The sequence below is a fragment of the Leuciscus leuciscus genome (genome assembly GCF_965113295.1).
Source record: "Leuciscus leuciscus genome assembly, chromosome: 4".
Lineage (NCBI taxonomy): Eukaryota > Metazoa > Chordata > Actinopteri > Cypriniformes > Leuciscidae > Leuciscus > Leuciscus leuciscus.
The window spans coordinates 41414747-41540707 of record NC_138728.1 but is presented as its reverse complement, the minus strand read 5'-3'; the positions used below and the strand labels follow the sequence as shown (position 1 = coordinate 41540707).

At 41.6% G+C, this 125961-nt stretch overlaps 4 protein-coding genes across 4 annotated transcripts in view; all 4 read right to left on the bottom strand.

The window, feature by feature from the left end:
- Window positions 1–9099: 9099 nt before the first annotated feature.
- LOC309496091 (uncharacterized protein) lies at window positions 9100–60735 on the bottom strand. Its single transcript, XM_082166061.1, has 4 exons — window positions 60262–60735; window positions 60033–60086; window positions 59808–59939; window positions 9100–10583 (listed from the first exon to the last, which is right to left on the bottom strand). The coding sequence occupies exons 1-4, from the start codon at window positions 60716–60718 to the stop codon at window positions 10282–10284; spliced, it is 945 nt and encodes a 314-aa protein (XP_082022187.1). The 5' UTR covers window positions 60719–60735; the 3' UTR covers window positions 9100–10281.
- On the bottom strand, window positions 54301–56646 carry LOC309496410 (uncharacterized protein; the record flags this gene model as incomplete). Its single annotated transcript, XM_082166403.1, has 3 exons — window positions 56185–56646; window positions 54421–56124; window positions 54301–54354 (listed from the first exon to the last, which is right to left on the bottom strand). The coding sequence occupies exons 1-3, from the start codon at window positions 56563–56565 to the stop codon at window positions 54301–54303; spliced, it is 2139 nt and encodes a 712-aa protein (XP_082022529.1). The 5' UTR covers window positions 56566–56646.
- Window positions 60736–91223: 30488 nt separating the features above from the next.
- LOC309496099 (uncharacterized protein) lies at window positions 91224–94630 on the bottom strand (the record flags this gene model as incomplete). Its single annotated transcript, XM_082166085.1, has 4 exons — window positions 94157–94630; window positions 93928–93981; window positions 92292–92423; window positions 91224–91525 (listed from the first exon to the last, which is right to left on the bottom strand). Exons 1-4 carry the CDS (start codon window positions 94572–94574, stop codon window positions 91224–91226), a joined length of 906 nt encoding a protein of 301 aa, XP_082022211.1. The 5' UTR covers window positions 94575–94630.
- Window positions 94631–118664: 24034 nt separating this feature from the next.
- Window positions 118665–125961, bottom strand: part of LOC309496085 (uncharacterized protein) — a 26277-nt gene continuing 18980 nt past the window's right edge. Inside the window, exon 4 of the mRNA XM_082166042.1 lies at window positions 118665–119325. Coding sequence (XP_082022168.1) covers window positions 119024–119325 — 302 coding nt within the window. The 3' untranslated portion in view covers window positions 118665–119023. The remainder of the gene's footprint in view (window positions 119326–125961) is intronic.

Here is a 125961-nt window from a genome sequence, read left to right as displayed (position 1 = left end):
TTTATAACAAATTTTTATCTACAATTTTATCTAATGGGAATGAAAAATCTACCCCGAGGAGGTTGTTGTTCAGCAGTCTTTGGGTCAAGTATACTCCTCAATGCTCCATATATTCACAGATTGGTCAAGGGATCCTCAGGACATTCGGCTGCAGCTGTACATATTCAGAGATTACAAGTCAGCATTCAGAAAAGGACAACCAATTATGCATCCGTTTTTACAACAGAGCTGATAGCAGTTTTGTTGGCTGTTCAATGGGTGGAGGAAGTTACGCCAATAAGACTCTCTGTCAGCTTTAAATAGTTTATGAAGTGGGAAGTCAACAAGAAGACAAGAATTAATATATGAAATACCTATAAATCCTGAGGTTAAACGGGTTTAATCCTGAGGTTCATATGAGTACCTGCACATGTGGTAATTAAATAATCGACAAACTGGCCAAACAGGCAATGCAACATATGAACGTTGAAGTACAAAGTCCACTGAGTAAAGCAGAAATAAAAGGAAGAATTAAAGAACGCATGTATAAAAAGTGGCAAGAACTGTGGGACAGGGAAATAAAGGGCGGCACCTCTACAATATCCAAAAACAAGTTGGTAAAGGGAGAGTATGCTTCAATAGTGGGGACGAAGATTTAATTATTACAAAACTCCGAATAGGACATTCTGGTAATAATAATTCATGGTTCACAATAGGGAAACATTAAACTGGATTATGTAGTGAAGCTGAGACTATTGAGCATGTACTTCTACATTGTGCATTATTTATGGAGGATAGAGAGGAGTTGATTAAGAAATTGAAAGATATAAGTTTAATCAATTTCAATCTATCAAATATATTAAGTCGTGCCTCAGGACAGTCAAGAATACATAGAGAAATACTTGGTTATCTGAAAATAACAGGATTGGAAAGTAGAATTTAAATCAAATTTAAAGGGGTGGTATAATGCCCTTTTCACAAGATGTAAAATAAGTGTCTGATATCCCCAGAGTGTGTATGTTAAGTTTTAGCTCAAAATTCCCTACAGATATTCTTATATAGCATGTTAAAATTGTCACTTTTTGAGGGTGAGCAAAAACGCACCGTTTTTGTGTGTGTCCCTTTAAATGCAAATGAGCTGCTGCTCTCAGCACAGGGGGCGGAGCTTCAAGAGCTCATGTCCTTTTACCTCACACAGACATGTACTGGAAATGTCAATGTTTATGTTCAAACTAGAGTCAGACAATTATGGAGAGACTCAAGAAGAAGTGAGAACATGTAGAAGCAACAGGACATTTCTGAATGGTTAGTTGATGAATTTATGTAGCTTATGTGTAGTTATCTTCTAGTCATTGATTAGCATATTCTGTCATGATAATCTATAAATCTTGTTCCCGGGGGCGGGGTTTATGTAAATTATAGGGCCGGGAGGAAGCTCGTGTAGTCTCTACCAGCCGTTTGTTGTAGTCCTTAAAAAACGATTTCTTTAAAAGCAAATATCTTCCTTTGCATTGAACTTTGAGTGTTGTAACTTTGCAGATGTTGTTTATGCTCAAACAGCAACATTACACACTAACTAAGGTTAGAAAAGTGAAATCATAATCAACCACCCCTTTAAAGCATGTATTTTTTTCTCCCATGATTGTTTTGTTTTTCCTTCCCATTGATGCTTCACACTCCAGTCCAGTTGGTGGCGGTAAACCGTCAACCACCATAAAACTGGACAAGAAGAAGAAGTGGTGTGCCCTCTGGTGGAGATTATGGCCCTGTCCCAAATGGAACCCTAAGCACTCGCGGTCTTCCTCTGAGTCCGCACTTTCGTGATGTAATGCCGCTTTGACTGTCGGGAAGAAGTCTGCTGCGGAGCCCGCATCAGCGTGGGCTCGGCAAAAGTGCGCATCAAGGGTGCAAATCGACCACATGGGGGCGCTCGCGAGCACCCTTCTGAGATCTAAAAATGACAAATGGGACACACTGCGGTCTCACGGACTTAACGGACACGCGCACGCGACAGCCATTGTAAGTCCACAAGACCGAAAGTGCACATGAAGTGTGCCGTTTGGGACAGGGCCTATAGGCACTCTAGTCTCAGCCTCAGACGTCACGCCCACGGGCCGCTGGCTGAACATCTGATGCATATGGCACACTCAACTGTCGTCTGGTTGGTTGAATTCTGAAGGATGTCCGGGAGACGTGTGTCACGTTCTTTAACCCTCTGGGGTCTGAGGGGTTTTTGGGGTCCTTGAGATGTTCTGACATGCCCTGAAATTTGTGCTTTTTTCAGTTGCTTATAAACATATTAATGGCAAAGGTATAATTACACTCTATCTAGCACAAACAGGGCTACCATAATATGTGAGCAACATGCATGTACATGTTTGTATTTTTGAGAGAATAATGTTTGTGCATGGTTATTGAAAAAACTAAAAACGAACGTTTCTGAAATAAGGCCACAAAACACATACTAAATATGTGTCAATAAGACTTTTGACTAATGGATGTCGTTGCCTAGAGTTTTTTCTTCAAAATGATGTGAAAATCATCCTACCTAATCATTCACATAACACAATACATTGATTTAAATCTTGTAAAACACTTTTTGTTTGTAAAAGCAATATGCGCAAGGGGCGTCAACCATTCAACACCATCATGCATATTTAGTGATTCACACCTGAGGAGACAATGGGGCCCGCATACTTAATGAGCCATTCATTCACCTATAGCCACAAGAAAGAATGCAAGAGCAATATATATATATTCTACCAAATTGGTTCACAGTTGGAAGCATGTCAATTTTTTATTTATTTATTTTTTCACAAATTGTGCTTGCAAATTGTATAATATCCAAGGAAAACATGTCTAGTAATTGTGCAGTTAATTCTCATACTGTATTTTCAGTTTTGGAATATGTATCCTCTCCCCAAATTTGTCAATAATAAAACACAATAAAAATTATTTAAAGAAAAGGCTTATATTTACCTTTTAAAATTTGTTTACATCTACCTTGTAAATATATATTTTTTATTAAAAAGGTTACAATTACAACAACAATTGAAGTGTAATCTTTCTTTGTAAAAACTAAAGTATACATTTTATCATACATATTTCAAAGTTAAGGATTCATTACTTCGAATATAGCCTACATTGACAAAACATACTATATTTAACATATTAGCAAAAGTTGGCAAACAAAAGCTTATTTGAGGTGGCATATATTTTACAGTAAAAATGTGTAATCTATCCAAAACTAATCAACGAAATGTTGTCTTTCATTCGTCTGTAACATAGGTCTTTCGTTTTTATTATAAGGAATATTAAATGTTAATTTGCAGTTTAATACGTTGCTTATACAAATACTATATCTAAAACACAAAACGCCTCGGTTACGACTGTAACCTCGGTTCCCTGAAGAGGGAACGAGCGTTGCGTCGAAACTGACGCTATGGGGAATGCTTTGCGTGATGACGTCTTGAAGCACATGTAAAATCAGTCCAATGGTGTGGCGGAACATCAGAGGCGGGTGACGTCACGTACCAGGAAGCTATAAAAGCCGGCCCGAAACAGAAAACGAAAGCTTCGTAGAGTCTGAAGTCGTGCTGACAGGCATGAAGGAGATATGGCAAGGTGACGCAACGCTCGTTCCCTCTTCAGGGAACCGAGGTTACAGTCGTAACCGAGGCGTTCCCTTTCAAGGGAACTCGCGTTGCGTCGAAACTGACGCTATGGGGAACGTCTATACCAACGCCACCATAGCTACAAATGTCTGTCCTGTGTGTAATCAAGTGAGCAGCACTAGGAAGACAAAACCTGAGACCCTGGAGTAGAGTCTAGGTCTAAAGAGTAGAACCTGACGAAGGTGTGCGGTGAGGACCAGCCTGCCGCATCACAAACGTCCTGCAAAGATACTCCTGATATAAGGGCCTTAGAGGCCGCCATACTCCTAGTAGAGTGAGCAAGTGAGATAGCCTCAACCACCCACTTGCTCATCCTTTGCTTAGACACTGGACCTCCTTTGTTAGGGGACCCAAAGCATACAAACAATTGATCACTCTTACGCCACAGGGCAGCTCTGTGGACATATGCGTCTAACGCCCGAACAGGGCAAAGCAAATTATTCGCCTCCTGGTCCGCATTTTGAAAGGGAGGAGGACAGAAGGCCTGCAGAACAATAGGTCTAGCCACATTAGTGGGGACCTTGGGAATATAGCCCGGTCTAGGGTGAAGAAAAGCTTTGACCATACCCGGAGAAAACTCCAAGCATGATGGAGCAACCGACAATGCTTGGAGATCCCCTATTCTCTTTAGAGAAGAAATGGCTAGAAGGAACAGAGCTTTCAGAGTTAAGAACTTCTCAGGAACCTCCTCAATGGGCTCAAAGGGAGCCAGGGAAAGGCCTTGCAGCGCAATGGACAAATCCCAAGGCGGCACCCTAGAGCGAACTGCAGGCCTCAGCCTCCAAGTGCCACGAAGGAAACGAGATACCAGAGGGTCTTTCCCCACAGACATTCCACCCAAAGGAATGTGGTAAGCACCTATGGCCGCCACATAAACCTTTAAAGTGGACGGGGTCAGACCTGCAGTGAACAGGTCCTGCAGGAACTCCAGAACTGTACCAATTGGGCAGTTGACTGGATCCAACCGATGGTCACTACACCAAGAAGTGAATACTCTCCACTTCAGGGCATAAAGTTTCCTCGTGGAGGGAGCTCTGGACTGTAGAATGGTCTCAACAACCTCAGTTGAGAGACCTGACTCTATGAGCTGGGCCCCCTCAGAGGCCAAGCCCACAGGTTCCACAGTTCTGGTCGGGGGTGAAAAATCGAGCCCCCTGCTTGGGACAGAAGGTCCCTCCTGACGGGAAGCTCCAGAGGATGCCCGTCGAGGAGGGACACAAGATCGGGAAACCATACTCTGCCCGGCCAGCGCGGGGCTATAAGAAGCAGGCAAACCCGGTCCCTGCGAACTCTCTCCAGAACTCCCGGGAGCAGAGCCACTGGGGGAAAAGCGTACAGACGTAGCCTCGGCCACGTCTGTACCATAGCATCCAGTCCCAGAGGAGCTGGATGCGTGAGGGAGAACCAAAGTGGACAGTGAGACGTCTCTCAAGACGCAAACAGATCCACTTGTGCTTGGCCAAACTCCCTCCATATCAGCTCCACCACCTCGGGGTGGAGCCTCCATTCCCCGGGCCTCGGCCCCTGTCTCGACAGAGTGTCTGCTCCTATATTCTGGACCCCGGGGATGTAGGCTGCCCTGAGTGACAGCAACTTCCCCTGGGACCATAAGAGGATATGGCGTGCCAGATTGGATAATGGGCGCGAGCGCAAACCCCCTTGGTGGTTGATGTAGGCGACTACCGACGTGTTGTCCGTATGCACTAACACATGGTGTCCCCTGAGATCTGTGATAAAGCTCCTCAGAGCCCGGAAGACAGCTAACATCTCTAGGCGATTGATATGCCAGGAACGATGATGGTCTTCCCACAGACCTTGAGATGAGCGACCCTCTAGGATCGCTCCCCAACCCGTGAGGGAAGCATCCGTCGTTAGCAGTTTGCGACGACAAGGAGCTCCCAGCACTGGGCCCTGGGACAGGAACTGTAAGGCCCGCTATATTGGCCCAATCTGCCGGTTCGCCAATACACGGGGAAGGTTGTCACGTGTTCTGTCCTCACTCATGCAAAGTATTGGTTGGTTAAATTTGCAATACATTAATCATGTACTCACTCGTTAATTCATCTGACTCCATAAATGAAAGGTTTTAATAATCTGCCTCACTAAAAGTGAACGAATGTTTGACTATTCCTTTAACCATTAAATGAACAATGTCAAAATCAGTTATAATAATCACATGTAACAATTTAATATTTCAGATATCAGAGATCAATTCCACAATCAATTCAAATATCTAGAACATGGTTATACATTGGTTACACCAAAGAATCTTACCCAGCTTGTACCTGAGATAGAGAGAGAGAAAGGGAGAGAGAGAGAGAGAGAGAGAGAGAGAGAGAGAAACCACCTATCCAATTCCACGTCCAGCCAAAAAGAAGAGACAGAGAGAGCCAGAACACCTTCCTTTATCCTCTGACCAGGTGATATGGGGGATGGGGTGAGATCACCCTCAAATGGCTTCTATCACACAGAAGGGGGGTTGCCTTATCTGGCCTTATCTCTAAACCAGTTTTCTTTGAACTTCTATAAACCTTAATTCCTTTTATTTTATCTATCTGGATATGAGATATCTGTACCACTCACTTTGAGACATTTCAAATGACACCAAAAGCATAACAGTCAATGATAAACATTTGCATTAAACCATGTTCTTGTGTGAGTTCTTTGTTGTTAGTTCATGTGCTTCTGTGAGTTCAAATGTTAATTAGCCAGCCGGGCCCTTTTGTCCCATAAATCAGGCCTCAACCAGTATTTTCAGTCTTACAGAACCAAGGTTTCTTCCACATAACCAAGGCACGTAGGCATCGCCGCGTGACCTTGATTGTGCGAAATGGGTTGCCCCTCGGGGAAAGCCCTCTGGTCCTGAGCCACCACTGCAGGGGCCTCATGTGCAGTAGTCCAAAAGGTATCACGTTGGAAGCTGCTGCCATGAGACCCAACAGTCTCTGGAACTGTTTGACAGTGAGTAGCTGGCCTAGCTTTACACTTTTCACAGCTGCAAGGATGGAATCTACACGTGGCGGTGACAGGCGCGCCCGCATCGACACTGAATCCCAAACCACGCCTAAAAAAGTGGTCCTCTGAAGTGGAGAAAGCACACTCTTCTTGGCGTTCAGCCGTAACCCCAGCTCTTTCATATGGGCGAGGACGACATCTCGATCCCGAATCGCCTCCTGATGCGACTGAGCTAAAATCAACCAATCGTCGATGTAGTTCAATATGCGAATACCCTGAAGGCGCAAGGGCGCCAGAGCTGCATCCACGCATTTGGTGAAAGTGCGGGGTGATAAAGCCAGGCCGAATGGAAGAACTCGATATTGGTATGCTTTGCCCCCGAAAGCAAACCTCAGGAACTTCCAATGACACGGACGGATGGAAATATGGAAATATGCGTCCTTGAGGTCTATCGTGACAAACCAGTCCTCGGACCTGATCTGTGGCACGATTTGTCTCAATGTTAACATTTTGAACTTGAGCTGCATGACTGACTCGTTCAAAACTAAACTCTAAAATGGGACGCAATCCCCCGTCCTTCTTTGGAACTATGAAGTACCGGCTGTAAAACCCGGTTTCCCTGTTGGAGGGAGGTACATATTCTATGGCCCCTTTCTCTAACAGAGTGTTTACTTCCTGTTCCATAACCAGAACCTGCTCGGGGCCCACCACTGTGGGCAGGACCCCCATAAACCGAGGTGGGCGTTTCTTGAATTGTATCTGATACCCTTTTTCCACGGTCTGCAGGACCCAACGAGAAACATTTGACAGTAGCTTCCACGCTGTCAAAGATTCTACTAGAGGTACCAGCCTCTCGAGACTGGTTTCTGGATTTTGTTGTTGTTGAGTAGTCGGTTCGTCGCCCTGTAACGGCGCACCGGCAGGGAACGACTGAACAGACTGCTCTAACACCCTCCTCAGAGGGGGCGGGCATCCCAAGGCCACTACGTTTCCGGGTGGTCCTTGAGATATGTGCTCGCCGGAGACCGCTGCGCCCTGTAACACCGGAGGCGGCAGGGTTGGCAGAACGGTCCCCTGAGGGCACCGAAGAGAGATGGGCACCGTGAAAAGAGGTGTTAACCGCTCTGCTTCGGGGGGGACTACCCTCATTTGTCCTGAGCCCTCGGACGTCAGGACTTTTTCCCAGCAGCCTTCTTGGCGGTAATAACGGTCCGCAGATCCGTTTTACCCCTCGAAGGCTTCTGGGTTTGAGAGCGCCCTCCGTGTCCCCGAGATTTTTGTGGGGGAGCACGGGAGGACACACTCTGTTTTTGAGTGGCACGATGTTCAGCGCTCTTTTTAGAGGAGTGAGGCTGCTCCTGCTGAAGTAAATTTAACTGGCTTAGAGGGAAGTGAAGGAGCCTTCAAGGAAGATGCCGTTGCTGGAGAGAGATAGCTCGCAAGCGTCTCCTCCACCTTCGGCATCTCCCCATAACCATATTCTTTATATTTATAAATGGAAGAATAGTGAGATGTTTGTGGTGTGTATACTCTGTAAGACACTGGTTTCCCCCACGATCTCGACACCTCGGTGTGGAGATCGGGGAAAAACGGAAGGCTTCTGCGCTGAGGCTGTGTACGAGATGGCAGGAAGCGTTCGTCGAGCTTACTTTTCGAACGAACGTCCTGCCTATCCTCTGGCCACTCAATAGATAATTTCTGAACTGCTCTCGTGACAACATCGAGCAATTCCTCAAAAGCATGAGACTGAGGTGGAGAATCCTCAGACTCAGCTTCAATACTAACAACGTCCAGCTCCTCAGAGCTGGACAATTGCAGTACTGGTGCCTCCATCAGGGGGGAAGAAACCGCTGCGCGTGCTTCCACACCCTGATGAGAGGCACTGGATCTATCAGAATGAGGCTGAGATCAGGCAGAGCCCGTCTCAACATCCACTGATAAATCCATTTGCGAACCCCAGGTCTGAGATCGACGCCGTGCCTCAGCAGCGGCGGGACCCAAGCCCTGGGGAACGTGATCGGGATTGAACCGAGCCAAGCGGGATCGGAGCGTACGCAATGGAAGCGCGTCGCAATGCACACAGTCACCACCCTCGAGTGCTGACTGGGCATGCTCCTCACCCAAACAAACAACACAAAGAGTGTGAGTATCACCTCCCGTTAAATAACGCGGGCAGGGATGGACACACACTCTAAACTGCTGCTTGCTCGCCATACTGAATATATAATATAATATAATATAGACAGACAACACCAAATAACGGGACAGATTCAACACAGAGCGCAACTGAAGACTCAGAAAGCTTTCGCTTTCTGTTTCGGGCCGGCTTTTATAGCTTCCTGGTACGTGACGTCACCCGCCTCTGACGTTCCGCCACACCATTGGACTGATTTTACATGTGCTTCAAGATGTCATCACGCAAAGCGTTCCCCATAGCGTCAGTTTCGACGCAACGCGAGTTCCCTTGAAAGGGAACCACCACACAATAGCAGAGGACAGCACTCAAAGGCTCATTCTGCTCTATAAAATAATTATTTGCATTTGAAATCATATTTAAACTTTAGAAAAATCATTAAAATAACATTACAAATGTCTTTGTCAAAATTCACCTCTTCAATTTTTCATTTTATGCATCGTATTTTGCAATATCACATTATGATTGCAATGACATCTGAAAATTATGTTTTAAATGGGAAGCCTGAAATAAGAATTTTCTTTGTAGTTTATTTCAAATATCTATATCTACAACAAAATATGTGTGTGTGTGTGTGTGTGTGTGTGTGTGTGTGTGTGTGTGTGTAAGAATGTTTTAATGGAGTTAACATGGAAAATGTGCCTTGCTTTAGTGGAGAAAAACTGACACTTATAAAACAGACACTTTTAAATGAAAGCAAGCTAATGAGTTTTCCTCTGCTGGTTATAAAAGTCTTTTTTTCTTACTACTCGCTGTGTTTCTATAATTCATATTTAGACATTATAAAATGTGAAACCTGAAAATGGTGTTTTACTGAGGACACTTGCAGTAAACATTCTGTTACCCATAGTATATTTCAAATATCTGTATCTAAAACAAAAGATACAGTGTGTGTGTGTGTGTGTGTGTGTGTGTGTGTGTGTGTGTGTGTGTGTAAGCATGCTTTATTTTATGGTGTCAGGCTGTCAGCCCTACATTGGCATGAAGGTCTTAAAACGCTTGAACCCCGTTAATTGCTGCTTGCAGCTATATTTTACTTTTTGTTTTTGTTTTTTATGTTTGAGCTTATATATTTCCATATTAATAAACAGTCTGAGTAATTCTGAGTCTTGAACCGTAAACTCTCAAATATTGTGTCTATTGAGAATGACTTATGAGCAGCAGCAATCTTTTTATTTTGGGTATGTCATTTATGCCCTGCTTGCCAAAATGGGGGGTGTCTGGTAAGGGGTTAACAAAACACTTGAGTCTCACGTGATATTCATGGGTCCTGTCTGTCTCAGTGCTGAAACTCTTTATACAAACTTACATGTATAGACAGTTAGGACTTATGAGTATAGTGTCCCATACAGACTTTTATACAGTAATCTATTGCAAATTTCAAACACACATTAGTTCACATTAATACAGGTTTATATGGTAATGATTCTTCATGAGTTTCATTTTAAATAATTCGCTGAAGGTTCAGAATTATTGGAATCACATTCTGCAAAGCTCCTGTTCTCTTAAGGGAAACAGTAGGAAACCACTGAAAGTGTTGTGGTTATTGTAGCTATGATGTATCCTCGTGTTAGGCCAAAGTGTCACATAGACAACATCTCCAACCTCCAGGATCAACACAACTCCATTCGAGGAGTTTAACTCACGCTGAGGCTGATGAGCATATGCCAAAACCACACGCTCTCCATTCTTATAAATGGATGCACCTGATGGAGTTGGGCCATGACTGAATACAGAGATTCTGAACATGTACGCTCCTTTCAGTGGGGCTGTGAAAACACCTAAATCAAATAACAAGAGATACAGAATCAGATGTTTCCTGTATGATAGCTTAACCCCCTGAGGTCTACGGTATCGCCGGCGATACCAGCTCGCTTTTTTTTTATTAGTGTAAAAGAAACTCATAAATACTCTGTTGACTTTGATTTTCCATAGGAGTTTCATACATCAATCGATTCTGTTAAATGTGTATTATTTTTGTGTATACTCACAATAAAAACAAAGTGTTGTGCTTTTTGCCAAATAAAGAAAAATAAACACGAAGCGAGTTCTGCCTTCTCTCTGCCAGTGAAGTCCATTCTGAAACGCGTCCGAAAATTAACAATAACTCAGCGAATACTCAGTCAAACAGACATACAGACACACAGGCATGAAGCTTGAATTCTCTTCTTTTAAATGAAGTCATTTATATAAAAAAACAATTATTCTCATCTTGTGAAATCTGTATTAAAAGAGAGCGATTCCAGTCGAGCTCATCTCATCTCATTACGTTATAATCGGCCCCGCCCACGGAGAGCGCGCGCTATTCAAACGCAAATGGCTGAGGCAATCCTGTGAACGCCCCCATCAGCTCGAGAAAACACACACGTTTATTTAGATCATTGTTTACACCGTCTTGCAGCGCTGTGAGGAATAATACTAATCGAAAATGTCCCTCAGAAGTGCGGGTATATCGAGGAGCGAGCTGAGGAATACAAGTAAGTTTTTTCCTTCTCACGTGAATTTCTTCACGTGGGTTTCTGTTTATGAATGAATAAACGGCATGAATGCGCGCTGTTTACCACAGCTGGCAAAGACAGTTTAAATTTAAATCGCGTGTGTGAATGAATGATGATGTTTTAGCAAACTGTATTGCTATACTGAGATAAGTAAACATCGACTGAATGTTGAAATAAAATGTAGGCTATTTGTATAAGCAACGTATTAAACTGCAAATTAACAATATGCCCTAATATTTCATGAAAACAACGTTACAGTCAGACGAAATATGAAAGACAACATTTTGTTTAGTAGATTTGGGTACAGTTTTTACTGTAGAATATACTGCCACATCAAATAAGCTTTTGTTTAGCCATTTCTATATATAAAATACGATTTTTGTCAAAAATAAAGTCATCAACTAAGATGTTAGCTGTTCCAATGTTGGTTATATTCAAACTAATGAATACATAGATAAAATGTAGGGCCTATAATCATTTTTTTTTACAAAGAAAGAGTACACTTGAAATATTGTTGAAATTGTAATTATTGTTGTAATTGTAACCATTTTAATAAAATAGCAAAACATATTTACAAGATAGATGTAAGCAAAATCTTAAATGGTCAATATAAGTCTTCTTCTAAATATATCTTTTGTCCTTTCATTGTGGCTCAGTCAGTGTCACACCTGAGTGAATGGCTCATCATTATGCAGAGTGGGTGTATTCTAAGGTGTAAACCACTCCTTGTTCACGCCCCCCTCGCATATTGGCTTTCCAAGCAAAACCTGTTTTACATCAATTTAAATCAATGTATGGTTTTATGTGAACGATAAAGCAAGACTATTTTCACATAATTTTGAAGAAAAAACTATAGGCGACGACATCCATAAGTCAAAAGTCTTATTGCCACATATTTAGTATGTGTTTTGTGGTCTTATTTCAAAAATTTTAATTTTTAGTTTTTTCGATAACCACGCATAAACATTATTCTCTCAAAAATGAAAACATGTACATACATGTGGCTCACATATTATTGTAGTCCTGTTTGTGCTATATAGAGTGAATTTACACCTTTGCCATTAATATGTTTATAAGCAACTGAAAAAAGCACAAATGTCAGGGCATGTCAGAACACCCCCAGGGCCCAAAAAAACGCTCAGACTCCAGAGGGTTAATCACCAAACACATAGTGTAAAAGCTTTGAAAGATGGCAGATGATTTCAGGCTACGTTTACACGACAATGATTTCCTAAAAACAGACAAGTTTTTTTCTTTGCGTTTTTCGCGTACCGGCAACAACATTGTCAAAACAATCGGTGTCGTGAAAACCGCCCCTAATTCTCTAATACACATTACACAACTGCAGAGAGGTCTGAATGGAGCAGAAGGGTTTTCATACTATAAACTGAGTTTTATGACTCATTTCATTGATCATTACCTGTAACTGGGTTGTAGGCGTTCCCTATGTTTGTGAAGACGTTCCTGTAGGTTAGTGTGATTTCAGAGGTAAAAGGACCAGTATATCCACTGCTAGATTGCATCAGTGAAGCTGAAAAAGCTATTTCTCTGTCTGTTATTGAAAAGCATAAACAATATTGTGATTACAATTGTGATATTACTGTATTACACTGAGAATGAATATGATTCAGGCACACTTTCACCTCTATTTTCCTTTCTCAACTCCTCCACTTGACTCAGAGTAAGATTAGACATTTCTGTGAAGGAATATAGATTATGTTTAATGACATTTACACATTATACACTAACATTTACACTATACAATGTATTGAATTGGTGTTTTACTTTGAGGATCATTGATAAAAGAGTGAATGTTTTGGTGAGGTACCATCATTTTTCTTGTTCATCTCATCCCTCAGTTGCATCTCTAAAGCTCTGATGTTTGCTTTCTGCTCTGTAACTGTGGCGGTCAGTTCTCTGATGTTTGCTTTCTGCTCTGTAACTGTGGTGGTCAGTTCTCTGATGTTCACTTTCTGCTCTGAAACTGGCGGTCAGTTCTCTCAGCGCTGCATGGATGTCAGTGAAGAACAGATGGTAGTTTTGTTGGCTGTCAGTTGAAGCTTCATCTTTCAAAGTGTCTGTTTGAGGTGGATTCTGTCTTCCGTCCTCAGATCTGAGCTGTTGACTGATCTCATTCTCATTGAGTCCTCCATCTACCTGATGCTGTACGACACACACAAAGGTTTCCAACAGCAGCAGTAAACATACTAAACCCTTCATTCTTCACTGACTACGTTTACATGCAGCCAATAACCCGTTCAAAACCGGGATATTAGCAATAACCCGGTCGCGCACGGTCATGTAAACACCGGCAAAAACCCGGATATGCTCATATCCCGGTTTTTAAAAACCCGGATATTATCCCTGGGGTACCCCTTTTCTAACCCGAATATTTGGTCATGTAAACGCGTATCGGCATATCCCCATCAAAAGGAACATTGATTTGTGTTCTGCGCATGTTCTATTCGCAAGGAATCTTGGTCTTTTGAGTAGAGACGGCGCATACAAAAACCCGCGTGCAGTATACCGGAAGTAAACAAGAAGTATAGGTAAACATGGCGAGACGCAGCACAGCACCAGACTTTTGGAGCGAGGAGGAAAGCGCAAACAAAGGCGATCGCTGTCTGCCCCGAACTATTCATTATCCGCGTGCTGCTGCTGTTGTTGTTGCCTTTGGATACAGGAAGAAGAATCGGAAATGACGCACATTGCGTCTTAACGTTGTCCGTACGTCCAGACGCTAACCGTGCGTCGCCGTTTACATCGGGATATTGCCAATTGATTACAAATTCCATGTATACAGGAGTAACTCTCTCTACTCACGCATGTAAACGGGTTATTCTGAATGTTTCAGAAACCCAAATAGTGACCTTAACCCGACCATAACCCGATATTTGACAGCATGTAAACGTAGTCACTGATGTTTGTTTCCAGCTCTTGCTCTGTCATCCTCACAGCCTCTCATGTTCCTTTTATAGTGTCCTGATTTACTGTCTTTTGTACATGATTTACATTTGCTCCAGATAAATAAGTAGTTCAAGTTAATTGTTAATCATAATCAAAGGGATGTTCCGGGTTCAGTAAATGTTTATCTCTATTCATAACATTTGTTGATCTCGCTAATGCAGGTTAAAATCTCACACTTTAATAGTATTTACAGCACCTAACTCAATAAAACAGGCTGTGTGACTGTGAGGAATAATTACCTCAAAATGTACATCCATATGCAAGTTTGAGTGACTTTATTTAAATTAAATACATTAGCTATTGTCATGTGCCAGTGATTATCCTGACCTCTGATATATTTCTGACCTCTGATATAGTTGGTCACATGACTCTCTGATATCCATGTGCATATCTTATAAAAGTTAGCAGGTTTCCAATCTTTATGTTATGACAAAATGTAAAGATTGGATGTTAATTTACACAGAAAATGATATCTTTTAGACCTTTGATCTTTGGCTGCATTTACACTGCAGGTGTACATGCCCAATTCCGATTTGCTGAATATATCCGGTTTTTTTGACGACCCGCTTAAATCATCTTTTTTTTTTTTTTTCAAATATATATATTTTTTCTTTTGAACAAATTAAAAATTAACAGACAAGAACAAAGAACAAAGCTCAGCACAACATAGATCTGGACAATATTCAGGACATATGACACAATACAAATAAAAATGGCTAATCTATAGCGATGCCATTCAATATGGATGCAGCCTTAAATTCAAGGCTTTTGGTCATACCTAGGATATCCAGAACCACCAAAGGAGGGAGAGCATTCTCACATTTGGCTCCAAAACTCTGGAATAGTCTTCCTGATACTGTTCGTTGCTCAGACTCGCTCTCCCAGTTTAAAACTAGATTAAAGTCGCATCTCTTCAGCCAGGCATTCATATAATCCTACAGTTCAAACTACAATCCGGCCTCTAGCTCATAAATGCCAGAGGAGAACTGGCCCCCGACTGAGCCTGGGTTCTCCCAAGGTTTTTTTTTCTCCATTAGGTCACCTGATGGAGTTTTAGGACACCATTAGGTCACTTGATGAAGTTTTTCGGTTCCTTGCCACTGTTGCCTTTGGCTTGCTCAGTTGGGGATATTTTGGGGATATTTAATTTAATTTTATCAATCAATAAATTCCTCTTGAAACAAACTTTGTTGTATTATTTTAATTTAATACTGTGAAGCTGCTTTGATACAATCTGTATTGTGAAAAGCGCTATACAAATAAACTTGACTTGACTTGACTTGACTGTAGAGTTGGTAAAGCGAAGATAAGGAGTCAAAATATTTAAGAAACGTCCTTTTGTAGAATGGAGAAGGCAAGTTAAGTATTCCAAAGGAAAAAGCTCCATGATGAGTTTATGCCAAGATGTTTTAGAAGGAGGTTTGTCGCTGATCCATGACAGGAAAATGTTCTTGCATGCAGCATAGGTGAGGATATCATATAGTCTGCCTGAACCACCTGATTTTACTGTCTCTATATCCCAAGAGCAGCGAGACAGGATCACAGGCCAAAGCAGTTCCAAATATAGTGCTCATATCTTTCAGAACATCTTGCCAGTAAAACAGAATTTTAGGACAGTACTAAACACAATGAGTATATGTACCCACCGCTGATTTGCATGTAAGGCAATCAGGAGAGGTTTGAGGATTCATTTTATGTCTTTTGCTAGGAGATATTTGCAGTCTGTGAATAATTTTAAACTGTAACAACCTGGCGCGATTACAGACAGATATCCGTTTTGTTTGATTACAAATGACATCCCACTTCTCCTTATCAATAGCTACACCCAATTCAGTTTGCCATGTTAGTGCTGCGTCTGAGACTGCCAGTATGACAGATGTCTGGTTAAACACATTATAAAAAGAAGTGATCACCTTCTTAACTGGACATTTGAGCAGTAATTTCTCTATTAGAGATAAAGAGGCTTCAGAAGCAAATGTAGTTTTTTTTTTATATAAAATCTCGAACTTGGAGATATCTAAAAAAAAATAGAGCCAGGGAGGCTATATTTAGCCTGAATTTGTTCAAATGAAGATAAGGAGGATCCCACAAACAAATCACACATCTTTTTAATTCCTTGGCATGTCCAAACATCATAACCTATATCTGTCATGCCTGGCTCGAAGTCAGGGTTTCCTTGTATTGGGGAAAGCAAAAGAGTCCGTAAGGATCTTCCCTCCAACTTACGCACTGCAAACCATGCTTTAACAGTATTAACAACTATAGGGTTGTTATTGCACAAAGTCCTAACAGATTTTATATTCTTACAGGACAAAAGACCGAGCAATGAACAGTGAGTATGAAACTTTTCTAGACATAACCAGACAGATGTGGGATCCTCCTTCACCCATTCGGCTATAAACCTCAAATGTGATACCAGTTGATACAATCTGAAGTTAGGTACATCCACCCCCCCTTTTGACGTAGGTAACTGTAATTTGGAGAATTTAAGCCTGGGTTTTCTTTTATTCCATATAAATTCACTCAACCAGCTATTAAGTAGCTTCAGTACTTTGTTTGAAAGTAGTAAGGGGATCATCTGTAAGGGGTACAGTAATCTAGGAAGAACGTTCATCTTAATAAGAGATACCCTACCAAGCAAAGATAAGGGAAGAGAGCACCACCTTTGTAAATCTCTTTTTATGGCATCTAGTAGAGGAGTATAGTTAGCCTTAAACATTTGGTGAAACATAGGGGTGATATGAATACCGAGATACATAAAACCAGACAGGGACCAACGAAATGGAAAAGGTACAAGAGAATTAGTCCTTCCTCTGAGGGCCCCCAGAGGCATCGCAAGAGATTTCGAAAAGTTTATTTTGTAACCCGAAAATGTTCCAAATTGGTGAATTAGTTTGATGAGACGAGGAATAGTTGAAGCTGGTTCTGATATATATAATAAAATATCATCCGCGTATAGTGAAATTTTATGTTGAGTGCCACCGGTGCCAATTCCTCTTATTAATAAATCTTGCCTGATGGCCGCCGCCAGGGGCTCAATCGCCAGGGCGAAGAGGGAGGGGCTGAGAGGACAGCCTTGGCACATCGAGCGGTAAAGTGAGAAACTGTTAGACCTACAACCATTAGTGATAACTGAAGCTAAGGGGTTATTATACAGCAATTTAATCCACCTTATAAATGTTTCTCCTAAATTAAATTTATGTAAAATATGATGCAGATAAGGCCACTCGACACGGTCGAAGGCCTTCTCCGCATCCAGTGAGATGATTAGACTTTCGATATTCTGAGTTTGACATAAATTGATAATATTTAAGAGCCTTCTTACATTGTGGATAGAGCTTCTCCCCTTGATAAACCCCATCTTGGTCTTCCTTAATTATGACAGGCAAAACTTTTTCCAGTCGGAGCGCTAGTATCTTAGAAAGTAACTTAAGTTCCTGGTTTAACAAAGCGATAGGCCTGTAATTAGAACAGTGATCTGCATTCTTGCCCTTTTTAAGGATGAATGTGATGTCTGCCTCTCTCAAATATTGAGGCAGAGAGCCGGATGTAAAAGAATGCTCCAACATAGACAAAAAAGGGTCCAACAGCACGTGGTGGAACTCTTTATAAAAATCGCCAGTCAAGCCATCTGGCCCGGGCGCCTTCCCTGACTGTAATGTTTTAAGTGCTAACAGGGCCTCATCTTTAGTAATAGGTGCATTTAATTCAGCCTTCTGAGCTTCGGAAATAGTAGGGAGAATTATTTGAGACAGAAAAGATTCCATTTCCACAGAGGCCCCTGGAGGGTGATCTGATTTATAAAGTTGCGAGTAAAACTCTCTGAAAATATTATTTATGTTTTTATGATCAAAATAACGAGTACCGGCAGTGTCGACTATTGAGGTGATTATTTGAGGATCTGACTCGACTTTAGTCAAGTAAGATAAATACTTGCTGGGTTTATCACCAAATTCATATAGTCGCTGTCTAGAAAAGAGAATAGCACTCTCAGCTTGTTGAGTTAACAAAGCGTCTAATGCGGCTTGTAAAGCGCATTTATTTTGTAATAATAATGGGTCAGATGATGAAGTTAACGTTCTCTTAATATCCTTTAAATCTTTCTCAAGCTTTGACTGGTGCTCCAATTGTCTTCATTTCTTAGAGGCAGAATAGCCAATTACTAAACCTCTGATATATGTTTTAGAAGTCTCCCAAAGTAGAGAGGGGTCTTCAGTGGACTGCAAATTTATATCCATAAATATTTTAAATTCACTGGTCATATAAGATACAAATTTCTCATCTCTTAGAAGGCGTGAATCAAATCTCCATCGCCTACTTCCTGCAAAATGTCCAACAGTAGTCAATTTCAGACATACCATAGCATGGTCACTAACAACAATGTTCCCAATTTCACAAGATGAGACATATTGTATGAGGGACTTCGGGACAAAGAAATAATCTATACGAGTGTGGCATTTATGGGGGGGGGGAACACATCGAGAAAGCTCATCTCATCACATATCGCGGATAGGGCACTGGCCTGGCTCGTTAAAGCAGAGCTACGCGAGGGATGCCTATCGATTAGGGGGTTGAGCAAGCAGTCAACGTCACCCCCTACTAAAGCTACAGATGACGATATTTCTGTGAATTCTAAAAATGCTTTTGCTAAGAGGTCAGGGGAATAATTAGGTGGGCAGTAGAGATTCATCACAGTAGTTTCTTCTCCCTGTAAGATACCCTTGATAATGACATATCTTCCATATGTGTCCTTGACACACGTCTTTAAATGAAATGGTATTCTCTTACTTTTAAGTATTACAACACCCCTACTGCTGGTGGTAAAAGAGGAAAAGTAAACCTGGCTAACCCAACCATATTTCAATCTAAGATGCTCACTATCATTAAGATGTGATTTCTGAAGCAGCGCCAAAAAACAACGCAAGAAGTGCTCAAAATACGAAGTTCAGGCATTATTCAGAGTAGCATAAGCCCGATAAGCGAGAATTTACAGGAATATATATATATATATATATACTTTTTTATTTTTTTACATTTTTTATGAGGTTAAGTGCTCACGGAAGAGAAGAGTTTTCAGCTCTTTTTTGAATGTCTTTTCGGATGCCGGTGGGGAGATCATTCCACCAGCATGGAACTGTGAATGAGAATGTTCTGGAAAGTGATTTTTTGGCTCTCTGTGATGGGACCACGAGACGTCGCTTGTTGACCGACCGAAGGCTTCTGGTAGGGATGTAGACTTGTAGGAGTGAGTGAAAGTAGGAGGGAGCTGAGCCTGTGATAGATCTGTAAGCAAGCGTCAGTGCCTTGAACTTGATGCGAGCAGAGAGAGGTAGCCAGTGCAGTGAGATGAACAAAGGAGTGATGTGGGCCCTCTTGGGCTCGTTGAAGACAAGACGAGCTGCAGCGTTCTGAATCATTTGTAGAGGTTTAGTTGCACATGATGGAAGTCCAGCCAGAAGAGCATTGCAGTAGTCAAGCCTAGTAATGACCAGGGCCTGGATGAGAAGTTGTGTTGCATGCTCAGTTAGGAAAGGCCTGATCTTCCTGATGTTGTGCAGTGCAAACCTGCATGATCGAGCTGTCTTTGAAATGTGATCTGTGAAGGTCAGCTGGTCATCAACTGTTACTCCAAGATTTCTGACCGACCTTGATGGTGATGGGACCTTGACACTTCCCTCTTTTATGTCTGATGGTGACTAACTTTCCATTCCAGATCTAACAATAAAACAGGATAACTTTTACTTCCTTTTATTTAGGATGTAGCCACCAGACGAACTTTCGATATGATCTAACCTTCTAACAAACTTTTGACTCAATGTAACCTTGGTCGATTGGGACTTTGAAAAAGGACTCAATGTCCTTTTTATTTTGACTGTATTGTGAAATGATTGACTGAAATATTAACCCATTACAATGTTTTTGATATTTTGCTGATGTAGCTAACAAAGGGTAAGGAAGGAAGGGGGCTTGCTTTAAAGGTGCCCTAGAATGGATTATTTTATTATTTTATAATGTTTCCTAGTGTGCCCTTATAATGTTAGTATGTTTTTTAGATCAAAATTTGTTATAATTTAGAAATAAAAGGCATATTTCCTAGCCTAATTTTATCCTTTGATTTGAACACTCAGTTTGAAGGGGCGTGTCTGCTGTGAGACTTCAGTGTAAACGCCCTCTGCTGTGATTGGCTGACATGCTTGCATATGAAATATCTGGCATTAAATGTAGAGCTATCAGGAAAACTTTTACTATTACAGCTTTTATACGTTTTTACTATTACAGCTATCGGGATTAATAAATCGTGAGAAGTTTTTTAAGTATTTAGATCTATTCCCGTCACATAAAAGGTTGCAGTGAGCATTGAGCAGATGACAGTCTGTTGATTGCGTGAATGAAGATCTTATCACTGCAACGCGATTTACTGATGCATAAATAGTGTTGAACGACTTTGAGAGAAAGATTATCTGTCTGAATTTGAACAATTACACATCAGAAATTCACATAACCCACTGGTTCTCCAGAGGCTCGGATGAAGGAGCTAAAAAATATATGTTTGTGTTCATTTGTACATCCAAACACTGAGCAACTGCCATGCTTCGTTCGCTCGTTTGCAAGCCACAATGTCTCTCGAGTAAAAAAACAATATCGCGCTGGATCTAAATAACACAGTGTAAATTACCGTTAGTAAAATCACTACTTACCGCTTGCGGGAATATAACGTTAGTTGAAATTGCCCCCTTCGTCAGTATGAGACGCCGAGAGAAGCCTGGCTGCTTGATATTGTTCCAGGTTAGAAAAAAAGTCCGCGGTGAAATGGGCAGAGCAACTAACAACTTCGAATTAAACTGTAGCGGTATCCGATTATATATAGATAGATTATAGATAGATCTGCCATTTTCCCTATGATCCTCCTCCTGCTTGTTTCTTCACCTGCAGAACTTCTGATGATTCGGCTGTGCAGTTTCGCCTGGCACTGAGCATGGGCTAGCATATGCAAATTTTTGGAGGCGTACATATTAATGATCCCAACTGTTGCGTCACAGTTGGTGTTATGTGGAGATTCGCCTGTTTTTCAGGGGTGTTTTTCAAAAACGAGATTTAAATAAGAAAGAGAAAACTATGGTGTTTGAGACTCACTGTATGTCATGTCCATGTACTGAACTCTTGTTATTTAACTATGCCAAGATAAATTCAATTTCACATTCTAGGGCACCTTTAAACAATTTAACCAATCATATTGATAGCGCATGACATGTTAGTCATGATGATTCTATTTTGATGTGTCTGGCTTTACCCTATAAAGCCTATTGTATTCTTATGTTGGGCCGAGATTCTCTGAGTATTGCTCGAGAACTCCCGGCCGTTTGAATAAACCATCTGAGGGACATTTACTGAAGTCTGTCTCGTTTGTTATTTATGCTGCGCAGCAAGAAACTTACTTAGTAAGGGAAAACAAGTTAGACTAGGAGAGATATTGAGTGGGGACGTCGATTTGTAGACGAGACCCAGATAGACTAAGGTCGACAGAAGACGTTAAAGGGGGACGTCGATTTGTAGACGAGATCCAGATAGGTTTAAGGGAAAAATCCATTACACATGCAATTAAACCTTGAGCAAAAGCAATTTCGACAACCTGATGATGCGTCATAAAATACAAAAAACAACCAGATCAGTGCCGAGCATAACAACCAACCAAACCTCACTAAACATGAAAAAAGAAAACAGTAAAGGACAATAGTAATAAAAAAATAAAAAAAGAAGAAGAGAAAGAAAAATGTAGGATTGTAAAGTACAGTAGAAAACTATAACATAAAAGTTCTTTTGAGGGGAGACCTCCCCCAGGTTTTATGGGGGCCACCTTCTTAAAACGCGCCCAAAAAAGGTGCATAAACACTTGCCAGAACTGATACAAAACATGGTAGGGACTAAAGCAAGCGCCCACGAGGTGGTAAAATCTTAATGCAGATCACTTTCTCAACCAATATTAGTAATATAAACACGCAAGCGGGTTATATACAAGCATAAATGAAGTCTTAAACACAACAGGGACTGACTTCCAGTCTTCATAAGTTAGTTATGTGAAAGCACACATTGTATAACCCACCGCGTCATATCAGATTAATGCTCCTCAATCCTGATTTGCAACACTGGACACAAAAGAAAAAACATCGGCCGGCGAAAGGAAGGTTTTCTTTATCCCGTTGAACAACACCAGTAGCTTCGCTGGGTAGAGCATGGAATATTGTGCGCCAATATCTCTGAGACGCTTTTTAGCCTCCATGAACTCCTTTCGCCTCCGCAGCACTGCAGCAGAGAGGTCATTGTAGAAAGAAATCCTCTTACCGCCCATAGTAATGTCGCCCTCCGCCGCTTTCCTCTGGCCATCCCCGGGTTTGGGTGCGAGGGAGCGGTGTGCACACTCAAGTTTGACATGGCCACCCTTCATATCCACGCCGAGGAAAGTTGGCAGCCAGTGTTCAAAAAAGGCTAAAGCATTTTCGCCCTCTGTGTTTTCAGGGATATTAAAGATACATTCTTTCGCCGTCCCCTGTTTTCCAAGTCATCAATATGGTCTGCGAGGGCCTTGACTTTCTCCTCTAGGGCCTGTGTTTTAGCAGCGAGAGGCTCGATAGCCGTTTCTAGCTGTAGTACTCTGGTCTCTGCTTTGTCCAGGCGCTCATCAGGTCTTGTTAGCTCGGTTGTGTGCGACGCGATCCAATTTGACGTTCTTTCGCTTACTGGAGGCCATTGTTTCGTGTTGTTTAGTCCAAAAGTGTTCCAAAGTCATAATACAGCGTCAGCATTTGCAAAAAGAAGGAAATGTCTAACGGAATATTGCAAAATGTTTGGGCGCCCGCGGAACTCCCGCAAACACGTCTGTCTCCTATGTCGCCATCACGTGTCTCCTACATCATCTTTTAAAAGTGACCCGTATCCGATATTTGCATTTACACTATACACTGCCAAAACAACCAAATGTAGACGTTTTGACCTGGAAAATGAAGTAAAACAGCTCGATATGCAATGGATGCAGAAGCAGACAAAATTATTATAGTGATGCGTGGATCGCGATTATATCCGCGGGGGCTCTGCAGATAATCCGTGGATTGGGCGGGTCAAGTAGGCTAATAAAAATAACATTCTGATTAATTTCGGGTGGGTCGCGGGGTGGATATGATAAATCATTATTAACGAAAATATTAACTACATTCTCTAAAATATCAGCATGTTCCATTCCAGTTTAAGTTTCAAGGGAGTAAAGCCTGTTTATGCCATTAAAAAAATTAAATTCTGTCAAATAAATTTTGTTTTAAAGAAATGTTCATTTAAAAGCAGCGCTCATCATCATTGTATTATTAGAGATGCGCGCATCAACCGTCGCCGAGTCCGCAGTTGAAGGTGATGATCATCCATTTATCCTCACACGTAACAACACATAAAAAATTATAGTAATTTGACCATCGGGTGTGGATACTTAAATCAGAGAAAATTATTGGCGTGGGTGAGTGGCGGGTGGATGATTTGTTTTTGGCTGTGGATTCAGGTGACGTTGGAGCTCATCCACGAATCTCTAATTATCCAGTGTTTTGCTTTCCGCACTATTTTCAAAGGTCAGCAAAACATTGCTCTCGTAAGGCGGAGAAAAAATTACTGCACTGTGTTGAGCCTTCGTCCTCCATCGCGCCATTAATAAGTCATGTGATCGCAGTTGGTGTCCACCTGAGTTGACGTCCCCTTTTTAATGATGTACGACTCGCATTTACTGGGGGATATCCGATTTGTCTGCTTACATGGCACACGCAAAATGCACGTATCCGATTCATATCCGATTTATTACCACATATAAGTGAGGCCTGAATCTGATCTGAGAAAATCGGAATCCATGCGGTTTTTTCCTGCTTACATGTTCACCGGTCATATCCGATCTGTGCCACATGAGAGGAAAAAATCGGAATTGGGTCACTTGAACCATGCAGTGTAAATGGGGCCTTAGTCATGTGCAGCAAAAATGGAGGCATATAAACTGTATACTTATAAACTGTATAAAAAAGATAGATTCTCTTCACCAAATAAATAAACAAACAAACATGCACATTGCAATTCATTTAAATGAAGAACCATTTAGTCCTCTGCAAATGGGGCCTTTGTGACCATCATATGAGAGTAAAAGAGCACACACAAACCTTATTCTAATATGGAATTGTATTTGAATGAAAAGAGTGTTGGTACGTGACAGGAGGGCCTCCACTCAAGGATACAATATGTGATGCGATCTGGGGAAACCCGTCGGATGTCGCGCTGGGCCGTTTTCAGGTGAATTCCAAAATAGTTTGAATGTCAGTTTTTTGTGAAATTTTTTTTTTACATTAAATTATTATTCTATAACATCTTTTCTATTATCTTTGAAAATATCTTGGCAAAATTCCCTTGTTTAGTGCAGAAAAACAGCGATAGTGTCAAGCTGAAAATACTCTCTTTCTCTACTGCAATCTATGCGACCATTTTCTCTAACGCGTCTAACGCACGCAGAGGTGAAGAAAACCCAAAACAATCGCCGTTTATCCCATACACCTGTCCGTCTCTTAACACTACAAAGATAGTTTACCTATAAAATAAACCACATAACGTACAGTGAATGTGTATATTAGTGCGCATTTCGCGCCAATCCTGTTTAAAAAAAAGAGTGCCAAGCGTCCCGACGGTGACGGTTAATTAAACCTGTTTTTCTCAAAATTCCGTTCCAGAAAATCATAGCGATCGGCCGACTTCAGATAAACATAACTTTTGCTACCAACAAGCTATGATAAAAATAAAAACAGATTTGAAAAGGGCTTGATACCAGCTTCCATATGATATCAAAACCTGTAATAGGTAAGATCGGATCACATATGATATGAACAAGTCTAAGAATGTTCCCCATATAGTTGAAAATACCATCATTGGCCTTGAAAGATAACATTCTGGGAGTCAAGACTATAAAAGAGGAAGGATGCCCTCCCTTCACTGTCACACTCTGCAGCCACTCTGTGTGACTGTACGACTGCTGACCTTTTCTTGCAAGAAAATAAACCTCATCAAAGACTATTGGAAATGTTTGTCTCTTATTCAGTGATAGAATTTTGTTTGCCACCACACCCCCCACATGCAACAACATCCTGTATTAACATATGTAAAACTGAAGAAATGCGTAGATTAATAAATACAAAAAAAGTAATTTTAGGATCAATTTCATTCTTTCCTTGCTGTTACTGTGTAATTATATACCAAAATATACTGAAGATAACAGACTATATGTGTAAAACGTTTCAGGTTACGACTGTAACCTATGTTCCCTGAGAACAGGGAACGAGACACTACGTCAGAATGACGCTATGGGGAACGCCTCAGGCGTGACAGGTGTCTGAAAACAAATATCAACTCACGTCAATCATGTTGACCGGCGACAGCCCGTGAATCATCAGCTTGATTGATTAACGCGCGACCTGATGTATAAAGGGGAGCCTTGCACACATGACAACATCCTATCGTCTGAAGGGACTGTTGCAGGCAGGCCCCGAGGCATGGCCGGAAGACGTAGTGTCTCGTTCCCTGTTCTCAGGGAACATAGGTTACAGTCGTAACCTGAAACGTTCCCTTTCGAAAGGGAACTCTACACTACGTCAGAATGACGCTATGGGGAACGATATACCAACGCCACCATGCTGAGGGGAGTGCATGCCCAAAGGCAGTGACAACTGTCCGAACCAGTAATTCAGAAAACACTGGAACCACTCACCCCTAGGTCACATCGGGCTGTCAGTGACAGCACTTCCTACCGGTCATAGCCCAAGCTAATGACCCAAGAGACCGCCAGAACACAGTTAATGGGGGGTATATCTGGGCCAGCTCAAAGGCTTAGGACCACAGCTTCCAATAGAAGGGGTCACTTCTAGGGAGTGTGGCTAGGGGACCCAAGGGACCCCCAGCCAGTCACTATTCAGGGGAGCGTGCCACCTGAAATACCACCAGGCTGGCCTGGTGATCTATACTAAGACACACAGTCTGGCCATAGCCTGTCTGTCCGAGACAGAGCCTCTGGAAGTTGCCTTGGATAAGGCATCCAGAAACCAAAGGCCTGCGAAGCTGGCAGAAACCATTCAGTTCCGGAACACAGAGACGGGATCTCCCGGTGAGTTTGACTCAACCTCAAGAAACGACGGAAGTCGTCCACTCAATCCACGGGTCTACCCAGTGCTCGCTCCGAACACTGGTGAAGTAAGAGAGGGTTCAAACCAGGAAGGTCTACTGAGACCTAAGACCTCCTCATATGGAGAGCTCCAGTACATGAGGGCTCATATCAGGAAGGCCGGTGAGGCCTGTAACCTGGCGACCACAGTATGTGGGAGCTCATACTCAGGAAGGCCGGGAGAGGCCTGTAACCTGGCGACCACAATATGTGGGAGCTCATACTCAGGAAGGCCGGAGAGGCCTGTAACCTGACAGCCACACAATGTGGGGCTACCTTCAGAAAGGCCTAACGAGGCCTGTTACCACAAAATGTGGGAGATAGCTTGAAAGGGAGGCGCCTGTCGTAAGACATTGCGACAGAAGACGCATCTAGAGTGGGACCCAAGGTGAAGAACCGGAGTCTGAGCCACGTAAAAAAGGGAATGAAGCAGAAGCGCATTACCCTTACCATAAATATGGATTCAAGAAAGTACACGAAACGAAAGTGCGTGTACTTATGCCAGTTTGAATCCAGGAAGGCCTGGTGAGGCCTCTAACCTGGCGACCACAGTATGTGGGAGCTCATACTCAGGAAGGCCTGTGAGGCCTAAAACCTGGCGACCACAGTAAGTGGGAGCTCGTTTACAGGAAGGCCGGAGAGGCCTGTAACCTGACAGCCACACAATGTGGGGCTACCTTCAGAAAGGCCTAACAAGGCCTGTAACCACAGAATGTGGGAGATAGCTTAAAAGGGAGGCGTCTGTCGTAAAACATAGTGACAACAAGACGCATTTAGAGTGGGACTCGAGGTGAAGAACCGGAGTCTGAGCCACGTAAAAAAGGGAATGAAGCAGAAGCGCATTACCCTTACCATAAATATGGATTCAAGAAAGTACACGAAACGAAAGTGCGTGTACTTATGCCAGTCTTAATCCAGGAAGGCCTGGTGAGGCCTCTAACCTGGCGACCACAGTATGTGGGAGCTCATACTCAGGAAGGCCTGTGAGGCCAAAAACCTGGCGACCACAGTAAGTGGGAGCTCGTTTACAGGAAGGCCGGAGAGGCCTGTAACCTGACAGCCACACAATGTGGAGCTACCTTCAGAAAGGCCTAACAAGGCCTGTAACCACAGAATGTGGGAGATAGCTTAAAAGGTAGGCGTCTGTCGTAAAACATAGTGACAACAAGACGCATTTAGAGTGGGACTCGAGGTGAAGAACCGGAGTCTGAGCCACGTAAAAAAGGGAATGAAGCGGAGGCGCATTACCCTTACCATAAATATGGATTCAAGAAAGTACACGAAACGAAAGTGCGTGTACTTATGCCAGTCTGAATCCAGGAAGGCCTGGTGAGGCCTCTAACCTGGCGACCACAGTATGTGGGAGCTCATCCTCAGGAAGGCCTGTGAGGCCTAAAACCTGGCGACCATAGTAAGTGGGAGCTCGTTTACAGGAAGGCCGGAGAGGCCTGTAACCTGACAGCCACACAATGTGGGGCTACCTTCAGAAAGGCCTAACAAGGCCTGTAACCACAGAATGTGGGAGATAGCTTAAAAGGGAGGCGTCTGTCGTAAAACATAGTGACAACAAGACGCATTTAGAGTGGGACTCGAGGTGAAGAACCGGAGTCTGAGCCACGTAAAAAAGGGAATGAAGCGGAAGCGCATAACCCTTACCATAAATATGGATTTTTAGAAAGTAAACGAAACGAAAGTGCGTGTACTTATGCCAGTCCGAATCCAGGAAGGCCTGGTGAGGCCTCTAACCTGGCGACCACAGCATGTGGGAGCTGGTACTCAGGAAGGCCGGCGAGGCCTGTAACCTGGCAACCACAGCATGTGGGAACCCATGATCAGGAAGGCCAGATGAGGCCTATAACCTGATGGACACAATGCGTGGGAGCTCACATTCAGGAAGGCCTGATGAGGCCTGCAACCTGACATGTGGAAGCTCACAACCAGTGAGGCCTAAACCCTAGCGACCACAGTGCGTGGGAGTTCACATTCAGGAAGGCCTGGAGAGGCCTGTAACCTGACATGTGAAAACTCATAACCAGGAAGGCCTTTAGGAAGCCTGAAGCCTGGTGACCACTGAATGTGGGAGCTTAACACTCAGGAAGGCCTGTGAGGCCTGAAACCTGGCGACCACAGTATGTGGGAGCTCATACTCAGGAAGGCCTGTGAGGCCTGTAACCTGGCGACCACAGTATGTGGGAGCTCATACTCAGGAAGGCCTATGAGGCCTGAAACCTGGTGACCACAGTAAGTGGGAACTCACATTCAAGAAGGCCGGATGAGGCCTATAACCTGACATGAGGAAGCTCATAACTAGGAAGACCTGCGACCACAGTGTGTGGGAGCTCATACTCAGGAAGGCCGGGTGAGGCCTGTAACCTGGCGGCCACAGTATGTGGAAGCTCACATTCAGGAAGGCCAGGTGAGGCCTGTAACCTGACATGTAGAAGCCCATCACCAGGAAGGCTGGTGAGGCCTGTAACCTGGCGACCACCGTGTGTGGGAGCTCATATTCAGGAAGGCCGGTGAGGCCTGTAACCTGATGACCACAGTATGTGGGAGCTCACATTCAGGAAGGCCGGTGAGGCCTGTAACCTGACATGTGGAAGCTCATAACCAGGAAGGTCTGGTGAGGCCTATACCCTGGCGACTACAGTATGTGGGAGCTCATATTCAACCACAGTATGTGGGAGCTCATACTCAGGAAGGCCTAGTGAGGCCTATGACCTGATAACCACAGAATGTGGGAGCTCATATTCAACCACAATATGTGGAAGCTCACATTCAGGAAGGCCTGGTGAGGCCTCTGACCTGATAACCACAGTATGTGGGAGCTCATACTCAGGAAGGCCTAGTGAGGTCTATGACCTGATAACCACAGTATGTGGGAGCTCATATTCAAGAAGGCCTGGTGAGGCCTATAACTTGATAACCACAGAATGTGGGAGCTCATATTCAACCACAGTATGTGGGAGCTCATATTCAGGAAGGCCTAGTGAGGCCTATGACCTGATAACCATAATATGTGGGAGCTCATTCAACCATAGTATGTGGAAGCTCATATTCAGGAAGGCCTAGTGAGGCCTATAACCTGATAACCACATTACTCCTTGACAGTCAATTCCTGGGAGCTCACCTCAGGGAGGCCCAAGCGCTGTCCGGTTGCAAAATGGGGACTGTCTGGTCGAGGAGGCCTGATAAGACCTACTACCTGACCATAGAAGAAATCTTTAGATTTACTCTCTTACCCACAACATTTTGCCCCAGACTCCAAAAAAGGAGACGTGGTCTGAAAAGAAACAGAAATATGTTAATTTCATATTTTACAAAAAGACCAGAATTACACCTGCTCTTTTTGTTCAGTGCTTATCATTTTAATTCCTCAATTAAAATGCAGCCAAAAACACTGGATAACGCGATCTGGATGATAGGCTGAATTACTAAATATCTAACTTAAAAGTCAGATAATATTCCATCATTTTAATTCATAGAATTAAATGCAGCCATAATCACCAGACAATACTGTTTTAACATTTATACGTTCTCGTAATCTACACACTGCCTCGGCAAGCACGAGAAACTAGCCGTTAAAATATATATTTGGCTTTCATCCCTCGAGAAGAAAGTCAACAGGTGCGAGGTTGAAACATCCGACAGCGCACGGATTTTTTCTTTCTCACGCGCGCCGAGATATTTCTTAATGAACACTGCCAGCACCCTCAGGAACTGACTGTGAACGCCTCGTACCCAAACAGTATTGTTTCACAGATCGCGCGCACCAAGGGGCTCAGATGCTGAACCCTCCTCCCTCGAGAAAAGGGTCCGACGAGAGCGGAGCATCTTTAAATGAAAAACGCTCACAGTTTGCACAAGAGGCTCTCTCGAGAGCCTCCCGCGCGCTTCAGCGATATTCTCAAAACAGACAAACAGTCCCTGAAGACGAAAAGATGTTGTCATGTGTGCAAGGCTCCCCTTTATACATCAGGTCGCGCGTTAATCAATCAAGCTGATGATTCACGGGCTGTCGCCGGTCAACATGATTGACGTGAGTTGATATTTGATTTCAGACACCTGTCACGCCTGAGGCGTTCCCCATAGCGTCATTCTGACGTAGTGTAGAGTTCCCTTTCGAAAGGGAACTCACTATTATTCAACAAAATTTGTCAAGTTAATACATTTGTAACGCTGAAATCCACAGAAGATGAAGATAAATTCAAGGTTTATTAAACAAGTATTAACAAAAGAGCCAACAATGCGAGACAGTGTGCCAAACACAAACAATACCGGACCAAGAAGTGAACACGAGTAGGAACTTAAATACATTAGGGCTCTCAAGTTTTGAAGACAGGCAAGAGTGACATTCCCCCCCGTCAGGGGGTCAAAAGGGGTTGGTTGGATGGGTCGCGGGAATGGGGGTGTTTCATTAATAATATTATTATTAGTGTTTTTGTTGTTGTTATTAATAATTGCTCAGATACCAAATACAAAGTATTTTTTCAATTTCCGTGTGTGTGTGTGTGTGTGTGTGAGAGAGAGTGAGAGAGAGAGAGAGAGAGAGAGAGAGAGAGAGAGAGAGAGAGAGAGAGAGAGAGAGAGAGAGAGAGAGAGAGAGGGAGATTATGACTGGTGTTGTTTATTGTAAGTGTTTGTTGCCTTTTTGGACTTGTTGCCTTCCACCTGCACTCTTCCTCTGTCTCTTCCTCTAATGGGTCTACCCTATTCGCCACCTTCTCTGGGACAGCATCCTCTAACCTGGCCTTTTAGGACACTCTCCTCTCAGGGCGAATTAGAGGACGCTTAATTGCTTTTTACCTGACATCTTTGAGAGACAGATGCAATGATTAATGCATCCGTGGCCTGTATATAATTATAAAATATGACATGATTTTAAAAGTGACCTATAACATTGACTATGCAATACACTTGAATTTATTTAGTGCTTATAAAATTATTAAGCCTATTTTTGAGAGAGATGTTTATAATGTGACAATATGTCAGTCATTGTGTGATAACGAAAATATGACTAGGCCTAGACTACTTGTTCTGAGCAGGTGTTGTCAGTGAACAGGCTGTAATACTGTAGGCTAAGTTACAGACACTCATGAAAAACTGTAGCCTGGGAAAACCCAGACTACTTCCGGCGAATTTTAATTCTCTCTCCAGGATAGTCTGGAGAAGAGCCCATTCAAACTAATTTCTGTGCCGCCGAAATCGCGGCACCAATCAGAAACGTTTGGGGAGGGATTTACATGATGACGACAGTGCAGCGAAGCTGAAGGAGATTTCATTACAAAGATGGATGCCGCCGTGGAACATCACTCGTTCGAATCATAGACAGTATATAAACGAATCAGTTATCGCGTCTGTTTTGAGCGATTTAAACTTACCGTTTTCGTTAAAACCGGAGCAAAGAACAACACTCGAAGCATACGTCATCTCCTTCATCGATCTGATTGGTTTTATGACTATCCAATTGCGCCCAGAGGAATTTGAGCTACGTTGGTTGGTGACGCCCCTTTGTAAATGATTTGTCTACATAGCTTCGCCTGACCCTACACTCAGTTTCAACTGAGAAGGGTCTGGTTTTAACCAGGCTAGAAAAACTGATGAGCTGGGAAACATTCTCTAACAGCAGTCAAGTTGTCACTGTTTGTGTCAAACAAATTGTGAATTTGTTGTAACATTGAAACAGGAGATCATGACTTAATCTGTGCTCAGTAATGCTCGGAGCTCGGAGTGGTTTCCAGTCTGTGGGTGAACGAAATTTTCGGAAGACGTTGTCGCAGAATCACATGAACAATTCCAGCATATGCTTTTTTTTCCATTGGTTGTTGCGTTAAATCTTATCCAGATACAATAGTGCTATTTTCTGATTGGCTATTGTGTAGCCCCTTTCTTTTTTTGATTGGCTGATAAGACGCGCTTGATTCCTGTCAGTTCCACAGTGAGAGCGGCGCGGCCAGATACATTTTGGGCACTGCGGTATATTAAATATATTATAAATAGTTTTTCCGCGTGAGAAATACAATGTGTGGCGGGAGTGCGTGACAAAAGACTGAAAAGAGTGACTGTCACGCTCAATGCGTGACACTTGAGAGCCCTGATACATAGTGATGATGTGCAGGTGATCAGGTGATGGCAGATTGAGTGCAGGTGGGGATCATTGGGAAAGCTGGGAAATGTAGTGCCGTTTAGGTATGTGACAACATTTAATAACATGTATAAAAACATTAAATGTAATTAATTATTAACCTGATTTACAACTTTTCATGTACAAGAATGCCCTTGATTTTTGGAAATTGGACTTATGCCCTTATGATAAAGTGTACAATAACTTGTTTTATGGTACCATAATATGAGCTGTTGCTTCGCAGTGTGTACTTTGATCTTAACACCTTTAACCTTATTATTATTCTCAGGTTAGGTAAAGTAAGTCGAGTCTGGCCTAAATTATAAGCCTTTTAACCCCCTGGGGTCGGCGTTATCGCTGGCGATACCAGCTCGCTTTTTTTCTTATCAGTGCAAAAGAGACTCAAAATACTCTGTTGATTTTGATCTTATACATCATTCGATCCTGTTAAGTGTCTAATTTTTTGTGCATACTTTTGTGTAATTCTCTTCTTTTAAATGAAGTAATTTAAATAAAAAACTAATATTCTCTGTTTATTTAATCTGTATGAAAAGAGAGAGATGTCAGTCGTTCTTATTACAGCTCATTATAGCTTATTAAGTCAAGTTTCAAGTCAAGTCAAGTTTATTTGTATAGCGCTTTTCACAATACAGATTGTATCAAAGCAGCTTCACAGTATTAAATTAAAATAATACAACAAAGTTTGTTTCAAGAGGAATTTATTGATTGATAAAATTACATTAAATATCCCCAAAATATCCCCAACTGAGCAAGCCAAAAGCAACAGTGGCAAGGAACCGAAAAACTCCATCAAGTGACCTAATGGTGTCCTAAAACTCCATCAGGTGACCTAATGGAGAAAAAAAAACCTTGGGAGAACCCAGGCTCAGTCGGGGGCCAGTTCTCCTCTGGCATTTATGAGCTAGAGGCCGGATTGTAGTTTGAACTGTAGGATTATATGAATGCCTGGCTGAAGAGATGCGACTTTAATCTAGTTTTAAACTGGGAGAGCGAGTCTGAGCAACGAACAGTATCAGGAAGACTATTCCAGAGTTTTGGAGCCAAATGTGAAAATGCTCTCCCTCCTTTGGTGGTTCTGGATATCCTAGGTATGACCAAAAGCCTTGAATTTAGTGATCTTAAAGAGCGCGATGGATTATAGGGCGATAGAAGATCCGTTAAATAGACTGGAGCTAAGCCGTTTAGGGCTTTATAAGTCAGTAGCAATACCTTATAATTAATACGGAGCTTTATAGGTAACCAATGCAGTGATGATAAAATCGGTGTTATATGATCATATTTTCTTGATCTCGTAAGAACTCTAGCGGCGGCATTTTGGACTAACTGTAGCTTGTTTATTGAGGATGCAGGACAACCAGCTAATAAAGCATTACAGTAATCCAGTCTCGAGGTCATGAATGCATGAACTAACTTTTCTGCATCAGAAACTGATAGCATATTACGTAGCTTAGCAATGTTTCTAAGATGGAAAAAGGCTGTTTTTGTAACATATGAAATATGATTTTCAAAAGACAGGTTGCAATCGAGTATAACACCCAGGTCTTTTACTGTAGAGGATAAAGTAACAGGACATCCTATGATGTTGAAGTTGTATTGTAAGAGGTTTTGTGGGCGGTTTTTTGAACCGATAAGTATTACCTCTGTCTTGTCTGGATTTAATAAAAGAAAATTACGCGTCATCCAATCTTTTATATCTTTAACACACTCTGTCAATTTGGAAAATTTAGCGTTTTCATCCGGCCGTGATGAAATATATATTTGAGTGTCATCAGCATAACAATGGAAACTAATTCCATGTTCTCTTACGAGAGGTTCTCTCATATTGCGTAGGTTAGCTTACGCTACGGGAAAGTCATCTTTTCTCGAGATCTGAAGCCAAAAAATTATCCTTAATTTTTATAATTTTGTCAATGCAGTGCAGCAGCACGCAGACCTAGGACAGGCTTACTAGCGTGCCCATTGGCTGCCCTGCGGCAACTGCAGCAGCCTATCGCTGAGCCTTAGACGTGACGTCACGTCCAATGAGCGCGCTTGGCGCGCCTCATGCGTTACAGCCCGCGAAAGAGGGGGTGTGGCTTTGCGTATACAAGCGAGGCTCAGAGGCTGCTTCACTGATTTCTGTCTCTTCAGCGACGCTCTCCGCATCGCTGGACTCTGAGGAAGCCGCCGCCTTTGAAACAAGCGACCGGCACGCCGAGGATATCAGCCTGAGGAAGCCGGCCGTCTTCGCCGCCTTCAGCCTTCCCTGCCTGCTCCGCTATCCGGCGGATTATATCCTTCTTTGCTCTGTGTTGTGTGTGTTTGTGTGTTCGCCCCGCGACACACTGCATCTAAAGAGCGCGAGGCGTTGTTGCAAATGCCTCACTCCTCCTGTGGCTCGTGCAGAGCCCCGCTCAGCGACAGCGACCGCCATGTGATCTGCGCTCTCTGCCTGGGCCTCGACCACGCAGCCCTCGCCCTTACTTAGGGCGGCTGCGAACTCTCCGAGGAGATGCCGATGTCGACCCTGCGGGCTCGACTCGCCTTGTTGGACCCTCCTCCTGCCTCCGGACCGGATGCAGTAGCTGAGCGCTCGCCGGAGCCCCTCCCGCGAGCCTCGCTATCTCCTTCTCCCCCCCACCTCCCGACGCGCAGCGGCCGGCTTTCGCCCGCACTGCCGTCGCCTCAGGGGATGAAGCAGACAACGCTGCTATCATAGACAGCTGCTTACCCCCCCTCTGTCAAGCCGCAAACGGCGCCGCTCACAAGGGATGTCAGAAACGGACGGTCTCGGGCTATAGCTTCCTTTACGTTACAAGAAATCTACCCCGTGTCTCGGTCGCGCGCGTCACTCACCTCCATTTCTTACACATTTCTCAGTCCCCTCCTAAGCTCAGGCGACTGGAAATACATATATTGCAGTAAACGAGCCTGTTTTTTTATACACGCACGCCTGCAAACAAACGCTGACGCAAAACATAATGATGCTCGCTCCTTCCCGCGCTCTCCCTCTCTGTTCGAGCCGCTCACAAGGGATGTCAGAAGTGGACGGTCACGGGCTAGCTTCCTTTACGTTATAAGAAAGCTACCCCGCGTCTCGGTCGCGCGCGTCACTCACCTCCATTTCTTACACATTTCTCAGTCCCCTCCTAAGCTCAGGCGACTGGAAATATCAATATTGCAGTAAACGAGCCTGTTTTTAATACACGCACGCCTGCAAACAAACGATGTCACAGCACATGATGACATCTTTCCGCTCTCTCTCCCTTTGTTCGAGCCGCGCAACTGCGCCGTTCTCAAGGGATATCAGAGCGTTCGTCACGAGCGACGCTCTGTCATATGCTCGCGCTAACTGAAAGCTTATGTGTGCCCCTGTGGCTCAGTGGCAGAACATTAGGCTTTCGCGCCAGAGACCCGAGTTCGAATCCGGCCCTGGCGGCAGAGACATTTTTTTTCTGTTTGCTTCTCCGAGCTCGCGGCCAGTTTTCTTACATACAGAAAGCGCCCTCCCCCTCGACATTTGTTAGGTTTTACAACCTGGAAGTTCCTGCCTAGCAGGCGAAAGTTTTATCAGTCTAAGTTACGCGTAGGCCGGCCCACTGTCTGTGTGCGGGCTACTGCGGTTGATTTAGCTCTCCTGGTTGAGCTGCATTATACAAGGGTTTATCAGCTCAGACCGGCCGTGCCGCTCTGAGCGCCCTAGTGTGTGCTTATGTACTGCGCTAGCCATTCTATTGGCCGCCCGGTTCCCACTCATCGTGTTCCCCGGACTTCCCCTGGGACTCATTTAGTGGATGCTGGGCGCGCACGGCGTTGACAAGGGAGTTCCCGTAGCGTAAGCTAACTTACACAATACGAGAGAACCTCTCGTAAGAGAACGTTTCGGTTACTAACGTAACCTCGGTTCTCTCTAGAAGAGGGAACGAGTATTGCGTAACCCGCCGTGCAATACCCGCCGTGCAATTTGCTGCAAAAGCAGCAAATTCCAACAAATGCACAAATGTCAGTGAAAGCTATGGCAACAACACCTACACCACTGCGACTCACCATTGATTATCCCTCTTAGAATAAGGTTCTTGAAGGCTGCCTTGCCATTGGCTCCTTTCCAATTCATCTGTCTGGCAAGTTCATTGGTCAAGAGGTATCCCATCATTCTCCAAACAGTGTCCTTAACGGCTGTACCTCCTCTTTGTGCCAAGGTAATCGTCTGTTAAACAAGGGGAAAAGACAGCAAGCATTAAGTGTCACATGTAGCTAATTTGACTTAGATGACAGAGGAGATAGACGTTCAAGTAGAATCAAACTCTGTCAGAGACAAAATATGTTCCACCTGGAGTGGAAGCATCCAAGCCAAACATCTGACCACATTTCAGTGCATAAAAAAACCCATTGATTCTTGATATCGTATCATAGTCATTTTAGATTGAGCCACTTTGTTGCCTATTTTGTTTTTCTAATTGTACAAATAACCCCTCACCACAGTAATACTGTAATTCTGTGGGAAACACTGAGCACTGTTAATCTGCAGTTAATTTTCATTTAGAGTTTATTTAATAGTCAGTGTTTTATAATGTACAGTTGAATGGAACCACAGTCAGAGAAGCCAGTGCTAATGGGGATTCTAGTAAAGAGATTTTTCCAATGAAGGATAGTTAAAAAAAAACATGTCTGCTGTCATTTATGGTTCTTTGTGAGAGAGATAATCGTATTGGATTGAATTACCTTATACATAATCTCTTATAATGGTATTGTACCAATATACATTACCAGAGTTTTCTTGAATTCTTGATCAAGCAGCTGTCCCTCCAAAACCAGAAGCTCTTGAAGGGTTGCAACCGGAAGTGTTTCCGGTGGTAGAGATGGGCTCTCTTCTGCAGTCCCCTTTAACTGATGAACTAGCTTCACCAAAATGCCCATCTGATCTTTGATGACTTCTTGATTGGTCAGGATGGTTTGTATCACAGCTAAAACAGTGATCAGAAGATACAGTCTATTTAGTTGAAGTATATGCATTAAAAAAAACTATAACTTTATGTTTCTAGCCTGCCAATTTCATTTCACTTGTGGAATAATGATGTGGAAAAATACAACTCCTAAGTCTTTTAATAGAAGATTCATCGATTGCATTTTTCCTGGCTTATAATTTTTTAAAGGTCTGACCTGCTGATTCCAATTTTCTTTCTTTTTAAGAATTATAATTGACAGCATACACAAAGATATTTTTTACTTTAACATGGCATTGTAATTGCATAAGTCCAACTCTGCAAAGGCTCTGTACATTTTCATTGGATGCTTTAAAGACTGTCTAATAGCAAACACTACGCTCACGAAATTTAGGATGGCCATGCAAGGGTAGTTTCTCTCACATTCACTGAAGTCTGCATTTTGGGCACGAGTTGGTGTAGCTGTGGTTCTTCTATTAATCACTGCAAACAAGAGACCAAAACATCAAAGTTCACATTTCAAAATGTACAACACTTTCAAAAGGCGAAGGCTCGTTTCTGTCTGTAGATAACTACAATGAAAACATAAATAAATGCACATTTTAGTTTTAAGAACAAATTTGTCTTGGAGATTTATCCATGCAAGTCTACTTCATTTTGAACCATGCGTTCAAACGCCACCAGCTATTCAAGACAGCATACATGCTGTTCAGGAGAAACTTTGATTTAATTTATTAGTCTGAATTGACAAGTAGAACCCAGTTTTTTCAGGTCTTTTATTTGTGATATATTGTTCTCTGACATTGTTTGATTGTCATATGACACCAAAACTACTTCAGGTATGCCTTTTACAGGGGAAATATAAGAATAAGTATTATTATTATTTTGCAAATATTTGGAGATAGATTTTGTAAAGATGATTAGGCATTTCTGAGATGATTTCTTCATTTCTATCCTAAACATTTCTGGCTATAAGTGAAAGGGGCCAAACAAAATCTCAAATTGAGTTGTTAATTTCTTCAAGTCACATCTACTGTAATAAAGTATATATCTGAAGAAGTAACTAGTTTAGACACAAACAGTTAATCCCTTAATTCAGTCTTTCACATGTGAATGGTAAACAAAATTTACTCTGCAGGGTTTTACCTGAAAACATAACTTTCAGGTAGGTTCCAGGTAAAGCTGTAGAAGGCTCTTCACATACATTTTCATTTTCAACTTAGTGTTTTTGATGCAAATAGCTTTTGAATGTTCATATTGTCAACTTCAACTGAATGCAACATTTACTCACATATGCCGGAATGGTCAGTTCTGGCCTGGGATGGTGTGGTGTTTCCTCCACTGAGAGCTATAGTAACAGAAAGAGGAGTAAGCTGCCAGAAGTAAGGAATGTGAGAGAAAGATACAATCAATTCTGTATGTCTACTCACAATCAACATCCTCTCTCATTCTTGACAGTGGAGTAGGTGTTATGTTGCACCTTCTTTCGGAGCACACTACAGAGAAAAATAACAGGAATTTGTGGATATGACACTGAGGAAGCACATGTTTGGAAGTGGTTTCAATTTTACAGAGCAGTGCAGTGCCTGAGTTTCTGTCTGTTCTTACAAAACTTGATTTGCACAAAGACAATATCTCTCAAAATGTATTGGCCTGATTGCAGTGTGTCCCATAGAATAGCAGTCGAGAGCCGTGTCCCAGGATTGGACTGAAGACTTCAAGGATGCAGCCTTTGCGTCCTCCAAAGGACGCATCACGTAGCCTTCATAGGATTTCCTAATTGCGCAACCAGGTTTTTCTGATCACCGCTCCTCAACGGTGCGAGAGGACAGCTGCCATCCTGATAATTCATTTGATATAGCCTAATTGAGTAAACAGCTATGGAGCCAGAATTGGCTATTGTCGTTTTTATGTTTTATATTTTACTGGAGGACATGGTGAGGATGTTTCAGCCCCGGCGCTGCCGGATCATGTATTTTTGGTTTAGCCCGGTTTGAATATAAAACCTAATGAATATAAAAAAGTCCAGTATTTCTCGCGCTCGACATCGGCAGCTGTCACGGTTGCCAGGCGACAAGAACAATCCTTGTAGGCTAGACCGGTCCGAGCGCTTCAGATGCGCCCTTTGATATGGGACATATCAAACTTATATGAGACTTTAATTTTCGGAACTGCATATTTCATTAAATATTCACGTACAAATGTGAAGTAACCTACTGAAGTACCTTTTTTCCCTCACATATGATTTTACATTAAACTACACAAAAGTATATAATGTAACAACCTTGAAAATATTCAGAAGTAAAATGCAGGAATATCATAATATAAATAGAAACTATAATAAAAACCCTGACAAGGAGTTTTTTCCCCTGCAGAATATATACCTCTAGTTTTACTCTTGATACTAAAAACTTGTTATCAAAAGTACTTTTTTCAGAAATTACTCTTTTTGAAAGTCTAATTATTATTCTAATAAATTCTAATAAAAGTCTACATCATTTTTTTCTTATTTTATGTACTGTAAATGTTTGTTGATTTTGAGATGTTTAACGTATGTTGTTAATAGTTGTAAAAAGTACTTTAATGTAGCATATGGAACAAATGATTTTCATTTACCAATTTTATATATAAAAAAAAGGTATACAAGTTTGTTTCAAGTAGAAATTATGACTGTCAAAAAAAATAAACAATGTCCAGAACAATTCATTCTCTTTTATTTACACATTTAAAGTTGCAAAAAAAATAATGTACAGATTTTCTTTCCTTTTAAAAAAATAATGAAAAAAGTTAAAGAATATGTAGAAAAAAATTTTTTTTCAATCATTTTCTCAAGAAGAGAAAACAGCCTGTCCATCCTCTCCCTACTCTCCTCGCCTCTGCCTTGGTGCTGGTGCTGCTGGTGCTGGCTCCTCCTCACCGTGGGCACCCACTGCTGAACTCTTTCAGCAGTGGGTTTCCCACTCACACCCTCACCTGTCCCAGGACACTTGCAATCCTAAGGGCAGAGCAAATGAACCATGGCTGGTTAACAACAACAGCACAATACATTTCAGCAAAGACGCGTGTATTAACTTTCTTACTTTGTATTTATTTTTTTTCTGAATTGCTCTAAAAAAGCTTAACACAGGGGTGCAATCTTAAGTGCATTGTTAACACTGCAAAATATGACACATCAAGACATGCATACAAAATACTTAAGAAATCATATTTCTATATACTCAAATTTGGTTAAAACCACATAGCTTGCATGACAGCACTACAAAAACACATAAAAGTGAAACCCCATTGCCTTATCAACTGCTTTTCTTATTGTTCTGGGCTTACTTCTTTAGCATATTTATTTTAGCCTAATACACAAGTGAGATAGACTAGTGCAATAGGTTGTTAAACTAATATTAGCACAAGTTTTGCCTCAAACTACCTGACAAATGAAGCCACGCAATGGTGACGAAGGAGTTAAGATGAAGTTTATAATTAACTTTAACTCGGTTTCGCTAGCCATTTAAATAAATGAAAACATAATACTTACATTTAAATGTGAATTTGCTGTCCACCACCGATCTCTAGTCTCGGCCGCCTTTAAAAATAAATAAATAAATGCTGTCGTTAACGGCGCGCAATGATTTATGGGGTAGAATAGGGTAGGATAGGCCGCTAAGTGTTCATTTATGTATCCTTCCTTTCACGGGGAAACGAAGGACGCATTTGGTGTCGCTTTTGAATCAGGGTAGCCTTCGTCGCGTCGCGATGACGCAACCGGCCTTCAAATACGGACTTCGGAGGATGCAGAACTGAATTGGGACAGCCTTCATCGAGCCGCGTGACGCAATCGGCCTTCAAATGCGACCTTCCAAGGATGCAGCCTTTGAATTGGGACGTCCTTCGTCGCGCCGCTGTGACGCAATCGGCCTTCAAATGCGGCCAATCGTCCTTCAAATACGGCCTTCGGAGGATGCAGCCTTCACATTGGGACACAGCTTACGTGTTTGGCGGGGGCTCAGGGTGTCATCATCTTATGATTAATTTATCTTGATCATTCAATTGTAATTTTTGGGCACATCTCTGGGCTTTCAGGTATTTTCACAATTGCATTTGAATGACATTCAGTGTAAAGGGTTGATTGTATTTTATTTGCAGGACGGTGAATTAGAAGGTATGTCATTTTGTTAGATCAATTGATTTACATTTGTTTACTCCAGTCTAGTCATGAAAAAAGTCAGACTCACATTCACTGACAGCAGTCATTTCATTGCCTGAGCTTCCTACGTTGACGGCTGTAGGAGACGCTGTAGGAGAAGCTGTGTTAAAATTCAAACCATGCCAACAATGAAAATATGACACTAAAATTGACATTAGCATTCTTACACTGTGAAAGCAGGGAGAGTGAATAAGGCCGCTTCTTTGCAGAAGCCATTTCGGGAGGGCTGGGTAGTGTGGATGCTTTCGATGTGGAGGGAGAGAAGCAGCACGAGACTTACTGAACACTTCTCTCAGGTCCTCGTACTCCCCGGGCACGTTAGACAAATTCACCGCCTCCTCCTGGAATACAGACACAGGTACAGACGAACACGCAGACACAAGACATGACTCATGACATGTATTACTCCACATAGAAACAGAATTGTGACCCCAATCGACTCTGGGATTATGTAATGTGAGCCAGGGATGACCGAGTACGATGGGTGCGAGAGGTGAGTTCATGAGGAGGAATGATATTGTCTCTGTGTGGTTACCAGAAGTGATGAGAGTGATAGGTTCTGTGATGTGTGAAATGTCAGGAAGTTGTTGTCCATTTAGAGCCTTGACAGAGATCTTGTACGGAAGAGGGGAAACCGGAATGTGAAGATGATGAGCCAGTTCTGAGTCCATCAAATTTCCTTCTGCCCCCGAATCCAGTAAAGCCTTGGTGTCGTGTGTGTGGGTTGCCCACCTTAGTCTTACCGGAAGGAGAGTAGCTGATGATGGTGATGAGGTCTTCTTGGCGGAGATCCCACCCGATAGTAGCCTCATTGTTACTACCGGGCTTGATCTTTTAACGGGCACGAGTGGATGAAGTGACCCGCCTTCCCGCAGTACAGGCACAGTCCTTGGGACCTCCGCCGTTCTCTCTCCTCCCGGGAAAGCCGAGCTCTACCCACCTGCATGGGCTCAGGATCACACACGGGACTGACCGTGTCCAGGTTCTCAAAACGCGGATTCTCCATACCGCGAAACGGAGGGTTCTGTTGGAAGCGACCCATTCTGCTCAGTCGAGCATCCACTCGCAACGCCAACTCAATGAGTCCATTAAGACTGCGTGGAAGGTCCAGCATGTAAATCTCCCTCTGGACACGGTCAGCCAACCCATGCAGGAAACGATCCCACTGCACCGAGCCGTTACCTTGGCGGAGATCGGCGAGTAGTCTGGCCGCCTCCCTACCCGCCACCGCACGATCGAAGACCCTCTTCATCTCCTCGGAGAGTGCCTGGAACGAGGCGCAGCATGGATCTTGATTCTCCCACACTGCCGTTCCCCAGAGAGCCGCTTTGCCGGACAACAGCGTCAGCACGAATGCCACCTTCGACTGTTCTTGACTGAACGTCAGTGGCTGTAATGAAAAGTGCATAGAACATCGGGTCAAAAATGCTCTGCAAAACTCCGGTTCACCTGAATATCCCTCTGGCGTCGGTAGTCTCGGTTCGCGCCGCTGGGGCTGCTCTGGTGGATTGGGCTGAACGGGCAGTGTGGGCGGCGCAGTGGGAACTCTTAGCTGTTGGAGTTGTTGGGTGAGCTCGGACACCTGCGTCACAAGCGTTTGAACCGCCCGACCTGTGTTGGAGATGCTCTCCTCCTGGGTGTCCATTCTCGCGATGCTTCGAGTCGCAAACTCGTCCCAATTCATGGCGCCTGCTACATCCATGGTGGTTCAGATCGTTCTGTAACGGATGACAGACAGGATGTATATGCAACAACGCTCTTTATTGAAAACACTCAGATGGTCAGAAACACAGCACACAGATGAACGCCAACACAGCTGGACAGGTGGGCGGACACAAACGCTGATGGTGTGGTGACGCAGGGACCTCGGTGGGCAACAGGTGCTGGTGCAGTAATCCAGTGGATCCCTCGTGAAGTGCTTGATGATTCCGTGAAGAGTGCAGAAATCCAGGAAGACACGACGAAGACAGGAAGATCCAAAAACGGCACGAGGAACACAGGAACAAGCACGGGAAACACACCAGGAAAACCACACGACATTATTGTAGCACCCTCAGTTATGCTAGTTTCATCTTTTGCTAGCTCTGCAGATCCGTTAGAGCTCGCCGGATCAGTCTTTTTCTGTCGCGGAGCTTTCGACATTGAGGCGCAAAGTTCAGAAATATCGCACAAAACAATTTAACAGCTGTGATGAGTGTATAAAATGGGTTATAACTTATATAGAAAGTAAATATAACAATTAGTTTGCAGAGCTTCCGATCCTACGACCTCACATGTCAGACGCTAAACCGGAAACCATGCCAGAGCAATTTCCTTGAATAAATTTTTTTTTAATTATTATTTTATTTAATGAAACTAACATCATAAAGTATGATTTTTTTATTTATTTTTTTTGTTGCTTTTTTTACTGAGCAATAATGGAGCTATACTTGACTCTTCTTATGAGCATATAAAACAAAACAGCTCCTTGGACAAAATGAAATGTAATATTGTAGTAGTAGGCTAGTTATAAACAAAGGTTTATTTTAGTTCAGATTAACATTTGAGGGCAGCAATTGTATTCATAATGTCAAAATAAAACAGACGTAATGTTACTTGAAAGCATTATAGCCCACTATTCCTGACAAACTTCCATACCTTGCAGTTAGTGTTACTACAGTAAATCCATTCCACGGTGAATGTTGCTGATCTGTGGACAGTTCATTCATGGAACGATGTTTCTTCCTGGTTTCCACGTCAGGGCTGTTTGATCCGTTAATAACAGAGAAATGTGCATGTTTCTCACTAGATCTCGTAGCGATGTTATTTCTTCAGTGGCGAATTCAAAAAGCATTTGAAATTCAAATGCTTTCTTTACTGGTCTGGATCTCTTGTGTGGTGTTGCTTGATCAGGCTCGCGCATAGGGCTCTACATCGACTGCAATACATCGAAAATCCGCTAGGGGAAGGTCCCAAAAGGGAGCAAATGTCCATACACCCCCATGTTAAAATGTCCGTTTTCACAGCATAAATTCATGTTTTTACAGGTTGGTCCCATGGACTTTTATTGTATTTTTCGATAGGTTTCGAGTGCCTGACAAACTGTGAGGGGGGTGAATTTTTTTCTAACTCGTTAGTTTAGATCGTATTTAGATATAAAATGTATGACAAATAAGGGCGCGATTGACAGCTTGATTGACAGCTGACAACGAGCATAGGCTGCGCCGAGTGGAATTCCTGAAATTTGACGTCTCGGCCATGATCTGTCACAACACATCATACCTGTAAGTTATCCTTTCTGAACATTTGTATTGAAATATGGCACCGCCCATACCCCCCATAAACGGCCTCAAAACCATTCTTCAGAAGTCTATGGGTGACGTCACAGACGCTTTGTCCATATTTTTTACAGTCTATGGTCAAAACTGATAAACGGTCCACACAAACACAATAAGAGTAGCTCAGTTTCGTTCCTTACATTGCATTTGCCAGTTGATGTTGTGGTCGCGCCAGCCTCTATGAGCGCGCTTGCCACCCGCGACGCGCCTTCCTTTGAAATAACGAAATTTTGGTCGGCAGAAAAAATGGTCCAACGAACCGTTCGGTACGTAATGCGTACCGAAAACCGAACCGAAAGCCTCGTACCGAACGGTTCGATACGAATACGTGTATCGTTACACCCCTAATATATATATATATATATATATATATATATATATATGTTAGATATGTTTTTTTTTTTTTTTTAATAAACACTCGGCCACCTCTGGCCTACACACAATTCTTGCCTTCACCTAATAATAGCAATAATTAAATCAGGTTGTAAAGTGAAATAGAGTTTGTAACTCCCTTCTGCTAAGTAGCAGACATAGCCTAGTAGGCATAAATAAATTATTCATTGGAGCTTTGGGGGGAAAAGCTGCTCTGTAGTTTAGTGATTGCAGTAGAAACATTTAGCAGTGTAAACAGGCTGTGGCTGGGTGGGTCCTTTGGGCTCTGTGTAAGCACCACCTCACTGATATCACTCAAAATTGGTAACTGGTCCTGGGCCGTGCACATTGCCAGGTGTTGATTTTTGAGTGAAGATTCACCGGACCACATGCGAGGTTGTCTAAGTATTTCAACAAGTTAAATGATTCACGATTTTCAATTAAATTGTAATCCTACTTAATCAGTATTCAATTGAAGGCACCATTGTGGGATATTAAAAAGTGCCAAATAATAGGCCTAGATTGAGCAATTTTACTAAACAAGAACAATAAACAAAATATAATCAATTAACATTGTTGACATGTGAATCAGAATATTTACAATATATGCAAGAAAATTAAATTTTAATGAATAATAATAATAATAATAATGAATTTCAGTTTGTGTTAACAAGGTTTATGATTGACTGCTGAAGATGAATTAAGCAGTCTCACAGCTTAAGGTAAGAAGCTCAAGTCGGCTGTGGAGGCTTATTTTGTTTTTGTGATAAGACGGATCTTTTAGTACTAGCCTATCCCTTTGTCTGTTAAGAACTTGGCATAGGGATTTTGCTATTTTAAACAGTCAGCTTGTGGCATTTGGCCCATGTCTGGCCCACACAGGACTTGCCATAACACAAGCCCAGCTCATGACATTCGGCCAAGGTCTGGCCCACACAACACTTGCCAAAACCCATTTCAAGCCCGGCTCATGACATTCGGCTCAAGTCTGGCCCACATAACACTTGCTGTGACCTATTCATGCCCGGCTCATGACATTTGGCCCAAGTCTGGCCCACACAACACTTGCCGTAACCTATTTCAAGCCCGGCTCATGACATTTGGCCCAAGTATGGCCCACACAACACTTGCCGTAACCTATTTCATGCCCGGCTCATGACATTTGGGCCACCTTTGGCTCACACAATATTTGCCGTAACACAAGTTAGGTCCGGCTCATGACATTCGGCCCAAGTCTGGCCCACACAACACTTGCCGTAACCTATTTCATGCCCGGCTCATGACATTTGGGCCACCTTTGGCTCACACAATATTTGCCGTAACACAAGTTAGGTCCGGCTCATGACATTCGGCCCAAGTCTGGCCCCCACAACACTTGCCGTAACCCATTTCAAGCCCGGCTCATGACATTTGGCCCAAGTCTGGCCCACACAACACTTGCCGTAACCCATTTCAAGCCCGGCTCATGACATTTGGCCCAAGTCTGGCCCACACAACACTTGCCGTAACCCATTTCAAGCCCGGCTCATGACATTTGGCCCAAGTCTGGCCCACACAACACTTGCCGTAACCTATTTCAAGCCCGGCTCATGACATTTGGCCCAAGTCTGGCCCACACAACACTTGCCGTAACCTATTTCATGCCCGGCTCCTGGCATTTGGGCCACCTTTGGCTCACACAGTATTTGCCGTAACACAAGTTAGGTCCGGCTCATGACATTCGGCCCAAGTCTGGCCCACACAACACTTGCCGTAACCCATTTCAAGCCCGGCTCATGACATTTGGCCCAAGTATGGCCCACACAACACTTGCCGTAACCTATTTCATGCCCGGCTCATGACATTTGGGCCACCTTTGGCTCACACAATATTTGCCGTAACACAAGTTAGGTCCGGCTCATGACATTCGGCCCAAGTCTGGCCCACACAACACTTGCCGTAACCTATTTCATGCCCGGCTCATGACATTTGGGCCACCTTTGGCTCACACAATATTTGCCGTAACACAAGTTAGGTCCGGCTCATGACATTCGGCCCAAGTCTGGCCCCCACAACACTTGCCGTAACCCATTTCAAGCCCGGCTCATGACATTTGGCCCAAGTCTGGCCCACACAACACTTGCCGTAACCCATTTCAAGCCCGGCTCATGACATTTGGCCCAAGTCTGGCCCACACAACACTTGCCGTAACCCATTTCAAGCCCGGCTCATGACATTTGGCCCAAGTCTGGCCCACACAACACTTGCCGTAACCTATTTCAAGCCCGGCTCATGACATTTGGCCCAAGTCTGGCCCACACAACACTTGCCGTAACCTATTTCATGCCCGGCTCCTGGCATTTGGGCCACCTTTGGCTCACACAATATTTGCCGTAACACAAGTTAGGTCCGGCTCATGACATTCGGCCCAAGTCTGGCCCACACAACACTTGCCGTAACCCATTTCAAGCCCGGCTCATGACATCTGGCCCAAGTCTGGCCCACACAACACTTGCCGTAACCCATTTCAAGCCCAGCTCATGACATTTGGCCCAAGTATGGCCCACACAACACTTGCCGTAACCTATTTCATGCCCGGCTCATGACATTTGGGCCACCTTTGGCTCACACAATATTTGCCGTAACACAAGTTAGGTCCGGCTCATGACATTCGGCCCAAGTCTGGCCCACACAACACTTGCCGTAACCTATTTCATGCCCGGCTCATGACATTTGGGCCACCTTTGGCTCACACAATATTTGCCGTAACACAAGTTAGGTCCGGCTCATGACATTCGGCCCAAGTCTGGCCCCCACAACACTTGCCGTAACCCATTTCAAGCTCGGCTCATGACATTTGGACCAAGTCTGGCCCACACAACACTTGCCGTAACCCATTTCAAGCCCGGCTCATGACATTTGGCCCAAGTCTGGCCCACACAACACTTGCCCTAACCTATTTCAAGCCCGGCACATGACATTTGGCCCAAGTCTGGCCCACACAACACTTGCCGTAACCTATTTCATGCCCGGCTCATGACATTTGGGCCACTTTTGGCCCACACAATATTTGCCATAACACAAGTTAGGTCCGGCTCATGTAATTTGGGCCACATTTGGCCCACACAACACTTGCCAGTGCCGTAACTGAGCCGTAAGTGCCAAAAGTGGCCCAGATTAGGTCCAAATCTGTCTGCTATCTGGGCGACGTCACTTCACTGAGTTGAGAAAAGCACGTAAAAGTCCTGACAGAAAGCGATGCATAAGGATGTAGTGTAACGACAAATTATTATTTTTTCCGAAGTGTTGACAACTTAGTGTTAACTAATAATTGTTATAAACTGGTACTACCAACAAAATATTAGTGCATTCCTGGAACTGGGCATCGCTACACTACATCCTTATGCATCGCTTTCTGCCAGGACTTTTACAGGCTTTTCCCAAATCACAGAAGTTACGTCGACGTCCGGGTTAGCGGTAGCGTGAGTCGTCAGGCAAGTGTTATTTAAATAAACTCCTGATGTAGTTACAAACTTTCCAATGCCTCGTTTTATGAGTACAGATCCTATTTTGAAGGGCTTCAAGCTATATGTTTCAAGCTACATCCACAAATATGAAGGTATGATCTGGACGTGTAGAGTCTTTAAATGCCCTTAGCATGCATCGTAGCTAACGGTAGTGCAGCAGTTTAAAGGTGCCGTAGAATGGATTATTTTATTATTTTATAATGTTTCCTGGGGTGCCCTTATAATGTTAGTATGTTTTTTAAATCAAAATTGGTTATAATTTAGAAATAAAAGGCATATTTCCTAGCCTGATTTCATCTATTGATTTGAACACTCTGTTTGAAGGGGCGTGTCTGCTGTGAGACTTCAGTGTTGTTGCCCACTGCTGTGATTGGCTGACATGCTTGCATATGAAATATCTGGCATTACATGTAGAGCTATCTGGAAAACTTTTACTATTACAGCTTTTATACGTTTTTACTATTACAGCTATCGGGATTAACGAATCATGAGAAGTTTTTTTTAAGTATTTAGATCTATTCCCATCACATAAAAGGTTGCAGATGAGCATTGAGCAGACGACAGCCTGTTGATCGCGTGAATGAAGATCTTATCACTGCAACGCGATTTACTGATGCATAAACAGTGTTGAACGACTTTGAGAGAAAGATTATCTGTCTGAACTTGAACAATTACGCATCAGACATTCACATAACCCACTGGTTCTCCAGAGGCTCGGATGAAGGAGCTAAAAAAATACTTTTGTGTTCATTTGTACATCCAAACACTGAGCAACTGCCATGCTTCGCTCGCTCGTTTGCAAGCCATGTCTCTCGAGGAAAAAACAATATCGCGCTGGATCTAGATAACACAGTGTAAATTATCGTTAATAAAATCACTACTTACCGCTTGCGGGAATATAACTTTAGTTGAAATTGCCCCCTTCGTCCGTTTGAGACGCCGAGAGAAGCCTGGCTGCTTGATATTGTTCCAGGTTAGAAAAACAGTCCGTGGTGAAATGGGCAGAGCAACTAACAACTTCGAATTAAACTGTAGCGGTATCCGATTATAGATAGATTATAGATAGATCTGCCATTTTCCCTATGATCCTCCTCCTGCTTGTTTCTTCACCTGCAGAACTTCTGATGATTCGGCTGCGCAGTTCCGCCTGGCACTGAGCATGGGCTGGCATATGCAAATTTTTAGAGGCGTACATATTAATGATCCCGACTGTTGCGTCACAGTTGGTGTTATGTGGAGATTCGCCTGTTTTTCAGGGGTGTTTTTCAAAAACGAGATTTAAATAAGAAAGAGAAAACTATGGTGTTTGAGACTCACTGTATGTCATGTCCATGTACTGAACTCTTGTTATTTAACTATGCCAAGATAAATTCAATTTCACATTCTAGGGCACCTTTAACTTAGTGTTCATGAGTTCCTTTACCCATATAATATTTAAGCTAATAAGGTTAAGCGTATTTGGCTTGCTGTTCGCAGCGGAGGGGCTCGAGGAAGCAGCTTCAACTCAAGCTTAGATACACCCCCCCAGTGGGACTACTAATGCTTCGATGATGAGTATAGTAGCAAGATGCCTAAATTATGTTGGTGGAGTTGGGGAGGTGGAGGAATGCCGAAGCAGCTGATTCATGAGATAGGTTCTGTGAATCATCGCATGTAATCCTGCTAACAGCTATTTTAAATACATATTTCGTTTCATATACAGTGGGGAAAATAATGATTTGATCCCCTACTGATTTTGTAAGTTTGTCCACTTACAAAGAAATGAAGGGTCTATAATTTTTATGGTAGGTTTATTTTAATGGATAGAGACCAAAATGAATATCAACCAAAAAACAAAAAAAACCTAAAAATAAACACATTAAATACTGTTTATAAATTGGTTTGCATTTCAGTAAGTGAAATAAGTATTTGATCCCCAAGCAAAACATGCCTTAGTACTTGGTGGAGAAACCCTTGTTGGCAAGCACAGAGGTAAGACGTTTCTTGTAGTTGGTCACCAGATTTGTGAGGAGGGATTTTGGTCCACTCCTCTTTACAGATACTCTCAAAATCCTTAAGGTTTCTTGGCTGTCGCTTGGCAACTCAAAGTTTCAGCTCTCTCCACAGATTTTCTATAGGATTTAGATCTGGACACTGGCTAGGCCACTCTTAAATTGCTTCTTCGTGAGCCACTACTCTGTTGCCTTGGTAGTATGTTTTGGATGATGTTCTTGGGGTCATAGTCAGCATTTCTCTTCCTCCAAACACGGCGAGTTGAGTTGATTCCAAAGAGCTCAATTTTGGTCTCATCTGACCACAGCACTTTCTCCCAAGCCTTCTCTGAATCATTAAATGTTTATTGGCAAACTTCAGACGGGCCTGTACATGTGCCTTCTTGAGCAGGGGGACCTTGCTGGTGCTGCAGGATTTCAAACCGTTGCAGCGTAGTGTGTTACCAATGGTTTGCTTGGTGACTGTGGTCCCAACTGCCTTGAAATCATTAACAAGCTCCTCCCATTTAGTTCTGGGCTGAGCCCTCACCTTTCTCATGCTCATACTTACTCCATGAGGCGAGATCTTGCATGGAGCTACAGAACGAGGGCGATTGATTTTGCCTTTCTTCCATTTCTGAATAATCACACCAACCAAAGTCTCCTTCTCACCAAGCTTCTTGCTGATGGTCTTGTAGCCCACTCCAGCCTTGTGCAGGTCTCCAATCTGGTCCCTGATGTCTGACAGCTCTTTGGTCTTGCCCGTGGTGGTGGAGAGGTTGGAATGGAAGATTCAGATTTAGTGGACAGGTGTCCACTGACATTAGGAGTATTTTCTTAAAGTGACAGGACTAATCTGTGTTTCACATGGGCACATAAAATCTGTGGGAGGAAGAATTCTTGCAGGTTGGTAGAGGATCAAATACTTATTCCACTCAATCAAATGCTAATCAATTTATAACCTTTATATAATGTGTTTTTACTTGATTATTTGGTTGATATTGTCACTAACCGTTAAAATAAACCTACCATAAAAATTAGATACACAATTAGACTAGCCTAACTATCTATAATAGGCTAATATGTTTGTTAAATAAATTATTTACCATATATATATATATATATTCAGTATATACATATATGTGTGTGATTTCAGATTTATGAAGACTTGTGTAATAAGGTTGTTCCCCACACTCAATATCACCCTTTTCAAACCTGAATAAAATGTCCATAGGTTGTTATAAAGTTTAAATGTATCAGAATTTGAGACCAAAATAAACAAGATTTATGCATTTTGTTTGAATGACTATTGTACATCTAACATAATATATAAACTGGTAAATTTGTTGTCTTAATTATATATAAAAAAGGTACGATCTGGACGTGTAGAGTCTTTACATGCCCTTAGCATGCATGGTAGCCAGTGTTGGGAAGGACTTCCACATTGAATTGCATTTTATAAGTGTCGGCCATCAAATCCTGCTTAATAAACAGGCCTATTCTTGTGGGGTGGGGGTGCGGTGATGCGGTGGTGACGCGTATGCCAATAAAGCACCTAAAAGCTGTCACAAAGAACCAGCAAAAGTAATAATTATGAATATGTCAAATATAGAAAGGAGATAAACATACTAAACATTGTGTTATTAATAAACAAGTGTTTTCTTTGTCAGTGTCGGCTACAAAGATGAAGTTGACGATGCTGACTCGCGATCTTCGCAGTAGCCTAGTGAACGCGCCAGAGAGAAATGCACATTTCATATGGATTACAAATGCAGAGAGCAGTTATTTTGTGTTGAATTGTTCTGTTGTCACCGGTGCAATTCTCTTTGTAGCCTACACATATACACTCTTTAATAGACGTATTCAAGTTTAAACAATTTAAACAACGTATTAATCAATGCATTACTTCTATATAGATTATCTATTAAGTTGTTCAAGCAAGTGGTAACATATTTAACCATGTAGGCTACTTATATTAAAATCGCAAACATTTTAAATTAAAACTTAAAATTGACAAAAACAGCCGACTATCATGCCTTTTCTTTTGCATTTAAATTTTAATACAATAAATCTTGCATACCACAAATAACTTGTTTTTCCACCTCCACGAATCAGTGTTGTTCATTATTTCACCTTGTTGAGGTAAACTGTTTTCCTTGCTTTACCCCGGTCTTAAAGTAAAAAGATGACAAAAAAAAAAAAAAAAAGCAGTAGGCTATTTAATTAAATACATTTATGGTGGTATTACTACATTTTATTTAATTAAATGCAGTTATGGTGAAATTACTAAATTTTCAGCTCAATCTGTTCATTTTGACCACGAAACATGTGCTGTCACTTTAATTCATTGGTTGATGAAACAGTGATTAAAATTAAGATACAATTAATACAAAACGAAATTCACTTTAAAGAAAGGCTTTGTGCTTTCTGTTTGAGGTCTCTGTGAAAGTTTTAAAGCAGTCTTTTAGTGCTGCATTCAGAGCGCTCACGTCCGTAACGGAGAACTGTCACGACCGTAACATTGTTTTTTTCCTCATAAATGCGAATACGAAAAATTAAATTAAATTAATATTTTATGTTCTGTGGAGAGCCAACCCTTCTTCATCCGGTGAGTAGTATTACTTTTGGTTTGCGCAGTGTCATTCACAGAATTACAAAAAATATATATATTTTGCCACGTAAAAGTTAAAGTCCCTCATATTAAATATAAAACGCATGTAGACCGATATTTTTCTAATGTCTGGACTCCTTTATTAAGGGAGTATGGATATATAAACAGACATTTCACTATTGGTATTAATGCATTTTCTGAGATTCTGAGCAAGTTTTTGACTGCAAATGTCACGTCCATAACACTGGAATTGACCAATTAAAAAAAAAATTATCTTCAACTAGTTGTGTGGTGTAGGTCTACGTATTTGGAAAAAAAAACGTACTTTAAGATGCTTCTTCAGTTTTGAGGTGGAGTCTTTGGACGCTGAAAGGAGGTTGGTTGCTGGCAAGCAGAGGTTGCACTGCACAGTTATATTTCGTTCTTGTCACGTTCCACCCACCAAGGAAAGGGAGAGAAACAGGTGGATCCAAATACAACACTTTCTTTATTAGGGCAATCCAATTCGTCGTCATCCATGCAGGGGTCCAAATCCATGTTAGCAGTCCAATATAACAAAGTAAACAAACAAGGAACAAAACAAACTCAAACTAGGAAACCGACTTGAAGAAGTGTAAGTGACATACAACAATGACTCCGTAACATGAACTAACACTACAACAATGACTCCGTAACATGAACTAACACAAACAGGGTATTTATGCACAGACACTAACAACATAAATGGGAACAGCTGGGTGTAATCACAAGTGATGGGAACAAACAAGGATTATGGGAAATGTGGTTCCAGGATGAATGGAGACAGAAAGGAAGGAAGGGACCTCTAGTGGACACCCAGTGGAAACACAACAGACACTGTGACATAACCCCCCCTCTACGGAGCGGCTACCAGACGCTCCACGACGTGATAACTAAAACAAGAGTCCAGGCGGGAGGTGGACTGGTGGAGGATCAGGGGGAGGGATGGTGGGCCAGGTCCATGGAGGGAAATGGGGACAGGGAGTGACAGTGCATCAGGCAGCCAGAACGGAGACGACAGTTCATCGGGCGGCCAGGGCGGAGCGGCCAGTTCATCGGGCGGCCAGGGTGGAGACTTTCCCTCGAGCGACCAGGGCAGAGCGAACAGTCCATCTGGCGGCCAGGGTGGAGACTTTCCCCCAGGCGGCCAGGGCAGAGCGAACAGTCCATCTGGCGGCCAGGGCGGAGACTTTCCCTCGGGCGGCCACGGCGGAGACTTTCCCTCGGGCGGCCACGGCACTGGAACAGACACCGGCTCAGGCACTGGAACCGACACCACCGGCTCAGGAACTGGAACAGACACCACCGGCTCAGGAACTGGAACAGACACCACCGGCTCAGGAACTGGAACAGACACCACCGGCTCAGAAACAGACACCACCGGCTCGGGCTCAGGAACAGACACCAACGGCTCGGGCTCAGGAACAGACACCAACGGCTCGGGCTCAGGAACAGACACCACCGGCTCGGGCTCAGGAACAGACACCACCGGCTCGGGCTCAGGAACAGACCCCACCGGCTCCGGCTCAGGAACAGACCCCACCGGCTCCGGCTCAGGAACAGACCCCACCGGCTCCTGCTCAGGAACAGACCCCACCGGCTCCGGCTCAGGAACAGACACCACCGGCTCCGGCTCAGGAACAGACACCACCGGCTCCGGCTCAGGAACAGACACCACCGGCTCAGGAACAGACACCACCGGCTCAGGCTCAGGAACAGACACCACCGGCTCAGGCTCAGGAACAGACACCACCGGCTCAGGCTCAGGAACAGACACCACCGGCTCAGGCTCAGGAACAGACACAGGCTCGACGGCGGCCATCTTGTCAGGGGAAACAGGCTCGGCAGGCGTGACGTGAACAAGCTCGGCGGCGGCCATCTTTTCCGAAGACACAGGCTCGGCAGGCGTGACGTGAACAGGCTCGGCAGCGGCCATCTTGTCCGAAGACACAGGCTCGGCAGGCGTGACGTGAACAGGCTCGGCGGCGGCCATCTTGTCTGAAGACCCAGGCTCGGCAGGCGTGACGTGAACACTCTCGGCGGCGGCCATCTTGTCCGAAGACACAGGCTCGGCAGGCGTGACGTGAACACTCTCGGCGGCGGCCATCTTGTCCGAAGACACAGGCTCGGCAGGCGTGATGTGAACAGGCTCGGCGGCGGCCATCTTGTCCGAAGACACAGGCTCGGCAGGCATGACGTGAACAGGCTCGGTGGCGGCCATCTTGTCCGAAGACAAAGGCTCAAGAACAGTCTCTGGATCGGCAGACGTCCTGTGCCTCCTCCACGCCTGCAGTACCGCCACTGTATAAAAAAGGAAGACCACTCTCTTGGCCGTGGCAGGACTGATGGTGGGCGACTCCGAGACGATCTCAGGGATGACAGCGGGCTGCTCGAAGGGGACGGCCTCCGGGACGACAGCGGGCTGCTCGGAGGGGACGGCCTCCGGGACGACAGCGGGCTGCTCGGAGGGGACGGCCTCCGGGTCATTGGGGAGGCAGGAAGTCTTCCTCCTCCTCCGCCTCCGGACCACCGGACTCTGGACCACCGGACTCGGGACCACCGGAACTGGGACCACCTGACTCGGGACCACCTGACTCGGGACCACCGGAACTGGGACCATCGGAACTGGGACCACCGGAACTGGGACCACCGGACTCGGGACCACCGGGACTGGGTCCACCGGAACTGGGTCCACCGGGACTGGGTCCACCAGGACTGGGTCCACCGGAACAGTTACAGAGGGAGCCTTTCTCCTCCTCCTGTGTTTTGGAGCCACCGAACTCTGGACCACCAACACTGGGACCACCGGCACTGGGACCACCGGAACAGTCACGGAGGAGGTCTTCCTTCTCCTCCTCTGTCTCCGATGGCAATGTGCAGGTTCTGAGCTGGGCGGAATCAGTGGTGAAGGGTGCTTAGGGGAATTCAGCGCCATGGCCTCCTCAGTCTGGCGGGCCCAAAAAGCCAGGCCCTGAAAAATGTTCATGCTGCTGGATCCTTTGTGTGACGGAGTCATTCTGTCACGTTCCACCCACCAAGGAAAGGGAGAGAAACAGGTGGATCCAAATACAACACTTTCTTTATTAGGGCAATCCAATTCGTCATCATCCATGCAGGGGTCCAAATCCATGTTAGCAGTCCAATTTAACAAAGTAAACAAACAAGGAACAAAACAAACTCAAACTAGGAAACCGACTTGAAGAAATGTAAGTGACATACAACAATGACTCCGTAACATGAACTAACACAAACAGGGTATTTATGCACAGACACTAACAACATAAATGGGAACAGCTGGGTGTAATCACAAGTGATGGGAACAAACAAGGATTATGGGAAATGTGGTTCCAGGATGAATGGAGACAGAAAGGAAGGAAGGGACCTCTAGTGGAAACACAACAGACACTGTGACAGTTCTCCCTTCTCTTGTGAAATGCTAATGTGAAATGCTGTTTGAATTTCCAAGATAGAAACGCATTCTTGCCCTGCCTCTGTTGTTCTGGCACAACACCGGCTCCATCTCTACCTCTAGCTCCCGCTGCTCCTCTTCCGACTCCATTGTGACTGATCAAACAAACCGCAAATTTTTTTCGTTTTCATATTGGGGCTTCTGGGAAATGCATGGAGTTGCCTTAATTTATTTAGAGAAGTATCGTCATGTAATCCATTGATTTCAACAATGTAACTGTATTCTAAATACCAACTATTTAAATTGTAACTGTAACGGAATACAGTTACTCATAATTTGTATTCTGAATATGTAACGCCGGTACATGTATTCTGTTACTCCCCAACACTGATGGTAGCTAATGCTAGCGTTTAACTTAGTGTTCACAAGTTCCTTTACCCATATAATATTTAAGCTAATTAGGTTACGCGTATTAATTATCATCGCAAATTTTTTACACATTTCTGGAAATTGCCACCACATAAAAAGTTATTTTGATTGCAAAATGTGATTGATAAATATGATATCATGAGTGCTTCAAAGCAAGCTGTTATGAGGGGTAAACTCAAAAACAAAGGAGAGCTGGATCAAAATGCAGTGAGTTTAATAAAAGAATAAACATAATAACAAATCCAACATAGAGATTCAAGGAACCAGAGAAAAGAATGAGTGCACCAAACATAACATCCTTGTAGGACAAGACTTGACAAGGAACACAAGAAACACTGAGGTTCTTCTTCTCCTTGTTGCTATTTTACGGCGGTTGGCATCCAGCTTATTGGTGTATTTCCGCCACCTTCTAACACTGGGGTTTCAATGCTAGAGAAATAATAAGCAAACAAGACACACCTAGAAATGATCACAGAACTAATCAACCAGAAAAGAAAAAAAAAAAACTACAAAGGACTACAAAACATGGCACAGAACAGGAAATAACATAAATCCACACAAAAACATAAAAGGGGCCGGTTGCACCAGCCTAAGTAAGTTACAGCTTAGCCTAGTTTTGACGTAAATGGACACTAAGTTACGACTTACGCACTTCTAAATATTTTTTGCGCTGCACCATTAAACTTAGTTGAAGTGTAACTCTACGTATAAACTAAATATTTACGCCAGCCTCCGATCAGGAGTAATGGTTGGAATAAAATATCAGACAGACTGAACTGCATCAATAAGCTCTTCTTTTACCTGACAGACTTCAATTCTTTAGACATATGTGACCTGACATTTACACTTGCTTAAATTTTAAGAGAGAGAACATTATGTGAAAAGATTACTTTGTTAGCAGCTCTTGAACACGAACCCATCCTGAACAGCCCGCCGCTGTGTGCATCGGTCCATGTTGTGCATGTCAAATATCAGTCATAATCAATAAATATAATTTCTTATGTTTTTTGTATCAATATTTATTTATTGATCCTTATTCATTTCATTTCAAATACAGTTTCTGAATGTTATTTACATATAAAAACACTTATGTTATTCATGATCAAGTAGGTTATCGTATTTAATGTAAACTTATTTTTACCATTAGTAACGTGAGGCAAAAGAAGTTAGAATTAAGGATAAACCGAAATTCACGGCATTTCAACAGAACTTCTGCTCACGTATTTGAAGGCTGCTACTGGATCATCGAGGCTAAACGAAATATGTGACTACGCATTACTTTACGGAGAGCTTACGACCTACTTGCTACATTCTGCCTTACGAACAAATGGTGCAACGGAACAAAGTACAGAGTTAGTTACACACTAGCTAATAGTTACTAAGCCCCTAGTGTGGACTTTACGTTCCAATTTAAGAAAGAACTTACGAACGGCTGGTGCAACCCTACCCTGGTGGGCATATTCCCTCTCACAATTCTTTGGGGCTAGGCTCCGTCCCGGTGGGATAAGTTTTTTTTGGGGAGCACAAGACAGGAATCATGACAAGTATTGTTGGGGAAATATTCATGAAAATATGAGGAAAAGAAAATGCCAGTGTCTCTTATTTATTTATGTAGGATGAAAAGATACAGATGAAGGATCAGTAACAAGCTGCACTTAAAAAGGTATTATTTAACATTCTAGATTACTACAAAACACTTTAGAGTCACGTGATATTCATGGCTCCTGTTTTTCTCAGTGCTGAAAGTCTTTATACAAACTTACATGTATAGACAGCTCAAACTTTTATATCAGTAATCACATTTTAAAACCCATATTAATACAGGTTCATGTTAGATTATTTGTTAAATGTTCATGTTAAATGGTTTATGATTCTTCATCTTAAATCATACGCTGAAGGTTCAGAATTATTGGAATCACATTCTGCAAAGCTCCTGTTCTCTTAAGGGAAACAGTAGGAAACCACTGAAAGTGTTGTGGTTATTCTCGTTATCAAATATCCTCGTTCCAGACCAAAGTCTCACATAGACAACATCTCCAACCTCCAGGATCAACACAACTCCATTAGAGGAGTGTAACACATCCTTAACCTGATGAGCATGTGCCATAACCACACTCTCTCCATTCTTAACAATGACTGCAGTTGCTGAAGTTCCGCCATAACCACGCACAGAGATTCTGAACATGTACGCTCCTTTCAGTGGGGCTGTGAAAACACCTAAATCAAATAACAAGAGATACAGAATCAGATGTTTCCTGTATGATTGCTTAATTACCAAACACACTGTGTAATAGTTTTGAAAGACGGCAGATCATTTAATTCTCTAATACACATTACACAACTGCAGAGAGGTCTGAATGGAGCAGAAGGGTTTTCATTACTATAAACTGAGTTTTATAACTCATTTCATTGATCATTACCTGTAACTGGGTTGTAGGCGTTCCCTATGTTTGTGAAGACGTTCCTGTAGGTTAGTGTGATTTCAGTGGTAAAAGGACCAATATCTCCACCACCAGATTTCATCAGTGAAGCTGAAAAAGCTATTTCTCTGTCTGATATTGAAAAACATAAGCAATATTATGATAAATTAATCTATTGCACTGAGAATGTATACACTGAATTTAACATCATTCAAGCAGTTTCACCTCTATTTTCCTTTCTCAACTCCTCCACTTGACTCAGAGTAAGATTTGAAATTTCTGTAAAAGAATACAATTTCTGTTAAATGATATTTACTCTGCTTATTGTAATAGATCAAAACTATTTGCACATTATACACTCAATTTGACACTAACATTTACACTATGCAATGTATTGCATTGTTATTTTACTTTGAGGATCATTGATAAAAGAGTGAATGTTTTGTTGAGGTACCATCATTTTTCTTGTTCATCTCTTCCAGGATAAACATCTGTTGTTCACTCAGTCTCGTCTCTAAAGCTCTGATGATGGTTTTCTGCTCTGTAACGGTGGCGGTCAGTTCTCTGATGTTCACTTTCTGCTCTGTAACGGTGGCGGTCAGTTCTCTGATGTTCACTTTCTGCTCTGTAACGGTGGCGGTCAGTTCTCTGATGTTTCCTTTCTGCTCTGTAACGGTGGCGGTCAGTTCTCTCAGCGCTGCATGGATGTCAGTGAAGAACAGATGGTAGTTTTGTTGGCTGTCAGTTGAAGCTTCATCTCTCAAAGTGTCTGTTTGAGGTGGATTCTGTCTTCCGTCCTCAGATCTGAGCTGTTGACTGATCTCATTCTCATTGAGTCCTCCATCTACCTGATGCTGTACGACACACACAAAGGTTTCCAACAGCAGCAGTAAACATACTAAACCCTTCATTCTTCACTGATGTTTGTTTCCAGCTCTTGCTCTGTCATCCTCACAGCCTCTCATATTCCTTTTATAGTGTCCTGATTTACTGTCTTTTCTACATGATTTACATTTGCTCCAGAAAAATAAGTAGTTCAAGTTAATTGTTAATCATAATCAAAGGGATGTTCCGGGTTCAGTAGATGTTTATCTCTATTCATAACATTTGTTGATCTCAACAGAAAATAACTAACTCGTCTCTGTTTTTTTTGTTTGTTTATATATATATATATATATATATATATATATATTTAAGATCAGTAGAAGGACTTATCCTTAAGGGATAATCACAGAAATGTGCACCTCCGGTTGTGTGAATGGATTGTCAGATCTGCACGCTAACGCAGGTTAAAATCTCACACTTTAATAGTATTTATAGCACCTAACTTAATAAAACAGGCTGTGTGACTATGAGGAGTGAATACTTCAAAATGTACATCCATATTAAATACATTAGCTATTGTCATGTGCCAGTGATTATCCTGACCGCTGATATATTTCTGACCTCTGATATATATGGTCATATGACTCTCTGGTATCCATGTGCATATCTTACAAAAGTTACCAGGTTTACCAGCTTTATGTTATGACAAAATGTAAAGATTGGATGTTAATTTACACAGAAAATGATGGAATTTAACTTGTGTTGAATGTGTTGAAAATTCCTTTAAATGTTATTTTCCCCTGTGGAATTGTATTGGAATGAAAAGAGTGTTGGTACGTGACAGGAGGGCCTCCACTCAAGGATACAATATGATGAACAAGTCTAAAAATGTTCTGCATATAGTTGAAAATATCATCATTGGCCTAGAAAGATTCATGAACATTCTGGGAGTCAAGACTATAAAAGAGGAAGGATGCCCTCCCTTCACTGTCACACTCTGCAGCCACTCTGTGTGACTGTACGACTGCTGACCTTTTCTTGCAAGAAAATAAACCTCATCAAAGACTATTGTAAATGTTTGTCTCTTATTCAGAGATAGAATTTTGTTTGTCACCACACTCCCCACATGCAACAACATCCTGTATTAACAGATGTAAAACTAAAGAAATGCATAGATTAATAAGTACAAAAAAAGTAATTTTAGGATCAATTTTATTCTTTCCTTGCTATTACTGAAAAATATACAAGATAACAGGCTATATGTGTAAAACTCACTATTATTATTCAACACAAAACTTGTCAAGTCAATACATTTGTAACGCTGAAATCCACAGAAGACGAAGATAAATTCAAGATTTATTAAACAAGTATTAACAAAACAGCCAACAATGCGAGACAGTGTGCCAAACACAAACAATACCGGACCAAGAACTTAAATACACAGTGATGACGTGCAGGTGATCAGGTGATGGCAGATTGAGTGCAGATGGGGATCATTGGGAATGCTGGGAAATGTAGTGTCGTTAAGGTATGTGACAACATTTGATAACATGTATAAAAACATTAAATGTAATGAATTATTAACCTAATTTACAACTTTTCATGTACAAGAATGCCTTTTATTTTGGGAAACTGGATTTATGCCCTTATGATAAAGTGTACAATAACTTGTTTTATGGTACCATAATATGAGCTGTTGTTTCGCAGTGTGTAATTTGATCTTAACACCTGTAACCTTATTATTATTCTCAGGTTAGGTAAAGTAAGTCGAGTCTGGCCTAAATTATAAGCCTTTTAAAGTACTTACAATTTGGTCAGAAAAGTTCTGTGATATGTTCTTATTCAAAGCCTTAAAACACTATAAATCAAAACTTCGGTAGACAGTTTTTGTAATCAATTAAATTTCTTTTAATTGGTAACTTCTCTTTTAATAATAAACAAAAATGCAAAGGCAAATCAAATTTCATCAATAAAGCATAAAGTACAATAATCACACTTCCAATCATAGGTGTAGTCAGCTCTGGGTTTCTCAGGGCTTGTCCACACTAATACGTTTTCGTTTTGAAAACGCATCTTTTTCTCTCCGCTTTGGCCTTCCATCCACACTGAGACAGCGTCTTTACTAACGAAAACAAATATTTTGGGAAACGCTCTCCAAAGTGGATAAATTTGAAAATGTCGTTTTTGCATTGTGGCTCGTTTGACTGTCAAAACTGAGGTATTTAAAAACGATGGCGTAAGTTTAGTCATGTGACGCATATTGAATCCATATATATTAATGTTGATACAGGTATTGTGCCTGTCATGTGCTATTCACTTTCACACTGTTGCTAAAATATGTTACTTTGCACACTCTTCATATCACAGTCCTGGAAAGATGACAGAAAATGTACTCGCATTTGCTGTCCTGCGTCAAAACATGAGAGCAGTCACGAAACATACAATAGTGAGTGAGTGCGACCTGGGTGCATCAGTGAATGGTGAGATATTTTGCTAAATAAAATGATCCTGCCAGAAGAATTGTGCGATACCTTTATTATTTATTTTTCTGTCTGTATCATCTCAGTGAGCTTTTGTGAGGTGAATTTAGTGTTTTCCGATGTGTCAGTGTGGATGAGAAACTTTGGAAAACGCTTGAAAACGCCAGTTTGGACAGAGCGCTGTATCTGGATTAATGTTACGCCCGTTTCACACATACACCGTTTGCAGTGCGTATGAGTTGCGTATTTTTTTCTGCACCCATGTTAACAGGTTAGAGCTTGTTATAGTAGGTTAGCAGGTTAGAGCTTTCAGAGCGCTCTAGAGCGTCAAAGTGCGCACCCCTGACATATCTATTAATAGCTTCGGAATGGATTAATGTATTAACTTACTTTTTTTTCTATGAAAAAGCTGACATTCGTCTGCGTAATAATGAGACTGTGTTGACTTCTGCAAATGATAAGCCTTCTGTTTTTGAGTGCAAATCTATAGCATTTTACCGCAAAACAGAGAAATGGTAATTCACCCTATCTAATGATATATAATGCTATGGTGTGTGAACCACAAAGCAAGCTGCTGAAATTATTTTTGCCGAGAGCGATGAGAGTGATAACGGATCTGATTCAGATGAAGAGGATAAAATTCTGGACGGAATCGATCCATTTGAGGAGTAAGTATGAATGCAATTATTTTAGTAAAATTATTTTATTGTAGCTTTTCAGAAATAATGGTGCAGTAATCAAATAATGTGCGCCATTACAGTTGGTAAGTAGATTTGAATATGCATGGGCCCTTGTCTGCTACATAAACGGTAGTACAGTAGCCTATTGCTAAAATGAGATTGCAGTTTTGGCCGCATGTAGTCCATCTTCATTTATTGCATAGTAATAAGCTATTTCGTTTACTTTGCTTGTCTATTTTATTGTAACGTTTTTTAGGGACATTTTATTGTAGCTTTTCAGAAATAATGGTGCAGTAAGCCTTATCTAAGGCCTGTACTATTTGTCTACATAAAGCTTAAATGGGGAGGGGGTTTGGTTTAGATATTGTATTTACTTTGTGCATTTAATACTATGATGAAGGCTTCAGTAATAATTTTGTAGTTAGAAGTTCTATGACTCTTTACTTGATGTAAAAAATACACATGATGATGAATAGCTAATCTTTATTTACCACATTGTAATAAAGGCTGTACAACTTTTGATATGTGGGAATGTAAACTAATTACAAAATCTGTGTGTTTTAGTCTAAATCAGGAAACCCCAGAGCAGCCGAGAACATCATCTGCTGAACCCAGGACCCCGACCGCTCGCCCTCTTCTACACAGCACCGCTTCTGCTCCTCCTGCAGCCCACAGATCCAGGTCTCCTTCTGCAGCCCACAGATCCAGGTCTCCTTCTGCAGCCCACGGATCCATTTCTCTTCCTCGACCCGGCTCCTCCAGCACTGCCACAGAGCCACCAAGAGATCGGTCTGTGACCCCCACCTTGAGGTTGCGTCATAGGGGAAGGAGGCCCTCTGTGTCACAGAGTCAGTTTGGCTCCCCAGTAGGATGCGGCCAGTCACTTTCACCTGTCATATGTCCAGCACCACCAGACCAGCTGGAACAAGGATGGAATACAGAAAAGGATCCTGATGTGGCCCCCATTCCACAAAGGTTTTGCCCCAGACTGTAACCTGAAGTGCAATTGGACACGTCTGTAGAGCAAAGCCCCCTTGGCCTTTTCAAGCACTTTTTTAGTGCTGATTCAATCAGGACATTGTGTGCCAAAACAAACAAGCTGGCAGAGAGAAACATTGCTGCTAGAAGCAGACTCAGCCAGATGAGTATGACACACTCTTTCGTTTGAAGCCACTGATGACTGAGATAAAGTCCACCTGTCAGTCTGCCTACCATCCCAGGAAGCAGATTTCTATTAATGAGAGGATGGTGGCCACCAAGGCAAGAACTGGGATGACCCAGTACATGAAAGCAAAACCCAACAAGTGGGGGATAAAGCTGTTTGTGCAGACTCCAGCAATGGCTATACCTGTGACTTCAACATATACACAGGTAAAAGCAGGTTGGCCTCTGGGCTAAGGCTTTCATTTGACTCTGTGGTGAAATTGATGAGGCCATCTTTCCTAGGCATTGGTTATCACCTCTACTGTGATCATTTCTACACCAGCCCAAAACTCTTCAGGCACCTGCTGTCCCTCAAATTTGGAGCCTGTGGTACCATACGTGAAAGGAGGCTCCAAAAACCAAAATAAATAAACTAACCAAGAAATCCCCCAGAGGATCTCTCAGGTGGATAAGAGAAGATAACCTTGTCTTCACCAAGTGGATGGACAACAGGGAGGTGGCAATGTGCAGCAGTGTCCATGTTGCTTATAATGGGGACACTGTCAAGAGGAAGCAGAACAATAGGGATGGATCCTGGGAGACAACAAACATACCAGTACCAAAACCTATTGTGGATTACAATATGTACATGGGGGGAGTGGACTTATCAGACCAGCTGATACAGTCCTACTCAATTCATCACACAACCAGAAGATGGTACAGAACCATGTTCTTTCATTTTATTGACATTGCTGTGACCAATGGCTTTATAATGTTCAAAGAAATACAAAAGCTGAGGAACACACCAGTCACCCAGCTCATCACCCACAGGGCCTATGTGGAGCAGCTTGTGGCTGAGCTGTGTGGTTTCACAGTCGGGGCCGTGCCTGTACAGAGGAGAACTGGACATACACCTGTGCCAATCTCAAAAACAATTGCAAGGCGGAGGTGTGAGAAATGTAAGGCAGATGGGGTCCCAAGAAAGGACACTTCATGGAAATGTAATGAGTGTGATGTGCCACTTTGCCTACAGCCAGAGCGTAACTGCTTTCACAAGTGGCACAACATGTAAAAATAATGTTGAAAGACTGATGTGCAAATACAGTGCACAGTGCCATCTAGAGGTTGTTTTTGGATGTGTTTGGTAAATTGACACAGAAATTATAAGAAAATGTAAAGCCATGTTTAATGAATCTCTGTCATCCGGACAACTCCCACCAACCCTACGACAAGCCGCAATAACGCTTCTACCAAAAGGGGGAAAAAATCCACTTCAGTGCTCCTCCTACCGCCCAATTTCTCTGCTAAATGTGGATTATAAAATTTTATCCAAGGTTCTGGCAGCTAGATTGGAGACAGTTATTCCACAAATTATCGCAGCAGACCAAACAGGCTTCATCCTAAATAGGCACTCAAGTTCAAATTTTAGAAGACTTTTCAATATTGTTTATTCCCCTCCATCCCGCTCCCCGGAAATGGTTATATCTCTAGACGCTGAAAAAGCGTTCGACCGAGCTGAATGGGAATATTTGTTTGCAACCTTAAAAAAATTTGGATTTGGAGATTCCTTCATCTCCTGGATAAAACTCCTCTACTCTCATCCTACAGCCACAGTAATTACTAATGGCCAGCAATCAGAGTATTTCTCTCTTGGCAGAGGCACGCGTCAAGGCTGCAGTCTGTCTCCACTGCTTTTCGCCATTGCCATTGAGCCGCTGGGGACAATCTGGGGATTTTCGGGGCATAGAGCGTTGGGGCCTCACACACAAATTATCCCTATATGCAGACGACATTCTTTTATATGTCTTAGACCCACTAAGTTCTGTTCCCTCCATTCTCAACATCCTGACTCAATTCGGAAACCTCTCTGGCTATAAAATCAATTTAGAAAAAAGCAAGATGTTTCCTCTTAATCAGGCAGCCACCTCAATCCCTGCATCACATTTCCCATTTAGAATTGTCAACAAGGGCTTTAGATATCTTGGGGTAGAGATTACTCCTGCTTTTTTGTCCCTCTTCTAAGAATTTTTTTAACATCTTGTTTGAAAACTGTAAAAAAGACATGCTAGATGGATGAATCTCTCGCTGTCCCTAGCAGGCCGAATTAATCTTATCAAAATGGTCATGTTACCAAAATTTCTTTACCTCTTTCAAAATATCCCCATCCTGATTAAAAAATCATTCTTTAGCTCATTGGAGAGTAGTATATCAACTTTTATCTGGAATGGTAAACCACCCAGAATCAAAAGAAGCACCCTCCAAAGACCTAAAAAGCTAGCTGGCCTAGCTCTACCTAATTTTATTTACTATTATTGGGCATGTAATATAAAGACAATGTTACACTGGTTGGGAAGAAGGGGTTCCAATGGGAGCAAGGCCTGGACGCAAATGGAGTTTGCCTCTAGCTTATTTAATCTAGGCTCCATACTTTGTTCCCCATCTCCTCCCCCTCGAAGCCAATTCTGCGCTAACCCAATGGTCTATCACTCTCTATTAGAATTTGGTCTCAATTTAGAAGACATTTTAAGTTGCAGACACCGTCGGTGCATTCTCCCATAAAGAATAATTATAATTTTCCACCTTCTCTCTTAGACTCTACCTTCGGAACTTGGTCCTCGAAGGGCATTGAGTCTATTTCCAATTTATTTAGACGGCAAGTTTGGATCATTTGCCCAACTCTCTCAATTATTCTATTTACCTATGTCTCACTTCTTTAGATTTCTCCAAATTAAACACTTTGTCCAGAAAAGTATAGCATCCTTTCCAGATTTTCCAACGAGCAACACAGGCGACCATATCCTTTCGTTATCCCCTTCACATAAAGGTCTAATCTCGATTCTCTATAACAGCATATGCAATGTCTCCCCACATTCTTTGCAGGATGTCAGGAAACTTTGGGAGAATGATCTCGGGGAGGAATTTACAGATGATCACTGGAAGGCTGTGCTTGACTCATACATCGTCTCCATGTGCCAGACACAGCGTGATACAACTTAAAATAGTTCTAAGAGCACACTTGACCAAGACGAGGCTGGTGAAAATCTTCCCTAATGTGGACCCTGCATGCCCTCGCTGTAAAGGCCAACCAGCGGATTATATGGGCCATTCTACAGAATTGGTGCAAAGTCAGAGTTGGAAACATCTTGAATTTTTTTTGTTTTTTCCCACAAATTTTGCATGTATGCAAATTGTATAATAGCCAAGGTACGCTTTTCTAGTAATTGTGCAGTTAATTCTCATATTGTATTTTCAGAAAATGCTGGAATATTTTCCTTCTCCCCAAATTTGTCACTACCGAAACACAATATTAAATCATTTATTAAGAAGGCTTATAATGACCTATTAAGATTTTGTTTACATCTACCTTATAAATATATTTTTTTCTATTTTTTTAAAAATGTTTTTACAGGTTAAATCAATAAAGATTATAATTTTAATAATATTTTAAGTGTAATTTATTAGATTTGTTGTATTTTGAATCTTTCTTTGTAGAAGGCATAAAGTTTATCGTACTGATTTCAAAGTTAAGGATTCATTAGTTTGAATATGCATTGAACCAAACACTATCATAACATCTTAGTTGATAATTCAGTATACTTTATTTTTGACAAAACATCCCATGTTACGGTAGTGACTGCACATTTTTGGTAGTGACAGTAATGTTTTGGTAGTGACCATAATACTTAGTTTGCATGACTGTCCACATTTTATGTTAATATAAATAAATAACAATGATGCACATATGCAGTCAGTACATATAGCAGACACACATCTGACAGTAAATATCTTATAAGAACACTTATAGCTATTCTATACTTTGGGTCTTGAGGTCCAAGTGAGAAGAGGTATGCTCATAGATTTGTGACCGATCACGGAAAGTAGGGACACAAGGGCATTTTGAGTTATTCACAGATTTGAAAGTGTAGTCTCCAAGCTTTCTAAGAATGTGTAACACATGGAAATCTGATAATATTTGGAGAAGTTATGGCCATTTGAAGGTAGGCACTCAAAAAAGCTCAAAGGGAAGAAAACAGCCTCTAAAGATTGTGAAGTTCTCACCTCTCTCTCCTGCTGGGAGTGACAATAGGGCTCATTTACATCTCATTTAGATAAGCCATACCCCCTGTAAAGCTCCCCCTGTAAAGCTGTAAAGCAGGGGGGAGCAGAAAGGTAAGGAAAATGTGCCATCAAAGAAAAAAAAAAAAAAAGTTTGTAAACAGGTAATATATAAATAAATGTCTCTTAGCATCTACCGATAAAACTGTATAGGCAACTCTTGTGTACACTGAATAAAAAATAAGATAAACTCTAGGCAATGTTCAAATCAAAAACAGGATGTGCTATGTAATATATATATATATATATATATATATATATATATATATATATATATATATATATATATATATATATATACCCAAATATAAACAAACTTTTGCTAATGATAAATAATAAGCAATAAACTATGGAAATAGGCATAGGCGTAATTTGCGGGTGGGACGGATGGGACATGTTCCCACCACTTTTTAAAACATCTCGCGACACGAATGTACCAATTCTACAAATAAATGAAACATCTCCAGTTAACTGGCAGATAATTCATTTCGTTCGTTTTTTAAATAAGATACTAGCGCTGAAATGTGTTTTTTTTTAATTCAAGTGATCAAAGTGCTCGTTGCCGCTGCGATCAGTGGCGCAGATACAGTGTTTTCTCGTGTGGCTCGTGCACACACCGCATTGTCTTCACTCGACGCGCGCTTCAATCCGTTGTGTTGCGGATACTCTCTATTCGTTCTTTTGAAATAACAAAACATAATGCAAACGTTTGCGTGTCCCTGCTTGATATACAACCACTGATGAACATAATCGTTTTGATGAGAGAAAAAAACTATACGAGAAATAAAAAACCTATACGAGGGCGGATTTCGAACTGGCGAAAGCTCTACCACTGGACCATTTAGAAACACGTTGGTTACATAGACGGATCTATGTATTGGCACTGACAACATGTATTAGGCTACATCTCATTAAACGACAAATTAAACCCCATGTAACCTACTATTTAAATCGATTGCTGGACATCGTAATGTTATTGGCGTCCATCTTCATTGAATTTTGAAATCAGAGAGATAGAGCCGGCCAGAGCGCTGCATAATAAGTAGCCACGCCGGCTTATTCAGTATGGAAATACACACCGACAATGACACGCCCCTACTGCGTACTAGAATATCCGAAAAACAAGCCGATTTCAAACTCAAAATGTACGCTTTTAAATATACCAATACTGCTATCTCAAACATGGAGAGGCTTCTTCGTGATCTCAACTAACAGATTCTGCAAAAAAACGAAAATCACCAATTTTGAAAAAAAACGCTTCTTTCTCATTTTGCTCGAAAGTTGTGCTGCCGACTTGTGTCCCTGGTTTCCGTGACGGGTCACATTTTTCTTCCTAAAAAACAACAACAACTTACAATGTAGACTGTTTCAGAACCACTTTGTTTTATTTTCACATTTTCAACATTTTGTTTATGAGTCATTCAGATAAATCTCCAGGACCACTGAACTGTGTGTGTGTGTGTGTTTACATAAAACATTAATTTCAGAATAATTTTCCTCATTCAGATAAATCTCCAGAACCACTGAAATGAAGCTCTAGCATAAGTTCTGCCGGGAAGACTCAATTGTTACGTCACTTATTACTTTCTCATCTATCCAATCATATTCCTATACTTGTGGTATAAAAGATTGGTACTTACACACGTCTGAGTTCGCAGATGCTGACGCTTCAATTCACCTCCATTCTCCCCACCACCACCAAGATGGGTATTTCTCTCCATCCCCCCCAACACCACCAGGATGGTCTCTTCCCTCCATCCACCCCACCACCACCAGGATGGTCCCTTCCTATACCTTGCAGGGGGTCGGCTGCGCCCCTGCCTTCATCTTCAGGCAGGATATGCAGATCCGGACCCTCAGATTGCAAGCTACGGACGGGGCCTACGCCAAAGAACTTGATTGCTTGTTGGGCTGTTAATAAATGTTAATTGTTATAGTATTTATTCTCCCGAGTCTTTCTGGTAGAACTGTGTGTGTGTGTGTGTGTGTGTGTGTGTGTGTGTGTGTGTGTGTGTGTGTGTGTGTGTGTGTGTGTGTGTGCATTTGGTGCATAAGCATGTTGTGAAAAAGAAGAGTCTTTCTGACTTGTTTGGGAAGTCTGTGCTTCTTTACATCCTTCTGAGTCTTCGACCTTGGAGAACATTGGTCTGGGGTCAACTTCTGCCTCAACGTTTGATATCGCTTTCTATATTTGTCTCCTCTCCTCTGGATTTCTTTGATCTTCTGTTCTGACATTTTCTATAGTTACTGATTTTTGCTCGTTTTCTACCTTTTCCCCCAGTGTGTATGTGCACTGGTGTCTGATCACCCTCACTGGAAGTGCTAGGTGGTGTGGAAGCCCTGCAAAATGTCTCCACCTCTTTTTGTCTTTTCACTATCATCCTGTGTCTTTTCTGTCTTTTCCTCCATGCTTTCTGACATGTCTTTGCTCCCTGTCAGATAATTCACTGATACTCTTCAACTTTCCTTCTTCCCTTCATTTCTTATTTCTTCTCTTTCTTTCCTTAAGTATTCCTCGTACTTCACTGGGTCTTCCCTCAACCTTAGTTTGTATTCTCTCTGTTGTAGTTTTTCAATTTTTTTTAGGCATGTTGGTGTTTTATGTCATTCTCCCTGTCAAGTTAATCATAGAAATTAACATTACTGACAACAACCTTACACCTAAGCTAGTATCATGGACTGCAACCTTAAGTAATTGTAACCTCATCACATTACAGAATCTTGCATACTAAAACACTACAGTAGTAATTATTTGCATAACTGTACTAAAATGTAGTTTATTCCTCCAAATAAAGGATTATGTGTTCCCTTTTGTCACTACCAAAACAATAATGTCACAACCGAAACTTCAAGACATGTTTCGGTTGTGACTGTTTTGGTAGTGACAATTTTAGATACTTTTGAGCCTAGCTCGAAGATGCTAATCAGCACATGGTTAGCAATCACTGGTCAGAACAGTTGAACACATATAACAACTAAATTTTATGGAATAACATCCAAAAAAGTTCTCAATAGCAGAAAAAATTAGTTTGGTAGTGACATTCCTTAAAGTTAACCCCCCAATTTTGATGTCTTTGTCACAAGTTGAGCAAATTAATTCCCCAAGGTGATCGGCTGATTTAATGGATGTGTGACAAGCTACATAGGTGGCTACCTTTAGCTCAGCTCTCGATCTGTCTTGACTCGTTGTGTTTGGAGACCGTGAACCCAATGTCCGGAAGCCTCATTGAGGAGAACGGTGCTGCATTTTTTTAAATGTTTTTCGAGGTCCGCTACATACTCTGCACAGTGCTTTTGAGTCATCCCCCACGACAGGTTGAATCCATTCTTTTACTCCTTTTTCTTTCTCCCAGTACATGTTATATTTCTTCCCGTATTTCGCTCACTTTGTCCCGGGCATTTGTTCCTCCAAAAACTCTCCTACAGTCCATTCACCATCAGTCACGACTCGCACGTATTTTCATTTAAACATCACTGACGTTCTCCTAACCATAAAAAAAAACAAAAAAACAGACTGCCTCTGATTGGCTAGTACTCGTTGACATCTGGGTCAGAGCCAATTAGAAGCAGGATGTGGGTGGGAAAACCCCTGCTTTCTCCTGTGTGTATGGGAAAGGGGAGGGACAGAGGGAACAGGCAAGACAAACTCCTACGTTTAACATATAGACAATATCTGCTTGACAATTTATGGAGCTGGGAACAAGCCCAAAATAAGCAACTACACTTTAGAAACAAGCCCAAAAAAACGCAACCCACGACTACCAATATTTGTAAGTGACTTTACAGAAAAACAAGCCCAAAGTCGCTTATAATAAGCGGACCTGGCAACACTGGAGAGAGGGACACAGGAATATATCCTGATAAAAAATGTAGGGGTGTGGTTAAAATCAGTCTCAGCCAATGGACTACAACATTCACTGTTTTGGTAGTGACATGGAAATGCAGGACACGTTTTTTTTTTAGATAAAGTTTCATGATTTAAGAAAAATAAAAAAAAATACATTTTAACTTCATTTAAAAAAAAAATATATATATATATATATATATATAGAGTTATGAAGCATCGGAGTCTGGGGGATCCATTCGCAGCGTGATTTATTAATAAGAGTAGTCAAACAGGCAAAGGTCAGAACCAGCAGTGAAGACAAGGCTTAATCGTAGTACAAAACCAGGCAGAAGATCAGGGCAGGCAGCAAACAATCAAAGTCAGAGATCCAAGCAGAGGTAACATAGGCAGGCAGCAGACAGGGAGAAATCCAGAAACGGGCAAGGTCAAAAATACAAACAGGCAGTCACAGGAATAAACGCTCAGTAGAGTTCACAACAGTAAAACAAGACTTCACAGTGAGGGTGAGAATGTGTGAGACATAAATAGTCCATAGAATGAGGATCAGGTGTGACTGTAATCAGGAACAGTGCAGGTGAATAATGCAGTGCAGGTGTATGAAGTAATCAGTCCAGGTAGATGCAGGATGGGAAATGTAGTCTGTGAGTGAATATGATAGTCTTATGTGGAGTGCCCTCTGGTGGCTCTCAAGGGCACTCCAGCTGGTGACCGTTACATATATATATTAAAACAAGAATGGAAAAATTTGCAAGGGTTTGGGACAGCCACCTCCTAATTGAAAGTAGCCCATAAATGATGATTTTATATATACAGCTTACTGATATCTTAAATATTATTGTGGGTTTCAATAGATAATTGAAGGATCTTAGTAAACATCTAAGATTTTAATAATTAAATGCTTTTCAAATGTGTTTTTTGGATGAGGGACAGCAGTTTGCACCAATTCTGTAGAATGGCCCATATACATATGTTCTGGTCCTGCCCTAAACTTAATATGTTCTGGGCCAACATCTTTGGCGCCTACACTAAGATTCTTAAAAAAAACAACCCTGTAAGTGCCCTATTTGGATTTACCCCTGAAAATCGCCCCCAAAATTGCCCCCTTATAGCATTCACGTCCCTGATTGCCAGGTGTCTCATCCTGCTCTCCTGGAAGGAGCAGGCACCCCCCAGCTTCACAAGGTGGATTAGAGATGTAATGCATTTCCTGAAGCTTGAGAAGATCAGATATACCCTTAAAGGCTCCTTACAAACATTCAGGAAGGTATGGGCCCCCTTTTTAGAATACTATGAGAGCTAGCAAACACCATTAAATATAGATGACTAAGGTGTTATCATCAGAGTGAAGCGGCAGCACTTCTTTTTTTTTCTTTTCTTCATTTACGTATTTGACTGGACTTACTTATTTAGATTTCTTATTTAGATTATTATTATTATTTTATTCCCCTCTTACTTCTGTACTGGTAATCACTTATTTTGTAACGTTATGCTATATTGTATATGCTCCTTCTGCAATCCTTAGTTGGACAAGCACTTCAATGGATAATCATTCTTGGGAAGATCTGGATTTAAAGGGAGTGGGTTGGGGTTGGGGGGAATCTTTCATACTGATTAATATCTGTATAGCACAGCCATAATATGTACATTTGGTCCAACATGTGCTGTAGAAAATATGCTACATGGTTTAATAGAAATTCAATAAAAAATTGTTAAATATAAGTGAGATATACAAAAAGTGTAGTGCTGGGGATCCTCAAGGACATGTTTAAAACCACTTATTAAGTGTGTGTGTACACACACACACACACACACACACACACACACACACACACACACACAACGCTTATGAACTTTTAAAACATAGTTAAAGGTCCCATAATGTACACCTTTCTGAAGTTTTATTTTAGGTTTTGATGTCCTTAAGAATATATATTTTGCGGTTTAAGTACCAAAAAAACATCTCAATATATATTTTACAGCTCCTTTCTCAGGAGCTCTGCCAAGAACAGGTCGATTATGGCCTGTCTACTTAATATTCATGAGCCTCTCTTCTGATTGGCCTGTTGTTTTCTTAGTGACCCACCATTGGTGGGGGTGGTGACTGAAGGCGGTGACTGAGTAGTTCTGACATCACATTTATACGGAAGTAACAACGGCTTGTGAAATGGCACAGCTACTTTATGCAGGCTGTGTGCATTTGTCTGTGGATCGACTGTTTTGAAACTTATATGGTAGTTCCATAGCCCCTAGACCTCTGTTATCATGAAAAAAGCCAGAAAAATTTCAGTTTTGACAATATGGGACTTTAACATTACTATCAGTGATCACACTGTTACAACAGTACTGATCATTTTGGTTTAACAGCAGGGGTGTTTGTAGGATATGCTTCCTAATCCCTTCCAAAAGTTCTAACTGCACAATTGCAGTTGTGAAAGCTTTTCTTTCATTATTATCCTACCTCAGAACATTTTATATTTTCACATATTAAACATATACATATTTGCTCATGGCACCAAATTCAATTGAGGATACACAAACTAATAAATAAGATTTGAATGATAAAGGTCTTGATCTTATTCTTTGGAGCAGGTTAGGTGGGGCGGTAGAAGCCAGGATGGTGCAGGAAATACTGTTGGAGAAGAGGTGGAACAGGTCAATAGCTTCCTTTCAAGGTACCTTTCAAGTATATGACCAAGTCAGGTTGGTTGAAAAAAGGGTTAACCCTTGTGTTTGACACACAATAAGATTGTACAATTGATTTGTTCTTATTGGTTTTGTTTTTTATAGGCAGAGGAGATATGATAACTGTGCTTGCCATGGGATGGAACCATAGGAAGGTGCAGAGTCTCCACAAGACACTGGCGAAAAGATTTGTCAAAGTAAGAAGCCTAGACTGCACATTAAGGTGTTTTCTGGGCCCTAGAGACACTATAATCAAGAAAGTGGTCCATCCATTGCACTCCGGCTGTAGCCTGGCTAACGTCAGACCTCTTTCTCATTGAGACGTGGTCTGGGAATCACATGTTCATTTTCTCGTATTTGAGGCGTGGTTTACGAATGCCCAGAGCCGTTTATTGGGCGCTACGAATGTCTATCAAATGCGCCTGTACGTAGCTCATAGCCAATCGTTTCAATTATACCAGATGACGTATGTAGAGCGACAGAAATTCGACGAGGAAGAAGATTAAGTTTTGATTCTCTAATTCGATATACAAATTTAAGAACTGTTTTCAAAATTGTTAATAATATTGCTCCACCCTCAATGAAAAAAGTCATAAAACTTTACTCTGAACAAACAAACCGAACATCCCGCTCCACTGCTCACAGAAATTGTGCTATCCCGAAAAGATCCTCCGCCTTTGCACAGACAGCCTTCTCATATAAAACCATTAAACAATGGAATCAACTCCCAGATAGTCTGAAATTATCTGTAGATCTGAAAAATTTCTCCCGAAACTTAAAGAACTTAACATCCTTGATAACCAGCTGTGTCAGCATCAGCACATTTAAAGTCTACAAATGTAATATTGAAGTAAATGTTTTTGACTATGTTGTATATATTTTAGGCTGTTATGGTTTTTTGATTAGTTTTTTATTTAATGTTTTAATATTGTGCACCTGCCCGGGGACTTCAGATGGAAAATAGCTTTTGCTAACTCTGGTACAAAACATCTTTTCGTAAGATTAATGTATTTTGTACATTGTCCCTGACAAATAAACTAATAAAATAAAATAAATAAATGAAATAAACACGCGTTCTAAACTACTTAGAACACTATCTAAGGCTGCATCGAAAGGTAACTTCGCGTCTGATGCCATGTTGGATCCATAGATATAAACAAACTGCTTCTGTGTGTCGCATAGACGTCGTCATCGTCTTGCTGCTCCCTCCCCGTTCTGTGATTGGTTCCCTTTTTGAGGGGAAAATCTGGTCCATGGTGTCCAGGCTGCCTAGCAGCGTGAATAAAATTGCGCTGCGTGCAAGGCAGCATGGGGAAACCCAGGCTACTCCGGCTGTTCTGATCCCTGCAAATTCCCCACATGTATAATCTTGATTACATAACTGGCAATGGGGGGACTGTGATCGCGCTCTTTTTTTTTTTTTAAATAGACTACACAGAGAGCAGAAATGGAAGCAGCCAATCTTGAGAGTCTCAAGCAGGAGTTAAACATCTCTATGGATGCAGATCCGTGGGTGTGTGATGTCAAGAAATGGGCAGCCACTGGTAAGTACAGTTGGTACTCAACCAGAATAATTATTTTCCCACCACCGTTCCCACGGCGGTAAATTGTGCGTGTGTATTTGCAGCCTCTTACCGCTAAGAGGCGCTACAATCACAGACTTTGCAAAGTGTCAGTTTATTCTCTCTATTGCGTAATCTCATTGAGAGCGATTGAAAGCTGGTAGCAGATCAATTCAAATTAAACATTGAACGAATTCATAATCACAATACTGAAATAACTGAAATTAAATTTAATAAATGTAATAATGAAAACATTTTCAACATAAAACATTGCAATAGAAAAATATTTGCTACATTAATGAGGCTTTGCAAGAGCATAAGATGTTATCTTAACAGCATTCAGATGATAGCTCTGTGGTCAACGCAACAACATGAGCCACACGGAGCTTCAAGCGATCCGAGATCGAATCTCAATGTAGCCGACAGCTTTTAGGTTTTAGCGTTCTTGAAGCTTAAATATGTACAGTGGGGAGAGCAAGTATTTGATACACACAGGTTTTCCCACTTACAAAGCATGTGGAAGTCTGTCATTTTTATCATAGGTACTCTTCAACTGTGAGTGACGGAATCTAAAGAAATCCAGAAAATCACATTTTATTTTAATTTTAAGTAATTAATTTACATTTTATTGCATGACATAAATATTTGATACATCAGAAAAGCAGAACTTAATTTTTGGTACAGAAACCTTTGTTTGCAATTACAGAGATCATACGTTTCCTGTAGTTCTTGACCAGGTTTGCACACACTGCAGCAGGGATTTTGGCACACTCCTCCAGACCTTCTCCAGATCCTTCAGGTTTCGGGGCTGTCGCTGGGCAATACGGACTTTCAGCTCCCTCCAAAGATTTTCTATTGGGTTCAGGTCTGGAGTCTGGCTAGGCCACTCCAGGACCTTGAGATGCTTCTTACGGAGCCACTCCTTAGTTGCCCTGGCTGTGTGTTTCGGGTCATTGTCATGCTAGAAGACCCAGCCACGACCCATCTTCAATGCTCTTACTGAGGGAAAAACCTGTTAACCCTCACCAGTGCGTCGGCGCACTGAAGCGTTTTTTTATTTATTTAGTTCAAAGTTACTATCAGATTAAATGTTATACTTTGACAAACTATACATCATTAAAAAGATATAAGACTCAAGTTTCAGTATTTGACCACTATTGTATTCTGAGAAACTTATAGTGACAGTTATGTCTTAATTTGTGTCAGGAGTTATGAAATGAAGAAATGCGTTGATCCCTTTAATATGAATTATGAGCGTCAGCTGGTCCATTCGTCCCTCAGGGCTTTTAGCTAAAAAATGTGCAGACTTGGAGAAATATTGATATATTCTCATAGATTCACATCATATTTCTATAGACAGGAATAATATTTATTGAATTTATACCCAAATGCGTCGATGTAATCATTATGAGCGCTTCTTACTGAGATGTGCTGTGTTTTCAATTCATACCAATAGCCTGAGGGCGCTATATGCACAAAAATACTGCATATATGGAACATGAAGAAGAGCCATAATCATGTGACCTTCAAGGACGTCACTGATAGCAGCTACACACAAAGCTAACACAGAGATCGCTGTAATATGCAGATACAGACGTTTTGAAGACAATAAACATGATTGCAAATGATATGTGATTTGCCTGTGTTCTTCAAGCAATGCCAGGTATTTTTAGAATAATAGATTATATTTATAATGTAATGCTAATCGATATAGACTTTATCATTGTACATAATTCTATAAATATATTTTCTGTCTGATTTTTTTTTTTATCTGAAGCCAAATTAGATCACAGAAGATTATTTAAAACACTCGAATTGCGTTATAAAGTACGTTTGGAGCACAAACATGGTTTTAATCTCATAAATGGTCGTGTATTGATGGTGTGCTAAGCTAACATGCTAGCTAGGCCCAAAATAAAGTAATTTGACATGATCTTGAAAAACATTTAACTAAATACAGAGTTTTAGACTTATCATTTTCAGATTTTAAATATAACATGGTCACACATATGGCTTTAGCTGCAGTGCATTTCTAGATTGCTCCAGGGCCCACTTCAATTTTATTTTCATGAATATGTTTCATAAAAAAAAAATTCTAATAACTTTAAAAAACTTTGAAGCTATTTAAAATATGTTTTTTCATTATGACAATAATTAATTCTACATTTACAATAAACTACCAGGTGTCAGCTTTCAAATGAGATCATACTTGTGCTTTTAGTGCAAAGGGTTCATGAACTGTATGTTTCAGTTTGGGTATGTCATTTCTGGGGATTTTTCAAAAGTGGCGTTGCAGCTTAACACGATGTAACTACAGAAGAGTCAAGTTTTAAATAGGAAAAATATCGAAACTCTTTGGTCATTTTTTTGAGAGCGATGCTAATGGTCCTGTCCGATTCAATGATCTTTGCTAAGCTATGCTAAAAGTGGTACCGCCAGACCCGGAGATCGGCTGAATGGATTCGAAAACGGTAAAACTCAACTGTTTAACTCTGGGGGAGTTGTAAAATGAGCCTATTTCCAAAAAAAGTATCCCTTTAAGTTGTTCAAGCAAGTGGTAACATATTTAACATGTAGGCTATTAAAATTGCAAACATTTTAAATTAAAACTTAAAATTGACAAAAACAGCCGACTCTCATGCCTTTTCTTTTGCATTTAATTTTTAATAAAATAAATCTTGCATGCCACAAATAACTTGTTTTTCAACCTCCACGAATCAGATGAGTGTTGTTCATTATTTCGCCTTGTTAAAGTAAACTGTAGGCCTAGTTTTCATTTCTTTACGCCGGTCTTAAAGTACTGTGAAAAAAAAAAAAGCAGTATTTAATTAAATACATTTAAGGTGAAATTACTACATTTTCAGCTCAATCTGTGACCTCTTTTGTCCACGAAACATGCACTGTCACTTTATTTCAGCATTTGCAGCACAGCAGAAATAGACTCGGTGCGGAAACGATCTCTGCACTGCTGTATACGCACCGCAACTGGAACAGATAAACGGACTGCAGTGTGAAAGCTCTAACCTGTTAACATGAGTATGTGTGAAACGGGCGTTAATTTATGAGACGAGCTCCAGTTCACGCACCGGTGCCTCCGTGTCGTGATTATCTGTTCTCTGCTATATTTACTTCTTATTAAATCCAGGCAATTGGTTGATGAAACATTGATTAAAATTAAGATACAATTACTACAAAACGAAATTCACTTTAAAGAAAGGCTTTGTGCTTTCTGTTTGAGGTCTCTGTGAAAGTTTTAAAGCAGTCTTTTAGTGCCGCTTTCAGAGCGCTCACGTGCGTAACAGAGAACTGTCACGACCGTAACATTGTTTTTTTCCCTCATAAATGGGGTGGTGGTGGCGCAATGGATAAGACACATGCCTTTGGTGTGAGAGACCCGGGTTCGAATCCACTGTGAGACACCAATGTGTCCCTGAGCAAGACACTTAACCCCTAGTTGCTCCAGAGGCGTGCGACCTCTGACATATATAGCAATTGTAAGTCGCTTTGGATAAAAGCGTCAGCTAAATGAATAAATGTAAATGTAAATGCGAATTCAAAAAATAAAATAAAATAAATATTTTATGTTCTGTGGAGAGCCAACCCTTCTTCATCCGGTGAGTATTACTTTTGGTTTGCGCAGTGTAATTCACAGAATTACAATATATATATATATATATATTGCCACCTAAAAGTTAAAGATTTTTTTGTGTCACGCATGTTTATTTCCCTCATATTAAATATAAAACGCATGTAGACCTATATTTTTCTAATGTCTGAACTCCTTTATTAAGGGAGTATGGATATATAAACAGACGTTTCACTATTGGTATTAATGCATTTTCTGAGAATTTATATTTCAAGTTTTGACTGCACGTATTTAAAAAAAAAAAAAAACGCTGAAAGGAGGTTGGTTGCTGGCAAGCAGAGGTTGCACTGCACAGTTATATTTATTTCTCCCTTCTCTTTCTTTAATGTGAAATGCTGTTTGCATTTTCAAGATATAAACGCATTCTTGCCCTGGCTCTGTTGTTCTGGCTCCATCTCTACCTCTAGCTCCCGCTGCTCCTCTTCCGACTCCATTGTGACTGATCACGCAAACCGCGCATTTTTTTCGTTTTCATATTGGGGCTTCTGGGAAATGCATGGAGTTGCCTTAATTTATTTAGAGAGTGAATAAACTCGTGAAACAGAGAAGTATCATCATGTAATCCATTGATTTCAACAATGTAACTGTATTCTAAATACCAACTATTTAAATTGTAACTGTAACGGAATACAGTTACTCATAATTTGTATTCTGAATATGTAACGTCGGTACATGTATTCCGTTAACTCCCCAACACTGTACATAATAATATTGCTTTACCCTCGGGTTCCACTCGCACTGCCATAGTAACCATGGCGACAGATGTGGACAACTGCGTTACGTCTAGCGGCACGCTCACGCTGTTGTTGTTTTGTTCAAATATTATGAACCATGACAAGCAGACTTTGGTACAAAAGGAGTAATCAATCAACTAAAAACGAGGATCAATATCAGCGTGGCGTTTTCGAGATGCCGAGAGCTCCACGTACATGGCTAACTTCGACTTGACAGAGACACGAGTGGCCTCACAGGTTTAATTCGTCTAATAAACTGACCTGTGTGAGAAGTAATTCTGCACTTGTATGTAGTTCGGTAGAATGAAATGTCCTCATTCCTTTATATCCGCAGGACTCGTGTGTGGCGCTGATATCTGTCTCTCATTACAGACTGATCTCATGAAATGGCGTATGTATGACACGCCAATTAGATTTCCATTTTTGGCGTGCTATCAACACGCATAATCGCTTTTCAGCGTGTTTATCAACGCCGTTGACTTAACGTTACATTACTTAGTCTGTATATATAGATATGACCTACCCCAACTCCCTAAAAGTCCCTAAACCTACCCGTCACTGGGGTTAATCTTCCCACACCTAAACATACCTATTTTATGGACAATATTAAAATGATAAAACGTAATGGACAGATATGTAGGAAAATGGCATTTTTATGAACAATATGGCATTAAAAGATAGTTTGAGCCACGAATCCTACCCCTAAACCTAACCATAACCATTTCTTAAAACTACCTAGGCAACAATTATAAAGAAAAACAACAGACAGAAGAGTATAATCACAATAATTTATTTATGGTTCCTATAGAACCATAATTATACTAACCTTACAACACAACATCGATTCACAAAATACACCAATTTTATTTGCTTGATGTAATCCAAACCTTCAGAATCCATTATTATTTGCAAGAAAAAGATCCAAACTCAGCCCTTTATCCAGTAATCGTCATCTTGACCGTGAACGTCAAACCCCGCGCTTGTTATGAATTCAAATTCAAAAATTGCGCCCTCAAGAAGCGACAGGTTACTATGGTTACGGCAGTAATATCAAACGCTCATTGGCTCTCGTCTCCTGCTTCGTCACAGATTGCGTCATGCACATTCACATTTGAAATGAAGTGCGCACTGCCGCGCAGCCCTCAGAGCGAACCGAACCGAAGACGGATTAACGTTTTCATGGATTTGAATTAATAACTTAAATTCTGCTCTGTCTGTTACCTCATACAAAACCACTGCCAGGGAGGACTGCGACACATCGTCACGTGAACAACTTTTGGTACCGATTTTGACATTTTCTCATTAAATAAATTATTGTGATTATTCTTGTCTGTCTGTTGTTTTTCTTTATAATTGTAGCCTATAGTTTTAAGAAATGGTTATGATTAGATTTAGGGGTAGGATTAGCAAACGTCCGGGGATAATGGTACGTGTAAGATTCACGTCTGAGGCTGTTAAACTGTGACATCTACACGTTTTCCAAAGGGGACCAACATGATTATTTCACGTACATTTTGCTCCGTTTCACTCGGACATTTAACGGCGTAGACATACACGCGGAAGATGACGGTTCGTTTCGGCGTGAACATACACGCGGATAGCTCAAAATGCGTATAGATAACACGCCACTTTTGACTTGAAAGTGGCGTGTATGTTTACGCAAAGTCATGATGTCATGTTGCTCATTAGCAATCACGCCCTGCTTCACACCACAGTCATGTTAAAAACATCAATGTATTCACTCATCCATAAACATTATTAGATCCATCAGCTTGACGACAAGATCCATAATTCCACTTAAAGCAAATGCGTCATCAATATACACCTTTGTTATTGTAAAAGGTTAGCGACCCCTAGCGGTTAATTTACATATGGTAGCTTTAAGCTTTTACCATGTAAAACCAAAATGTAAATATGTAAATTTATGTATGTAAATATAAAGTGAACTTAGCACACATTGCATTACCAAATGTTAAACTCGCAGCACTTGCAGAGAAGGATTGTGAGAAGCTGCTCTAAAAGTGTGGTATTATAAGCGGCACATGTACATGATAACAGTACAGCTTTTCACTCTGAAACATGCAACTACTAATTCAATGGAGTCAATTTTTCCCTACTTAAAAACAGTTCAAATGTGGTATTTCAAGACTTTTATCAAGTTGTCCTTGAAGCACCATTTCTTGTAGAACTGCTTTCTTACACCTCCCTTTTTCCAAAACATGATTTTAGAGCTAGTAATGGAGTTTTGAACCATCGATATGCCGAGATTAAGCGAGTATGAATTACCTGAGAGAGTGTGTGTGTGTGTGTGTGTGTGTGTGTGTGTGTGTGTGTGTGTGTGTGTGTGTGTGTGTGTGTGTGTGTGTGTGTGTGTGTGTCTGTGTGTGTGTCTCTCAACAGTGTTCAGCAGCAACGTCTCTACTAATAGCAAAACTCCAAGTTTAACTGCTTCAAAAACAGCAACATTACCATGAGAATATCAATAGCTTTTCAGTTTTTCAAAATTACTTTAAGATATCCAAATGAAAGCGTAAGGTTCCACACCAGGACATTTCAAAAGGATTTCGGTCTTTTGCTTTTTTCTACTCCATTTGAAGTTTATTTATGTCTATAATCCTGTAATACTGAAACTGTCTGTCAGTGTCTTTGCATGTTTGGCATTTCACAGTAAGAAGACATAAAACTCTACATGTGTATTTTTCCAAAGGTGCCGTTTGTTCCACAAGTTTTAACTCAACAACCCTGTTGTTTTGGGCACAATCACTTCCATGATCTTAACAACTCAGAGGTAAGAGAAGCTTGTAACCCCAGTTTAATTAGACTTTGCGTAAAACCGTACTAAAAAAAATCATTTCCACAAAACAAATGTATTATTTGAACTTAGTGTCACTATGTGAACTGGAAGTGTGTAAAGCGCTAAGTAATGGGTGCATTAATTGTTTAATAATATCAATAAATAAGTAATATGTAAGCAAGGTAGCTGATCATATATATTATATTTCTTGCAGATATCTGTGGTCAGCAACCCTGCCATGCATCATCCTCCTGCAGAAATTCCTCCACAATACAGTGAATTTAAATAAATATGAATATTAAAAGTCGACAGCTGAAATGGGACACAAAGGTTTTCCCAGTGATTTCCTGTCCATTATATCTAATGTCTTTCATTAAAAAGAGAACATGACATCAATTGAAAAATTACTTGATCAGATAATAATTACAGATTTTTTAAGTCACAAATGCGTAAACAATTACTATTCAAGAATAGATACTATTTCATGACTTTCTTACCTTATGTTAATTAACACAGTTGCCTAATCATTAATAAAACTGGTTAGCTTGTTTTGCACAACTAATTGCTTAATACAGTATAATCTGAAGTATACAGAATATATTTAGTTTGTTTGTCACCTTTCACCTTTATTTAAAGTGTGCGATATTGCATTGTCATCAGTTTCATGGGTCTCATACAGCAGAGCATACAACAGGCTATCGAGGAGATGCTGAACTCTTGGGAAATAGACAAACCCCCATGATGTTTTGCGAGACAATGCAAGAAATATGAAAAAGCAATGGATGGTATGGTGGTAATGAACAGCGCAGCATCACAGAAACACTGGCTATTGCAAGGAAGATTATAGGGCATTTTAAACATTCACCTTAGGCCTACACACATTAGACACGTTTTCATTACAGAATTGAGCAGATGCCTGATCTTATGTCCAAACACACCGCGCCATCTATGTCAGGTGACCTGTAAATGCCCAAAAACAGTTTCCATTGCAGTTTTGCTAAATATTCCATTTTCGAATTGTCTGAAAAAAATGCAAGCGCAAAACCTTTTTGCGATACATGGGAGTTTTTGCAAAATTGGCATGTTTCCATTGGATGTTTTAATGTTACTGTTATGTAACATTAAAAAGTGCAAACAAGCCTCGAAATATAAATGGAATCAGTCGATGAAAATGTCAAATGAAAATGCCTAATATAAAAGATGAACGAGAAATAGCAAGTGCTCTTTGCCATCACGGCTCTTTATCTGCAGCAAAAGGGCAAATGCTGGGCTGAACATCTGATGCATATGGCACACTCAACTGTCGTCTGTTTGGTTGAATTTTGAAGGATGTCCGGGAGACGTGTGTGTCACGTTCTTTAATGGACCGCCTGGAAAACAAATGCCGGACGCCAAACCCCCTTTTGAAAATGAAAGCTGTGGTGTTCATAACCGTGACAATGGGCGCTTATAGGCTGCGATAGGGTCCAGACCTTCTGCTGTCAGTCTGAAGGCCTGGCCTACGTGAGACTATAGGCACTCCAGCTGGAGGATGTGACACTGGGGGATTACATTAGAACTAAGTTGGAACAAACATTTTTATTATGTTTTAGCCATGTCTTTAACCCAAAGCATCGTACATTTTTTCTGAGAGATATCCTTCCACCACTAAGTGCCAAAATGTGACTGAAATGCTGAGAGCTCTGACAACAGAAGACATGCGATTTATGATATTAGCTGATTTCTTATGTTCCTTTTTACTCTTTTTCTAGCAGAAAATGATATGATTTTAAACATAGCAATTTAGCATAATTGTCCTAGCCTGTCAACAAATAGCTTTTCAGACATATGAAGCTTCTGTACTTAGATTCAGTGGGAAAAAATCTAGCCTTTATTTGACAAAGTTACAGTAGCTAAAAGAAACAATAACCAGGAAGGGCTAAGGCCCCAGAATGAACAGAGGAGTAACTTGTAACTTGAGTAAAATGTGAACACACATAAAATATTCTAATATAAACTAAGAGTATATATATCAAAATAAGTCTGGACACAAAAACACAGGATACACATGGCACTTATCTATCTGGACATTGTTTTCCCCTTGAGATGAGGTCAGCTGGAAACAGTGAATACAAAATATACAGTTTTCATTTATATGCAAATGATTGTTTGCACTTTTTAATGTTACATAACAGTGATAAAGCATTAATGAGTTTTTGTGAACTTCACTGAAACATAGGGTGTCCCCTGACTTCAGCCCTCCAGTGACCCTACAGGGGACGGTATGGAGAATGAATGGATTTGTGAATCTTATCCAAAAGTATGACCAATTTTAAAAATGTTAATAATTGTTGCAGGCTATTTACTAATATTATTTACTAGTAAAATATTATTTTGAATTAAGAGTATTGATGGATCTTATTGTAATCTGGAACATTGTTCTTTTTAAATGTATTATCTTATAAAAGGGAACATATTGTAAAGTGAAGTGTCAGGCTTGATTTCCTGGTTCAATGACCAGCTTTACCTTCATTCTGGGAAACAGTATCAACAGTAATTTGCCTTATCTTATCTCAGAAGACTGACCTAAAAACAACTGAGCAAAGGGCAAAAGAAGAATGGAGGATTGGAATTTTTTTGTAAAACAATATTGTATACTTTTACCTATTCACTATGTCTGCATTTTTTTTTAATTAAAGTGTATGGTGACTAGGAATGGACATGTTCAGTTGGTTTTGACGTGGCCATGACATAGTAAGTCGTGGGAATGTCATAGTGTGGGAACGACATCCTTATCTCGTAGCCACCAGTTTAATGGCGCTAACGGCAAATCCCTTCTTGCACTGTCCTCATTTTGATTTCGGCAAATCAGTTTGAGTGTGTGCAAACAACGTGATTATTGTTCATGAGTCCAACATTCAGCCACGTAAGAAAACATGCAATCTACCTGAGGGAAGACGTGATCAAAAAGAGAGGTCGTTTTCACTATTGTAAGTTAATGTTGTTAAATAGAGAAAAACATTTTACATTTAAGGTATTCTTGGACCTAGTCTCAAGCTCCAAAAGCAGCCCATATGAATCCTCTAAGTTCTCTTTAATTGAAAAATGTGCAGTTTCGTGTACAGGGCTGTACAGTGCGATGAATACATTTACCACTGTGACACGCGTGCGATACAGTTTTACATGTTCATAACACAGCCGCTTAATAGTGTGAAGTGATTGTTGTGCTTGTTTGTGTGTGAGATTAATGGCGCACTGCTATAATACTTGGTAGTTGTTGTCTATTGTGCGATTAAAACTTGTGTCCCGGCTACATCGAGTCATTCTGTCCAACTCCATTTCCCACAATTCCTAAGTAACGCGCCCATAATTTCTACACAGCTGCTAGTTGACGAGAAAATGAGGCGCTATTTTCAAGTGATTCACGAAAACCCGAAACGAGCCCGCAAGGAAGAATCGACAGAAGCAATTTTACCTAATCAAAGTAAGGGAAAAACAAAAAGGAAAATGTATAGATATAACCCATGGTGGAAAAAAGAATTTTTCGTGGTTAACTTTCGATGCTGACCAACAGCTCTTGTTTTGTAGCTGGTGCAAGGAGGCTCCAGAAAAGATTAAAATAGACAAAACTTTCAACCTCTGTAGCACCAGTGACAAAGTCACAAGGCAAACATGAGGGCTTAAATACACACAAGAGGTGTGTTGGACATCGGCTGCGGCTGGATGTAACCGATCGGCGAGAGTAGCCGCGTGCAGGCGGGGAGGAGCTGCAAACTGAGACGTGAAGCCGGACACTTTCTGGTTCCCGTAGTGACCGCTCACGTGGTGTTTGCATACTTTACCACAGCTGAAGTGAAATAAATGCAATATTTGCCAAATAATACACAGATGTTTCAGAGACATTTTCATTCAATATTTTATGTACTGCTTCATACAGCGTCTGTTTGAACAAGAATAAAGTTCAACATAAGCTACTATCAATGAAGTGGAGTCTACGTTTTTTAATCAGTTTTAATTAGATAAACATGACGCGATATACCATCGCAACGACATGAAAGAGTGTTTACTGTTACACAAAACTGATTTGTGAGATTTAGAGGAACTAAAGGTGTTCGAATAAACACGAAACACACGTGATCGTTGTCATGCGGTGAATCCGGCCAATCGTGGAACAGCTGTGTCGTCATCAGCACCTCGTGCAGCCGCTCTTGAGAAGCTGCGCTGGCTGAGTCCTCCGGCTACTCTCGAATCGCTCTCGCGGTACTTTGATGGCATACGTCACAGTCACGTGGCGTCGGCGCTGTATCAAGTCGGACAAAATTTCTAACCGGCATGCACTGCTTCAAGTCAGCCGCCGATCGGTCTGCGCAGAGCTGGATGAAGTCAAACAAGCCTAAGGACTACTGACTATCAAGTCACACCTGAAAGGAATGAACACAAATAACCAATGAGAACAAAGGAAACCTGACAAGGGGAGCACATGGCAGGATCACACGAGGGCCAGGGAATCACATGACATGACAGGAAACATGACTGTGACAGACTGCAAATTAAGACATGAAACAAAACCAAAACAAGACGTGACAATCTTTAATACTTTTAGAGTTACAGGCACATAAACTTTGGGAAAATACTATTTATGGCACTCATAAAAGTTCAACTGTGTTGAGAAAAAAAGAAGAAAAAAAAGAGATACTTTTAACATTATTTGTTCTTCAGGAATTGTGTGACTATTGAAAATGTGTACCAATTTACTCATAGAGCTGCATTAACATCCCTAAATCTAAGAATCCAAAAGAAAAGATTGTTAAGAAACAGAATCTAGAAGGATATTAAGATATCTGTAATATGAGATACAGTTATGCAAACTTTTGGGCATAAAAAAACATTTTTGAACTGTCACCATTGGCATAATGCAACAAAGATAGCTAAAGTCAACAGATTTAACTAATAGAGCTACCAATTACTTCCCTACTATAACACTAGTTTTCCCTTATTCACTCTTCTTTCAACATGAAGATATTATTTATGTAAATACCATTTACTGTGCATGGAAATATTATTTTATTACAGATGGCTTAAAAGCACTGATGAACTAAAGTACATATAAAATTGAACCTTCTAATGAAAAAAAAGAGAGAAGCTATTTACAGACACAGTATGTGTTTCTCACAGAACACAAGTGTTACTCTGGCTTCTTTGCCCTAGCCTTTACAAAAGGCCCGTTTTCATAGTTTGTCAGGAGACATGCTGCAGCATATCGCTGATTAATGTTATCAAAAAGCTAAAGTGGAGTCTCTGTGTCAAAGAACTTGTGTCTGTTTGTCACTGACGGAACCAGCGTACAGTGGAGAGATAAATAAAGGCTCAACAATAAAGGTTTTGATTGACTTTATTGTTGGGATTGTTTTTAAATTATTTTATTTACATTAACTGTTTCTTATCCCTTTACAAAGGGAAGGACAGTACTGAAGAAAAGAGCAATACATTCACCTGATCATGACCAAACACAAGTATTTCCAAGTTAGTTAGTTTTTTTTTTCAAAAATAAAATGAATAATAAAATAACATTTTGAAATAAAACACTGAATGGTTGTCTGTGTTAAAGTATGATTCAGTTTAATATTAACACCACTGCATTCAATTTGCTTATTTAAAACATTTCAAAAATACATATTTTAATATTCTAGTTATTGTCCTTATGGTCCTCTAGTCAAATATTACACACAGGCATTCATTATCTGTATGACTACATGCCTGAACATGACACTTCTGAACCCAAGAGAGATACACTGGTTTTTGGACCAATTGAGATTCCAGTTCCCAGGAATTTTGCCTCCAGTCCACCCAGGCCAAAAGATGCACCCGTGTCAACTCCTAGTCCCAGTTTGGCGAAAACAAGGCCAGCTTTTGCTGAAACACTTCCAACTTCAGCACGACCCATCACTCCAGCTCCAGACGAACTTGCTTCAGCACCAGCCGAAACATTCGGGCCTTTGGCTTCTACCTCTAATATACTCAATTCAGCGGCTGCACGACCCACTCCTGCTTCTGCAAAGACTCCTGCCTAGGGAATTCCGTGTCCTGGTTTGTCTTCTAAACCTACTAAATATTTTCCACGTTTCTCATATTTGCCTTTTTTACTGGTGTTTTTTTGGTCTGTCAAATGTGTCAATGATGTTTATGGTGACCAGTAAATCAACATTGACTGATGCAAGTTGGATACTTGGTTTTTTTGTAGTTTCCTTTTTGATTTCCCAAATAAACCACAGTAGACGTGAGTGAATTCATATGAATTAAGCAACCAATTAAGGTCTTCAGGATCACTTGAAAATTAAAGGCAGGTGTGTTTGATTAGGGTTGGAGATGAACTGTGCAGGACAGTCGATCGGCAGGAGCAGGATTGGGCACCCCTGGCCCTAGATCTTAACAGCATAGTTGGCATTAAGGTCTTAAAACGCTTGAACCCTGTTAATTGCTATTTTACTTTTTATTTTGGTTTTTTATGTTTGAGCTTATATATCTCCATATTAATAACAGTCTGAGTAATTCTAAGTCTTGAACCGTAAACTCTCAAATATTGTGTCTATTCAGAATGACTTATGAGCAGCAGCAATCTTTTTATTTTGGGTATGTCATTTATGCCCTGCTTCCCAAAATGGGGGGTGTCTGGTAAGGGGTTAACAAAACACTTGAGTCTCACGTGATATTCATGGGTCCTGTCTGTCTCAGTGCTGAAACTCTTTATACAAACTTACATGTATAGACAGTTAGGACTTATGAGTATAGTGTCCCATACAGACTTTTATACAGTAATCTATTGCAAATTTCAAACACACATTAGTTCACATTAATACAGGTTTATATGTTAACGATTCTTCATGAGTTTCATCTTAAATCATACGCTGAAGGATCAGAATTATTGGAATCACACTCTGCAAAGCTCCTGTTCTCTTAAGGGAAACAGTATGTAACCACTGAAAGTGCTGTGATTATTGTCACTATCATATATCTTCGCACCAGACCAAAGTCTCACATAGACGACATCTCCAACCTCCAGGATCAACACAACTCCATTCGAGGAGTTTAAGTCATGCTGAGGCCGATAATCATTTGCTGTAACCACACGCTCTCCATTCTTATAAATGGATGCAGATGCTGAAGTTGGGCCATGACCAAATACAGAGACTCTGAACATGTACGCTCCTTTCAGTGGGGCTGTGAAAACACCTAAATCAAATAACAATCTAAATCAGATGTTTCCTGTATGATTGTTTAATTACCAAACACACTGTGTAAAAGCTTTGAAAGATGGCAGATGATTTCAGGCTACGTTTACACGACAATGATTTCCTAAAAACAGACAAGTTTTTTTCTTTGCATTTTTCGCATACCGGCAACAACGTTGTCAAAACGATTCCCATTCACACAGATCCGTGGAAAAGCTTTAAAACACTGCATTCTGCTGCCAGGCCAGTAGGTGGCGATGTCACTTTGTAAAGAAACGGATATAGTAGTATAGACTATTCATGGGTTTCATCAGGTCCCTTTCCACAGGTGTATAAAATCAAGCACCTAGATTATGAATGCAGACTGCATTGTGCTTGATTAATACACCTGTGGAAAGGGACCTGATGAAATCCATGAATAGACTGATCGTGTAATACGCATGTGCATGACATCACCATTTTCACAAATTCACGTTTTTGTAGTTTACACGGAGACGATAACGGTATTGTTTTCAAAAACTTGCTCTTTCAAAGTGTTTGTAAATAACTTTTTCAAAAGTTTGCGTTTTCAGGTCCCCAAAACGCAGTTGTCGTGTGAATGACGGCCAAAACGCTTACAAGTTTTCAGTTTTTTGTTGAAACTGGTGTCGTGTAAACGGCCCCTAATTCTCTAATACACATTACACAACTGCAGAGAGATCTGAATGGAGCAGAAGGGTATTCATTACTATAAACTGAGTTTTATGACTCATTTCATTGATAATTACCTGTAATTGGGTTGTAGGCGTTCCCTATGTTTGTGAAGACGTTCCTGTAGGTTAGTGTGATTTCAGTGGTAAAAGGACCAATATCTCCACTGCTAGATTGCATCAGTGCAGCTGAAAAAGCTATTTCTCTGTCTGATATTGAAAAACATAAGCAATAGTGATGTATGTCTCGAGACCGGTCTTGGTCTCGAGACCACTTTTACGTGGTCTCGGTCTTGTCACGGCCTTGACGGTCTTTGGTCTTGGTCTTGTCTTGGTCTCGGACCTCTCGGTCTTGTCTTGGTCTCGGACCTCTCGGTCTTGTCTAGGTCTCGCTGTCTCAGACCGACATAGTGGTCGGGGAATTTAGCAATACAATACTACAATATCCACGACGACACAACGTTCGATAATGCAACATTATTATCCGCAACGGAACGGATTGAAGCGCGCGTCTGAGTGAAAGTTCGGCGTGTGCGCGAGCCACACCAGAAAACACTTTATCCGCGCCACTGATCGCAGCGGCAACGAGCACTTTGATCACTTTATTTAAAAAACACATATCAGTGACATGATGGGTTTTAACTTCATTCAGGAGATTTTGGGTAACTGCACAACTGACAGATGACTTTGAGCGCACCGCCAACGGGGGGTGTGTGTGTGTGTGTGTGTGTGTAACCATAGCGACAAAACGACCAACTTTCGGATCCTGCACTTAAGCCTATAATTTCGTTTTTAAAAATTGAATTATGTATTTAAAAGTTGCAGAATGGATTCATTTGGAGACTCCGAAATCGGCAGAGATAGGCAGGCATTTGCTTAGATGAATTTGTGACTTTGATATCTTTGTGTGTGTGTGTGTTGTTTGATTACAGTATTGTATTTAAGATGGTGTTAGACTAAATAAATGGTCTTTTAAATATCATATGCATATCTCCGTTGTGTTGACTAAACATTAGGCCTAATCCAAGTTTATAATTGTATCTTTAATTTGATGTTACAATTTCATCTACACATTAAGTATAATTTCAATTGGTTACATATTTCTCATTCTTTAGACAGTTGTTGGAGGAGCAAGATGGTGTTGGAGGTGTTTGATGTTTTGTCAGATGAACCATCAGTACCAGTCATGTCAGTCCTCAACAGTACACAAAAGTTAAGGGAGTCTCAATCCTCTAATAGTGCAGTAACAGCCGTCATGCAATTGCTACACATAGTTGATCTCACCCAGTCTGCAAAAACATTTACAGTGAGCTCACAGTCACACACATGACATGGTCTGTCTCTGTATTGTTCTGCCTGTGTAGTTGAAGTAATACAGTCTAGTATTGAATGTAAACTGCGGCTGAACCCTAGTATGCTGCTGTTCTTGAATTCACAAGTTATTGCTTAGCTTCAACACTAGTCTGTTTTTTTTCCCCTCCGGTCTCGACTTGGTCTCGGTCTTGGTCTCGACTTGGTCTTGGTCTTGACTTGGTCTGTCTTGGTCTTGGTCTTGGTCTTGTCTTGGTCTCGATACCCTCTGGTCTTGGTAGTGTCTTGGTCTCGGTTTAGGCGGTCTTGACTACAAGTCTAATAAGCAATATTGTGATATATATTACTCTATTACACTGAGAATGTATACACTGAAATTAACATAATTCAAGCACACTTTCACCTCTATTTTCCTTTCTCAAATCCTCCACTTGACCCCGAGTAAGATTTGATATTTCTGTGAAGGAATAAAGATTCTGTTAAATTACATTCACACTGATTATAGTAATAGATAAAAACAATTTGCACATTATACACTCAACTTTACAGTAACATTAACACTATGCAATGTATTGCATTGTTATTTTACTTTGAGGATCATTGTTAAAAGAGTGAATGTTTTGGTGAGATACCATCATTTTTCTTGTTCATCTCTTCCAGGATAAACGTCTGTTGTTCCCTCAGTCTCGTCTCTAAAGCTCTGATGTTTCCTTTCTGCTCTGTAACGGTGGCGGTCAGTTCTCTGATGTTTCCTTTCTGCTCTGTAACGGTGGCGGTCAGTTCTCTGTTGATGGTTTTCTGCTCTGTAACTCTGGCGGTCAGTTCTCTGATGTTCACTTTCTGCTCTGTAACGGTGGCGGTCAGTTCTCTCAGCGCTGCATGGATGTCATTGAAGCACAGATGGTAGTTTTGTTGGCTGTCAGTTGAAGCTTCATCTCTCAAAGTGTCTGTTTGAGGTGGATTCTGTCTTCCGTCCTCAGATCTGAGCTGTTGACTGATCTCATTATCACTGAATCCTCCATCTACCTGATGCTGTACTAAATCCATCATTCTTCACTGATGTTTGTTTCCAGCTCTTGCTCTGTCATCCTCACAGTCTCTCATGTTCCTCTTATAGTGTCCTGTTTTACTGTCTTTTGTACTTTATCTATATTGCTTCAGATAAATAAGTAGTTCAAGTTAATTGTTAATCATAATCAAAGGGATGTTCCAGGTTCAGTAGATGTTTATCTCTATTCACAATATTTGTTGATCTCAACAGAAAATAACTTTAAAGGGTTAGTTCACCCAAAAATGAAAATTCTGTCAGTAATTACTCACCCTCATGTTGTTCCAACCATGTAAGTCTTTCGTTCATCTTCGGATCACAAATTAAGATATTTTTGATGAAATCTGACAGCTTTCTCACTCCTCCATAGGCTTTCAGAGGGACCCAAACTCGCCGGCCCAGAATAGTTATTAAAAACATCGTTAAAATAGTCCAAGTGACTACAGTGGCTCTACATTAAGTTTATCATGCGACGACAATACTTTTTGTGCGGAAAAACAACAAAAATAATGACTTTATCCAACTATTAGTGTTCTTCAATGTGGGCCTCTGACGAGAGTTCACGGGAGCGCCACGACGCTACTTGTTACTGGCTGCTCACTCCTTGGGAGTATTACCATGACGTCCCGACATCATCGAAACCTAAATCACAATAAGTGTCGAATTCATGCGCAGTTTTGGTTTATATTAATATGTAAATATATTTTAAAAGACCTATATTTTTGTGAATTGGTGAATATTCCGGTGAATATTGTTTCGTGGCCACGAATTAATAATACCTCAGCAGGTTATACTAATTTGTTCCCTCGTTTTACTATATTGTGGCGACGTTGTACTCAAATTTGTAAAACGTGCTGAGGTATTATTAATTCGTGACCACGAAACAATTCACCTGAATATTCACCAATTCACAAAAAAAAAAAAAAAAGGAATAAAAAGCTGTACGAGAATAGTCGGCCTTCACTGAAGAGCTATCTTCACAGGTAAGAAAAACAGTTTAATAATTATTATTTATTCGTGGCCACGAAATAATTCACCTGAATATTCACCAATTCACAAAAATAGGTCTTTAGCATTCTTTTTGGCCACGTTGTAATTCGTTAAATCAAAATGAGAAAGGGAATTAGTTCAACGTGTCCACGATTTATTAAAACGAGGGAACAAATAAGTTGTTGTAACAACTAATTATTTAGATCAGTGGACAGGGTGCATAAGAACAAACAGAGAGAGAGCCTCGGCCGCGCGCGCGCACTCTCACCGCCTTCAAACAACACGAGCGCTGTATTGCTCTCTCTCCCTCGCGCATATCAACACAATAGTAAAAGGTCGGAAGACCAATTGTGTTTTTTAGATTAGTAGTTTGTTCATATAAAGTGTTTGATTAGCAAGTACATGTTAAGGAAATGCATAATACAAATTGTATGGGTTAATGTAACGGTAAACGGACTCTGCGGGTAAAACTGTTGTGATGAAACTGCGCATGCGCGGGGTAAAACTGCTGGGGTAAAACTGTGGCTCTGCGGCTCTTCCTCTGCTTATAAACAGACCGTTTTGCGCTTCCGGCAATGTCGGGACGTCATCTTGTACAGTAGATGGCAGTAATACTCCCAAGGAGTGAGCAGCCAGTAACAAGTAGTAGTAGAAGAAGAACGCAGTAATCTCAGTTCTCGCGCATGCGTCGTGGCGCTCCCGTGAACTCTTGTCAGAGGCCCATGGAGGAGTGAGAAAGCTGTCAGATTTCATAAAAAATATCTTAATTTGTGATCCGAAGATGAATGAAAGACTTACATGGTTGGAACAACATGAGGGTGAGTAATTACTGACAGAATTTTCATATTTGGGTGAACTAACCCTTTAAGTCATCTCTGTTTTTATATATATATATATATATATATATATATATATATATATATATATATATATATATATATATTTTTTTTTTTTTTAAGATCAGTAGAGGGACTTATCCTTAAGGGATAATCACAGAAATGTGCACCTCCGGTCGTGTGAATGGATTTCAGATCTGCACGCTAACGCAGGTTAAAATCTCACACTTTAATAGTATTTATATCACCTAACTTAATAAAACAGGCTGTGACTGTGAGGAGTGATTACCTCAAAATATACATCCATATGTGCAAGTTTGACTGACTTTATTTAAATGAAATACATTAGCTATTGTCACATGCCAGTGATTATCCTGACCGCTGATATATTTTTGACCTCTGATATAGTTGGTCACATGACTCTCTGGTATCTATGTTGTAACAGTCACTGTCTGTCACATGGTTTATTTGTTCTAATTGTCAGTGCTATGTTCATCCCATCCACTAGGGGAAACCAGTAGCACCTATTCATTATGGATAAAAGAGGAAGTAGAAGAGAAAGGGGTAGATTCAGTTTGAGTAACCACATGTGCTGCGTTCCAGTCCACTTTTAGACACGCACTTGCGAACTTCCCTAAGCACTTCCCCTCGGGGGAATCCCCGACGCCATTTTGAAGTGTGTTCCACTTCGTGAAGTTTATATGGACAGACCCTCATTCCCTCGATTTTGACTGAGGGAGCAAGTCTACTTCATATGTCCCACAATGCAGTACGATTGTGACGTCACCATATATCTCGTCTAATCACCACCACAACAAACAACTCTATGATATATTAATCCATTTTTTTTTTATTGAAAACAACCCAAACACCATATATACATTTGGATGCTGCATTAAACAAATTCTTAAAGGGAAAACAAATGTAAATAATAAATCAACTACATAGCTGATTCCAAGTGATCAAGGGCTTAGGACGTTCCAATTCAGCCCATTGCAGGTTCCGCCAGTAGTGGGCACTCGCAATGACGTACATCCGAGTGAACGAGACGGAGGGAAGTTAGCAAGTGAAGGGCATGACAATTTTGGACTGGAACGCAGCCATGGTATCTGCTGAAGAAAGGGGTAGATTCAGTTTGAGTAACCACATGGTATCTGCTGTTCTCACTAATAATCCTGGTTTGAGAAACGTTTAGTTTGCTGCTCAGCCGTGAGTTTGTAGTTCTTATATTTCATCTTTTGTGTATGATTTGTTGAAGAATTTGTAAAAAAGTTAATGAGTTGTTTTCTTTTGTTGAGGATTTTTGTATTACACGTGACTTACATTGCCCTTGAGTGCTGGATTGGGAGTTTGCTTGGGTGCAACTGCCCAAGGATTTCATTCAAAGACTCCCGGGCTACAACCAGAAGGACAAATACTTCCTTTCATCAATTCCTACCATTTGCAGATAAGACTGTTCATTCTAAAGACTGCTCACTTTATTCGTCAACATGTTTACGGGACGTTTCACACTCATCCACTCACACCATTACTTTTTGTGTGATGTATTTAATGTTTGAGTTTGTTTGTTTGGCGTTTATGGTGAATTGTTTTATGTAAAAATTCAATATATGCTGAGAAAAGATTTTCTTTGTCTTTTGTTGATTCATGCATATGTCACAGGCAGAAGGCGCTAGCCGCCTCTCCTAACTTGCGTACCACCCTGAGGAGCAAACCGTATTCCCACAAAGTCAGAACGACACAGAATAGCTTCAAAAGGTTTTATGTTTATTAAATTATTAAAAGAGTCTTTTAAAGTGAGCAATTACTCCCAGGAGGATTCGACCAGCAGTTCCTCATTCCCTCCAGCAGAGGCTCAGACAGTAGAAGGCTAGCGTCAGTGCAGCAGTTTATCGTTCTCTCCAGCAGAGGCGCAGACAGTAGAAGGATAGCGTCAGCACAGCAGTTTCTCCTTCCCTCCAGCAGAGGCTCAGACAGTAGAAGGCTAGCGTCCATGCAGCAGTTTCTCGTTCTCTCCAGCAGAGGCGCAGACAGTAGAAGGATAGCGTCAGCACAGCAGTTTCTCCTTCCCTCCAGCAGAGGCTCAGACAGTAGAAGGCTAGCGTCAGTGCAGCAGTTTCTCGTTCTCTCCAGCAGAGGCGCAGACAGTAGAAGGATCGCGTCAGCACAGCAGTTTCTCGTTCTCTCCAGCAGATGCGCAGACAGTAGAAGGATAGCGTCAGCACAGCAGTTTCTCCTTCCCTCCTGCAGAGGCTCAGACAGTAGAAGGCTAGCGTCAGTGCAGCGGTTTCTCGTTCCCTCCAGCAGAGGCTCAGACAGTAGAGGGCTAGCGTCAGTGCAGCAGTTTCTCGTTCTCTCCAGCAGAGGCGCAGACAGTAGAAGGCTAGCGTCAGTGCAGCGGTTTCTCGTTCCCTCCAGCAGAGGCTCAGACAGTAGAAGGCTAGCGTCAGTGCAGCGGTTTCTCGTTCCCTCCAGCAGAGGCTCAGACAGTAGAAGGCTAGCGTCAGTGCAGCGGTTTCTCGTTCCCTCCAGCAGAGGCTCAGACAGTAGGTTAGCGTCAGCGCAGCAGTTTCTCGTTCCCTCCAGCAGAGGCTCAGACAGTAGAAGGATAGCGTCAGCACAGCAGTTTCATGTTCTCTCCAGCAGAGGCGCAGACAGTAGAAGGATAGCGTCAGCACAGCAGTTTCTCCTTCCCTCCAGCAGAGGCTCAGACAGTAGGAGGATAGCATCAGCACAGCAGTTTCTCATTCTCTCCAGCAGAGGCTCAGACAGTAGGAGGATAGCGTCAGCACAGCAGTTTCTCGTTCTCTCCAGCAGAGGCTCAGACAGTAGAAGGATAATTAGCGTCACCACAGCACTGCTTATAAAACTCAGGATTAGCTCAAGTTATCAGCATAACACACCCGGGGGTCACAGGAGGCTGTTTATCTGGAACTGTAGATGCATACCAAACAATCCGAAACCGTCAAAGCACTTGTGCACACACTTCAAACAGCAAAAGCTTTCCCAATGTGAAGACTTTAAGAACAGGACACTTCAAAACAGTAAATTCACTGTGACCAAGGCAAATGAACCGTGTCCAAGCAAACGTCTCCTTGAAGTTGGGCTGGGCTGGTTAGCTGCTGTGTTGAGAGAAGAAAAACAGTAGGGCAGTAGAGCAGCAGAACAGTAGAGCAGTAAAGCAGTCGGGCCGAGGGAATCCCTTAGAAAGCCTTTGTTTCAACTGGCAGAAACCAGAATATGAGCAAAGCTCACAATGACGCACAGATCAGGGGAGTCACTGGCCGACAATCGGGGCCGTGTCCATGCGACGGCAGCAGCCGTAGTGATCGCGAATTCCAGTCCCGTCAAAATGCCGGTTTCGTTTCAGATCCTTGTCGGCTTCGCGTTCCAAATGCGCTTGATCAAATCGTCGGTTGAGCGCCCCTTCCTGGGCGCCGGTCTCTCCCCCGCATCTGCCACTTTCGTCGGCCGAGCGCTCCTTCCTGGGCGCCGGGTTCTCCCCCGTGTCTGCTGCACACTGAACTGTCGGCAACAATGAACATATAAAGCACTCCCGCCAAACATACGTGCCAATCGCCAGCCTAGATTCTTCCCGCCGAACACCTGAAGCTGATTTATCTATTAGATCGCTAGATTGTCACTGTTTACATCCGGGCACAGGAAGCAGCCATTTTGCTGGGTGTTACATTAAAAACATTCCCCAAGGGAAACCCATTCCCTGGCGTGTGCGTTCCTCCCCCACTGAACATAGTCACCCCGTGACACATACCCTGAACACAGTATCCAGCAGGGTAGAGTGCAAGATTGATTCCCCTCTCATTCTTCTGTAGCAGAAATAAAATTACATATCCCCAAAATATCCCCAACTGAGCAAGCCAAAGGCAACAGTGGCAAGGAACCGAAAAACTCCATTAAATGACCTAATGGTAATCTAAAGCTCCATCAGGTGACCCAATGGAGAAAAAAAACCTTTGGAGAACCCAGGCTCAGTCGGGGGCCAGTTCTCCTCTGGCGTTTATGAACTAGAGGCCGGATTTAACTGTAAGATTTTACAGAACTGAAAAATATTATATGAATGCCTGGCTGAAGAGATGCGTCTTTAATCTAGTTTTAAACTGGGAGAGCGAGTCTGAGCAACGAACAGTATCAGGAAGGCTATTCCAGAGTTTTGGAGCTAAATGTGAAAATGCTCTCCCTCCTTTGGTGGATCTGGATATCCTAGGTATGACCAAAAGCCTCGAATTTAGTGATCTTAAAGAGCGCGATGGATTGTAGGGCGATAGAAGATCCGTTAAATAGACTGGAGCTAAGCCGTTTAGGGCTTTATAAGTCAGTAGCAATACCTTGTAATTAATACGGAATTTTATAGGTAACCAATGTAGTGATGATAAAATCGGTGTTATATGATCATATTTTCTTGACCTAGTAAGAACTCTAGCAGCTGCATTTTGGACTAACTGTAGCTTGTTTATTGAGGATGCAGGACAACCAGCTAATAAAGCATTACAGTAATCTAGTCTCGAGGTCATGAATGCATGAACTAACTTTTCTGCATCAGAAACTGATAGCATATTACGTAGCTTAGCAATGTTTCTAAGGTGGAAAAAGGCTGTTTTTGTAACATATGAAATATGATTTTCAAAAGACAGGTTGCAATCGAGTATAACACCCAGGTCTTTTACTGTAGAGGATAAAGTAACAGGACATCCTATGATGTTAAAGTTGTATTGTGAGAGGTTTTGTGGGCGGTTTTTTGAACCAATAAGTATTACCTCTGTCTTGTCTGGATTTAATAAAAGAAAATTGCGCGTCATCCAATCTTTTATATCTTTAACACACTCTGTCAATTTGGATAATTTAGCGTTTTCATCCGGCCGTGATGAAATATATATTTGAGTGTCATCAGCATAACAATGGAAACTAATTCCATGTTTCCTTATAATATTTCCAAGTGGCATCATATATATTGAGAATAATAGAGGGCCCAACACAGATCCCTGCGGCACTCCATAGTTTACTGAAGTTATGATCGATTTTTCTCCATTTAAATAGACAAAATGGTAGCGGTCAGATAGGTATGATTTGAACCAGCTTAATGCTTGTCCTTGAACACCAGTATAATTTTGTAGTCGATCTAAGAGTATTGTGTGATCTTAGTATCGAACGCAGCACTAAGATCAAGTAAAACTAGTATTGAGATACAGCCTTGGTCAGAAGCTAAAAGTAAATCATTTGTGATTTTAACGAGCGCTGTTTCAAGTCAAGTCAAGTCAAGTCAAGTTTATTTGTATAGCGCTTTTCACAATACAGATTGTATCAAAGCAGCTTCACAGTATTAAATTAAAATAATACAACAAAGTTTGTTTCAAGAGGAATTTATTGATTGATAAAATTAAATTAAATATCCCCAAAATATCCCCAACTGAGCAAGCCAAAGGCAACAGTGCTATGGTGCTATGTTTCAGTGCTATGGTGCGGCCTGAATCCTGACTGAAACTTTTCATAGATGTCATTTTCTTGCAAGAAAGAGCCTAGTTGAGCGGACACCACTTTTTCTAATATTTTAGACATAAATGGTAGATTTGAAATGGGTCTATAATTTGCTAGGTTATTATGATCTAATTGTGGTTTCTTAATGAGTGGTTTTATAACTGCCAATATGACCTAAAGATAAAGATGAGTTAATAATATTGAGGAGAGGCTCTTCCACTATAGGTAACACTTCTTTTAGTAGTTTAGTTGGTATAGGATCTAATAAACATGTTGTTGTTTTAGATGAAGTGATAAGTTTATTTAACTCTTTTTGTTCAATAGTTCTGAAGCACTGTAATTGTTCTTGCGGGGTGATAATTGAGGCTGAATTATAAGGCGCGATTGAAGATTGAACGTTTACAATTGTGGTTCTGATGCTTTCTATTTTCTCAGTGAAGAAGTTCATGAAATCATTACTACTAAACTGTAACGGGATATTTTGTTCAGGTGATGTCTGTTTATTGGTTAATCTAGCCACAGTGTTAAATAAAAACCTTGGATTATTTTGGTTATTTTCTATTAGTTTGCGGAGATGCTCAGCCCTGGCCGCTTTTAGGGCCTTTTTATAACGTGACATACTATCTTTCCACGCGATTCTAAAGACCTCTAAATTAGTTTGTTTCCATTTACGCTCTAAATTACGGGTTTATCTCTTTAGAACATGCGTAGTATTGTTGTACCATGGTGCTTTAATTTTCTCTCTGACCTTTTTTAATTTAATGGGTGCAACAATATCCAATGTTCTAGAGAGAATGGTGCTCATAGTGCTAGTTAGTTCTTCTAGTTCATCTGTTTGTTTGGGTTCAGGCCGCAGCTGAGACAGATCAGATAAGCAATTTGAGAAATTATCTATGGTGGATGGAAGGATTGTTCTGCCTGGTCGATAACTCGGCGCCGCATGACATATTACAGCAGTACGTAATATGCAAGTTACCATGTAATGGTCAGTGACATCATCACTTTGCGGTATAATATCTATATCGGTTGGATCGGTTCCATATGATATAATTAAATCGAGTGTATGATTTAGGCGATGAGTGGGACCAGTGATGTTTTGCTTGACCCCAAAGGAGTTTAATAAATCTGTATCCTGATGGAGTAGACTCATTTAGACCGAAATAATCATTTGGTTTAAGCCAGGTTTCAGTAAGGCAAAGTACATCGATGCTATTATCTGTGACTATTTCATTTACAATAACTGCCTTAGGTGTGAGTGATCTAATGTTTAGAAGACCTAGCTTTAGAAATTGTTTTTGTTCACTAATAGCGAGATTTTCTGTTTTAATAACAATTAGATTTTTTCTAGATCTTGCAGTAGATTTATTATTTGATCTCACTAAACGAGGAATAGACACAGTTTCTATGCAATGTTCTACACTAATATTTATATCAATTAAGTTGGTGCAGCAGAGACTGTAATTTGGACTTTTGGTTACTAGTCAAACGGTATTTAACATCTTGGAGATGTTATCAAAGCTGTTCACAAAGCTGTTCAGTTGACAAGAAATACAGTGACCAGGCTATGTGAAATGATGGGAGACAACTTAGTGCAGCAGCTTGCTAAGGACATTGACTGTTGCGAGTGCTTCTCGCTACAGATGGATGAGTCTACGGACATCAGAGACAAAGCCCAATTGTGCATTTTTATTCGAATGGTCTTCCACGATATGACTGCAAAAGAGGAACTTTTAGCAGTTCTGGATATGAACGCACACACACAAGGGGATGACATCTTTGAGATATTCAAAAACTTTATCGACAAGAATAAGATTCCAGTGTGCAAATTGGTGTCAATCACCACCGACGGTGCGCCTTCCATGATCGGCCGCTCTAATGGATTTGTTGCCAAATGCCGAGAGGATGAAGCGTTTCCTGACTTTTTAAGTTATCATTTGTGACCGATCACGGAAAGTAGGGACACAAGTCGGTTCTGGGGCATTTTGAGTTATTCACAGATTCTTAAAGTGTAGTCTCCAAGCTTTCCAACAATGTGTAACACATGGAAATCTGATAATATTTGGAGAAGTTATGGCCATTTGAAGGTAGGCACTCAAAAAAGCTCAAAGGGAAGAAAACAGCCTCTAAAGATTGTGAAGTTCTCACCTCTCTCTCCTGCTGGGAGTGACAATAGGGCTCATTTACATCTCATTTAGATAAGCCATACCCCCTGTAAAGCTCCCCCCTATAAAGCTGTAAAGCAGGGGGGAGCAGAAAGGTCAGGAAAATGTGCCATCAAAGAAAAAAAAAAAGAAGTTTGCAAACAGGTAATATATAAATAAATGTCTCTTAGCATCTACCGATAAAACTGTATAGGCAACTCTTGTGTACACTGAATAAAAAATAAGATAAACTCTAGGCAATGTTCAAATCAAAAACAGGATGTGCTATGTGATTTTATATATATATATATATACCCAAATATAAACAAACTTTTGCTAATGATAAATAATAAGCAATAAACTATGGAAATAGGCATAGGCGTAATTTGCGGGTGGGACGGATGGGACATGTTCCTACCACTTTTTAAAACATCTCATGACACGAATGTACCAATTCTACAAATAAATGAAACGTCTCCAGTTAACTGGCAGTTCATTCATTTCGTTCGTTTTTTAATTAAGATACTAGCGCTGAAATGTGTTTTTTTTAAATCAAGTGATCAAAGTGCTCGTTGCCGCTGCGATCAGTGGCGCAGATACAGTGTTTTGTCTTCACTCGACGCTTGATATACAACCACTGATGAACATAATCGTTTTGATGAGAGAAAAAAACTATACGAGAAATAAAAAACCTATACGAGGGCGGATTCGAACTCAGCCCATCTGACACGGCTGGCGAAAGCTCTACCACTGGACCAGGCGGATCTATGTATTGGCACTGACAACATGTATTAGGCTACATCTCATTAAACGACAAATTAAACCCCATGTAACCTACTATTTAAATCGATTGCTGGACATCGTAATGTTATTGGCGTCCATCTTCATTGAATTTTGAAATCAGATAGAGCCGGCCAAAGTAGCCACGCCGGCTTATTCAGTATGGAAATACACACCGACAATGACACGCCCCTACTGCGTGCTAGAATCTCAGAAAAACAAGCCGATTTCAAACTCAAAATGTACGCTTTTAAATATACCAATACTGCTATCTCAAACATGGAGAGGCTTCTTCGTGATCTCAACTAACAGATTCTGCAAAAAAAACGAAAATCACCAATTTTGAAAAAAAAACGCTTCTTTCTCATTTTGCTCGAAAGTTGTGCTGCCGACTTGTGTCCCTGGTTTCCGTGACGGGTCACATTTTATCATACACCTACAAGCGTTGTGTGTGAAAATGTTGAACATGAAAGAGATTATGGACGTAGCAAACAAAGTAGCCTGCTCTATCCGCGCTAGATCTCTTCAAAGACGACTGTTCCGCTTGCATCTTGAGGAGGCTGGCAGCGACCAATCAGACCTACTGCTTCACACGGAGGTAAGGTGGTTGAGTAGGGGGAAATTCCTGCAATGATTCCGCAATCTCCTTCCCGAGGTAAAGCAGTTCCTACATGACAAAAAACATGCGGAATACACACAACTTAATGATGATCGTTGGCTGCTTGATTTGGCGTTTTTAACTGATCTGGCGAACTTGCTCAATGAGCTGAACATGGAATTACAGGGCAAAGAGAAAACCGTGATCAACATGATAAGCTCAGTGAACGCCTTCAAGGGAAAACTTAAACTGCTTTCGTCAAAGATCCAGCGCCATGATCTGGGGAACTTTAGAAACCTTGCATCTGAGCTGAATAATCAAGGGAAGGACTTAATGGAGATTGACAGTGCATGTTATGCAGAAGAGATTGACACCGTCCTGTCAGACTTTGACAGGAGATTTCAAGACTTCGCTCTACTCCAGCCAGTTGCCACGTTTATGTGCTTCCCTTTTCGGGAGAATGCTGAGGTCGATGTCCTCGCTTCCAAAATCGCAACAATGTTTCAGCTCAGTTCTGCTGAAGTTGAGGATGAGATCTTGACACTGCAAGCGGATATTAACTTGAAGTCTAGGGCCCATGAACAATTCTGGAGTTTACTCACAGAAGAAAAGTATCCCAACATGAGAAAATGTGCAACATCACTGACTGCAATGTTTGGGTCTACTTACTTGTGCCAATCGACCTTTTCACATATGAAATTTATCAAATCCAAATACCGCTCCACCCTGACCGACGATCATCTGGAGGCCTGTCTTAGACTGGCTATCAGTAGCTATTGCCCGGACTATGCATCCCTAGTGGACTCCATCCAATGCAAGTCATCATCTGAATAAGGTACTGACCACTGATGTGAACATGCCATGTGTATGCAAGAAAATGACTACATGCAACTTATTGTACATAAAGTTAATTCACTGTCTGAAAGTTTCAATGTTTGAACAGTGAATTGTAGTGTGATATAGTGTGTAATGTAGGCCAAATGCCACTGTATATGTATGTATGATAAAAGAAAATCCTAGTGTTAAAAAATTTGCAATGTGAGTGTGTGTGTGTGTGTGTGTGTGTGTGTGTGTGTGTGTGTGTGTGCTACCTGAATGGGTAAAGTTACATTTCAATGTGTGGATTTTGATGTAAATGTACTGAATTGTATGGGAAATGTAATGTAAGTGCCACTGTGTATAAAAACACATGCATGTTGATTAGTAGCTTCTATTGTGGACTGTTACTGTATTTTTAGTGTTGGTAGGGAAATTAAATTCAATCATAAATTACTAATTTAAAGCATTAAACATTAAAGCAAAATAGCAGCCAATATGACACTGTGTGTTCGTTTTGGTACATTAAAAAAGACACGTAATGTGAGTAGTAGATCATTCTGACCCAGTCACTTGAAAGGTAGATCACCATTCAGAAAAGCATGGGCACCCCTGCTATAAAGACTGGATGAAGGATGCCGTCCCTTCACTGTCACACTCTTCAGCGACTCTGTGTGACTGTACGACTGCTGGCCTTTTCTTGCAAGAAAATAAAACTCAAAGACTATTGGAAATGTTTGTCTCTTATTCAGTGCTAGAATTTTGTTTGCCACCACATGCAACAACATCCTGTATTAACAGATGTAAAACTAAAGAAATGCATAGATTAATAAGTACAAAAAATAATAATTTTAGGATCAATTTCATTCTTTCCTTGCGGTTACTGAAAAATATACAAGATAACAGGCTATATGTGTAAAACTCACTATTATTATTCAACACAAAACTTGTCAAGTTAATACATTTGTAACGCTGAAATCCACAGAAGACGAAGATAAATCCAAGGTTTATTAAACAAGTATTAACAAAAGAGCCAACAATGCGAGACAGTGTGCCAAACACAAACGATACCGGACCAAGAAGTGAACACCTTTAAGGTGTGACAACATTTAATAACATGTATAAAAACCTTAAATGTAAATAATTATTAACCTGATTTACAACTTTTCACATACAAGAATGTCCTTGATTTTGGGAAATTGGATTTATGCCCTTATGATAAAAAAAGTGTACAATAACTTGTTTATGGTACCATAATATGAGCTGTTGTTTCATGGTGTGATCTTTAACCTTAATATTATTCTCAGGTTAGGTAAAGTCAGTCGAGTCTGGCCTAAATTATAAGCCTTTTAAAGTACTTACAATTTGGTCAGAAGACTTCTCCGTGGTATGTTCTTATTCAAAGCCTTAAAACACTATAAATCAAAACTTCGGTAGACAGTTTTTGTAATCAATTAAATTTATTTTATTTGGTAACTTCTCTTTTAATAATAAACAAAAATGTAAAGGGAAATCAAATTTCATAAAGCATAAAGTACAATAATCACACTTCCAATCATAGGTGTAGTCAGCTCTGGGTTTCTCAGGGCTTGTCCACACTAATACGTTTTTATAACGTTTTAATAACGAAAAAGAAGCTTTTGGAAAACGCTCTCCATAGTGGATACATTTTAAAAATGCCATTTTTGCATTGTAGTGCGTTTGACTGTCAAAACGGAGGTATTTAAAAACGATGACGCAAGTTTAGTCATGTGACGCATATTGAATCCATATATATTAATGTTGATACCGGTATTGTGCCTGTCATGTGCTATTCACTTTACTTTGCACACTCTTCACATCACAGTCCTGCAAAGATGACAGAAAATGTACTCGCATTTGCTGTCCTGCGTCAAAACATGAGAGCAGTCACGTTTAGCGTTTTAGACCAAACATACAATAGTGAGTGAGGGTGACCTGGGCGCATCAGTGAATGGTGAGATATTTTGCTAAACTAGATGTACCGCATCGCGGTACAAAATATGACCGCCGCTCAGACCTGCACTGGCTTTCCACAAAAATAAATGACGTGGAGTAATTTGGCTGTATTGCGTGTTTATGTATATACCTAAAAAAAGTAATAGTATGTGCATGTCTGTCTGTCTGTGTGTGTGTGTGTGTGTGTGTGTGTATGTGTGTGTATTTGTGTATGTGTGTGTCTGTGTGTGTGTGTGTGTGTGTGTCTGTGCGTGTATGTATGTGTGCGTACATGTGTGCGCGTGTGTGTTTGTGTGTGTGTGTGTCTGTGCATGTGGATTTGTATGTGTGTGTATGGGTGTGTGTCTGTGCGTGTGGATGTCAGTGTGTGTGCATGCTTGCGTTTGTTTGTATTCCTGCATGTGTGTGTGTGACAGTATCATCCTAAACCAGCAACCCTTCGCTCAACAGCACCATCTACAGGCCGATGAGTGTACAGTCACTAAATGTGCACATAAATGAATTTATTTTATACCCCCCCATGGATGAAATTCTACAAAACTTAGCAGAGGATACCCCCAGAGGTTGTCAAGTTAATCATACACATGAAATATGGTGCAGTTCTGAACATCTCCACTGAAGATAGGGGCGATTAAAGCAGAATAATATTGCATTTTCATTTTTTATGGGAGGGGCGCAAATCACAAATGAGTGATTATGGGCTAGGTTGATGTGCCATAAAAATGTCTTCATCCTCGGTGCCACGGTTCAGGTAGTTATTTAGGAAAAACTGAATTTTTTGGGGTTTGGGGGGGCCCAGCGCGGGGGGGGAGTGGCCCCCGGGGACCAAACGAAATTTTTCCGTAGAAGTGTAGTGGGGCTACATGGCCACCAAATTTCATGTTCCCCGGTGCTTCGGTGTCCCTGGTATCGTTGACGAAAAATTTACGGGGGCCCCAGCGCGGGGAGGGGGGAGTGGCCCCCGGGGACCAAACAAAATTTTTCCGTAAAAGTCTAGTAGACGAACATAGCATAAAAATTTCTTCATCCTCGGTGCCACGGTTCAGGTAGTTATTTAGGAAAAACTGCATTTTTTTGGGTTTGGGGGGGCCCAGCGCGGGGGGGGAGTGGCCCCCGGGGACCAAACGAAATTTTTCCGTAGAAGTCTAGTGGGGCTACATGCCCACCAAATTTCATGTTCCCCGGTGCTTTGGTGTCCCTGGTATCGTTGACGAAAAATTCAGTAAGGTGACGAAAAAAAAAAAAAAAAAAAACTTTGACAATCCCTATATGACCGGCTAGCTACGCTAGCGGCGGTCATAATAAAATGATCCTGCCAGAAGAATTGCACGATAACTTTATTATTTATTTTCCTATCTGTATCATCTCAGTGAGCTTTTGTGAGGGTTTACACATGCGCAATAAGGTGAATTTAGTGTTTTCCGATGTGTCAGTGTGGATGAGAAACTTTCGAGAACGCTTGAAAACGCCAGTTTGGACAGAGCGTTTTTAAAGGAAAACGCTGTATCTGGATTAATGTAGACCTTACGCCCGTTTCACACATACACCGTTTGCAGTGCGTATGCATTGCGTATTTTTTTCCGCACCCATGTTAACAGGTTAGAGCTTTCACACTGCGCGTGGATGCGGTCCGGCAATGCGTTCCAGGAGTGGTGCGTATACAGCAGTGCAGAGATCGTTTCCGCACCGAGTCTATTTCTGCAGTACTGCACACACTGAATTAAAGTGACAACGCATGGTTCGTGGTCAAAATGAACACAGATTGACATGAAAATATAATAATCTCACGGTGATTCTCACCATAAATGCATTTAATTAAATAAAATGTAGTAATCTCACCATAAATGTAGCCTATTTAATGAAATACTACTATTTTTCACAGTCATCTTTTTACTTTAAGACCGGGGTAAAGCAAGGAAAACTACAATTTACCTCAACAAGGCGACATAATGAACAACACTCGTCTCTTTCGTGGAGGTGGAAAGACAAGTTCTTTGTGACATGCAAGATTTATTGTATTAAAATTTAAATGCAAAAGAAAAGGCTGTTTTTGTCAATTTTAAGTTTTAATTTAAAATGTTTGTGATTTTAAAGCAGCACTCAGTAGCTTCGGGACTTCTTCGCTGTATTCTCGCTTTTTGCTCGCAGGTTTCTCTCTAGAGCTCCCCCCACAGCTTCAGAATAGATATTTGACAACACTGTTGTAAAAACTCGTTGTTGATTCTCAGACACCAGAGGCTATAGATCAACGACATCAAAGCAGATGGGACGTTCTTTAAAACGTCTTCTTCATTCGGGTTCGGACAGCGTGAGGGAGCGCAATAATGACAGCATTTTAGCAGATTTCTTTTGGCCGTAAAGCAATTGTTTACATCGCGAGACCTGATATCACGCGAGACTTCCTGACGCAGCGGCCCGCCGGCTCAAAGTTGCAAGTGCGTATTTTCCGCTCACGGGCACCAGGGGGGTGCGAAACGACCACCATTCAACCCGAAATAAGTAATATAACCATTCCAATGACTCCGAAGCTGTTCAGTTAAGGTAAAAAAAGTTACTTAGTTCACCTTTAATATAAGTACATGGTTAAATATTTTACCAATTGCTTGAGCAACTTAATATATAAATCTATATAGAAGTAATGCATTGAATAATACGTTGTTTAAATTATGTTTAAACATGAATACGTCTATTAAAGAGTGTATATGTGTACAAAGAGAATTGCAATGCGACAAATCTTTTTTTAAATAACAGCTGCTGATAACTTCTGGATTTGGAATAAAAATATTGAGTAAATGTGTTTGTGGTACAGCCGTGGATAAGTTACGCACTGCAAACGCAGCATATGTGAAAGCACCTCACCGCATACGCACTGCAACACGCACTACATTCACACAGAGTATGTGTGAAACGGGCGTTAGGCTTCAGCTCTGGGTTTCTAGGTGTCGGGGGTTTAATGATGTATCAGTATCAAAAGAGACAATCATCTCTTCAGTCTTTACTCCTTTTGTTTCCCGCTGAAGTTAGGTTCTAATCTTCTTGATTGATTTAAGTTGTAACTTTCCCAAAGTTTCCCAAACAAACAAAAATAAATAATATTGTATGCAATGCATTATATTCAATAAACTGGTTAAATATGTGTAGCAAAAAGGCATCTACAATAGACAAGGAGACAGAGAAATTTTATTTCCTTGATATTATACAACACAATGCAGAACAAGGTTCTGATTGATGGAAATAATGTTGTTCATGCGGAGGTGCTGATCCCTGCTCCACCCCACACCTGTGGTGTTGGAAGACCAAAGAAAGAGTCCAAGAGACCAGAGTCTGTGCACACTGTTCTGATTGGCTGTGGTTTATGATTCATTTTTTTATCCCATCTCATAGTTGCATTGTGTCTGGTGTGGAGAGACAAATTTCTTGTCGCAGGAATCTTATCGCATCACGTCTGGTTAGGATACGGTTTTAGAACATTAACTGTGAAGTCTTTTAGCTGCTTATGTATATACTCCCATGACCAGAGGCGGCCTTCACAATTTGGAGGCCCATTTCAAAGAAACAGTCAGAGACCTTTAAAAAAAAATACAGACAAATATTAAAATATTGCATTCAATGTGACTGCAATAACTTTATTATCTCTGTTATATTTAACAATGTTAACTCATATTTCACTCTTACCAGTCTATTTATAAACGCATTCTACCACTATCCATGCAATGACTGAAAACAAAATCAACATTCAATCTTCGTCAATTCAATCTTACCTCTTGGATAGCACCTTGGTCAGCGTAATTATAGGGCTTAAAAGCAAAGAAATAAAAATTGAGAACAGGGAACAGACAAGTGATTTAATTGGAATTAGTAATACATATGAATATATACGAATAGGCTACATCAAGAGGAAATATTTTACACTCCGAATTTGACATTTAGAACTTGGCTTTCCGATGACGGAGTCCTGCAAAAGCTGTGACAAGTTAAAGGGATAGTTCACCCAAAAATGAAAATTCTGTCATCATTTACTCACCCTCAAGTTGTTCCAAACCTGTATGAGTTTCTTTGTTCTGCTGAACACAAAGGAAGATATTTGGAAGAATGACAGAATCAAACAGATCTCGGTCCCCATTGACTACCATAGTAGGAAAAAAATATACTATGGTAGTCAATGGGGACCGAGATCTGTTTGGTTACAAACATTCTTCCAAATATCTTCCTTTGTGTTCAGCAGAACAAAGAAACTCATACAGGTTTGGAACAACTTGAGGGTGAGTAAACAATGATAGAATTTTCATTTTTGGGTGAACTATCCCTTTAACCTAATAATCCAGCGATCTCAAAATGTTCTGCTCAAATGACATCTGGGCAAGAGCGGATAGTCTTTCTTGCAGCATGTTGGATCGCAGGAATGAGATAAATATAGAAAACTCAAATGATGGTGGAAAATTAAATGAAACAAACTACCAGTAGGTGGCAGCAAATTGTTGTCTTAACGAGTGAGTCATTTAATCATTCAGTCAGTCAAAAAAAATGGTTCGACATGGCTGATTCATTCAGGGACAAAGAAATCGTGACAGGGTCTGAAAGCTTGTTGCCTCTCTGTCCTATCAGGCAATGACTCTGCAGGCATTTGCACATGAAGATTCCTCACAAAACTGATTTTCAGACAGACTTCTGAGGTACAGTAGCATAGGTAGAGTGAGTTTTGGTGATAACTAAGGGAATATTTAATTCCTTCAATAGTAATTTCTTAGAAATGACTTCAAAAGTGGAAAAAGTGTATCATAAATGTACGTTTAAATACAACTTTCAAACACCATATACCCTAGTATATATTTTTAGCTCTGCATTTTTGTATAAAACCAACAGGCTTCACGTTTGCAATAATGATGTTACAAAAAAAAACAGAACTCTATATCTTTCATTAAAAATATAGGCTAGTGTAGTATGCTGAGTAAAATGTGAACAAGATTTACTGTATGTGTTCACCTGAGGTTTAATCCAGTAATCAGTTTAAATAATTTTAAAATATTAAAGTTGTTAAGGACGTTGAAATGTTATGTTTTGCATTAATTCATATGTTTAGTGATTTCGTATGAGGTTAAAAATGTAATGATGACATGTTTGGGATGAGCGTATCTGATTGGTCGTGTGTGTGTGCGTGCATTTACTATTAGTTGGGGAGTTCTCGCGAGACGCTTCATTCTAAGTAAAAACTCTGGATATGAAGCATCTCGTCTGACTGTTTATTGATAAACGTGCTCCCTTACAGGTATATGAAGCGTACATTTGCACACATGTGAATATTAGTGTTACTAAATGTATTTTTGCTAGGTATTGTGTTGTATTATTGGGTGAAGTGCGATACGGGGCGAATGCTAGAGTTATCAGCTGGGGAGCACGCAGTTCGCGCGTAAATCGTTCATGTGTGTATGTAACGGTAGGGTGATTAAATGTATACTGTTGAATTTATATAAATTGCCCTATTTAGTTAAAGGTCGATGTATGATCTGTGTTGTCACATGTGTTTTATGTGAGATTGGGGCTTGTGAATATAGAAAGTGTCGCTGTTTTAGGATGTGCACTACTTTAAAGGAGAACTTGGTAACTTTTTTAACTTAATAAAACTGTCTAGAAATCATTTGGATGGTTAAACAACCTGTTCTGGTGATATTGGTGACTTTCCCCGCTCCCCCCAGCGTTCCCAGGCGGAAAACCAACCTTGCAACTTGCAACACTACCGTCCCGGCAAGTTCGAAATTGGAAGTCTCGTGAGAAGCGAGAACTAGAACGAGAACGAGCGCGAAACACAAATTGCTTTACGGCAATTCGACATAAACACACACGCATGTATGATGTATTACCAGATTACTCACCTCGGTAGACATAGCTCCACGCGATACAGTTGGCTTGCTCCGATCAAAACAAACGCACATGAGCAGCGGTAGAGAGGGGGAGGAGGCCGCCGCAAATGAGTTTTTTACGACTGAGTTGTGAAATATACACCCCCCCACAGCTGTAGGGGGAGCTCGTGGGGAAAACATGCGACAACAAAAGGGAAAATCAGCGAAGAAGTGACTAGAGTTCGCTAGAGTTACCGAGATCTCCTTTAAGTGCACTCATTTATTCACGGTGAACTTGGGATGCGTTGATTTAAAGGGGAAGTACATACGAGCTCATGCACTTGTGTATAACATTATATTAATAAGATAGCTCATGCATTGTTGAGTGTAATAATTGTTCATTTATTGCCACAATTGATTCTAAGTAAAAACTCTGGATATGAAGCATCTCGTCTGACTGTTTATTGATAAACGTGCTCCCTTACAGGAGTGCTACACTAGCAGCTTCTTTTTATTAAACAAACTCTAAATACTGGAACAAAAGTATTTAACAAATACTAAGTATTTGCTAAATACTTAACAAAATACTGGAGAATCTCTGTGACAGGAACAGAACAACCAACATATGTAATGATGTTGTCAAACAATTAAACAGGACTAAACTCCGGCTTAAATACACAGGCAAACAAGAGTAACTTATGAAACTAATTTACAAGACACACCTGGACTAAGGATTAACAATCAGTAACCAGGAATACAAACAGGCAGGAAGATTGAACTAATTAACATGGATAGAGTTAGTAACAAAGCATTGAGAATATGTGCGGGTGTAATGAGATCAACACCAATTTAAGCAATACAGGTTGAGTTAGGAGAAGTGCCCTCAGACCTGAGAAGAGAGAAACTCATGCTTACATACTGGAGTCGCTTAAGTGGATGTGAGTATGAAAACCATGCAAAGAGCATTATTCAGGAATGTTGGGAGTATAGTTCTTTTAAAGGTAATGGCTTTGGCTGGGTAACAAAGACTAAAGCCCCGTTTACACGTACATGGTTATTTAGAAAAACGGAGACATTTCCCTTCGTTTGTGCCCTTCGTTTACACGCAAATGGAGAATTCGCGTCTGAAACCGATTCTTTCTAAAAACTCCGTCCAGAGTGGAGATTTTGGAAAACTTCGTTTGCACGTTGCATGTAAACTGAGAAAAACTGAGTTTTAGGGAGTCGACGTCACAGTATGTGACTATTTTCGGGATTCTGATTGGCTAACGTGAGCTTGAGCTTCTCGTTACACTGCTCTTGACGGCATATACACGGCTTTGTGTAAACTAACGCTTTTCTAAAAAATTACAGGTATGTTATTTTTGAAAACGGAGATGGGTGAAATGTCCGATTATGAAAATAGCCGGCCACGTGTAAACGTAGCCTCAATCAGAGGAATATAGAGTAAATAATTTCTGGTTTAAATCCCCTACACCTATTAGTAATATCCCTATATGGTTATTTCCAAAAACTGAGAGAGACTTAAATATATTGAAACTAAAAACTGAATGGGAAGAGAGTAGGAAAGGACATCTGGCAAGTCAGTACATAAGGAGCAAATATTACAGTTACTTAGATATGTATACAGACGGATCTAAAGATGAAGAGGACAAGGTAGGAATAGGAATATATATACCAACAATGAATATAAGCATTGGGAAAAGATTACCTGATCAGGCTTCAGTGTATACGGCAGAGATGATGGTGATTATTGTAGGACTGCAGTGGGTTGAGGAAGTAAAACCAGACAGAGTGGTGTGTTGTGTTGATTCTGTAGAAGCCGTTTATAGTATTTAGATTTTATTTAGATTACAGAGACTACGGATAGATGTGAGATTCTGCTGGGTACCTGCTCGCGTAGGTAAAAAAGGGAATGAGGGAGCAGACAAAATAGCAAAAAAATCTACCAGGACGAACAATGTCATAAATATACCCCTTGGAAAAGGAGAAGCTAAGGCGACAATTAAAAAAGAAATGATGAAGAAATGGCTGGGCAGGTGGGATGTGGGTAGCCTGGGAAAACCCAGACAAATTTCCGACAAATTTAGATTTGCTCTGCAAGTAGTCTGGCAAAGAGCCCATTCAAGTCGAGTTCTAATCTGTCCAAATCACGGCACCAATCAGAAACGCTGAGGCGGGCTTTACACAATGACAATCGCTCTGATTGGTTTTAGGTCTATCCAATTGCGCCCAGAGGCATTTGAGCAACGTCCGTTGGTGACACCCCTTTGGAAATGAGTTATTAATGAAGCTTTGCCAGACCATAACTCAGTTACTACTGAGAATGGTCTGGTTTTAACCAGGCTAGGATGTGGATAAAAGTGGAAGGAGATATTACAGCTTGCAAAAATCTATTAATGCTCAGGGTGTGAATAGAAGTAACAGAAGAGAGGAGAGCGTTTTAACCAGGCTAAGGTTTGATCATACAGGGTTAAATAAAACATTGTTTTTAATGGGCAAAAGTCAATCAGATGAATGTTTGGAATGTAGGTCCAAGGAAGATGTAGAACATGTACTATTACATTGTAGGAAATATAGGGATGAGAGGATGAGGCTAAATCAAAAGATAAGTCAGGCAGGAAGGAAGTGGAAGCTTGAAGGTTTGTTAGGCACAACAGGAGATGAGGTAAAGGATACACAGAAAGCAATTGTACAATATCTGAAAAATATAGGAATATATAATAGGATTTTTATTTTTATATAAAGTAGTCCCAACGGACATAGCTCATGTTACATACTCCGATACAGTAGGTGGCGGTATGCACCTTCAAAAGTCATGGTTGCAATCTGCCATAAATCAAAAAGAAGAACAACTAATTAACAGGTTAGAAGATTAACCCTCTGGGCCCTGGAGGTGTTCTGACATGCTCTGACATTTTCATGGCTAAAGTCTGATTACACTGTATTTAGCACAAACTCTGCTACAATAATATGTCAGCAGCATGTAGGTAAAAGTTTGTAGTTTTGAGATAATGACTTATGTGTGGTTTTTGAAAAAACTAAATTCACTGAAAAAAGGCCATGAAACCCATACTGATTATTTCTTCACAAGACTTTTGAAAATTGTATCACGTAGCCTAGAATATTTGCTTCAAAACTATGTGAAAATCATCCTGCATACTCATTCAGATAATACATAAATGCTTTATGCAAGGAGGTGTGATTCATTATGAATATTGATGTGTTGATGTGTATAAAAACAAAGACCCTCCCATAATGGCCTATCAGGTGGGACCGTGAGGGAACTAGAACAAACTGAGGAGAGATTTAATTTAGTTTGGATTTATTTACAACAACATAAGCCACAGATACACAACACATGACAAAAAAGCACATGATTGAACACACTGATCAAAGACAGAGACTTAACCCCTTACCAGACAACCCCCATTTTGGCAAGCGGGGCATAAATGACATACCCAAAATAAAAAGGTTGCTGCTCATAAGTCATTCTGAATAGACACATAATCAACATCTATTTAGAAAACCAACACTTGAGAGTTTACAGTTCAAGACTCAGAATTACTCAGACTGTTATTAATATGGAGATATATAAGCTCAAACATAAAAAACAAAAATAAAAACAATAATAAAGCTGCAAGCAGCAATTAACAGGGTTCAAGCGTTTTAAGACCTTCATGCCAACTATGCTGTTAAGATCTAGGCCAACCTGAAATGTAGGGCTGACAGCCTGACACCATAAAATATCCATGATGGAGAATATGCTAAAACACATTCACAAAAGAATGAAAGGCTTAAACAATAATATTTAATCTAGACTAAGCATGCTTACACACTGTCACGATTAACAATTGGAGTGCCCTTGATAGCTACCAGAGGGCACTCCACCCCGGACTATTGCCACACCATCTCAGACTACATTACCCATAACCCACTGCCCGGACTAATCAACCATGATTATCATTAGCTGTTCCTCATAGCCTTGTTAACTCTGTGTATATAAGCCTGGTTCACTCTTTCATTCACTGTGAGGTTTTATTAGCTGTTTACACTGCATCTTTGAGCATTCTCCCTGGTTTCATTGTCTCTTGGTTATTGGATTTTTGCCTGTTTCTAGGATTCCCTTTTTTGCCTTTGACCCTTGTTTGTTTGTTTGTTTGTTTGTTTGGACTGTCTTCCTGTGCTTGACCCTTTGCCTGTGTTTAGATAACGATTCTGGATTATTCAAAATAAAGCTGCATTTGGATCTCAACCTTTGTGTTTCGGAGCAGTTCGTAACATACACACACACACACTCATTTTGTTTTAGATACAGATATTTGAAATATATGATGGGTAAAAAAATGTTTTACTGCAAGTGTCCTCCGTAAAACACCATTTTCAGGTTTCACATTACTCATAATGTAGCACAATTGTCAAAACTAATGTTTTAATAGATATGAAGTGAGGGATTTTGATAAAATATGATTGTAAATGTTATAATAGTGATTTTAGAAAGTCTAAATATGAATTATAGAAACACAGTGAGTAGTAAGAAAAAAAGACTATTATAACCAGCAAAGGAAAACTCATTAGCTTGCTTTCATTTAAAAGTGTCTGCTTTAAAAGTGTCAGTTTTTCTCCATTAAAACAAGGCACATTTTCCATGTTAACTCCATGTTAAACATTCTTACACACACATTTTGTTGTAGATATAGATATTTTAAATAAACTCTATAGAAAATTCTTATTTCAGGCCTCCCATTTAAAACATAATTTTCAAGTGTCATTGCAATCATAATGTGATATTGCAAAATATGCTGCATAAAATGAACATTTGAAGAGGTACATTTTGACAAAGTAATTTGTAATGTTATTTTATGTTATTGTATTGCAAATTTCAAACACACACATTAGTTCTCATTAATACACGTTCATATTTTAATGATTCTTCATGAGTTTCATTTTAAATCATACGCTGAAGGTTCAGAATTATTGGAATCACATTTTGCAAAGCTCCTGTTCTCTTAAGGGAAACAGTAGGAAACCACTGAAAGTGCTGTGGTTATTGTCGCTATCATATATCCTCGTGGTAGGCCAAAGTCTCACATAGACAACATCTCCAACCTCCAGGACCAACACAACTCCATTAGAGGAGTGTAAATCATTCTGAGGCTGACGAGCATATGCCATAACCACACGCTCTCCATTCTTATAAATGGATGCAGCTGCATGAGTTGGGCCATGACCATGTACAGAGATTCTGAACATGTACGCTCCTTTCAGCGGGGCTGTGAAAACACCTAAATCAAATAACAAGAGATACAGAATCAGATGTTTCCTGTATGATTGCTTAATTACCAAACACTGTGTAAAAGCTTGAAAGATGGCAGATCATTTCAGGCTTTTACACGACAACAATGTCCTAAAAACAGTTTTTTTCTTCGCGTTTTTCACGTACCAACAACAATGTTGTCAAAACGATCCCCGTTCACACAGATCCGTGGAAAAGCTTTAAAACGCTGTATTCTGCTGCCAGGCCAGTAGTTGGCGATGGCTTTTTGTAAAGAAACACTACAGATATAGTAGTATAGACTATAGACTGATCATGTAATACGCATGTGCATGACATCACCATTTTCACAAATTCACATTTCTGTAGTTTACACGGAGACGATAACGGTATTGTTTCCAAAAAATTTCACTTTCAAAGTGTTTGTAAATAACTTTTTCAAAAGTTTGCATTTTCAGGTCCCCAAAACGCAGTTGTCGTGTTAATAAACGGCCAAAACGCTTACAAAGTTTTCAGTTTGTTGTTGAAACTGGTGTCGTGTAAACGGCCCCTAATTCTCTTATACACATTACACAACTGCAGAGAGGTCTGAATGGAGCAGAAGGGTTTTCATTACTATAAACTTAGTTCTCTTACGAGAGGTCTCTCGTACTGCGTAAGATATCTTACGCTAGGGGGAAAATCCTTTTCCGCGAGATATTGAAGCCAAAAATTATCCTTAATTTTGTAATAATGCAAAACGCGTTGCAGCAGCAATGCAGACATAGGCGAGACAGCTCGCGCGCCTATTGGCTGCTCTGCGGCAACTGCAGCAGCCTATCGAGCGAGGCCTGGCGTGACGTCAGACCCAATCAGGGCACTTCGCGCCCGCTGCGTCACGTCCCGCCGAAATGGGCGTGGTCTAGGCCTATAAATATCGCTCGCAGGCAGCTATTATCTGATTTTTCATCCTTCAAGCGAAGCACACGCATCGCTGGAGCTGGATTAGAAGCCGCGCCGTCGAGAGAGAGCACCTTCAGCGGGACGAGTCACCGAAGTCGCTGGCCGCGCCGCCTTCCTTGCCTTCCTGCTGCGCTTTCCGGCATTATATCCTTTCTCTGCTACTGTGTTTATGTATGTGTGTGTGCTCGCCGCCGCGACACACACTCCCATTGCACTAAAAGAGCTGGGCGTCTTTTTCAAGACGCCCCTTTTCCTGATCACGCAGCTCTCGCACTCGCTGACGGCGACTGCCCTCACTGCGAGTTAGGTACTGCCTATGGTGACTCTGAGGACTCACCTGGCATCCTTCTCCGAGACTGCTCCTCCGCCCCCCCCCCCAACCCGCAAAGCTTGCCGGTTCGCCCGCTTGCCTTGCCTGCTTGGGGGACGATACCTGTTCTCCCTCTGTTCGAGCCGCGCACACCGCGCCGCTCACAGAGGATGTCAGGAGCGGGCGGTCACGGGGCTAGCTTTCTCTCTCCCTCTGTTCAAGCCGCGCAAACTGCGCCGCTCACAAGGGAGGCTGGAAGCGGACGGTCGGGGTTAGTTTTTCTTTACGTTATAAGAAAGCTACCCTGCCTTCTGCGCCCCATTCATGCGTCACTCACCGGCGAAAGGAGAAAGATGTGTTTTTTAGTCCCTCCGAGGATGGACTGACCTTCAATTTCTCATACATATTCCCAGTTCCCTGATCATGCGACTGGAAATATCAATATTGCAGCAGGCGAGCCTGTTTTAATACAAGCGCGCCTGCAAGCATACGCCGAAGAAAGCATGTGACGCTCTTATATGCTCGTGCAGCCGAAAACCTTTGCGTTCCCCCCCTGTGGCTCAGTGGCGGAATCATTGGTTTTTCTCACGAGAGACCGGAGTTCGAATCCCGGTCTAGCGGCAGTTAAAATTATGCCGCCAATGCTTCGCTCTGTCAGTTCCCTGAAAAGCGGCTGCAGACGTGCATTTTGCAGCCAACGAGCGCGTTGCACAACCCGCTCGCCTGCACCCAAACACCGTTTCTATGGTTTCCGTGCGTCACTGGCGAAAGGAGAAAAGAGCGTTTTCTGGTCCCCCCGCGGATGGACCGACCTCCTCTTTCTCGTACATTTCTCATTCCCCTCTGAAGTTCGGGCGACTGGAAATGTCTGTATTGCAGTGAGCAAGCCTGTTGTAATACACGCATGCCTGCAAACAAACGCCAGCACGTTGACGCTCTCTTATAATACTCGCGCTAACTGAGTTACAATGTGTCTCCCCCTGTGGCCCAGTGGCAGACTCTCAGGTTTTTGCACGCGAGAGACCCGCGTTCGATCCCCGGGTCTACCGGCAGATAAAATTATGCCGTCAATGCTCGCTCTGTCAGTTCCCTGAAAAGGCGACTGCAGATGTGTATTTTGCAGCCAACGAGCACGTTGTACAACCCGCTCGCCTGCACCCAAACACCGTTTCTATGGTGTTCCGTGCGTCACTGGCGTAAGGAAAAAAGGGAGTTTTTCTGGTCCCGCTGCGGACGGACCAACCTCCTTTTTCCTATACATTTCCCATTCCCCTCTGGAATTCAGGCGACTGGAAATGTCAATATTGCAGTGAACAAGCCTGTTGTAATGCACGCAGGCCTGCAATAAACGCCAGCATGTTGACGCTCTCTGTTTCTATGGCAACTTCTCGCTCGTTCAGTTCCAGTAAATGTGACTGTTCCAGTGTATCCTGCAGTAAACAAGTCGGTTCTGTCACCCGCTTGCCTGCACACAAACGCCGTTTTTACGGCTACCCAGATAAATCCCATAAGTGTGAATTTTTTCTGGTGTCCCGGCCACGGCCGATGGTGCTTTATGTGTAAGAAGAATGCCCACTGCCCAGTGCCCATCTCTACACACAAGCACAGCCCGTCACACAGGGCTCGCGCACATGAATCGGCTCAGACCGATTGCGCTTCAAACATGGTGAATGTGCCCACTAACACCACGTTATGCATGTCTCACGGTTTCTGTAAAAACGAAACCAACGTGCACTCGCTTCACGCAAGCAAACGATGCTTTCGGTGTGATAAATGTGCCCGCTGTCCCGCGCCCACATCCACACATAGACATGACAGTTCCCACGGGAACCGCCCAGCCCTCCCCCTCGCGGTTAACCACCGCAGAGGAGTCGAGCGCGGGCAATCTGCCCGCTGTCATCAGCGCGCCCCATGCCTCAAATGTCACGAGCGACACGCTTGTGTTACAGCACACCGAAGCTTCTCCATCGCTGAGCGAGCGGAGCGTGCTTCGTATTCGACCCCTAGCTATCCATGCAGACGCATGGGCAAAGCTACCCGGGGTTTCGAAGTGGGTGCTGAACATTATAGAAAGAGGCTATTCGCTGCAGTTTCGCCGACGCCCTCGCCGCTATGTGGCGCGCGTCGAGACCACGGTAAAAACAGAAGTAGCACATCTACTTCGAGCCGAGGTGACGAAACTATTGAGCAAAGGGGCCATAGAACCTCTCTCTCAAGATCAGAGCGAGGGAGGGCTATACAGCAGATACTTCCTGGTACCGAAAAAAGACGGGGGTCTCAGACCCATACTAGATCTAAGGCAACTGAACAAAGTGCTTGTGAAGCGACAGTTCAGGATGCTCACGACCAGGCAAATCCTTGTGCAGATTCGCCAAGGAGATTGGTTTGTGTCAATAGATCTGAAAGACGCGTGTTTTCAAATACAGATAGCGTCACGTCACAGGTGATATTTGAGATTCGCCTTCGAGGGCCAGGCATATCAGTACACAGTCCTGCCGTTCGGTTTGTCCCTAGCACCCCGTACATTTACGAAGTGCATGGATGCGGCGCTCGCACCCCTCAGAATGAGAGGCATGCGAGTGCTGAACTATTTGGACGATTGGCTGATTATAGCGCAATCTCGCGCAGTGCTCATAGAACACACGACCATTTTACTCGATCACCTCGAGGATTTGGGTCTGAGTGTCAATTGGGCGAAGAGCTCCCTGTCACCCAGTCAGAAAATATCTTTCCTGGGCACAGAACTGGACTCACTATCCATGATAGCGCGACTATCACAACAGCGCGCGGTAGACATTCGACGCACAGCGAACTCTTTTCGCTGCGGCGCGTCTGTCCCGCTCAAGAGATTTCAGAAGATGCTAGGTCTCATGGCCTCAGCATCGTCAGTGCTCCAGCTGGGTCTGCTCCGCATGCGCCCGCTGCAGTTTTGGCTGAAAGCGCGAGTCCCACGCGAAGCGTGGGCACCCGGTTTGCTTCGCCTCAGGGTCAATCAGAAATGCGTTACAGCTCTGAAACCCTGGAAAGCGAACGACTGGTACCAATCAGGTGTAAGCCTGGGGACTTCCTCGAGGGTGAAAGTGGTGTCCACGGACGCGTCCACCTCGGGATGGGGAGCGCTGCTCGAGGGCAGACCGTTCTTCGGCCAGTGGTCAGAACGGGAGAAGCTCCTGCACATAAACTGCCTCGAAATGCTGGCAGTAGACAACGCACTGACGCGTTTTTGTCCCCAAATAAAAGGTCACCACGTCTTGGTCCGTTCGGACAACATGTCTGTGGTGTCCTACATAAATCGCCAGGGCGGCATCAGATCCGAGAAACTGTACAGGCTGGCAGAACGCCTCCTGGTATGGGCTCAGTGCAACCTGCGCTCGCTCAGAGCAGCGCACGTGCCAGGGATCATGAATATAGGACCAGACAGACTGTCCAGGAACAATGTTCCGGCAGGCGAATGGTCTCTACACCCACAGACAGTCCAACTGCTGTGGAAGAAATTCGGCAGAGCGGAAGTGGACCTGTTTGCGTCTCAAGAAAACGCTCACTGTCAAGAATTTTTCTCCAAGAGCAGGAGCGCGCTGGCCCATGTGTGGCCCCGCCGCCCGCTCTATGCTTTTCCCCCCGTCTCTCTCCTGCCTCAGGTGATAGAACGGATCAGGGAAGAAGGATGCTCAGTACTGCTGGTAGCACCGTTCTGGAAAAATCAACCTTGGTTCCCAGCCGTGATGCAGTTAGCAAGTACTGCCCCGTGGCCAGTACCAGTGAGGAGAGATCTCCTCTCACAGGCCCGCGGCTCGATCTGGCATCCTCACCCGGAACTATGGTCCCTTCATGTCTGGGCCATCAACGGGTACATGTTGGACTCCCTAAAGGAGTATTAAACACGATCACGCAGGCTAGAGCTCCGTCTACAAGACGACTCTATTCTTCGAAATGGTCAGTGTTTTCGGGCTGGTGCACAGCCCGTGGTGTGTCACCCACAAACTGTGATGTGACGGAGGTGCTTTCCTTCCTACAAGAGCTGTTGGATGGGGGCAGGGCCCCCTCCACGCTCAAAGTTTATGTGGCGGCTATAGCAGCGTTCTCAGAAACAACGCTTGGTCAGTCAATAGGAAGGAACGATTTAGTCATCCGCTTCCTTAGAGGAGCTAAGAGACTGAATCCTCCCAGACCTCCCTCAGTCCCCGTATGGGACCTTTCTACGGTTCTGGAAGCCATGAAAGGTGCGCCATTTGAGCCTTTACAGTCAATCGATTTGAAACACCTGTCTTTCAAAACGGTGTTTTTGCTGGCTCTCGCTTCAGTGAAGCGCATAGGGGATCTGCACGCGCTCTCTGTGAGCGCGGCGTGCATGGAGTTTGGGCCCAATGACTCAAAAGTTATACTCAAACCTAAGCACGGTTATGTTCCAAAATCCCTCAACACACCGTTTAGGGCGCAGATTATCTCTCTGTCAGCCCTACCGGTCCCTGATGAGGAAAGAGACGCGAGCCTCCTTTGCCCAGTCAGGGCATTACGAGCTTATGTGTCTCGCTCGTCTGTTTTCAGACAGACGGAACAGCTCTTTGTTTCGTTTAGCGGACGTTCTAAGGGACTAGCCGCGTCGAAACAGAGCCTATCCAGATGGATAGTTGATGCTATAGCGCTGGCATACGCCTCCAAGGGCATGCAGTGCCCTTTGGGTGTCAGAGCGCATTCCACGAGAGGCATGGCCTCTTCGTGGGCCTGGTCAAGTGGGATTGCCTTGCAAGATATTTGTATGGCGGCAGGCTGGGCCTCCCCGTCTACATTTATAAGGTTTTATAACCTAGAGGTTCCCGCCCTGCAGGCCAGGCTGCTGTCGGTCTAAACTACCAGTATTATCTGACCTGATGCGTTCAGCTCAGAATGCTGCGTTTACTGAGCACAGCTCAATTTTCGACAGTTTAAAGCTGGGCAAACTGTGTAAGACCCACATTTTTTCCCATCAGTTCAGGCCGTACCCCGCCCTGTCTGTATGATGAAATTTGCGTCCCTTCGACGCTACTTTATGTGGAAAAGTGAGGCTGCACCCCTCCTTCTTCCCGGACTCTCTGTGAGTTCACTGAGTGATTGTGCACTATATGTACCCCGGGCTTTCGCCCTTGGGTCTTTGGTGTCAGATCTCAGCATGCACGGCGTTTTACACTGGGTCCCCTAGCGTAAGATATCTTACGCAGTACGAGAGACCTCTCGTAAGAGAACGTACTCGGTTACTAACGTAACCTCGGTTCTCTCTAGAAGAGGGAACGAGTACTGCGTATCTTGCCGTGCATGCACACGCTCTGGTTGCTTCGATGATGAAAAACCAGATAATAGCTGCCTGCGAGCGATATTTATAGGCCTAGACCACGCCCATTTCGGCGGGACGTGACGCAG

Bases quoted from the DNA above. Each gene is read 5' to 3' on its own strand.
- LOC309496091 (XM_082166061.1), bottom strand. From the start codon at position 60,718: ATGAAGGGTTTAGTATGTTTACTGCTGCTGTTGGAAACCTTTGTGTGT. The intron at 59,940-60,032 runs GTGAAACTGCTT...TTTCAATATCAG, and splicing joins GTTGAGAAAGGAAAATAGAG to ACAGAGAAATAGCTTTTTCA. The intron at 10,584-59,807 runs GTAATGATCAAT...TATTTGATTTAG, and splicing joins CGCCTACAACCCAGTTACAG to GTGTTTTCACAGCCCCACTG.